We start from the raw sequence: 144179 nt of genomic DNA, 5'->3' as shown, positions 1-144179 counted from the left end.
TATTCCTGATTTTCCCGGAACGTGTTTCTACTTCCTCCTTTCATCAATCAACTGAAGTATTTTTTCTGTTACCCATGGTTTCTTCGCAGCTACTTTCTTTGTACCTATGTTTTCCTTCCCATCTTCTGTGATGGCCCTTTTTAGAGATGTCCATTCCTCTTCAACTGTGCTGCCTACTGCGATATTTCTTATTGCTGTATCTATAGCGTTAGCGAACTTCAAACGTATCTCGTCATTCCTTAGAACTTCTGTATCCCACTTCTTTGCGTATTGATTCTTCCTGACTAATGTCTTCAACTTCAGCCTACTCTTCATCACTACTATATTGTGATCTGAGTCTATATCTGCTCCTGGGTACGCCTTACAATCCAGTATCTGATTTCGGAATCTCTGTCTGACCATGATGTAATCTAATTGAAATCTTCCCGTATCTCCCGGCCTTTTCCAAGTATACTTCCTCCTCTTGTGATTCTTCAACAGGGTATTCGCTAGTACTCGCTGAAACTTGTTAAAGAACTCAATTAGCCTTTCTCCTCTTTCATTCATTGTTCCAAGCCCATATTCTCCTGTAACCTTTTCGTCTGCTCCTTCCAGTACAACTGCATTCCAGTCGCCCATGACTGTTAGATTTTCTATCTGGTCAGGGTAGTCAATCAAGAAGATACGTGTGGATCTCATTGTCAACGGTCTCATGGGATCGTAGGTAGACAGAGCACATGGTGGTAGCAACGAACGCAACTAACCAAACACAGATCCATTGGGTGGTGTGGTTAATTTCGCCCTGTTACTAGCATGGTTGTCTTTTCTGTAGAAGTGATAGCCTCAAAGTACAGGCACGTACCTCTGTCTAAAATGAGTCTCTTTTAGAGACTGAGGACAAAAGTTCTGTCCCCGTACAGGGAATCTCATATCCTCCATGTGATTACTATGTCACTTCATATTCCTAAGGAGTATCGGAGCGATGGCAATGGTGGGGGTTTAATTTAGACCTATACTTGCGCCTTGCACGGGGAAGATGAGGCACTTATAGAGCGAAGAGGAAGGGGGCGGGGGAGGGAGGGGTCCTCGTTGGATAGAATGACTAGGCATCGAAATCGTTGACGTCCTCATCATCAGTAAGACATACCAAAAGACGAGTGATTGTCCTTGGGACAACTTCTGACCAGAGTACTGAGACCTTTTTCCTGATCCCTTTCCCTTCAAGACTGATGGGGTAAGTGGGCGTTTAGAGCCACTCTGCTTTGGGGGTGCGTTCGTGAAGCTCACAGCAAAAATATTGCTGGTCTCTTATGTCGTAGCTGCCTGGATCACTATGTCTTCATTAACTGTGCTTTGGAACGTACATGTCCTAGTACAAGTGCTGATGGTGGATAGTGATACAATGGATGTTATTTGTGTTGAAGCGTCGACTTCGGAAAAAGGTTCCAGCACCATGGAAGGAAAAGTAGTGAAAAAGACAGGAAGTTTCGTCCCCTTGTATTTCTATTTCGCTCCTACATAGGGGATCCATCTCGTTACTTTTATCTGTTAATTTTGGGTTCCTCAGCATAAGCATGCTAGCCTCGGCTCCAGACTGGGTTCCTCTCAGAGCAGTTAATTCAGATTGCTGGAGATGGGCAGCCATTACTAGAATCATGTGGTACCTCCCCACACTTCTCACTTCTCACTCGTCGCTTCACCTCCGTTTCCCAATATCGTATAACCAAAACGCAGTTATCTGTAGTACCATATGGGTTTGTGTACCTAAGGCCTAACAATTAGATGGAGGAAACCTGTCGTGATGTGTTTATTCAACATAGGAAAGCTGATGGCCTCAATAGAGATGCCGGTCTTCCCAGTACATCTGTTTTTCCTTCGTGTCCTTTGCTCTGTATCCGCCCTTCCCTGAGATGCCCATTCTTTTTCTAACTTTGTTACGTCCATGTCCACAATATAATGGCAGACCAAACCCTTTCTTAGGTTGAGAATGGGTGCATCTCAGTAATGATATGATAATTATCCAATTTGTTTGATTCGTAAGAAGTTTCACTTGCTTTGACCTGTTGCTATCAACCAACAAGGAACCATTACGCAATCGTTTCGTGGACTTCAAGGTACCAGCAAGCCCTTCGAAGCCTTTATGAACAGAGAAAGGCTACAGTTTCCCAACCATCCTCTCCTTCCTCTTGATCACCAGAAACACATTTTGATTTATGACTCCTTGAGCCCCATTACTAGAGGTCAACTGATTATCAGGAGAACTGGCAGCTCTCATTCTTTTTGATGAAAGGATGTGAGTACTCTCAGACAGTATACCCATACCGTTGGGAGGTGAAGAATTTAATTTCGGAGATTCCATCTCGGTTCCATGAGCAGGAAGGGAAATAAGAGTCCATTCTGAACTCCACTTGTCTTAATAAGCCTTATAGAACCGATGTCGGCAGATCCTCGATCCCTGTGACTCACAGTATTCCATCGCCGCGCTGCAAAGTGGTTGCTAAAGCCTGTCCAGAGTTTACTGTGACAGAGAACTGCCTGGGGTCGCCATGTCGGTACTCGGCAAATGAAAATTCTGAGCCCCTGAGGGTAATACCAAGCTCATAGAAGAAATTATCAAGTGATCGTAACAGAGTTGAAACAAAATTCGCTCGGCGGTATGTGACAGGCGTACATAATGACAACAAGCAGTTTCAAAGTATGCAAAGTGTATGAATACAATGCTAATGTCAGGGACGGTTAGAAAGTTTACTTTAGAATGCCGCACAGTTGAAAACAGATACATCAATCAGCTAAATCGTTGTGAGCGTTGAGGCAGTCATTCCACCGACGCTACAGATTGAAGGTACCCGTTTGGTAAAACACTGTTTACTGTTGCGTTAAGAAGTCCATAACCGCCCGCTGCTGAACCTTGTCCAACAGCAATCGTCCGTCCATCAAAGTCTTTTAAGGGACCAAAGGCTTGATAATCCCATGTGGAGAGCTCAGAACGATGGGACAGGTGTTCCAGTCCCTCCAATTTAAGATTGCGTAATTTTTGCATTACGACATTTGCGATAAGATGACGTGTGTTGTCACGAAGCAGCAGCACCTCATGTCGCAGTTGTCCCGGACCTGTTGCCTTAACTGCAATTAATAATTCCTCCAGCGTTGCGCAGTATCATTCCCCAGAGAAGAAGGTTCCTTCAAATCAAGAAGCAGTGGGCCCTGGCAATCAAAGAAATGGGTCAGCTGGGTCGAATCGCAACCAGCACGGAACCTGGTACACCTCTCCCCAACGGTGGTTTCCGTCAAACATGCTGGCCCATAAACATTGTTCATTGTACGATGGATATCTATCGCTGTTTGTCCTTAAGCAGCTATGGAAAGGACAAGAGCACGTTTGTAGTGTTTGGACGCATTTAGTAACGACGTCGCCTTAGTTCATGTCTCCACAGTTACCGTAGACACATCGGCAAGATACGAATGCCATTCTGATCCCTTTCTTACTTGTCAGTGCTTATATACCTACATCGTAGTCGCACTGAGATTGATGAAATGTATGAAGAGACAAAATGAGTTATACAGATAGTTAAGGGAGACGAATATTTAATTCTAATGGGGGACACGAACTGTTTAGTAGGTAAAGGAAAAGAAGTAGAATGTAGACTGAGGGAAAGAAATAAAGAGCAAACTGCGTGGTAGAATTTTGCACGGAGCTTAATTTAATCATCACTAACACTTGATTTAGGAAACACGAAAGGAGGTTGTATAGGTGGAAGAGACCTGGAGACACGTAACGGTTCCAGATTGATTGTATAATGGTAATACAGGGATTTCGCAACCAGATTCAAAATCGTAAGACATTTCCAAAGGTAGAAGTGGAATCTTTCCACAAATTATGAGCTGTAAATTGAAACTGAAGGAATCCCAAAAAGGTAGGAAATTAAAGAGATGCAACTGGACAAACTGAAAGAAAGTTTCAGAGGGAAAATTAGGAAAAGATTTACAAGAACAGGGGAAAGGAATACACACCAGAAGAAGAATGAGTATCTCTGGAAGATGGAATAGTTAAGAGAGCAGGGAACCAAGTAAGTAAAAAGGCGAGGGGTGAAACAAGAGATATTGAATTTACTTGATGAAAGGAGAAAATATAAAAATGCAGTAAATGAAGCGGGCGAAAGGGAATAAACTTGGAATGTCACTGAGGGAAAGGTAGAAACTGTCGACAAGAAAATTAAAGAGGCGTTCAGAGAAAAGATATTCAGCTGTACGAATGTCAAGAGTTCAGATAGAAAACTAGTCTTCAGCAAAGAATGAAAAACTGAATTGAGGAACCACTATATAGAGGGTTTGTACAAGAGAGATGAACTTGAGGGCAATGTTATAGAAATGGAAGAGGAGATGGGATGGGAGATATGATACTGCGAGAAGAATTTCACAGAGTACTGAAAGACATTAGTCGAAACAAAAGCGCGGGTACAGACAACATTCCACTACAGCTATTGATAGTCTTGGGAGAACCAGCAATGAGAAACTCTTCCATCTGGTGAGCAAGATGTAGGAGACAAGCGAAATACCCACGGACTTCAAGAAAAATATAGTGATTCCAATTCCCAAGAAAACTGGTGCAGACAGGTGTGAATGTTGTCGAACTATCAGCCTAATAAGTCATGGTTGCAAAATGCAAAGACGAATTCTTTATAGAACAGTGGAACAACTGGTAGAAGCCTGCCTCGGGGAAGACCAACTCGGATTCCGGAGAAATGTTACATTTATACTATATGTAGACTTTCAAAAAGCTTTTGACAATGTTGATTGGAATACCCTCTTCGAAATTCTGAGAGAAGCAGGGTTAAAATACAGGGAACGAAAGGCTATTTACAACTTGTACAGAAACTAGTCAGTAGTTATGAGAGTCGAAGGGCATGAAAGGGATATAGTGGTTGAGAAGAGAGTGGGACACATTTGGCCGGCTACTATGGCCGGGCCGTTCAAGGCGCTACAGTCGGAACCGCGCTGCTGCTACGGTCGCAGGTTCGAATCCTGCCTCGGGCATGTATGTGTATGATGTCTTTAGGTTTAATTAGTTCTAAGTCTATGGGACTGATGACCTCATACGTTAAGTCCCATAGTGCTTAGCGCCATTTTTTTGAGACACAGTAGTAGCCCATGCACTATAATGTTCAGTGTGTACAGTGAGCAAGCAATAAAGTAAATAAAGAAGGAGAGCAGATATAAACTCTGAGGTTTGTTGATGGCATCGTAAGTCTGTCAGAGACAGTAGAGGCCTAGGAAGACCAGTTGAAGGGAATAGACAGTGTCTTGGAAGGAGGATATATGATGAACATCAACAAAACCAACATGAGCATAATAGATGTAGTTGAATTTAAATCAGGTGATGCTGAGGCAATTAGATTAGGAAACGAGACATGTAAAATAGCAGACGAGTTATGCTATATGGGTAGCAAAATAACTGATGATGGCGGAAGTAGAGAGGATATAAAATATAGACAGGCAATGGCAAAAAAACCGTAGGTTAACATCGAGTTTAGATTTAGATTTCAGGAAAATATTTCTCAGATTATCTGTATGCAGTGTAGCCAATTATGGAAATGAAACACAGACGATAAACAGTTGAGTCAAGAAGTGAGTAGAAACTTTTGAAATGTGGTGCTACAGAAGAATGCTGAAGAGTAGATGGGCAGCTCACATAACTAAAGGAGAGGCACTGAACAAGACGGAGGACCAATGAAATTTATGGCACAAACTGACTAGAAGAAGGCGTCAGTTCGTTGGACACATTATGAGACATGAAGTGATCACCAGTTTAGTATTGGAGGAAGGTGTGGGGGATAAAAATCGTGGAGGGACGCCAAGAGTTGAATACAGAAAGCAGTTTCGCAAGGATGTAGGTTGCAGTAGTTACTCGGAGATAAAGAGGCTAGGACAGGATAGAGTAGCATAGAGAGCTACGTCAAAACAATCTTCGAACTGAAGACCACAACGACAACAATGTCTACTGATTACGTGAGCCTCTTGTGTCTGTATTTGAAGGCTTTATTCTGTACACCTGTTTACCCGAGTGTGTCTAAATCAGATGGCTCTGAGCACTGTAGGACTTAACATCTGAGGTCATCAGTCCCCTAGAACTTAGAACTACTTAAACCTAACTTACCTAAGGACATCACACACATCCATGCCCGAGGCAGGATGCGAACCTGCGACCATAGCGGTCGCGCGGTTAAAGACTGAAGCGCCTAGAACCGCTCGGTCACAACGGCCGGCCGAGTGTGTCTACGACTCTTATTCAAGTAGTTTGGTTGTCCTCACACCTGTTTGATTTCTATTGGCAGCTTCATCATAGAACACTGTGACTGAGCGAGAGGAGTAAGGATAACAACAACTGTAAGCATGAGAGGGAGCTGACCTATGGTCACGTGAAGGCCATGCTTGCGGTAAGTCAGTGTCCACTTGCGAGAGCAGACAGTACCAAGGGGGGTTACATTACGTTGTGATTGCACCTTGTCTGAAATGACGTTCCAAGCCATCAGACTTTTGTGTGTCTGCTATGGCCTCAACAGTAACAAATGGCAATGACCAAGCTGTACGTGGACAAGTTAGAGTTGGGACGTTTGGCGTTAGTAGGCAGTGACAGCCACCGTTACGTTTAATCCCGCAGATGGTATCGGATCGGAGATGCAGACAGTCCAGTGCCATTTACGGTAATTCAGCGCCCCCATATCAGCCGTCGACGAAATTTTTCTCACCGCCGCAGTCTAAATTACATTAATTTTCTCAACACTTTTAAGAAGCAACTGGATCTGTTATTCATTAAATGTTATTCTATGTTCTTTAAAAAAATCATGTATTTAGGAATATCTAATATTGTTGCACCCATGAGATGTATTGTAGCGAAATAATAACGGATGTTGGCAAGTAAATACGAAACTGATTCTGCAAAACATAGAGACTGATGTATAGTGAAAGACATAGATTTATAAATGCTATTATGTACGGAAGTATTGGTGAGAGACCCGTAGGGTGTGTATTTCAAAATGCGATTGCCTATTATGTATGAAAACACTGAGTAAGATCCATACGGTTAGTGCCCAGTCTGTCTCAAGACTTGGCTCAAAAAAGAAACTAGGAAAGAAAGGAAAGAACAATAAAGCCATTGAAGTTAGTTTAATAGGAGTATCTACTCTCAAGCTGGAAAGAATTTTTACTTATAGAAGACAATACGTTTTTGTTTCACTGACAAATATTTATCCATTTCACGTACTATCTTCAGTTTTTTTTAATTGTGCTGAATTACATGAAGCTATTAGTTGCTTACCCCTTGAGAATTTTTTTTTTTATAAACTGAAGTCCCCTGTCGCATTTTTCTCTGTGTAAGTGAAGTATAATCCCAGGTACTACTCTAGAGTATTTGATACGGTTTTCACGAATTGGTAGAATGATTCTCATGGAAGATTTATGTACGTTATTCATAAATACTTCGTTGCAAATTGGTTGTTCTATAACAACTGATAGTTCTATATATCACCCGCTGCTTTTCTTTTACCGTATCAGAAGGCTAATCTTCGGAACTACTGTAGGAGTTTTAATTCGGTCTTTACTAATTGTGAATTAAGTTCTCTGTATGTTGTACAGCATAATTTTCTAGTGTCATCCAGCCTGAAGTACATAGTTCTGCTAGAACAAAGACTGGCCGGAACACTACTGTAACATAGTTTGTACAGAGTCATAATTCCCAATGCTGATCTCTCTTTAATCGTTTACAGTGGTATTAGAAGTTTCAAGGCATTTATTACGTTTACTATTACTGTTTCAACTATTACCCAGGTCCTTAATTTCATTTCAATACTACAGGCACTAAGTTTCTGCCTCCAACTCATGTATGGGTGAAAGAAGAACTTAATTGGTTGTGTCTTTCGTACGGCGAAAGTTGACTGAAATTCTTCTTTTCCAAAATGATAAAGAGGTATAATACCCTAAAAATAGCTCTAGAGCTATTGTTATAATTAATATAGCAACCAGTTGTGGAAACATAATTTATTTCTCTTGTTGCAGATCAATTTCGACTATTACCAGTCATCATCGGTGCTAAAACAAATACAAGAGATAGGACATAAACAACAACTGCATTAACAAACAAAAAATTGACAATAAAACTTACTTACGTCAATTACAACATATACAGATGTATTTTAAACATAGCTGCACAACAGCAATTGTTCCCCGTAATAAAATTATAAACAGCCGACCAGTTGCAATGGATAAAGAATTCATTACCTAGGTTTCAACAAATTTAAATTTGTCTTCTTCAGAAGGTGGTAATTTTATATTACTAAGGACTAATATACCACCGCCGTTTTTACAAATGTCGGCATAGATCCATTTGTCAAAATTAAAATATAGCCCTAGAAATAGGGTTTGTCACATAAATATAAATTAATACGTGGATCTTGCGCAGTTCACAACCGACTAAGATCCATGTACTAATTTATATTTATGTGACAAACCCTATTTCTAGGGCTATATTTTAATTTTGACAAATGGATCTGTGCCGACATTTGTAAAAACGGCGATGGTACATTAGTCCTTACTAATGTAAAATTGCCACCTTCTGAAGAAGACAAATTTAAATTTGTTGAAACCTAGGTAAAGAATTCTTCATCCATTGCAACTGGTCGGCTGTTTATAATTTTATTATATGCAGATGTTGAAATTAAAAGTGAAAGTCATAACATACCATTTTTTAACCGATACATGCCAGAAGTAGAAGTACTGTCCTTGGCAGATTTCTATCATGAACTGACACATCATGCGTCAACAATACGAAATGTTAACATGACGTGGCGCTACGTTGCAATAAGCGCCCTTTATGTAAAATACAAAAGTAAGGTAAAATACAAGCAATAAGGAATATATCACGCTACAAAATCATATACAGTGATGGTAATTGATAATACCAATATAAAAAATTCCGACAAGTGAAAACATCTTTAACATTACTTGTCAGATGATAATAACAAATAAAATATATACGTCAAAACTACGATCGTCAAAATTGTAAGAAGAAACAAACTCTCTAAAAATATGATTCCATTCACATAAATTTACGAAATGAAGCGTATTTGTTATAATGACGAAACCGAATCGTGGTATCGATGGCACTCTGCCGTTTTACATACAAACTACAAGTACATCTTAAGGTACACTTAAGCTACTTCCAATAGATGACCCTACGTTACTGAATGTACAAATCCAAAGTTGACTGAGTTCAGGGAAAAATTACAGTACGGGACAAACAATCGTGTTGCTTAAATAATGCAATTAACAAAGTGTTGCGCATATACAGAACCACATATGTGGGTAACGACATTAGATCACCTATGTGAACCATAGCCTCATGAACAAATCTACCATACTCTCTTATATTTCTCACGAGTATCTAGGTAACCGATGCGGAGTTTGCCACGTGATTGCCAACCACCGGCGATAAAATACACTCCTGGAAATGGAAAAAAGAACACATTGATACCGGTGTGTCAGACCCACCAGACTTGCTCCGGACACTGCGAGAGGGCTGTACAAGCAATGATCACACGCACGGCACAGCGGACACACCAGGAACCGCGGTGTTGGGCCGTCGAATGGCACTAGCTGCGCAGCATTTGTGCACCGCCGCCGTCAGTGTCAGCCCGTTTGCCGTGGCATACGGAGCTCCATCGCAGTCTTTAACACTGGTAGCATGCCGCGACAGCGTGGACGTGAACCGTATGTGCAATTGACGGACTTTGAGCGAGGGCGTGTAGTTGGCATGCGGGAAGCCGGGTGGACGTACCGCCGAATTGCTCAACACGTGGGGCGTGAGGTCTCCACAGTACATCGATGTTGTCGCCAGTGGTCGGCGGAAGGTGCACGTGCCCGTCGACCTGGGACCGGACCGCAGCGACGCACGGATGCACGCCAAGACCGTAGGATCCTACGCAGTGCCGTAGGGGACCGCACCGCCACTTCCCAGCAAATTAGGGACACTGTTTGCTCCTGGGGTATCGGCGAGGACCATTCGCAACCGTCTCCATGAAGCTGGGCTACGGTCCCGCACACCGTTAGGCCTTCTTCCGCTCACGCCCCAACATCGTGCAGCCCGCCTCCAGTGGTGTCGCGACAGGCGTGAATGGAGGGACGAATGGAGACATGTCGTCTTCAGCGATGAGAGTCACTTCTGCCTTGGTGCCAATGATGGTCGTATGCGTGTTTGGCGCCGTGCAGGTGAGCGCCACAATCAGGACTGCATACGACCGAGGCACACAGGGCTAATACCCGGCATCATGGTGTTGGGAGCGATCTCCTACACTGGCCGTACACCTCTGGTGATCGTCGAGGGGACACTGAATAGTGCACGGTACATCCAAAATCCAAACCGTCATCGAACCCATCGTTCTACCATTCCTAGAACGGCAAGGGAACTTGCTGTTCCAACAGGACAATGCACGTCCGCATGTATCCCGTGCCACCCAACGTGCTCTAGAAGGTGTAAGTCAACTACCCTGGCCAGCAAGATCTCCGGATCTGTCCCCCATTGAGCATGTTTGGGACTGGATGAAGCGTCGTCTCACGCGGTCTGCACGTCCTGCACGAACGCTGGTCCAACTGAGGCGCCAGGTGGAAATGGCATGGCCATCCGTTCCACAGGACTACATCCAGCATCTCTACGATCGTCTCCATGGGAGAATAGCAGCCTGCATTGCTGCGAAAGGTGGACATACACTGTACTAGTGCCGACATTGTGCATGCTCTGTTGCCTGTGTCTATGTGCCTGTGGTTCTGTCAGTGTGATCATGTGATGTATCTGACCCCAGGAATGTGTCAATAAAGCTTCCCCTTCCTGGGACAATGAAGTCACGGTGTTCTTATTTCAATTTCCATTATTGTAGATGCTCAACAGTCAATCACAAAATATATAAAACCCACTCTAAAACCGAAAACCATTTACATCTAACAACCACTTTCTTGAGTTACATGTTTATATTGCTATTATCAATTACCGTCACTGTATATGGCTTTGTAGCATGATACATTCCTTATTGCTTGTATTTTACCTTTCTTTTGTATTTTACATAGAGGGCGCTTATTACAACGTAGCGCCACCTCATGTTAATATGTTGTACTGTTGACCTGTGATTTGTCAATGATAGAAATCTGCCAAGGACAGTGCTCCTACTTATAGCATGTATCGGTCAAAAAATGGTATGTTATGACTTTGAATTTTAATTTCAGACATGTGTATATGTTGTAATAGATGTAACTATGTTTTATTGTCAATTTTTCGTTTGTTAAAGCAGTTGTTGTTTATGCTGTGTTTCTTATATTTGTTTTAGCACCGATGATGACTAATATCAGTCGAAATCGACCTGTAACAAGATAAATAAATTATGTTTCCCGCTACTGGTTGCTACATTATTTATAATTTTATATTCCACGGTCGCTGCACAGAAGGGGAACCTTGTGGAGCCCAATATCTCTAGAGTATTGTCAGCCCTATTAGCTAGCACCTATTGTTCTCAGCTTTCAAGTAATCTCTTTCCTTAGCTTGTTTCCTGTAGTTTTACCTCTTGTGGTCACTCCATGAAGTGACAAACTAACATAAACTGAAGGACGTTTCGCTCGCAGTGCAATGCTCTTTCCCGGTTCTGGGAAACACACTGATGCGAGAACGACTCGCGTCAGCTCGGTGTCGCACAAATTCCATATCCAGATTTAATGAGGGGATTGTCTGGCGGCCCTAAAACCGTACACCGGCTGGCAATAAGACCGTACAGCAGCCACAATTAGAATGTAAATGAAGCGCCGTCTTTTGTTCCGTTTCTCTGGCGACTAATGAGTTCCTGCCACAAAGCGAACACCGACGGCGCGTTTATTCTCCATAGTGCAACATTATAAATTCCCAGCACGGTCCCGTGTCGCGCAAGGTGTATGCCTCGTCACGTGGGATTACACCGTGTAAACGCGGACTCGGGATTAGTACATTCGTCACGCCCTTTCCCACCGCACCGCCGGTAACGCGACTCGCGGTCGAAAGCCGCTCTAATCGGCTAAGCTAACAGTGCAGGATCTCGAGGCAGGTATAGAGTTTAAGCCAGTATTTCGCTTTTGGATCAGATCCGGCTAATGGAAGGCTCTGAAGCTGTACGCGTATTTTGGGTACACCTTTCACCAATTTACTCCGCGTAATTTCTGTTCTCGCCTGGTACTTTTCGTACACAGATTCTCACGAACAGAACGCTCAAGTGCGAGCACGCTCTACCCAGAAATCAGACATTGTACGCGCCCTAGGAATAACATCGCTTGGAGTACTTGAAGACTCTCTCTCTCTCTCTCTCTCTCTCTCTCTCTCTCTTGGTCTTTTGTCGGCGCCGACTCTACGAGACCCTATGAACTGAAGCGCGCATATTTCTTCTGTCTTGCTCTATCCCCCGACGACTGTCCACGTTTAAATCCATTACATCGTTATTACCCTAAGTCCATTTCATCACAGAGAGTGGTGGCGCAGTGGTTAACACACTGGACTCGCATTCGGGAGGACGATGGTTCAATCCCACGTCCGGCCATTCTGATTTAGGTTTTCCGTGATTTCCCTAAATCACTTCAGGAAAATGTCGGGATGGTTCCTTTGAAAGGGCACGGCCGACTTCCTTCCTCATCCTTCCCTAATCTGATGAGACCGATGACCTCGCAGTTTGGTCTCCTCCCCCCCCCCCCCCCCCCAAATCAATCAACCAACCATCCATTTCATCCTTTTGAGCTCTTCTGTCCCTGTGACTTCTATCTTCCTCAACATTAAGTTCTGTCTTCTCATGATGTTGTACCGTGTGTTCCTGGGAATGTCAATTGATAAAAATCTCGTGGTTTAAATAAAAGTTAATATCTACGAACAATAATGAAAATATAAAAATACAGTCTGATATTACGTTGTCGAGAAAATGCGGCGGCGAATCTGTATACAAAAATGTATATTCTTTGAAGGAAAGGACATTAACGCTTCACAGCACAGTGCAATTCACAGATAATAACTACGACCCTTTCTCTCTTGTATTCTTGTCTGAATAGCACACACGGTCGGCCATTGCGTACGTAAGAATAAACTATAGCAATAACTTTATGCCAGTTACATGTCATCTAGTGTAAATTTGTTTTTACTTAAGTATTTTGTCTACCTCTCCTCACCAATCAAAATATTTTTATAAGTTTTCAGGAAACTGAGTCGAGTTAGGTGCTGCAGCATTTTTGGCAGCCATTGAGCACCACAACTAATAAAAAACTGATTTACAGATTCCTGCACGAGGTACTGCTGCAAGTACGACATATACGTGCTCTGCAAATAAATTTCAAATACAGCAATAACAATTGTTTTAAAAATGCTAAGAAATTCAACCAGGACTACTGTTCAGTGATTTCTTTAAGCCGCTTCTCGGTCGTTGTTTTTGAGGAATTAAAGATAAATAACACTAAGCCAATGAATTATTAAAAGTTTCATACCATATTCACAAGGCGACTGCTTGATAATTAATTTCTCAATCTTTTCATCTGTGATAAATCCCTGAGATAAAAATTCTATTTGTAATATTCTTATGTACATAGTTACGCGGCATACATTTATACGCTTCATGCTGAATCATAAACAATAAAAAAGATTTGTAAGTAGTAAAGAGTATCTAAAAGAACCCAATTCACATTATTACATTTACTGGCATATTGATACAATTACTATATAAAAAATAAATAAAACCAAATAACAAAATGTGCACAAAGTAGGTCAGTTTTTGTTGCAGTATCAGACTGCTTTCAGCCTTTATTATGGTTCAGCTTTTACATCTGTTCGTCGTAACTGGATAGACTAGAGCCCTTACTGGACGGATCTTTGATAATAAGTCATGTACACTCCTGGAAATGGAAAAAAGAACACATTGACACCGGTGTGTCAGACCCACCATACTTGCTCCGGACACTGCGAGAGGGCTGCACAAGCAATGATCACACGCACGGCACAGCGGACACACCAGGAACCGCTCTGTTGGCCGTCGAATGGCGCTAGCTGCGCAGCATTTGTGCACCGCCGCCGTCAGTGTCAACCAGTTTGCCGTGGCATACGGAGCTCCATCGCAGTCTTTAACACTGGTAGCACGCCGCGACAGCGTGGACGTGAACCGTATGTGCAGTTGACGGACTTTGAGCGAGGGCGTATAGTGGGCATGCGGGAGGCCGGGTGGACGTACCGCCGAATTGCTCAACACGTGGGGCGTGAGGTCTCCACAGTACATCGATGTTGTAGCCAGTGGTCGGCGGAAGGTGCACGTACCCGTCGACCTGGGACCGGACCGCAGCGACGCACGGATGCACGCCAAGACCGTAGGATCCTACGCAGTGCCGTAGGGGACCGCACCGCCACTTCCCAGCAAATTAGGTACACTGTTGCTCCTGGGGTATCGGCGAGGACCATTCGCAACCGTCTCCATGAAGCTGGGCTACGGTCCCGCACACCGTTAGGCCGTCTTCCGCTCACGCCCCAACATCGTGCAGCCCGCCTCCACTGGTGTCGCGACAGGCGTGAATGGAGGGACGAATGGAGACGTGTCGTCTTCAGCGATGAGAGTCGCTGCTGCCTTGGTGCCAATGATGGTCGTATGAGTGTTTGGCGCCGTGCAGGTGAGCGCCACAATCAGGACTGCATACGACCGAGGCACACAGGGCCAACACCCGGCATCATGGTGTGGTGAGCGATCTCCTACACTGGCCGTACACCTCTGGTGATCGTCGAGGGGACACTGAATAGTGCACGGTACATCCAAACCGTCATCGAACCCATCGTTCTACCATTCCTAGACCGGCAAGGGAACTTGCTGTTCCAACAGGACAATGCATGTCCGCATGTATCCCGTGCCACCCAACGTGCTCTAGAAGGTGTAAGTCAACTACTCTGGCCAGCAAGATCTCCGGATCTGTCCCCCATTGAGCATGTTTGGGACTGGATGAAACGTCGTCTCGCGCGGTCTGCACGTCCAGCACGAACGCTGGTCCAACTGAGGCGCCAGGTGGAAATGGCATGGCAAGCCGTTCCACAGGACTACATCCAGCATCTCTACGATCGTCTCCATGGGAGAATAGCAGCCTGCATTGCTGCGAAAGGTGGATATACACTGTACTAGTGCAGACATTGTGCATGCTCTGTTGCCTGTGTCTATGTGCCTGTGGTTCTGTCAGTGTGATCATGTGATGTATCTGACCCCAGGAATGTGTCAATAAAGATTCCCCTTCCTGGGATAATGAATTCACGGTGTTCCTATTTCAATTTCCAGGAGTGTATCTGCACCTTAAAATATTTTCAGCGTTGGAATAGCATTTCTACCAAACAACGAGCATCTATTGATTTCGTGGCTGCCGTCACATTCGACAGAACTTTGGGAGCTGAGGTTGGTGAACACTACATCCATTGTGTCTCCTCCTTCATAACATGAAGTAACACATGCAGTTGCCACAAATATCGGCACTAGTCAGTAGTGGGCCAACAGGGGAATCAGCACAATTTATTAATGCAGGTTGCCTATATTTAAGGACAAGCATACATTCTGGGGGGAAATTATTGTTCTCTTTCGATTAGCAAGTCCTTAACCAATTGTTCTGCTAAGATAATTATGAGTCCTGGGGATAATCGGTCCTTTTGATTGACAGACCCGTAACCTGTTGTTCAGTTACAATCTGTACATGGAAGAAGAAACGATGGAAATAAAACAAAGTTCAGTAGTGAAACTGAAATTGAATGTGAAAGGACGTCAATGATATGATTCACTGATGAGATTGCTACACTGGGTGAAAGTAAAGTAGAATTACGTGGTTTGCTAAATGGAATGAACAGTCTAATGAATACAATATATGAATTCAGAGTAAATCAAAGAAAAACGAAGGAATGAGAAGTAGCAGAAATGAAAACAATGAGAAACTGAGCATCTACGTCTACATCTACATTCATACTCCGCAAGCCACCCAACTGTGAGTGGCGGAGGGCACTTTACGTGCCACTGTCATTATCTCCCTTTTCTGTTCCAGTCGCGTATGGTTCGCGGGAAGAACGACTGTCTGAAAGCCTCTGTGCGCGCTCGAATCTCTCTAATTTTACATTCGTGATCTCCACGAGAGGTATAAGTAGAGGGAAGCAGTATATTCGATACCTTATCCAGAAACGCACTCTCTCGAAACCTGGCGAGCAACCTACACCGCGATGCAGAGCGCCTCTCTTGCAGAGTCTGCCGCTTGAGCTTGCTAAACATCTCCGTAACGCAATCACGGTTACCAAATAACCCTGTGACGAAACGCGCCGCTGTTCTTTGGATCTTCTCTATCTCCTCTGTCAACCCGATTTGGTACGGATCCCACACTGATGAGCAATACTCAAATATAGGTCGAACGAGTGTTTTGTAAGCCACCTCCTTTGTTGATGGACTACATTTCCTAAGGACTCTCCCAATGAATCTCAACCTGGTACCCGCCTTACCAACAATTAATTTTATATGATCATTGCATTTCAAATCGTTCCGCACGCATACTCCTAGATATTTAACAGAAGTAACCGCTACCAGTGTTTGTTCTGCTATCATATAATCATACAATAAAGGATCCTTCTCTCTATGTATTCGCAATACATTACATTTGTCTATGTTAAGGGTCAGTTGCCACTCCTTACACCAAGTGCCTATCCGCTGCAGATCTTCCTGCATTTCGCTACAATTTTCTAATGCTGCAACTTCTCTGTATACTACAGCATCATCCGCGAAAAGCCGCATGGAACTTCCGACACTATATACTTGGTCATTTATATATATTGTGAAAAGCAATGGTCCCATAACACTCCCCTGTGTCACGCCAGAGTTTACTTTAATGTCTGTAGGCGTCTCTCCATTGATAACAACATACTGTGTTCTGTTTACTAAAAACTCTTCATGAGGATTGATGGTCACGAAGTAGATGAAGTTAAGGAAGCAAAATAACCAATGATGGATGGTGCAAGGAGGATATGAAAAGGGGACTAGCACACGCAAAAAGAGCATTCCTGCTAAGAGAAGTCTACTAGTATCAAACAGAGGCCTTATTTTGAGAATGTATTTTTCTGAGAATGTATGTCTGGAGCACAGCATTATATGGCAGTGAAACATCGACTGTAGGAAAAGCGGAACAAAAGAGATGTACACAATGACTGTTTCGGTGCAGGCCATTCACGAATGGCATTGCTCCCAGTAAGACTCCCTCTACATCTCAAACTAGTTAAGTCAGTCGCTCATGTGACAGTCAACAGGGCACCAGTGGATGGATGGAAGGGAAAGACGCCGTGGATTTATTGTAATAAGCAGCACCGTTGACACTGCGATCAACTTTAGCAGTTGTAAAAGTTTTTTCGTAATTCAACACCGACCAGTGATGTGGCAGCAATTTTTCTGCATCATCGCTAATCCACCGCTCCACTACTTTGCGAGGACCATACAATAGATTATGAACTTAGATGGGTAAATGTGTAATATATCCATTCATTCTTAATTCTCGAACATAGACACCAAAGTATACCAGGCAGCGTCCTATGTGTTTCTAGCCCTTCAGTTATAGTGCGTAGTTCGAGATTATGATGGTCCAATGTTTTCCTAATTGGATGGGAGTCGCAGAGCTTTCTTGCATTCTTAGGATAAAGTTGGAGATTGAAGGATCTCCCCGCATTGTCTTTGGCCTACCCTACCTGCAACACTGTCACCGATATAATTCGCAGCTGACCAAAAGTAGACCACTACATTCTACGTCTCGTGAAGGAGCAGAGTGAGCCGAGTCTGTAACTGCTCTTTCGGACCTATCTTAGTCACGGCCCCCATCCAAGTGCACAATATCTCTCCAGATGGGTGCATGTCGAGGAGGATAGCTCTACTCATCAGTGTATAGTAGATATGGAAGTGTTGTGTTGATATAATAGACGTTTATGGGGATGAGACGTCTGGTTTATTCATGTTGGAACTCCAGATGGACGTAGTTTAAATCATTTTCAGTAAATCAACTGCGCTATCAATTCAGAAGTATTCCTAGGGTGTGTCATATATTCTACCTACAAGTTTCTCTACGGTAAACCATGGTGACAAACTGTGAAAAAACCACTACCTGGCACACCAAAGAAAACACCGATTCTTGAGAACACAAACACTACATACGTTTTGAGAAGTGTATGACGTCTGCTGTTTACGAAGTTCAAGACCGATTATGGTTCGGAAATTATATGTTCACAGCACCAGTATAAAATTATCGTCGAGAGCCATAAAACATATATGAGGAAACAGTGACATCTTAGGAGGAATTAAACACTAGTAACCAGAAGAGATGTAACAGGCTTACCTCAGTTTAGTTCCACCACTGGTGACCTTCCTCTTCCACACAGAAGTAATGGTGCAATGTTAGGCTCTGTTGTTCATGTACTTGATAATACTGCCGTTTCGCCTCGACGCCACGTCTCTATAATGCCTTCTCTCTATAGTGTTAAGATGTGTATATGTAGCATCAGTCTACCCTTCTCCTCCAGAACATGGAGTTTGTAAGTAGTCTGTTTGTTTATTGGCAGCGCTATAGATTATGTTAATATCGCTGACAGCGCTCTGCGCCCTCGCAAGAGATTATGTAGTTGGACGTTCTAGCATTTAGCGAGTGGATAGGTAAGTGTATGCAATGTAAAGTGAGATGAAATTTCTTGTAAGAAAAGATGAAAGGAAAGGTTTGATGATGGATGTATGGTTGATAATGTTTGGGTAGTGGAATTATTGACAACTATATAATTTTTGGAACTGGATATAACATGAATTAGGTAAATTTTCTGAATACATTGTTTGCTCTACAACAAAATCTCTTTTGCTAACCATATGCCTCCTAGTAGTAAGAGTCTATAGTAGTTGGAATATTTTTATTTAGCTGGCCGTTGTTGCTACTTTCTTAATTCCTATAATTCAGTTTTCTGTGAGGTAAGTGATTTATAAAAAGAAATGGGTATTTCCACTATCGGGATTAGTGATTCAAAAGATTTTAGTCAATTAACAGAGTTGGAGGTACTTTCATATTTCTTTAATTTCATATTTTTGGGATTTGTATTATTGTTAGGATTTTTTGCAACTCAGAGCCATTCTTCAGTGTTAATTATTGGAAGTCATGTGGTCAATGCATAGCAGTCAGTTTGCTTTGGGATTGTATACTGTGGGTAATAAATGAATAGGTTATGTTTGAGTTGTCTCTGTCAGGGAAAATTTGGTAGATCAGCGTAAAATAAAAATAATTAAAAAGATAGTTTCAAGTTTTATTGATTTTGTTCAGTACTCCTTTCATGCAATTTGTCTCTGATGTTATGTATTCTCAGTCCATATCCGTAATTTTACTAAGTTTTTCACGATTTTACATATTTCATGGTGTTCCCTCAGTTTTTACGTATCTCACATCGGTTTTTCGTGAATATACCAGTTCTCCTCGAATTTTACCGATTTTAAGGAGTTTTCAATATTTTTTCCACAGTTGTCCATACGTTAATGGTCATACTCTAACATACGTATGCGCTGTTTGATTTTCAACGAAAATATTTGAGCATCTTATACACCAACCTACGAATAAAGTAAGATTTCCCTCTCCGCATTGATCCACTTGCTTGGATTTAGGGTAGAACGAACTTGGAAAATATAGTAACAGTCGCTTCCTACCTATATGAAACACAAGACTAGATTTACAGCCAAGATATGACAGAGAAATGGACTACTTCGCATACATCTTCATTTCTCTAGAGGAGGTTACCGAAACAGGTTTTCCATCGGTGGACATGTTTCATCACACCCGAGTTGGAAGTCCACTGATGACTGTGGGTTGGAGAGGTTTGCTGTTAACGATCGCGGATAAACAGTGTTCTAAATCACACACAGAACACACAGTTGTTTACGAGTCAATTGCGGTTTATACCACACAACCCGATACACCCAGAGAGTACAAAGAAAAAGAAAAAAGAAATCTAAATGCATGATAAATGACCTACAGGAACAGCTCTCTACCGTCCTCTCAACCGATCACTCCATCTACTTTCAATCGTCCTTTAACACAAATCCATGTCAGTGTAAAGACAGGTGACCCCCTTTTTCATGAAAGAATCAAAGCAGCAGTCAGACTGCATGTAACACTACTACCTCAATAGACATAGAGTAGAATGTTGCCATACAGCAACTGTCAACAATATGTCTACATATGTGGGAAATGACATACATTCGAGGGAAACCTGGTACAATCACGAAAAACTGATGTGAGGTACGTAAAAACTGAGGGAAATACCATGAAATATGTAAAAGTTCGAAAACCTACTAAAATTATGAAGTCTGATTGAGAATGCATGACATTAGAGGCAAACACCATTGAAAGAGTACTGAGAAAACTCAATAAAATTGCATGTTCTGGAGGAGGAGGTTACACTGATGCTACATACACACGTCTTAGTAGTGGAGAGAGGAGGCATTCTAGAGACGTGGCGTCAAGGCGAAACGGCAATATTGTCAAGCACATGAGCAATACAGCCTAACATCGGGCCATTACTTCTGTGTGCAAGAGGAAGGTCACCAAGGCTGGTAGTAAACTGCGGTAAGACTGTTACATCTCCTCTGGTTACTGATCACGGTGTCTGTTTCCTCCTAAGACCACTGTATCATCACACACATTTTCAGCTGTCGACGATCATTTTATAGTGCTGTTGTGAACTAATCATAATTTCCGAACCGTAATCGTACATGACTTCGTAAACTGCAGACGTCGTACACAGTGGAAACATATGTGGTGTTTGTGTATCGAAGAATCGATGTTTTCTTTGGTATTCAAGGTAACGGCTTTATCAGTTTACAGTTTGTCACCAAAGTTTCTCATAGAGAAACTTTCAGGGAGAATGTATGTCACGACCGTGAGGGATTAGCCGAGCTGTCTGAGGCCCTGCATTCATGGACTGTGTGGCTGGTCCCGGTGGAGGTTCGAGTCCTCCCTCGGGCATGGGTGTGTGTGTAATTTAGGTTAAGTAGTGTGTAAGCTTAGGGACCAATGACCTTAGCAGTTTAGTCCCACAAGATTTCACACACATTTGAACATATTTGTATGTCACGCGCTGGGAACATACTTCTTACATTGCAATATTAACAGTGTTGTATAACATTCGACTTACGGGTTGGAATCCTCACCGCTCCAGCATTACAGCGTACCTGAAGTGCAGAACCATGTCGCCGTAGGAATGTATGTCTTTACAGTCCATGATCAGTTCTCTCTTACCAATACTTCCTTGGTAATGACCTCAGACACGGCTGAATTGATAGTGCATTATATTTACGTAAATGCTTGAAACTACATACGTGGGTGGTCCATCATGCGTAAACCACCAATTTCGTCTTCGTAACAGCCTGTTACACCATCACAGCACTCTCATACCTACTATAAACCGATAAGGGCTGCTAACCTACTCGACACCTGCGCATCTGGAGAGATATTGCGCACTTGGATGTGTGCCATGAGCAAGATGGGTGCGGAGCAGTAGTTACGGACTCCGCTTGGCTCTGCTCCTTCATGAGCTATGGAATGTAGCAGTCTGCTTCTGGACAGGTGCAAATTAAATTGGCGGCACTGCTGCAGGGAGGGTAGATCAGAGACAATGCGGGGAGACCTTCCAATCTCCAACCTTATTCTAAGGATGCGAGAATGCTTTGTGACTCCCATTTGCATAGGGAATGATGGGCTATCATAATCGTAAATTTCGCCATGTGACCAAAGTACTAAAATATGTTAATTGATACAAGATTGGTCAGTGTTAAATTTACGAAAAAAAACTGGTGAAATTGCTAAAATTCGTCACTCTATCAACTGAGTTGCTTATTACAATACGTCAGTTGTTTCGCTTCCATCCCATTAATTCACTGGTACCCTGCTCATTGTCACGTAATGATTGACTGACGTTACTTTTGTTGGATGGAGAGAAAGTCTTAGTGGGAGCAACACCCTGTGCGAATAGCCTGCACCTAAACGATCATTGCGTACATGACTGCAATATGAGGGATCAATCTAAGTTGAACACCTAAATATCTGCTAATATGTCACTGTGAAACATAAATTGAAATGTAGAGTTCATAATTACCCTTGGACAGCTGTTAGGAAACATCCTGAAATGTAGTAAAACTATTCCAGTTTCCATATGTCGCGATGTCTTCCACATTTTTTTTGTCAATAAAGAACACTGCTTCTGTCTTTTATTTCAGTCATCCTGTTTGTGTGTGTGTGTGGAAGCGGCAGCAACGTAATTTACACAGTGGGATGTCCAGTTTTCTGTGAGAGTCAGTGGATCAAGGCGTGTTAACATCCGATTAGCACCTGAGACAGACCTCAGAGTTGTGGTGGAAAAAACAAAATACTGATGATGTATCTAGCTGTAGCGATACAATGTTTCGATTCTTTACTCCACAAAAAATAAACAATGTATCAAACAACAGCACAGAGACTATAGATTGCGATTGATAGTGGGCGAGATATGGTCCTCCTGTGGTACAGATGACGAAACTTTGCGCTGGTCTGTGGAAGTGATTTCGATCACAAGCTACCTGCTCCAATATTTAATAGGCTCGCTATATATGGTAAATTCCGGCACCTATAAAATATTTGTTTTCTATATACCCGAAGACGGGGATCTTGTAAGACCTTATCGAGTTCTACACCGAACAATGTTAGCGGAATTTTTATAGTTCACAGCTTTTCTCTGTTGGGTAGTGCAAAATAACGAGGAGGGAGAGAATGTTTGGGAGACAGACATGAATGCACCCTTAGAGACACAGATATCCTTCTAACTGCAATACTTGCATGTAGTGTGGAGAAGTACAGCAAAGCAGTAGTAAAATCCCCGTCCTTCCTCCAGTTCTTGTATGATGTGGAATGTTACTAATTTTCCTGATAAGAAATACCAACGTAACTACCTACACTACTGTAACTGCTTGTACTATGTTTTTACTAACATGTTGCAAGAGAGAGAAAGCTTTGTTTGGCACTGGCCTTACTCATTGTACATGGTTTTCGGAGCTACGACAAAAGTCCCCATTTCCACCAAGTGATCAAGAAAGACGGGCCTGTAGAATTAACTCAACTTACCTTATGCAGACGGTGGTAATTAGAGATCTCTCCGACTTCCTCTGAAGCTATTACATTATTATATTTACAACATGAATAGAAAAATAAAAAAAAACTGTCATGGAGATTGGTGGCACCCCATACGAATGCCAGGTCATAAAACACCCCAGAAGATACTGAGTTACAAGTAGAATGGGAAAAGAGATATTGGAAGACCTCGAAAATACGGGAATGATTTTGTTTGTGAGCCCGTGACAGGCAACGGCCTAATCCTTCAAAGGAAGTTGAAGATGCTACTGATGATGTTGATGATGATGATGACCTATATCTCTTTGCTACCGGAGAGACATTAAACCATTTCATTCAGACATTAGGACAGCTGATAGCGAATTTCAAATCTTGGGTGATAAACACTTACTTTAACGGTTTTCTAATGAGAGCATCGCATGCATATTCATTAGAGACAGATGTGTAGGCTTAAATAAAATAAAATTAAGCCAATGGACAGTTCCAGGCAAGAAAATTGGTTTGAAAATAGAGCACAAAGTGACGCGTAGACCACTTGATGGAAGCGTAGCATAAAATACGAAGGAACAATAAATATTCTCCGAGTAGTTGTGGTTATTATGTGAGGAGCAGACTCTCATGTAGCTCTAAGCATGAACGCAACACTTACGCGATTCTACTTAAATTATTCTTGCGTCGATCATCGATCTTGACACACATCGGGGCGATGAAACTGAAATAAACAAATGCATTGTTGGGGGAGGCATTTAGAACACAAGTATTCCTCCGACAGCGAATTTCATGCTGACAAAAAGACAATTTTCGTGACCGTTGGCCATGCAGAATATCGAGACTGCGTCGGTCGACTGTTCTACCGGACACAGTTAGATCAGCAAACAAGAGCAGACGCACATTCTGCAGTGCTTTCAAATATAGCTCCAGCACAGAATGATGTGCGCTACAGTTGTTCTGCGTCCCTCACACAAAGGTAAAAACCTCTGGGTGCCTCACGAGGAAATAAGAAGTCGTAGAACACACAACGGTCGCCAAAATAGTGTACATACGGACGGTGCGAAGTATACAAACTGCACTGGATGTGGATTCAGATAGCAAACGACAGAAGCTTGGTGACGGTATAAATTTCCAGCAGAAAAGTCTATTATGACGACAGATTCAGTGCTATTTTTGCACTTGTGTGTGTAATAACTTGGATCGAAATACATCACTGTGTCTTCGTATCAGGGATCCGACAATTTGTTGGTAGGTTTGTGGCATGACATGTCTACTCACAGGCCATTTAATTCGCCTAAATAAGAGGCCGTTGCTTTGTGTTCGCGGCGATGTCAGCCGATAGCGAACTATAGGAGTTACATCAAGCAAATTTTGTCACCGAGACATCAACATGGGGCCACTACAATGCTGTTCAAACCACTGTAGCACAGTTCTGGCTCCGAGAAACGGACAGTTATGCTGCTGAAAGATTACACCGCCGTCGGGGAGGACATCAGGCATGAAGGGATGCAGCTGGTACGCAGCTGTCAGCGAGTATCCGATTACTATCCCATGTCCCATGCAAGCGCAGGAGAATTCAATGCCTCCCACAACATAATACTGCTTCTACCAATCTGCATCCATGGCACGCTGCTCGTTTCCATCTGCCTTTATCCTCGATGACGGCGTTTTTGTAGATGTAGATCGAGCTAGTGTAGCATAAATGTGATTCCCACGAAGAACAGACACGTTTCCATTGGGCGATAGTCCCGTGTCCACTGCAGTCATAACTGTGGATGTTGGTAGGTCAACATTTGAACACTTAGGAATGGTCTACCGCGGAGATCCATGTTCAGCAATGTACGGTGAACGGTGCGCTCCGAAACACTTGAGCATGAACCAGCATTGTGCTCTGTCGGTGGAGATAGTACAGGTCCTACTTTACAGAGTAGACAAATCGCCGAACCACACGTCCTGTGAGGAACGAGGAAGTCCAACCATTTAACGCCTACTGGTAGTTCCACTGTCCTTCCACGTCTTTCCGCAGACTCTCACAACAGTAGCACGTGAACATTCGATCAGCTTCACCGTTTTCGAGAAACTGGTTCACAAACTCTGCGTCATAATAATCTTCCCTTGGTCATACTCACTTATCTCGATGGCTTTGCCCATTTGCTGCCCATATCTTCGATAGGGTGATCCCCTTTAAGTGCCTGCTCCGATTAAATACTTTTGTTACTACGTCAAGTCCCACAACGCCAAAAGCCGGCATCCAACGTCGCGATAGGCAGTGGTCGTAATTTTTTGGCTTATTAGTTTATTTAGTACCTTAGCCGATAGTTAGTACCTTAACCGACTCTGGAACAGTAGTCATTATATTGAAAAACGTTTCATGCGGCAGCCCAACATCTCATTCGTTTATGAAATTATGCAGCAAATCAGTAGTCTACAAAATGAACATTAGAAGGCACATTAATCAGATTCAAAGGCCCCAGCGACATCCGTGTAAATGAACAGGTGTCGGCCAGCTGGTTGAATAAGACAGAGCCTCAGGAACATACCGCATTCAAAGGCATCCCAGACAGACCTCACACAACGGATTTAAAGGATGATGCGTATGTGATTGGCCAAGGAATAGATAAAAAGAACCTATAAAAAAGATGAGCATTACAGAGCGATACACCCAGTGATGCCAACAAATCTTTCTTATACGGAGAAACTGTGTCAAGGTGATTTTTAAAGAACCATTGCGCAAATGATTTCTAATCTCCATAGTTTCAAAAATCACTTAGATCAACTGAGACTGACCTACAATTTTCTTTGTACTTTTAGAGAAGGAAAAGACGTGAACCATACAGTATTAGGATGACACAAAGAAAAATTCATGACCTACGAGACAATCAACGGAACGCTACGGGATATGAAGGGCCCCACAACCTTTCCACGCTTTTTAGAGTGAAAGACCTTATGGTGTACAGACTTTTGTGCATATCTCTCTACGTATTAGGAGCGTCAAACAACTGGAACAGTAAAATCTAGAATATTTTGGTGTTGCATGAAACAAAAATGGACATATTTCTTGGATGAGAGGAAATGGACCAGAGGCGACTCGTAACTTGAGGCCCCCGCAACAGCGAGGGAGCAAAGCCAAAACAAAGAAACGCATTGCCTCAGGACCCACCCAAGCTACCCACCAAGTCAGTAGACAAATCAGACACACAGATATAATGTATGTATGTAACATTTGTTTAAGTAAAACTTTTTTTTTGTAATAAAATTCAATTTCATTTTTCTGCATGGATGACGATAGTGCATCGCACATACAAATTTTGTAAAAGTTTTAGTCCTTTTGCTATAAATGAATTTAAATATTGTTCATAGATAGTAGTCAGAACTGACAGTCGTTATTAATACTAGTGTGTTTAATTCATGGTTGGATGTACGGAAATGAAACCGAAATCAAATAAATAAACTAAAAATTGCGTGATACTGTCTGCTCACTAATGGTTTTCGCTTCCTTACACAATAGACTGCTACAGAATGGGACGAATTCGGTTAAAACTACCACAGCTGCATTACACATACACTTAGTAAGGTAAACCTTCGTCAAGATACTAAAGCATCGATCTTCTCGATGTAAGATGGTTTGCGTGCCGCAATGAAACAGAAGGCCGTACCATAGGGGCAATCACAATGGAGGGATATCTTAAAGAGGCCGGCTGACTTACGGCTTCTTAACAGGGGCAGCAGGCTTTGCAGTAGATGCAGTGTGACCGGTCTGGAAAACTGTCTGATCTAGTCTTGTAACATCAGCCACCATGACCTTACTATTCTGGTACTGCGAATGCCTGTAGGCGAGGAGAAATTGCGGCCACTTTTCTTCCTGCAGCTATGCTGGGATGGGAGATGGTAATAGCGTCCTGCGGGGTTAAACATCCCCTTTCCGGATCTCTGAGTGTGGTCTACTCACGAGAACTTCATCATCAGGAAAAACAAAACTGGCTTTTCGCGGGTCGAAGCATCGAATGTTAGTCATTGGCAGTAAGAACAGGACTTCTGGTCAAATCAGTGCAGGCTTACAAATGCATGTAGAGATAAGGCAGGAGTACGTCTAATAATGATTTAAAAATTAGACGATCTGAAAGTAACATTGTTTGTTATATTGATTTGTTTAGTCGTAATTTATTTTTTAATTCCTTATTTGTATTTTTTTGAATACCAGAAGAGTTTTCAAGGGTAGTAACACAACAGTTGGTGCGAAAAACATTTCAGAAGTTTTTCCAAGTGTGCTACATGTTAGTAACTGCCAAAGATAGTTTTCAGTGTTCAAATACGGAATCTTTAATCTTCGCTTTCGCTTATATCAATCATAATGAACAACAACTTTAGTCAATGGCATGTTAGGGGTGGTAGTCAAAGTAAATCCATGTCAAACAACAAAGGAACTGCCAGACACTCTTAACCAACCTTGATTGACCAACCAAGAACATTTGCAGCCGACTGGCGAGGACAAACAAATCTAACCGACCCACCACAAGCAACTTATTGCTTTAGCGGCACAAAACAGAAGATATTTTATCGCTTCATCATTGAGTATGATACGTGAGTCCTCTGTGATAATCCGTTAACTCACAAGTCAGTAGCTCCCACCGAATGAATCACCAAGAAGTACAGTTAAGCCATTTGTGCCTCTGGTAATGTAATCTCGGGGCCGCTCATTATGAAGTGCTGAAACCTGTAGAAACAGGGGAATGCAGGCATTGAATCTGAACGATGCGATAGAGAAAATCAACCTTTAATTGAAAATTGCCCTGTATTTATCAACTGTAAAGACGATATTCTGCAACACGATAATGCAAGACCCTACTCTGCAGGATGAATCCTAGGAAAAAATTAATGAACCAGGGTGGGATGTACTGTCTCAGCGACCGTACTCGCTCAATATTGTGCTATCTTATTTCAATTTATTCCCGAAAATGCTATAGTCCAAACACCTTGTTCAAGAACCACTTGATATTTGTCGATCCGTCACTGAAAAATTGCCCAATAGATGGCAAAGCGTTGTTGATTACGAAGACGATTACGTCACTAATTAAAAATAAAATCTGTTAACAGTTTATCTGTGTGAATTTAATGGAAAAATACGACTTAACTTTTCGGTTCCCTTATAGTAACGCGGGTAAGCTTCTGTGAATATCATAGAGAAGGCATTATCGAAGGCAAGACAGACACGAAGCGAACATCCGCCACAATGGTATTAGTTTATATGTCAGTAAGTTCCGTGTATGATGAAGAAATTGAAGGAATGTGTGATGAAATAAAATTATCAGGTAGTTAAGGGGGGCCAAGGGCCTTGCCGCAGTGATAACACCGGTTCCCGACAGATCACCAATGTTAAGTGCTTCGGGCTGGGCTAGCACTTGGATGGGTGACAATCCGGTCTGCCGAGCGCTAATGGCAAGCGGGATGCACTCAGCCCTTGTGAGGTGAACTGAGGAGCTGCTTGACTGGGAATCATTGAGACGTAGGAGCTCCGGTCTCGTAATCTGACATAATACCGTGAGAGCGGTGTGCTGGCTCACACCGGCCCATATCCGCATCCGATGACACCTGTGGGATGAGGATGACACGGTGGCCGGTCGGTACCTTTGGATATTCATGGCCTGTTCAGGCGGAGTTTAATTTAGTTAAGGGAGTTTACAATTCAATAGTAAGAAAAAGAAGAAACTGAAAAATAGTAGGAGAACTTTGACTAATGGCAACGAACGGAAGAGGATGTCCCCCCTCCCCCAGTAGAATTTTGCACAGAGAATAATAATAATTTTATGATTTGGTTTAAATATCAATATCCATATCTATACTAGTACTACAACAGTATAACACTCATGCTCCTTTGCTTAAACACGCTAATGTGGTAAACGAATTTTCATGGCGGTTTTCAGAGGCAACTTGAGCGTAGCTTGTGGCAGGATGTAAGTTTTTAGGCTTTAATTCAATAAACTTCGGAAAACGATATAAAGATATCGCAGTTTAAGCATTTATCTAAAACCGTCGTGTCTACCTGTTAGAAAAATCTAATATTTTTGCACTGGACGAATTTTAATGACGGTTTTCACAGGTAAGTTGAGAGTAGCTTTGGGATAAGGTATGGGCTTTCTTTCATCAGTCACGGAAAAAAAACCTGGTGTGAAATTGTGTCTAAAACCATCGTCTCTCTCTTTTTATGTTTGAACACGCTAATCCACAAACCTAATAGAGGAATCGTAAAGAATTTTCCACAGTTAACTCTAGAGTACCTCGAACAATACATTGGCTTCATTTCATTAAATCGGAACGCGGAATAGAAAGATATCGTTATGAAAAGTTTTATCTAATACTTCCTCCTCAGATTAGCAGTACAGATGATTAATCATCGTGGAGCAGAACAGTAAAGAACCAGGTGATTGCAGTGTTAGTTTCTTTAACGCAGTGTGAGATGTGAGAAATAAGCGTCGTAATGTTATCTCTATGAATACAAACCAACTGCGAGTTCACTTGGGTGGGATATACGGATTTACTGACTTCGCTTCGCGTATTAAAAACTTGAAGACATTCCTTTGCTCCTTTCGAAAGGTTTTATTTGAATTTCTAGGTAAGAAAAACGAATTTATTGAATTAGCTTTGTGATTTCGGTGCATAGTCATTACATTTTCGGTAGCGTTCTCGCTTCCCGGGTTCGATTCCCGGCGGGATCAGGCATTTTCCCTGCCTCGTGACGACTGGGTGATGTGTGCTGTCCTTAGGTTAGTTAGGTTTAAGTAGTTCTAAGTTCTAGGGGACTGATGACCATAGATGTTAAGTCCCATAGTGCTCAGAGCCATTTGAACCAGTACATTTTGATTTCCTCTTGTCTACAAATAATAATACCTAGAAAACTTTTGTGTCTTTGTCAGTGAAAAGAATTATTGAATAACTTGGGTCCATGCAGTCACAAGAATGCAATGAGTATCACGAGGCGAGACTTGCTGCAGCTCGCGAACATCAAGTTTTAGCGCTCTCTGGGAAACTCTTACTGAAAGCGGGGCTTCACGTAACACTGATTGATAGCATCACGCATTATCTCGCTCTTTAGACTACTCACAACAGAAGATTAAAGCTACTTCTCTACAAAGCAACATGATACAAGCAGAAACTTCGATGGGATGTGGTGCTGATGAGCGAGTTTTTATATTCAAATTTAGACTTATTCTTAACAGTTCACCATTTTCCTTTAAACGGGTTCAATTAGTTGAGGTAATGCTATGCCATGACTATACAGAAAGCACAAGGCCACACACTGCGTGTTGGGGGTGCAGACTTTCCCACGTTAGAGAAGCCAACAAGTTCTTTGGTCATATCTAGAGCCACACTACCTCAAATACTTTATACAGAGGACCTTTTTAAGTTAAAAATAAATTCCACGCTTTCAGCATTCAGGGTAAAACATCAAATTAATACCAAGGCAGCACCAGGTTTCTCAGCAACTCATGGAATAAGAGACGTGGAAGAGAGCTGAAGACAAAGACAGATTTCAAATAGATTTTATAATGGCAGGACACGAGTTTCCTTAGCAGATTTTAAATTGTGATGCTTTTTCAGCAGGAGATGAGAAATGGGGCCACATTTCATTGGTTGTCAACTGCGGATAAAAACTCAAGAAATGACAGAAATTTCGAAAATTAAGGAGATGAGACATAAATAAATCAAAAGAACCATTGGTTGTAGAGAGTTCCAGGGGGAGCATTAGATGACCATTGATTGAAACAATGTTAAGAAAGACAATGGAAGACATAAGGGTTGCATTGTAAGGTAAAGTAGTGGGTCAAATATACAAATGACAAGGACCTGTAGAAATCACTGTGTAGCTGATGAGATACTGAAACAAATTCATGAAAGAAAAAAAATTTAAAACGCAAGAAATGAGGCAAGCATAATGGAAGACAGACATCCTAAAAAATCAGACTAACAGTAAACGCAAAACGGTAAAGTATGAATGGGTAGACAAGAAATGCAGGGATGTAAAAGAATGGATAACTAGGTGAAAGACAGATGTCACGTACAGAAAAACTCAAAATGTCTTTGGTGAAAAGAGAAGCAGCCATGAAAATCGGCAGGCAATCAATCGTGTCCCTTCTTATTTAATATGAGAATTACATTCAAGTAAGAGAATAACGAAGATATGGAATATTACATCAGCGTCTTAGGAAAGCAGACCAGATTGCAGTGAGTGTATGTACTGTCCTCTATGTAACTTCATGTCTTAACTACATTTAATGTGGTGCAGGTCTTCTTTTTCTTTGCTTAGTGAGAGTGTCGGGAACAGGGCACATGCTGGATTAGGGACAAGCAAGGCAGTGTCTAACGTAAAAAGAAAACAAGAAAGCATATCCTAGCAGCCATCAGCAAACATGGCAGGTCGCTTCAGGTGGTCAGTGTGAACGCTGTGTAGTTGAGTTAATCCCCTGAGGATTGGTGCTATTTTTTTGTTTACGACACGTCTCTAGCCTAACAGTTGAGCAATATGGATGGAAAGAACGGTATCAGCGAGAGATTGGCGCTCGGCCAATTTCATAACAGTACCTCCAGCAGATAACTATCTTGTGATTTCCAAAAGAAACAAAGGACGTCAGAAAATAAGAACATAGCCTTGAGTGCTGTCTTTTGGTTTCTTAGGGTATCTGACATAAAGTTACATGTTGGGCGAGAAAACGAATAACTGAAAAAAATGCTTGTTGTGACGTCAGGATGATAGATCATCAGAGTTATACCAAAATGTTTTTTTGTGGAGCTTTTATTTCACGTCATTGTCAGACTGGAGGTTGTTAGACAGGGACTGGTGGCCATATCTTTCTTGGCAGGAAAGAAAGAAAAGGTTGTGTGATTGAGATAGAGAACTTGGGGTTTGATGCGGGTCGGCTCTCATCCACAATCTGTAACGTTCCCTGACAGCACACACACTGTTAATAAGCTGAAATGACGTTTAATTGTACTATGCACGCAACTATGAAGCAATTCGTATGTAATGGAATTGTTTAACCAAAAATACTATTTAATTTTGTATAAAGGACGTTGGTTATTATTGTAATATTTTCTGTAATAATATTCTCATTGTATTTATGATTGTAATATTTCTATACTCATAATGTAATTACGAAATACACTCCTGAAAATGGAAAAAGAACACATTGACACCGGTGTGTCAGACCCACAATAATACTCCGGACACTGCGAAAGGGCTGTACAAGCAATGATCACACGCACGGCACAGCGGACACACCAGGAACCGCGGTGTTGGCCGTCGAATGGCGCTAGCTGCGCAACATTTGTGCACCGCCGCCGTCAGTGTCAGCCAGTTTGCCGTGGCATACGGAGCTCCATCGCAGTCTTTAACACTGGTAGCATGCCGCGACAGCGTGGACGTCAACCGTATGTCCATTTGACGGACTTTGAGCGAGGGCGTATAGTGGGCATGCGGGAGGCCGGGTGGACGTACCGCCGAATTGCTCAACACGTGGGGCGTGAGGTCTCCACAATACATCGATGTTGTCGCCAGTGGTCGTCGGAAGGTGCACGTGCCCGTCGACCTGGGACCGGACCTCAGCGACGCACGGATGCACGCCAAGACCGTAGGATCCTACGCAGTGCCGTAGGGGACCGCACCGCCACTTCCCAGCAAATTAGGGACACTGTTGCTCCTGGGGTATCGGCGAGGACCATTCGCAACCGTCTCCATGAAGCTGGGCTACGGTCCCGCACACCGTTAGGCCGTCTTCCGCTCACGCCCCAACATCGTGCAGCCCGCCTTCAGTGGTGTCGCGACAGGCGTGAATGGAGGGACGAATGGAGACGTGTCGTCTTCAGCGATGAGAGTCGCTTCTGCCTTGGTGCCAATGATGGTCGTATGCGTGTTTAGCGCCGTTCAGGTGAGCGCCACAATCAGGACTGCATACGACCGAGGCACACAGGGCCAGCACCCTGCATCATGGTGTGGGGAGCGATCTTCTACACTGGCCGTACACCTCTGGTGATCGTCGAGGGGACACTGAATAGTGCACTGTAGCACTAGCCAGCGAGATCTCCGGATCTGTCCCCCATTGAGCATGTTTGGGACTGGATGAAGCGTCGTCTCACGCGGTCTGCACGTCCACCACGAACGCTGGTCCAACTGAGGCGCCAGGTGGAAATGGCATGGCAAGCCGTTCCACAGGACTACATCCAGCATCTCTACGATCGTCTCCATGGGAGTATAAAAGCCTGCATTGCTGCGAAAGGTGGATATACACTGTACTAGTGCCGACATTGTCCATGCTCTGTTGCCTGTGTCTATGTGCCTGTGGTTCTGTCAGTGTGATCATGTGATGTATCTGACCCCAGGAATGTGTCAATAAAGTTTCACCTTCCTGGGACAATGAATTCACGGTGTTCTTATTTCAATTTCCAGGAGTGTATGTTAATATCTGCGATGAAAAAACGTAAAATATAGCTACAGAGGAAAATAATGTTGTAAGATTACAAAGAGATATTAATAAATCAGCAATAGAATGAGATTTTCACTCTGCAGCGGAGTGTGCGCTGATATGAAACTTCCTGGCAGATTAAAACTGTGTGCCCGACCGATACTCGAACTCGGGACCTTTGCCTTTCGCGGGCAAGTGCTCTACCAACTGAGCTACCGAAGCACGACTCACGCCCGGTACTCACAGCTTTACTTCTGCCAGTACCTCGTCTCCTACCTTCCAAACTTTACAGAAGCTCTCCTGCGAACCATGCAGAACTAGCACTCCTGAAAAGAAAGGATATTGCGGAGACATGGCTTAGCCACAGCCTGGGGGATGTTTCCAGAATGAGATTTTCACTCTGCAGCGGAGTGTGCGCTGATATGAAACTTCCTGGCAGATTAAAACTGATCGCCGTGTTGCAGCTGCGGTCCAAATGACGCCAACGTCTACGTATCGTCTCATGCGCCAGAGTTTACACCTCTATCCATACAAAATTCAAACGCGGCAATCCCTCAGCGCCGCTACGATAGCTGCACGAGAGACATTCGCTAACGATATAGTGCACAGGATTGATGACGGCGATATGCATGTGGGCAGCATTTGGTTTACTGACGAAGCTTATTTTTACCTGGACGGTTTCGTCAATAAACAGAACTGGCGCATATGGGGAACCGAAAAGCCCCATGTTGCAGTCCCATCGTCCCTGCATCCTCAAAAATTACTGGTCTGGGCCGCCATTTCTTCCAAAGGAATCATTGGCCCATTTTTCAGATCCGAAACGGTTACTGCATCACGCTATCTGGACATTCTTCGTGAATTTGTGGCGGTACAAACTGCCTTAGACCACACTGCGAACACCTCGTGGTTTATGCAAGATGGTGCCCGGCCACATCGCACGGCCGACGTCTTTAATTTCCTGAATGAATATTTCGATGATCGTGTGATTGCTTTGGGCTATCCGAAACATACAGGAGGCGGCGTGGATTGGCCTCCCTATTCGCCAGACCTGAGCCCCTGTCACTTCTTTCTGTGGGGACACTTGAAAGACCAGGTGTACCGCCAGAATCCAGAAACAATTGAACAGCTGAAGCAGTACATCTCATCTGCATGTGAAGCCATTTCGCCAGACACGTTGTCAAAGGTTTCGTGTAATTTCATTCAGAGACTACGCCATATTATTTCTACGCATGGTGGATATGTGGAAAATATCGTACTATAGAGTTTCCCAGACCGCAGCGCCATCTGTTGTTGACAATTTTAACTACTGTAATTTCGAAAGTTTGTCTGCCCGAAAATGTACTGTTGTCCCAAGCATATTGCAACAAACGGTGTATTTCTATCGCTGCTCGTTTAGTTTGTATTGCCGTTTCAAATATACCGGTCATTTTTGAAACACCCTATATATATATATATATATATATATATATATATATATATATATATATATATATATATATATCATTAAAACTCAAGCAGCTGACTGGGGGTTTAGAGTTTGTGCTGCAGAAGCACGAGCCTCGTCCTGTACTTTAGACAGTCAGTGATGATGGCAACGCCCTGCACGTCTCACGATGATAATTTACTGTCAGATTATTATCAGTACTGATGGCCAATGGCCTTGCTACAGTGGTAGCACTAGTTCCTGTCAGATCACCAAAGTTAAGCGACGTTGGGATTGGCTAGCACTTTGATGGGTCACCGTCCGGATCTGCCGAGTACTGTTGGCAAACGGGGTGCACTCAAACCTTGTGAGGCCAATTGAGGAGCTAGTTGATTAAGACGAAGTGGCACAGGTCACTAAATCTAACAATGACTGGGAGAGAAGTGTGCTGACAACATGGCTCTCCATATTCACATCCAATGATGCCTAAGGGCTGAGAATTACATGGCAGCCTGTCGGTACCGTTGGGACTTCTTGACCTGTTTTGATGGCGTTTCTTTGCTTGTATTATCAGTACTGGCATATTAAGACAATCCTTATTCAAAATTTAGTCACATAATTGCACTTACCCCTCTCAATCTTTTCTCTGACTAACAGTTAGGCAAACAGTCACTGTGTCTGTTTAGTTACAAACCTATGTGTAATTTTAGAATGTCGTTTGCACCTATGGGACACATTCTTATATCTCTAATGTACCTCTTGGAACTAGCACATTCACCTGGTGTAAACAATATAGTGCAGGTTTATAATATTGACTTCTTACTGTCAGATTGTCAGATGCCTTTCATGTTTATGTTTTATTAGAACAAATTAATTCGCACATTGAATACTTGTTTCTGTTGACACCTAGAATTAATCTCATTTTCAAAATTATGCAATTCTCCACTTCAGGATCCCCAGGTAGGACATTCGCATTTCATTGCACTAGTTAATCCGTTTCCACAGTAATTCAGCTTTTATATTAATCGTCTGTCTGCCTCCCAATTAATATTATGAGTCAGGATAACGGTTCAAACACTCACGGCGTTTTGCATAAATTTGGCGAACCTCGCTGGGCTTGTACGAACACAGGATATTCTGTGAACGCGTCATCTTTCGTGTTTATCGTAAAATGGAAATGAAATAATCGTATGGCATCGTTGGCCAAGAGGCACCATTCGGGGGAGTTCGGCCGCCGTATTGGAAGTTCTTTTAGTTGACGCCTTTTTAGTTTCCCGCCGAGAATCGAACCTGGGCCCCATGCGTGGTAGATGGTAACGCTACCGCTACGCTATAGAGGCGGACATGTTCGTCATAAATAATTTGGCAATAGTAAGTTATGAGAACTGTGATAGATTATAGAAATTTATTGGTGCAGGTAAATAACAAATTTCATTTTACTTTCACCTTCATATCTGCCATTTAGTGGATTGTAGTCCACGTCTGCCTGATTGTCAGCTTAATTAATTCAGCACTGGAAAATTGTGAATAGGTTATGTGCTATACTGCTGTGAGTTGTGGTAGCTTCTGATGAGGGAAGATACTGGTTATAATAGCAGTCAGTTGTTTAAGTTTCACATTGTAATTGGTATTCAATTTTGAATGAGGACAAGAAGCAAAGCTAAAAACAAAACTGATAGCATCATGGTAAAAGATCAATTTGCTGGTGATTGTGATTCAGAAGAGGAAGAGTTGACTTTTTCCTCGGAACAATCAACTCCAGATAGTAGCAATAACGAGAGTGAAGTGATAGAAAGAGCACAGGGAGGAAAGGGGGAAAATAAAGGGAGCAGTAGCAACATCCAACAAGAGAGTGAGACCACACCAAAGCTCGTAGAAGTCGTAGTAACGGTTCGTAGTTACAAAGAATACGTAGAGAGGGGGAGTCCAAAGAGGCCAGTGGATACAAAATCCCCATTGGGTTATGCATGTGTGTCTACATCTACGTAGATATTCCGTAAGCCATAGTACAGTGCATGGTGGAGGGTGCCCTGTACCACTATTAGTCATTTCCTTTCCAGTCCCACTTGCAAAAAGAGCGAGGGAAAAACCACTATCTATATGCCTACGTATGAGCCCTAATTTCTCTATATGCGCAATGTATTTTGGCCGCAGTAGAATTGTTTGCTATTCGGCTTGATATGCCAATTATCTAAATTTTCTCAATAGTACTTCTAGAAAAATACCTCACCTCCCCTTCACGGATTCTCCTTTGAGTTCCTATAGCACTCTCACAGTACTTACATGTTGTTCGAACCTATCGGTAACAAATCTAGCAGCCCGCATATTTACCAGATAGACATAGTACGAGAGGAAGAGTATTTTGGCATCATAGTTTTTTTAAACAAATGGGGAAAGAAGCCAAGCATATAGGAGAAAGGATACAACGCATGCGGAAAGAAGGCAAGGACGCAAGAGAAAAGATACGAAACGAGATTAAGGACTAATAGGGGAGACAAAGGAAATTAGGAAACTGGCAGGAGAAACTAGCTCATGTGACAAAGATAAAACCCATGAAGCCAATAAGGTAGCAACAGAAGCAAAAGAAAAATGTAGGAAGACAGCATAGGAAAGTGAGGCGACAAAGAAAATATCCATTAGAGTTGAAGACATGCAGCATGGAGCGTGGCAAATTTCAGATATACTGCAGAGGCAGTCTAATTTGCAGCAGCAGCAGGAAAAAACTGAGAAATGTACTAACAAGACAGAGGAACGTGGTGGGAAGGATGAGGAGTCTGTCAACAAAAAGTTAGAGGAAACAATGAAACTATTAGAAGCTCAGAATCATGAGAACATTGAGGACGAAATTCGCTAATTTGGTTCAGGGTCTGATATGACGACACCGACATCGGCCACAGAAACTGAAGAGCTGAAGACACTGCTCGCATTCGAGAACCACAAGAAAACTATCAACGCACATCTTCAGAAGAGAATCGAAGGGGCAAGTAAGAGTAATGGAAATCGGAAACGGAAAGTCAGAGTTGCATTAGGTGCCGAATCGGGTTTGAATGAATCACGGGATTGTGTGCTACTAAGCGTTAGTGACGCTCATTGTGGATGCGATTCTAGCTATGGAGATAGCAACACTGAGAACTTTCAGAGAGAGCATAAACAGAAAGAGATAAGAAGAACTACAGAAATGACTATCAGAGTGTTTGTAAGTGGAGCGGAGCCGTTGAAAAGTGACCAGCCATTTGGCCTGTCCTTTTTCATTCTATATGAAAACCACTCTCTATTAAGGGGAGCATAATGAAGTGGAATATTACAGTAATGGCTTATAGAATCGAAATGGACTGTAGTGGGTGTATATACTGATCTCTAATGAATTTCATATCTAAACTACATTTAACATGGTGCATTATTCTTCTTATTTGCTTTCTGAGAGTGCTTGGGAATTGGGGTCGTACTGGATTATGGACAGGCAAGGCCGTATCTGACGTAAAAAGAAAAAGCGTACCCAAGCAGACAGCAGCAAACAGGGCAGGTGGCATGGGGTGGTGTCAGTGTGAACGTTGCGTTGTCGGGTGAGTCTTCTGGCGATTGGTGCTATTGTTCATTTACATCTCATCTTCAGCCTAGTGGCTAGAACTAAAAGTCATTGGAGTTTTCGTGCGGCACGTTTTTCTTGGAGGGATTTTTATGGAACCAGAAATTCTACAGAAGTCATGTTTTGCTTGGCAGTAAGGGGGTAAGCCACACCGTATGTCGTAATCCGTCTAGTGCGCTGGCTACATCGTCACCATTGCGGAATACGAGAAACAGTTCGTCTGCATATACTGTACAGCCAAATGTGACGTCACGTAAGGTGAGTCCAGTGAGGCGTTGACGGAGGCCACAGATGACCGGTTCCAGTGCCAGAGCGCAGAGTAAGGTCCACAAGGGGCAGACGTGGTGCACCGATCTGAAAATCTGGAGAGACTGCGTGAGATGTCCGTTCACGAGCACCTTGGAAGTGGCCCCTCAGAGGAGGCGCATCATGATGTCTGTGAATTTTTGCGGGTACCGCATGTGTTGGAGAACGGACATTAGGTACGCTAGATCCTCTAGATCGAAAGCTTGGCTAAAATCTAATGATGCCATCGCTCCTGGGATGCGGCGTGCCCTCGCTGGGGCTATTATGTAACAGTATCGACACCAGTGTTGTGTGGATGTTATTTGTACCCCCAGGGAAGCTTATCTGATGAGATGACATGAGGCAGGGTCGGTCGAAAACGGTTTTGCTAAAAGTCTGACGAATATCTTCATTCCGCATTTGACGAGTGTTAGCGGGCGGTAATCTTGTATTGGAGCCCTACCATTATGTTTGTGAACCTGTATAATCATTTCTTCAACGAAGGCTGCAGGGAGTGGCACCGCGAGGGACATAAGCTCTTGACAGGTGGCTGTCAACTTGAGAGCCAGTAAATATGGGAAAGTTATATAAAACTCCACAGGGAGCCTCTCGGGGTCAGGAGACTTCTTCGTCGCTACTTTACCCATGGCGTCGTTAACTTCGTCTTTCGTACTATCGCTCAATAATTCAGTTTGTAAATCCTGTGGGACAAATGCCATAAACCAGTCGTGAGACTCTGGTCACCGTCGTCGAGTCGGAACATTGAGCAGAATAAATTCGTGCGTTATGGTAGAAGAAGGCTGCACCAATATCACGTTGCGTGGTTTGGTGACGGCCATCCTCAGTGGTGATGTCTTCGCAGTCTACGTTCTCGAATGACGTGGTACAATGTGGGCCGTTCCGTTGCGAGTCCCTTCGAGGTGTCGGTGCACGTGGGCTGCGATCTGTGCCTTCGCACGCTCTACTGTCATACAGCCATCAGTCGTTCCAGTGTGGGTGGCAAGGAGGCACATCCGCGGAGAACGGTGAAATAAAAAATCGAGGATCGGCTGCCTCCAAACAGCGGTCTCACGACCATAAGCAGTAATGGTTCTCCGCAGGTCCGACTTGGCGCAGTTTAACCACTAAATGATCGATGTAGGGTACGTCGGGAGGCGGTGGACTCAAGAAATCCACGTGCACTCGATGTCGCTTCGACAATCCGGAGAACCCATATGAGCAAGGTTTAATTTCCACACCTTTTAGCTACGAATGTTGACGGCATATACTATATAGGACTCGTTATCAGGAAAGGCTACTGGTCACGCATTCCACGTCGCTCACTATTGCCGCGAGAGAGCGGTGTAAGGTGTCAGGCAAATCCAGCACCTTCCGTGAAAACACTGACATGATAAGCAAATCCAGAAGTATGTCACATAGCTCCGAATAAATCGTGACATTAAATTAACCAAAGTAATACGAGTAATGAGTGAGCAAATGGAATACCACACACTAACACAAGAATGCCTAAATGCATATCGTACCTTCCCACCGTGAGACCGACGCAGTTCCGAGGGGAGAAACGAGAAGCCGAGAGCAGAACGGTGTTAAGCTAGAAGGCCCTACGATAAGGGACGGAATGGACACCCACGCCGCCAGCCTACCTGTAAGACTACCACGCGCACGTTTTAGCGTGAGACTTTTTCGCGTGTCTGTTACGTCAAGGACCACCCCCCCCCCCACCCCCATGTTAAAAGATAGAGCCCTCCAGAAGAAGAGTATAGATCTTACGACAACGCTAAAAGGATCACACCAGATGCTGGTTTTAGCGTGAGACTTTTTAGCATCTCTGTTACGTTGCAAACTTTAAAAACATTGCCCTACCACGAAAAATATAACGTTTCTCATTGGATAGACAGAATCTTTGTAGGCGGAGCTTAAGGTTAACATTGAGACCCTGATTGGTCAGATGAAAACCCAGCCAGACAGTATTTTCAAATCTACTTCGGTAAATTGTAGTAAGGAGAGGTTAGGAGAGTTAGTTCCGAGACGGCGAGCTGGATGGCTGGTGCGCCGGCCGCTGTCGCCCTGACGCTGCCTAAACACCGACAAGGTAATGAACGCACGCGATGCCGCACTTTTGAGCGCATAAGGCTTCACTCAGAACTGCTGAAGTCTCATCTGTTACACCCCTTTTTTGCGTAATACTAGTGTCGATCGTTAATTAAAACTCATGGTGTTCACAGTTGCCACTTGAAGAACAGATCTGAAACGCGATGATTTTTTCTTTTATATAGATATTGAGAAGCCGCATCACCCACTGTAATATACGACAAGTTAAATAAGTAATTAATGATAATTGAGGGTCACTGTAGACCATTTTGATAGTTTTCTCTTTTGTGAAACTTAAATTATACCTAGATTATAGATGTGATATGGCATAGGTCATCCTTCGATCGATTATAGAACTTGGAAACCCATTCAGGGAATATTCGTTCACATTTTTGTTGAACGCAGTTGGTTTTTACCATCCTGTATTAAAACATTTCCATTTATCTATAGTGCAATTTATAAACAATGTTTTGTGAGTAGAATAAAATTTCCAATGGTAAACGTAACTGCTTTTTCGACGTTATTTTACCAGCTAACTAAAAATAGGAAAGCCTTGAACCCCTTCCACTAAATTTTGTTAGTATTAAGATTCTTTTACAGGGAGTGCAGTGAAGCTGACGCTGAGATCATTAAGTATTTGGTTATATCATCGCTAGTCTCACTGAACTCTTCTGAATTCTACATGTCATGTGTGGTCTGGCGTCTCCTTACCAGCAACAGGTCCCAGGTTCAAACTAGTTAATTCCCTAAAAAACACGCTCAGAGCGTCGTTGCGCGAAAGTGGTAGGGAGACACGATATAGAACAAACAGACACCACCATGAACGTTTAGAACGGGACACGTAAATCCTATCAGTACGACTAGATGTGTGACTCGTGAAATGAGTGTATCCCTGTCGATTTCCTTGGACATGTTTCCATGTATCTACCAACTGGAGATCGCTGATGAGTGTCCCAAGTTCGGGGCACGGTGAATGGCGTGTCAGCTGATCTTTAAGTGCTAGGGGCACAGGGTTATTTGGTAACCGTGATAGCGTTACGGAGATGTTTAGCAAACTCAAGTGGCAGACTCTGCAAGAGAGGTGCTCGGCATCGCGGTGTAGCTTGCTCGCCAGGTTTCGAGAGGGTGCGTTTCTGGATGAGGTATCGAATATACTGCTTCCCCCTACTTATACCTCCCGTGGAGATCACGAATGTAGAATTAGAGAGATTCGAGCACGCACGGAGGCTTTCAGACAGTCTTTCTTCCCGCGAACCATACGCGACTGGAACAGAAAAGGGTGGTAATAACTGTGGCACGTAAAGTGCCCTCCGCCACACACCGTTGGGTGGCTTGCGGAGTATGAATGTAGATGTAGATGTAGGGTGCTATTGAAATCGCTCCCTAATACCAAGACATCGTGCCTGCCCTGAAAAATTCGTGCTACTCCTTCTGCGAAGAAAAACAATCGGTCACGGCGCCGATTCGTCCCGGCCTATCATCCTTATGGCCATTCCTCTATCGTCGGCGAAATACCGTACTTTGTCCGCCTTGAGGCCCTCCCTGAGAGGAATTGCGTGGAACACATGCGCCGTATAACTATACATACCCTGGAAATAGGAAACGAAGACTTCTTGGATAGATACAATGTTAGCGTCTTCTGCATTGACTATGTCTTGGAGCAGTGACAACTTCGTACGTGTCCTAATGGTGTTAATGTTGATGGTCGCTAAGCGATAGGTCTGTAGATCGTCTCCAGCAATGGTAGCCGCCGTCAGCGTCGTCGTAAAATTTGGGGCCTGTAATCTGGAGGCTGCGTCTGTGCCGTCATCTGTCGCTACTCGGGAGGGGTCGCGTTGTGGGAAGAGAGACCTCTCTCCTCATCCACAACAGCGGGCGTAGAATCGTCTTCAATGTCGTCCACTCAAGGTTCGTATGTTAACAGTGGCTGCTATAAAACACTTGTGAGCTGAGTGACCAAGGGTGAATTGTTGTTTCTGGTTGTGTACCAGTGGCGGGTGCTGTGCTTGTGATCTGATTGCCCGAGATTGCGTAAACGGGTTTGTCGAAATCAGAGAAAGTGACAGGTGAAGGCGATCCTGTGTCATCAATTTTTCTCGTCTCGTCGGCTTTCCGGTCGGCAAATGGAGAAGACGTCCGCTGGAGGCAATAGTCTGAGGGTGTGCGACGTCGCTTTTTATGTTACTCGGTGACCTTTGTTTGCGGACGTGGTTTTCTGTGTCCGAAAGAGTGTGTGGTTCCCGCATCGCATCCCACTCAAGGAGAAAAGCAGAGGTCGCAACAACCCTAGCGTCGAGTTCCACTCTTTCGTCCGAATCTTCTTAAGGAGTCGACGGCGGCTTTCTGCAGTCTCTGTGGACTCCGTAATAATGTTGCTCAATCCAGGACTTGCGACGGATGTGTATTATAACGTTTCCTGTCTTGCAAGTGGTCTTCCGTCTGCCATGACGCTCGATCGTGTCAGCCCAATGTAACTGAAGGGGAGGTGGGGGGGGGAGGGGGGCTTGAGCGTATGAGGTGGTGCTGCATCATCAAATGGAATTAGCGTAACCCGACGTTGAATACACGCCGAGCGTACATGACTCTCCTGGCCGCAACCAGAACAAGTACGAGGTTGTCTATCGTACATTATGATTTCTCGACATCCTCTTATGACTTTAATTCAATTTTGATTTGTCGGACGCCGTTGAGGACCTGGTATGTATCGAAGGAGTTCTGTTTTTCTGCCACATGGCTAATTACCGTCCCAGTGGGTGGAAAGCTGCGGTAACTACGTCTGGCGGCACTTAGAACGAGAGTTCAAAGATTCTTAGTGTGTGTAATCCTAGTCCTGCATGGTCAACGGTAACTGCCCCGATGTGACCACTAGACTGCTAGAACTTGAAAGTGTTCGCTCATCTGCTCACAACATAACTCGTCATTGACCATATTAACGTAAACGATGCTACTTGTGATGGATATGTGGATAACGACGATGTGCTGTGGTGGTATTTTAGCTTCGTCACACATGACTCGTTCGATTTCGAAGGCTCGTGATCGTGCGTGGTCTGGCTGGAAGCTGATCTCGATGATAGCTTTTCTGTATGAATGAACCATAGCAACTCAATGTCAATGGACGCGAGTAGTAGCGGCGGCGAGGAAGTGAACAAACTACGCACACTCACGACTCTGCGGAAGCGACATAAACAAGACGTCCTCGCCGCTCACCTGCCGAAAGCGACCCGGACCGTTAGTACGATAATCTGACGCTCTACCACATCACCTACCAGAGTAACTTGCGTCTGAGTTTCACAGATGCACTGTTGCGATACTTTGTAGTTATGTTGTTATTTTGAATTACCCTTTACAAAATGGCTCTGAGCGCTGTGGGACTTAATATCTGAGGTCATCAGTTCCACAGAACTCAGAACTACTTAAACCTAACTAACCTAAGGATATCACACACATCCATGCCCGAGGCAGGATTCGAACCCGCGACCGTAGCGGTAGCGCGGTTCCAGACTGTAGCGCCTAGAACCGCTCGGCCACATTGGCCGGCTACCATTTACATGTGTTCTACTAAACGACAGCACACAACACGAACTAAGTCTGTATTTTGGTTGATACTCTATCAACATACAACGTTCGGTACCGATCTGTGTATATGACATCTGGAAGTTTGGGTCTGAGACTAACAGTAAGACAAGCAGTCATTGTTTTCGTTTAGCTGGAAATTTAGGTGTAATTTTAAATCATCAGTTGCATCTATAGAGCACATCCTCAAATCATTCAAGTAACTCTGGGAACCGGCTGGTTGACCTGATGGAAACCTTATAGAGAGTTATGTCATATTAACTTATAATTGTCAGATAGTCAAATGCGTTTCTTGTTTACATTTTATTTGAATGAATTAATGCGTTGATTTAAGCCTTATTTCTGTTGACATCTTTAATTAACGTCATTTTCAATATTACGCAGTTCTCCACTTTAGGATCCGCAGCTCGTCGCAATAATTAATCCGTTTGTGCACAGTAATTCAGCTTGGATCTTAAAGGTGTGTCTGTCTCCTAATTAATTTTCTGTCAGGTTAACATTTCAAACAAATGCTACGTTTTGAAGCTATAAACGTATCAAAGAACAAAGGAAGAAGGGAACTGAAAGGTAGAAGACATACCTGGAAAATAATGATACGAATTATTTAAAGAAAAATGGAAAATCTGGTAAAAGCCGAGGCAGTGAATCGAAACTGGCCAGTAAAGGTCCTTGTGGCACAACGGAAAAAAAACGTGCTGGGGGTAAGAATTGTAGAGGGAAACAGGGGGATGGTTCAAATGGATGTAAACTGTAATAGCTATGTAAAGGTGTGGAGGCTTTACAGGATAGAATAGTATGGAGAGCTGCAGCAAACCTGTATTCGCACTGAATAACACAACTTGATATTGTTGGTTGGGTGACACAGCGTGGCTGATTAAGCCACTTAACTAGACAGAGCTTTCTATCTCCGCCCACAACAGCCACTTACGAAATGGTACGTGAGTGTCTTGTCTTACGTGTATCTGTTCAGTATAGTTAGTATAATGGGTGTGTGTGTGTGTATGTGTGTGTGTGTGTGTGTGGTGTGCTGTCAAGTTTTTGTTGTATGATGATAAGAGATGGAACGGGATCCAATGTGACCCTGGCACCATGTGGGTCACCGAGTTTAACGTCGCTATATAACGTATAGATCACCGTTAACAGTGGCACATGCCTTTGTGTCACTAGCCATTGGTGACAGATTAGAATGTAATGAGATCATTGGCCCAAAGGCTAGTGATAAAGAATTAGAACCAATCCTCTCCTCGCAGGCCAAGTGCAGGTGGTACAAATCACTCGTAGTGGCTCTCAGACAAACACTACGAACCAATCATGCGTTGGCAACCTCTGTCACAGATCATGCTACAACAAAATCGATCGATGACTTTACTGCACGATTAGTGACATCTACCGCCATCAGCAGGATAAGTTGTCACTCCTTCGGAACAAGACATGCCTTGGTACAAATTCTGCCGTTTAATGATGATAACATATACAAGGTGTAATAGAAACTCATGAATCCTGTTCTTTTTACAGATAATGGCTCTCTCTTTTAAAATAGTTCCCTCCGGCAGTTTCAGAACGACAGATAAGTTGTTTCCAGTTTCTGCGGTAATTATGGGACGCTTTTCAGATATTTCCTTATGGATATTAGCCAAAATACCAAATTTGCTACCTCTCAAGGTGTTTTTAAGCTAGATTAGTAAAGCTAAATCACAGGGAATAAAATCAGGAGAATAGGAAAGCTGTGTAAACACAGAAATGACATTTATTGGAAAGAACTGACTTATGGAGTAATCTGCCTGAAAGGACGCATTTTTATGCTGTCGGGTCCCAGTGCTTGCAATCCAAGGAAGCACGTGAGTTGCGGACTTCACGACAGAATTTCAGCTCAATTATTTGTTCTGTAAGTATAGATTCACTTTCAAATAATAACAAAAGGTAGAAAACCTTGATGTTATGCCGGATTAACTTACTGTCCATTTCTTATGACGGGGATAGTTTACATTATACCACTAACGACTTTGATCAGTTGATCACATTTGAAAATTTGTTGCCCTTACTATAATAACGGGCGTACTGAATTCTGGTTCCCTCTGAAAGTGGTCGAGAAAATGAAAATGTCATCTTTCCAATTGTTCTTTGGCTCAATAGTGAGGCTCGTTCGAGGCATCTTTGCACACACTTTCAGAATGCAGAAAAGCTATGACAAAATGTTAACAGACATTAAACGCAATCAATTTTTGTTAATTGCAGGTTGGCAGTTGCATATTGACCCAAAAAAACACTTCATTCATTCAACATAGCTATCTGTTCTTACGGTTGAAGATTCTCTTGCACATCTTCTCGATCAGCTGAAGGGTACTGGTGCCGTATGAAAACTTATACAGTGGTTAGGCCAATTTGCAATTTTGCATAGACCACATCAGTAGTTTCGCTAATCTTCACACAACGTCCTGTGGTGCACTGTTACTCAACCACTCACCTGCCTAGATAGATGATGGCGTTGAAACACTAGCTTCCTGGTCACCAGGAGGCGCGCTGGTACCGAATATGAATTCATTCAGGGGATTAACGATACAGACGAGGTGTGCCAGCCAACCTGGATGCGATTTGTTTCCCACATCTGACTAGGCAAGTACTGGGGTGGTACCCAGGATGGTTCTCAGTTATACCATTCAACAAACATTTGGAGCATGTTCTCGCACTTATAGATTTAAATAGCACTAGAAGATGGGGCACTCAAATTCCGTCCCAGGCGGAGACGATGTTAGTAGAGAGGGGGGGTGGGGGGTGGGGGGAAGGATGGAGAGGAAATGATAGCGTCAGAAAGGATATCCGCTTATCCTCTACCACTAAAAATCCCAAATCCGACATAATATACCAGCCCTGTGGATAAACGGACCAGGAAGAAGAAGGTAGAGAAGAGGAAGAGGAAAAAGAAGAATAGGATCGAAAGTCATGCACTGATGAGCCAAAACATGGTGACCACTGCTCAGCGCGGAATGAACGCCACCTTGGGCGTTACGGGCACGTGCCGGTGTAAGGACAGTGTAACAGGGGGGCAGAGACAACTGACGAGTCATTCCAGTGATGGCACGGGCCGAAAATGGGAAAATCCGCTGACATAAGCTACTATGGCAAAGGGCATATCGGAGATGACGAAGTTAGTCGGTTGTTTGCGTGCTATAGCCGTGAGCATCTATGGAAAGTGGTTGCACAACGGTGAAACGACGAGTCAGCGAAATGGTGTTTGACACCGACGCCTCACCACAGAACACGCCCTATGCAAGGTATGGTAGAAAGCAATCTGTGGCAGGTCGAAGAACAACGTACAGTATCGGGGAAGAAACAATTGTTTCTGAGCACACTGCTCAGTGCACGTTTTTTAACATGAGGTTGCTCAACAGACGACCGGTACATTACTCATGTTGGTCCAACGATATCATCACCTACGACTGAATTGGGCACTAGTTCATCCAGATTGGATCATAGATTTATGGAAACGTATCGGCTGGTCGGATGAATCATGCTTGTTAGTAACACCAGGTCGATCGTTGTTTCCGGGCGTGCATTTCAAAACGAAAGGAAGTTAGAAAAATGCTCCATGTCCTGAACGCAGGCTGAAGGGGGCAGTATTATGGTATAATTTACTTTCACTTGGGCTTTCATGAGACCTGTGGTAGTAATCTGGTACCAGGATATCAGTGAACAATCAGAACACGACTGCGGATCATCTGTTTCTCTTCATTCTTGATGTCTTTTCCTACGTACACGATAGTTCACCACGTCAAAAGGCCAGAATAATGACACAGTGATTGAAGTACGACGATAGTGAACTTATGTTAATGTGTTGGTCACCAAATTCCGGATCTGTGTGATGTCTTTAAGTTAGTTAGGTTTAAGTAGTTCTAAGTTGTAGGGGACTGATGACCTCAGATGTTAGGTTCCATAGTGCTCAGAGCCATTTGAACCAAATTCCAAATTCGCCCGATCTGTTCTCTGGTGAACACACCTGGAACTCTTATCGGGAGTCATTTCTGCGCCCACAAGCAATCGGTTCGTAATTTTTGGGAATGGCGTGAAACAGACGTATACATCCTGTGTCATATACTTCTAGCAGCCTAGCAAGCAATTTTCGAACCCATTCCACGCTGGATGGCATTCAAAAGGTGGCCGAATATGCTGTTGAACACGTGGTTACAATGCTTTGGCTCATCAGCCTACCTTACCGACTCATAATCGTTACGCAGTTGACAAACGTAACTTCACACGCTTTCAGTACTTGTGAAGAACCTTCAACAAGCTCAAACTGGAACTCTCAACGGTACGATTCATCCTTACATCCGTGTAAAGGGTGAGATTACCGCATTGTTGATTAATGACTAGTGTTGCCAGTCTCATGACTTGATTTTACACGAAGAAGTAACAAAGAATGCAATTAACGTTAAAAGGAAACTAAGGTTAGCTATTGCGGTTAGAGCCAACCTGCCCACACGCTATTCAGCTACGAACACGGTCTACCAAAGCATTTGAAACTTTTATCAATAACCAGGAAACAAAAACTTGTGTCTCTAATTACCTTCGCTAAGGACGCTCCATAATCTGATCGAGGGCTGAGAAACTCGTTCTACTGGGAAGTCATTTTGGTAGTGTGGGGTGTCGGTTGCAGTCGGAGTATACCCCTAGGATGCACAAAATTAAATTCTGGGACCAAATAGAATGAGATGATGATGGTGATGATTGGTTTGCGGGACGCTCAACTGGGCGGTCATCAGCGCCCATACAAAGTCTCAATCTTTTCACACTCCAATGTTTTACCCAGGCCAATCTAACCACTACCACTAAAGATGATGATGAAATTATGAGGCCAACACAAACACCCAGTCACCTGCAGAGAAAATCCCCAATCTGCCCGGGAATCGAACCCGGGACCCGGTGATCCAGAGGCAGCAACGCTAGTCACTAGATCACGAGCTGCATATATAAACAAGCAGAATGAGGAACCAACCTAAATGATCATGGAAACTGATTCAAAAGAAGGACATTCGTGCGCAAGAGAAAACGTCCTATTTAAATGACTGTTCATAAAAGTGGCCCAATTAAGTAGGAAACTAACGGGTAACACACCATTCATATAGACATATTACTGGGGAGAGGGATCTTCCATGTTTGAATGGAAACAAATGGACACTATAGCTAATAGATTTATCGACTTTAAACATGATAGTTACCCACTGACGTCTTAAAAAGGACTATTAATAATCGAACACGAGTATGTGATTCAAAGTATAACGTTGACACAGGTGAGTAGCGATGATGAAAGCACAATTACGTTAGTATTTCGCAGAAACTTGCAGTGACGGCGGAGTTGTTAATTAGATGTAAAAAGTACACGGAAAGATAGAAGTGAACATCATTAGATTATAAAAAATGCTCATTGTGAACAACAAGCTCGATGCGTGACTTTCAGCCCGAGGACCCGCATCCTAAAAGGAACGTGTCATATTCCTTTCCAAGCTGCTTCAGCGATTGCGGCGATGTGCCATTTTACCAATCGGCCAGTGCATACACAAACAGACTGGCGGCAGCCGTGGCTAGAAGATGTGATTTCAGCCCTTCGTTAGTACTTAGAGCTGAAATACAGACGTCTTCCCAGCGATAGCCAAGCCCGTCTCAACATTCATCTCTCCTGCCCCGAATCCTAAAGCAAGGTTATCACTGAACGAAGACATAAGGCCAAGTTTTTTCTCGAAGCTCCGCCTGAGACTCGTCTGTCTTGCTTCCAGAACTGTGAACTGCTGCCCAATCACCGCGAAGATACTGATTTCCGACGAATGTACAATGCATAACAGTGTCAAACAATCTCCTACTCTTTACTATCTCACCATACCTCAGCCAATAGCTCAGCTGCTAGAGCCAGGAGCTTACCCCACTCCATTACATGATTCTAAAAAGAATGAATGAGCGACTCTGCCCCTGGGAACAGGTCGAGGGCTCTGCCGAAAATGATAGTGTGAGGCAATCAGGAGGATTTCAGGAATCACCCACTCGCACTCAACTTCCATAAATGTCTCCATTTAGACGACGAATCCGTATCTATTGGTATAAGAGGTGTATAGTATAACTGGCCACTCTTTCCACCCGAGTTTTGCGATGATTAAGCCAGTCAAGCCAGTCCGTCCTCGAACTGACTTAGCCGCTGCGTACGAATTCTTACATTTTATGTGGAGACGCTCTCTTAGTTCTATGCCCCCTTACAGAACTGCAGCAGCGCCGTCGGATTCAGAGAGTGCAATACAGATGTCTATGTTTTACGCAATGAAGCGAGAAGAAGTTTTTTGTATAAATAATTTTCTCACAGAATGTCATAATGGTGCGTTTATTTAAGAAGGTTGTAAGCTAATTATCAATGGTAGGAGAGCATGGTCCACAGCATGACTAGATCGAAAAGCATCCTATGACGACTGCCGATTACCGCTCACAATCTCTAACTCGAGCGTACAATTGGTATATTTCGTTAAAGATCGTAAATCTCGAATAAGGCAAACTTATTCGTTTATTTTTTAATATTAACGTATCCTCGCATTGTAAAATTAATGAAAGATAGTATTTATGACCTGTAGACTCCGCCTAATGTCTGAGTAGCCAAAGGCATTTTTCGTTACGAAATATTTATTAATAACAATTACTTGATTCGCCTAAGAATAAACGCATTTTCCCTACCCATCTCTTTGCTCACGAGCAATTTCTCATTGGCCAACTGCCTCTGCTAACCAGTGTGTGAACCTACCACTAGCTCCTTACTCCGTACGTACTGCAGAGCTGATACATTCACTTCACGCATGTGAAAAGCAAAAGTGGAATAAAGTAAAATGCGCTCTTATCGGCAAAGAAGTCGTACCTTTCAGGCTGTTATTCTGAAGTTTAAACTGTTCTTTACTACGAGGCATCGTGTAAGTAGGCTGTTTAGGTTTTTATATTGGCAACGCCATATAGCGCTCTGTATAAAAAATCACTGGGCCATGCTGTGTGCCGTTTGTGGCTGGGTTGCATTGTTGGAACAAGGTTATTGTAGTGTTGGAGGTGAGCCACCAGCAGTGGTGGATGTGGGGAGAGAGAGTGCAGAATTTTACGAGCGGACCATCTGGTCGTGTGTCCGCCAGAAAGAGTAAATTTGTAATACTGGATATCATGAACTGATATATATATATATATATATATATATATATATATATATATATATATATATACTATTAAGGTATATACATTATTTGTTCTTCATCAAAATCTTTCATTTGCTAACTATGCCTGTCAGTAGTTAGTCCCTTCAGTAGTTAGAATCTTTTATTTAGCTTGGAGTAGTGGCGCTCGCTGTATTGCAGTAGTTGGAGTAACGAAGATTTTTATGAGGTAAGTGATTTATGAAAGGTATAGGTTATTGTTAGTCAGGGCCATTCTTTTGTAAGGATTATTAAAAGTCAGATTGCGTTGCGCTAAAAATATTGTGTGTCAGTTTACTGTTGATAGAATAAGTAAAGACCGAAATGTCTGAGTACGTTCAGTTCTGCTCAGTTGTTTGAAAATCAAATAACGTAAGGGGTTTATCAGTACAGTAATTCATTAATTTTTCTAAGGGGACGTTTCAATCGTAACGAATATTCACACGATTCAAGAGACACAACAACTACGTAGGCACTTCTTATCTGCCTAGAAGGGCTTTTAAGCAAAATTCCATGTCTCCTTGGAGAAAGGAATGCAAGTTCCTTATCCTTTCAGCAGATCAGACTGGATGAACGAGAACACTAGGCTCGCTACCTGCAGATGAGGTGCCTGTCCAAAGTGCAACATTTTCACCGCAGTAAATTCCTCTTGACAGATACTCCCCTCGTACGCATAGATATTATTAGCATTCCAGTCTTCGGAACCACTACCAACTACCTAACAAAGGCAGGAGTGAAGCGAAAAAAAGCCACTGGAAATGCTAATCTAGATCTGCAATTAGAGAGCTGTGTACTAAACGACTACCGCATAAAGAGAAACTATCATACCAACCTCTGAAATATGTTAGTCGACAGTTTTAGCGAAAAATGACCACATTGCAGAAGGAATTGTCAGCCAGTCACGTGTAGAAGGTTTCGCAACACTGACAGCTGTTGATACAGTAAACTTATCATTCATAGTTGATTCGCTGTCAGAAGATTCCTAACAGTTCTAGTGGCCTGGCTGCAACAGCTCTGCGTGCCTACTGCAACCCACCACGCTATGCGATTTTGTAAACGTCTCTACAGCAGCGTATCATTGTTTCCCGAGTTCTATACACGACTATTGTTTTCGTCAGAAACAATATGCATTTCGTAGCTGAAAGCTGACAACAACGATGCAAACTGGAACCGATCCACTTATGCTGACTGAACTGTACATTATAGTTTTCCTATTCTCATACGAAAAGCCTTGTTTCAGTCTTAAATAGCTTTGTCGTTTTGTTTCGGTTAATTGCTGTTTGATCTCAGTTACTTGCATTCCTTTCTTCTCGCTGATTTGTACAGTTTATTTTTGGAGCAAATCTCTCCTGCCTCTTCCATGGAGATCCGTTGCACAGCGCCCTCTTCTTTCTAAAAACGGTTCAAGTGGCTCTGAGCACTATGGGGCTTAACATCCTAGGTCATCAGTCCCCTAGAACTTAGAACTACTTAAATCTAACTAACGTAAGGACATCACAAACATCCATGCCCGAGGCAGGATTCGAACCTGCGACCGTAGCAGCAGCGCGGTTCCGGACCGAAGCGCTAGAACCGCTCGGCTACAACGGCCGGCGTCCTCTTCTTTGTGCCAGACTAAACCTCTTGTCGACCCGCAGCCTCTTGCAATGAATTCCCAGAATACTTGCTGAGGTAAGTGGCTCTTGACCGCCGTGTACGGCCAGTGAACTTCCGTAACCTTCACCTGTGTCACTGAGCATTAACCACACAGAAAATTCACCTCCCATTACTGTATTACGTCTTACACTTTTTTAATTACTTAGGTGTATGTACCGTAGGAAGGCAGACACACACACACACACACACACACACACACACACACACACACACACACACACACACACAAATGAGTCACGTGTAATATATGATGTTGTTGGCAAAACATGATGCTTAAAACTTGAAAAATTTTCACTGCTACTCCAGTAACAGTTACAGCATTCCTGGAATACATTTGTTTCAACAGACAGTCAGCTGCATATTTTACATGAATGCTGAAAGTGACATTCATTTAGTTATCTTCCTAAACAAGACTGAGTACTCATAAGAATCAACACACTAGCGAGGACGACGGTTCTAAGACCTGTTTGACCCTCCAGGTTTAGTTTTCCATAGTTTCCTATACTAACGGAAGGAAATAGAAAGGTTGCTCCTTAAATAAGGGCACGGCCGATGTCTTTCTCAATCCTCCCTCAAACCGAACTTTTTCTCCGTCTCTGATTATCTAGTCGTCGATGACACTACAAGCCCTAATCTTCTGTCATTTATTTTGTCACGAATATTCGCTAGTAAGATAGCATAAATCTCAAACGAGGAACTTCTGTAACAGTTTCAGGCAGATCAAAACTGTTTGTTGGACCATGATCCGAAACTGGACGTTCGCCTCTCTGGGTTAAGTGTTCGGACAGGTCACTCGGACAGCATTTACGAACGAAACGCAAACTTTCGAGGTTTGAATCCCGGAGTGGCAGACAGTTTTGATCTGTGTGGAAGTTTCAAATCAGCGCACACACCTATGGAAAGTGAAAATTCATTCGGGAAAGAGAGTTCTGTGTTGTGATTCATCTGGTGCTGTAAGACTAGGCGAAATAGGTCATTTGGAGGGCAATTGCTTTTTAATAAATACCGAAATAAATGAAAGAAATCCGTTGACAGAGCAAGAGGGTCAGTCCCGGATGTTCTGTCATCCATCTACCTCCGGCGTTCTATAAACGGTAGCGTTGACGGCCATTTAATTAGCATGTCTCTCTCACGGCGGTAGTGTAATCGCTTTTTATCGCTTGTCATCTGATGTTTTAAGACACATCTTTTCGGCATTCTCCCCAAGGAAGAATCCTTGGTCCCATGTGGTATCAAAATCACTATTAAATGGCGGTGATCACCAGGTTCTCTCTTGCGTAAGGTCGGAATCTGGTAGTAGTCATGGAGAACACTTTAGACACGTAACAATGTGGCGGCGGATTGTGTTGAGAAGTCCATTTCTATTGGAATTGTATTTGGTTGGTGCCCACTTCGTAGAGTTTCTCCGTAAGCTTAGTGAACACAACATATATATAGATCAGAGAATTTAATCACCAGTAATATTCTGCTTCACTATTTAGCAACGTTTAACAACGATGGGGTAACTTTTCGACTCCTCGACTGCAGATATCACGTGGCTTTAAGACGAATAACTCATCGAGCCATATTGGAAGCGCATTTTCATCCAGAAAGGAAGTTTCTTGAAGGTTGTTCGATAGAGAACGAATAGATGAAAATCTGAGGGTGAAAGGTTAGGTGCATAAGGTGGGTGCGGAATGACATCCCACCCTGCATAGTGCTTTCTGTCACTGTAGCAGAATGAGGGCAGGCGTGGAGCAGCATCACTTCACACAATCTTCCTAGTCGTTGTTCTAGAACTACGTCTGCATGATGCCTCAGTTGTTGAAAATAAATGTCGGCAGTGATGGATACACTTTGGGGCAGCAATTCGTAGAATACCACACCGTCGCTATTGCACCAGATGCGTAACATGCGCACAGGTCGATGTACAAGAAGCTGCAGCATTGTTTGGGCTCAACCATTCCTTTCCTTCCTTATGTTGGCATAAAAACAGCGTTTCTCGCCATTAGTAACGGTATAGGATAGGAGTGGCCAACGTGTTCACGAGCCAACTGGTGATGAGCCGTCACCTATTGATTTTTGTGATGTTGGATTAGAGCATCCGGTACACATAAACCCGATTTTTGCACTTCCCCATTGCATGCAAATGTCGCACGATAGTGCAATCCTCTCAGTTCACCATATTTGCCAGTTTTCGACCACACTGACGTGGATGGTTGTTGGTAAATGCGTTTAAACGAACTTCGTCAAAACTGCAAGCTCTTCCTGAAAGTGGAGAGTCACGAATCCCAGAAGGATCTCAACACAAGGAAACAATTTTCCTTGCCGTGATCCATCCAACAGCACAAATGTTTCTGGCTGCCCCGGCTGCTGTCACTACTGCATTAAAATCTAACAGAAGAATACGCAGACAGCGTTCCGATTTGACTACTTGGCACTCCTGTTTCTAGCAACCACAGCCCCATCCTTTATCTCCAAATTACAAAATGACAATCTGTAAACTCAAAAGGCAACAGTGAGCTACAAATAAGAAATAACAATCTATAAATACTCCCATAGCACCCATTATACGAACATGGAAAAAAAAAGTTACGAAGTTGTGCACCAACCATATAAGAATTTTTTCGTTGTAAGAAACTGAAATTTGGTCTGTATTTTCGAAAGTTTTCCTGCTACCATTATTTGTCCCAATATTTAGATGCATGTCTAAGTATGTTGATGCCCAGGTATTGATTGAAAGCACCTAACTTTCCATCATTTACAATGGATAGTGTAAGTGATTCCAGGAGCCTCTAAGAAAGGGGATTTTTATTCAGCTCTATATCAGATTTTAATACCTGTCTTTCAGGAAATTTGTAGGCTCACATATTACATACCGATGCGGACAGCCTTCGGAGGGAAAGAAAGAGAGAGATACACAAAGAGAGAGACGGGACGTCCCTTTCTCATCCCGTTATGTGACAGTAATATAAAGAATTTTATGAGATATTTTTCCTCGGGAGGAGGAGGAGGAGGAGGAGGAGGAGGAGGAGAAGGAAGATACGGGAGTTGGGGTGGGGCAGGGGGAGGCGGGAGGAGAGAGGTAGAGCACAGGTTGGTGTTCCGACATTATTTGCGACGTGTCGCAGTAGTAAAACCCCGTGTCCCGCGCCGTAAAAAGAGAGGCACAGCGCGCGTCGCGCCGCGTCGAGGTAGACGGTCGGGTCGCAGCAGAATTCAATAGACTGATTCTCATTGGAAAATGTTGCCCCTGGCGCTGTTATTGAGGGAGTGCTCTTTTATATTCGCGCTCGGCGATGGCGCTGGTGGCGGAGCGCCTCCCCTCCCCTTCCCATCCTGGCACACCCCTGGCGCGCCAAGTCCCCCTGCGAGCACCCATCTGAATGGCTCCGTTATAGGTGGCGGGCTCGAGGGCAATATCGGAGCGCCAGAGCGCCAGCCACCGTGGGGGAGACGGTGCGCTCAATTTGGTGGCATCCTGCCGTGTCAGCTCGAGGAGGACGCAGGCGCGACGCCGCTGTGAGCCCACCGCCTCCCCGCCTAACAGCGCAAGCCCTGAGATGGCCTACTCACCCACTGACCGTGGAAGGTGCGACTCCGCCCTCCGTGCTGGAGGAGTCAGGGACGAATGCACCACCTCTGGTCTCGCTATGGTTTCGCAAGGTCGCTTGTCTTATGTGCGAACTTCAACTTCTTTGAATTCGTCTTAATGCCACAAAAAGGAAAGAGGTTTGAGGATGGTGCACGTTATTCTTGTTAGTCAATGTCTGAATTGATAAAAGGACAACCTAGTCATCATATCACACCGGTTCCCGTGAGATAACCGACGTAAAACGCTGTCGGTCGTGGCCGGCACTTGGATGGGTGACCATCCAGCTGCCATGCGCTGTTGCTATTTTCCCGGGGTGCACTCAGCCTCGTGACGCCAATTGAGGAGCTACTCGACCGACTAGTAGCGGCTCCGGTCAAAGAAAACCATTATGACGACCGGGAGAGCGGTGTGCTGACCACACGTCCCTCATATCCGCATCCTCCACAGAGGATGACACGGCGGTCGGATGGTCCCGATACGCCCCTTGTGGCCTGAAGACGGAATGTTATTCATCATATTCGATTTACCGGAGTGCTCTTAGCATCCAATAAGTAATATTGTCTCCAGCTTAATGGACAACACAGGTGGGATAATTATTTAAATAGAAACAAAATTTTCATATAATACTTATTTAATCGTGCTACAAAGTGTTGTGTACAACTTTGCACACAATGGTAAGGAGAGGTTGGCTATAGAGTGGTGCGGCAGCTGTCACTAGAAAAAAGCCGGACAGGGGCAGAAACGGTTAGTGAACAAGTTTATGCAACAAACAAAACATTTACCTAAGTTATATTTCCCCAGCAAGTTGGGTTCAAATAGCTTTGAGTACTATAGGACTTTACATCTGATGTCATCACTCCCCTAGAATTTAGAACTATCATCCTTACAGACATCAGACACATCCATGTCCGAGGTAGGATTCGAACCTGCAACCGTAGCGGTCGCGCGGCTCCAGACTGAAGCGCCTAGAACCGCTGGGCCGACTACTTCGATGTTTGCCGATGACACTGTAAATCTGTCACAGACAGGAAAGGACTTGAAATAGCAGTTGAACGGAAAGGACTGTATCTTCGAAGGAGGATATAAGACAAAAAGCAATAAAAGCAAAAGGAGGGTAATGGATTGTAGTCGAATTAAATCAGTTGATGTTAAGGTAATTAGATTAGGAAATGAGACACGTAAACTAGTAAATGAGTCTTGCTATCTGGGAAGCAAAAGAACTGATGATGGTCGAAGTAGGGAGGATACAGAATGTAGACTGGCAATAGCAAGACAATCGCTTCTGAAGAAGAGAAATATTGTAACATCGAATTTAGATTAAAGTGTCAGGACGTCCTTTCTGAAAGTATTTGTATGAAATGTAACCATATATGGAAGTGAAATATGGTCGTTAAACACTTCAGACAAGAAGAGAATAAAAGCTTTTGAAATGTGGTGCTACAGAAGAAAGGTGAAGATTAGATGGGTAGATAGCGTAACGAATGAGGAGGTGCTGAATACAATTGGGGTGAAGAGAAATTTGTGGCACAACCTGACTAACACAAGGGTTCGGTTGGCAGGACACATTCTGAGGCATCAAGGGATCTCCAATATAGTACTGGTGGGAAGCGAGTGGGGGGGGGGGGATCATGAATCATATTAGGAGATCAAGAGATGAATACAGTAAGCAGATTCAGAGGGATGTGGGCTGCAGTAGTTAACTGGAGACGAAGAGGCTTGGAGAGGGGAGAGTAACCATGGAGAGCTGTATCAAACCAGTCTTTGGATTGAAGACCACCACAACAACAGTACAAAGGACCGTCTGTGTGGTGTTACGAATCTGTGTGAGTCTAGGAGATTTATACCTGGAGGTTATAGTTAAAATTTCTTTATTTAACACGTTATAAAATGGAAGCTAATTACTCTATGAGTACCAAACTTGGTAGCACTAATGCCAAGGACACGAGGAAGAGAAATAATGCAGAATCAATTCAATTGAAACACTTTAATTTTGCTCCTATGGTACATCATAGGGATGCAAATACTGCTACAAAAGGGACTCAGTATTGGGCCCATCAGTGTCCAGAAGAGCCTGAAAGCGAAGGATTGAAGTCTGCACAGCAGAACGAAGCATCTCTGTAGGTATTCTGGCTACCTCTCTTGATATGCTGCGCTTCAGATCAGCACAGGTGTGAAGGTTCCCCTGGTAAACCATGTCCTTCAGGTAGGCCCACAACCAGAAACAACAGGGAGTGACATAAAGTGATCGTGCCGGCTAAGCATTTGAAACGATCAGCTGATACTTTGATCGTTTCCAAATGTGTTTCGGAGAAGCATGTGAACTTCACGAGCGATTTGCTGTGGGGCCCCATCTCCCATGAAAACTGGTCAGTCCAACTCTCTCCTGTAGGGCGGGTGTAAGATACTGGCGAAGCATATTGCAGTAACGTTGCCCAGTCACCCTGCTCGTCTTTGGTCCTTGAGCGCCAACCGGTTGAAAACAGAATCGGCCAATGATGAACGTAGCCCGAAGCCAAACCATATGGTGACACGTTCACCATACAGAGGAAATTCATGCACAGTGCCTGGAGGTGAAGATCCCCACACTTGGCAATACTGTGTGTTCACCTCACCTTTCAGAGAAAAATGAGTTTCGCCTGTCCATAACATGGTCCAGGACAAGCCCTTGCCGACTTCAAACATTGCGAGAAAGTGGAGAGCGAAGTCAGCACGTCGTTCTGCGTCCTGGGCTGCAAGCTGCTGTACGACGTAGATATAGTACTGATACCATTTCAGAAAAGTTCAGAGCACCTTTCGTACAGTGGACCGCAGGATGTTCAACTGTCATGACACAACACGCGCACCACCTGACGATCGGGAATTGCGAGCAGCGTTATCTACCATAGCAACAGCGATTTTATCAATCAACTGTAGTGCTACCGGTCATGGCCTCTTCCCAGAGCGACGCCGAGTTCTCCAGTTGATTCGACTTCTTCATCTTGCTTCGCACAGTAGGTGGGGAAAGAGGAGCCTTTCGAAATCCTTTCAGCTGGCGATATTCTCGATGTGCAGCTGCAGCATTACTGTTGTTTTGATAACGGAGCTTCGCCAGTAATGCCCTGCTCCTTCATTCCAAGCTCATGTTGACACGTCAGCAAGTGCACTGAGACTGGTCACGTGTGTGAGACTATGAATCACAGTGACTGATCACGCCACCTGGTGGCCATAGCTAGTACTGAACTGTGGCACTGTGACGCATGGAAATCTGGTACCCCATTTTCTGGACATTAATGCTACCACGTTTGGTACTCGTACGGTTATTAGTTTAAGTGTTATAACGTGTTATGTAGAGAATGTTGAATGATAACCATTTGGTGTACGTATATATATGTGCCACACATACTGTGCACGTCTCCTCTTCTTCCTATCTCAGTCCACGTCCTATTCCCTCATCTCAGTGCTCAGCCATGCCTATACACTTGCCTTCCACCTGGTAAGCATTCTGACATTACCTACACAACATGCCGGTCCTCCAGAGCTTCCTAGATGTGAGACGTTGTCAAACGTTTCCATTACCAAACACACCCTTACCGAAAAAACCGACACGGAGGCGAGTTAATATTGTACTGTTATGCAGTTCTGGAAGTTAGTTTAAATTCAATAGCAAAATTTATTTCCCAACAGTCAGACAGACCTAACAAATCTGTTTTAAAAATTGGGGCGGGAGACAGCATCTAGCAAATGACATAACAACACCTGCCTTTTTGCAGTTTTGTCGAAAATCGAATTGGTGATACCGTGGCTGCGTGAAAATACAGCTTAATTGTTACAATGAAGTGAAAAAAAGCAATGAGACAGTATTGAGAAAGCTCTTTATCAAATCGCAGTTATACCTATACAACTTTCCCTGTGCACTAGGTGTATGTAGCCATGGCATGAAGAGGCGAGGACGTGCCTACAGCAGTACAAAGTCGTGCCTGGCTCTAACTTGTGCGCATGGGCTATTGGGCCACCATACATAGTCTTCCCAGACGGGAAGACTTGTGCAACAGTCGTACACGTGTTCACAATTCTGTCCATTTGATGTTTGTTGTACTACATCTCACTGTTAAGAGGATCAGTTTTTCACACGAATTAAAATTTTCCTATCCGTCAGCACTTATGGCCCAGTGGTTCAAATAGATTTAAGCACTGTGACTTAATATCTGAGGTCATCAGTCCCCTCGACTTACAACTACTTAAACCTGAATAACCTAAGGACACATTCGGGAGGACGACGGTTCAATCCCGCGTCCGGACATCCTGATTTAGGTTTTCCGTAATTTCCCTAAATCGCTCCAGGCAAATGCCGGGATGGTTCCTTTGGAAGGGCACTGTCGGCTTCCTTCCTCGTCCTTCCCTCATCCGATGAGACCGATTACCTCGCTGTCTGGCCTCCTCCCCCAAACAACCCAACCCCAACCCTAAGGACATTACATACACACCCATGCCCGAGGCAGGATTCGAACGTGCGACCGTAGCAGTAGCGCGGTTCCGGACTGAAGCTCATAGAACTGCTCGGCCACAACGGCCGGCTTTGGCCCAGTGGTCCAATGAGAAACACGTGGAATTAGAAGAATATTATCGTGCATTTCCTTTTCTGTAGCTAGCTAATTCCTGTTGCTCACAAATACACTGTCCACTGACATTAAAGTGACCACCTGTCAAATGGGCGAATAACGACATTTTCCGATGAGGACTACTAGAAGATGTTCAGGGAAAGGGGAATAGAGGTTCTAGAAGGTATCAATGGGGATATACCGTACCAGTCGCGACGGGTTTGGCGGTTAAGAAACATCGTGCTCGAGATTGTCCCATGATTCTCGATTGAGAATCTGCGGAGTTCGATATCCGAGTTAGTATGCTACACTCAACGTGATGCTCTTTGAACCACTCACATACACTGCGACCTGTGTGGCATATTGCATTATCCTGCTGGTAGAAGCCACAGAGTCGAGGAAACCCAAATTACATGTAGCGCTACGTATGGTCCAAAGGATACAATAGACCAATACAACTACACATGTGTTTCCAGAATGACGAGATCACCCAGCGAGTGCCAGCAAAACATTTCCCAGGGCATAGCGCCCTCTCCTCCAGCTTGGACACTTCCGACGATTGCAGCAGGCTGTTTGCTTCCTGTCCCGTGGAGATTCATCTGAAAAGGCCCCCTGTCGTCGCTCAGTGGAAGTCCAGGTGTGGTATTTGGGCGCAGAATGAAACCTTCGTCACCGATGAACAGCAGTTAACATGGGTGCGTGAATCACCCACCTGCTGCAGAGGCACATATGTAGCAACGTTCGGTGAACAGTCGATGAGAAGACATTATTGGTAACCCCTTGGTTCATTTGGGTGGTCAGTTGCTCAACGGTTGTACGTCTATTTGCCTGTACGAATCTCTGCAGCCGTCATTGACCCCCTCGTGTGTGGCCCGTCATGCACTACAGTTTCCTTGGCGCCAGTTTTGGATATCACCATCTTGCCGCGTACTGTATACCTTAAGCACTGCGGCAGCTGAACAGTTCAGAAAGTTAGTGTTTTCGGAAATGCTTCCACCCTTGGAAAGCCAAAGTACATGCACATTCAGATGTCAGATAAGTCACTGAATTTCCGCATTACAACAACAGCTGCAAAGTTTTTTTAATATCCTCCACTGATAGTGCGGGAAAATTCCGTCTGTGAGTGGATATTGCATGTAGACATCAAACATGGTCGGTGATCACATTAATATTTCTGAAACGCGTAAGAAACTACAAAAACAAATTTAAATAAAGGTAAAGTTTCCGTCCCTACTTTCGGCGAATTCAGGATGAAGGAGAGGAATGAATACGTAGTCCTTCATATGTCCAAGCGATCCTAGTTTCTTTATGAGCCGTTTACATTTATAAATGGATTGCGTTCAAGGGCATAGATGAAAGAACACTTAAAACGTTGTTATTACTGAAACAGCTACTTCCAGTTTGGCTGTTGCAAAGTCATAAGTTTGCCGTCCTAAGATTTCTGACAGTGAGGGAAATTCCTTATCACTTCAAAATCTAGTGCAAGATCCAACCATTATTTCGATACTGAAGGTATACATAATGTTAACGTCCGGAAAGTAAATAAAAACAAAAGCTAAAATAATTACATAGTTTGGACAAAATTGGGCAAACACCCCCCCCCCCAATCAGCTGCCAAACACACACACACACACACACACACACACACACACACACACACACACACACATATATATATATATATATATATATATATATATATATATATATATATACTTCTGGAAATGGAAAAAAGAACACATTGACACCGGTGTGTCAGACCCACCATACTTGCTCCGGACACTGCGAGAGGGCTGTACAATCAATGATCACACGCACGGCACAGCGGACACACCAGGAACCGCGGTGTTGGCCGTCGAATGGCGCTAGCAGCGCAGCATTTGTGCACCGCCGCCGTCAGTGTCAGCCAGTTTGCCGTGGCATACGGAGCTCCATCGCAGTCTTTAACACTGGTAGCATGCCGCGACAGCGTGGACGTGAACCGTATGTGCAGTTGACGGACTTTGAGCGAGGGCGTATAGTGGGCATGCGGGAGGCCGGGTGGACGTACCGCCGAATTGCTCAACAGGTGGGGCGTGAGGTCTCCACAGTACATCGATGTTGTCGCCAGTGGTCGGCGGAAGGTGCACGTCCCCGTCGACCTGGGACCCGACCGCAGAGACGCACGGATGCACGCCAAGACCGTAGGATCCTACGCAGTGGCGTAGGGGACCGCACCGCCACTTCCCAGCAAATTAGGGACACTGTTGCTCCTGGGGTATCGGCGAGGACCATTCGCAACCGTCTCCATGAAGCTGGGCTACGGTCCCGCACACCGTTAGGCCGTCTTCCTCTCACGCCCCAACATCGTGCAGCCCGCCTCCAGTGGTGTCACGACAGGCGTGAATGGAGGGACGAATGGAGACGTGTCGTCTTCAGCGATGAGAGTCGCTTCTGCCTTGGTGCCAATGATGGTCGTATGCGTGTTTGGCGCCGTGCAGGTGAGCGCCACAATCAGGACTGCATACGACCGAGGCATACAGGGCCAACACCCAGCATCATGGTGTGGGGATCGATCTCCTACACTGGCCGTACACCTCTGGTGATCTTCGAGGGGACACTGAATAGTGCACGGTACATGCAAACCGTCATCGAACCCATCGTTCTACCATTCCTAGACCGGCAAGGGAACTTGTTGTTCCAACAGGACAATGCACGTCCGCATGTATCCCGTGCCACCCAACGTGCTCTAGAAGGTGTAAGTCAACTACCCTGGCCAGCAAGATCTCCGGATCTGTCCCCCATTGAGCATGTTTGGGACTGGATTAAGCGTCGTCTCACGCGGTCTGCACGTCCAGCACGAACGCTGGTCTAACTGATGCGCCAGGTGGAAATGGCATGGCAAGCCGTTCCACAGGACTACATCCAGCATCTCTACGATCGTCTCCATGGGAGAATAGCAGCCTGCATTGCTGCGAAAGGTGGATATACACTGAACTAGTGCCGACATTGTGCATGCTCTGTTGCCTGTGTCTGTGTGCCTGTGGTTCTGTCAGTGTGATCATGTGATGTTTCTGACCCCAGGAATGTGTCAATAAAGTTTCCCCTTCCTGGGACAATGAATTCACGGTGTTCTTATTTCAATTTCCAGGAGTGTATATATATTGTCATAATTTGGGACTATCGTGCAAACGTTAAAAGTTAAACAAGTTTCATGTTTTCCAAAGAAGAAAACGTTAAACAGTCATCAACTTGCCTTAATATAACTTTCCAGGCAATACACAAGGGAACTTCTGGGATGATGTTAAAAAAGCTACCATTGCAATGGTCTGAACATTTTCATTGTGTTCTCACGTTAAATAAAATATGGCGTCAGGTGTTCCATCACAGCTTTACATCACCTGGAACAGTTTGTAACTAACTTGTTCCATATATTATTTACAATGTGGGAAGTAATATTATGTGGGTACGAGTCCTTCTGTACCCACAAAAGACATGAAACGGTGACAAGGTTAATATATATTCTATATTACAACCGAAATTGTATAGTGTTTGAGTGGTTGCAGATGGTTCAGAGTTACGAGTAATAGGACAAGTAGTAATTAGCAGCAACTATTATATTTTTCTTATCAATGGATGGCTCATTACAGACGTAGTAGACCAGTATTGGATGTTGCGGAGGGGAGGGGAGAGGAGGTGAGGGTTTCAAATGGTTCTGAGCACTATGGGACTTAACATCTATGGTCATCAGACCCCTAGAACTTATAACTACTTAAACCTAACTAACCTAAGGACAGCACACAACACCCAGCCATCACGAGGCAGAGAAAATTCCTGACCCCGCCGGGAATCGAACCCGGGAACCCGGGCACGGGAAGCGAGAACGCTGCCGCACGACCACGAGATGCGGGCGGAGGTCAGGGGGACAATACCCTCCCCCACTTTCACCCGGAAATTGTAAAATGTAAGAACATTTTATGAATTTACAGTAGCGTGGAACGACAAGAAATGAAAATACTGAGGAAATTGTTTAACAGCTGCAGTTCCTGAAAGACAAAAATAGCAGTCTCAACTGTTCAAGAGATTAGGAACAGCAGCAAGAATAAATAACACGCAGATTTAAGAATAACCTACGCCATTGTGCGTCTTATATTTTAAAAGCAATGATGTAAATTGTTTTGTGCTCGTACCACACCAACTGACAAATGAGATATTCATTCTGTGCCATCTGGAAGTATTTTTGGATAAATGTTAATCTGAGTTTCAATAATTAAGAAACGTCATTTCACAACGTAGTGAGTGCATGCTTGATCAAATGACATTTGTGCAACTACGATCTATTTCTTGTATGCTTTTCAACGCCACCCTTACTTATGGCAGACTTATCATGTAAGATTAGGATTTTTAATCTAAGGACAACTAGCTTGGAGCAGAAAATTTGTCGAAAATTTTATCGTAAGGAAATGTGATTTCAGGACCCATGGGACTTGTCTGCTGATATCAAACGATGTACTTATTACAGTTTTGCCAATGTGCATTTCATATGACGAAACTTTAGTTGCTATCTGGCACTTCCTGGTAACAATGCGGAGGATGATACTGACGCTGTGTGAGTCGATATTATCGTTACGAATTATCGGAATCGCTGGAATCCCCTAGTTTTTCAGGTTTCGTACGAGCTTCTGTGTTGTTACACATTAGCATGCCGTCGTAGTGGCCTGGCCGTTCTGAATGAGTCTAAAATGCGTGCCAAATTTTACAGTATATTGTTGTTTAGTGTGCTGAGATTAGTGGAGCTACAATGTTAGCAACGGAGAAGAAAAGACAAGCAAGTTTGTTCGTTTTTCTTCGTCTGCAAACCAAAGATGGGGTTTTAATCCAACAAAATTTACTGGTGTTGTGGACATGACTGTAGAACCCGAGAAAGACATCGTACATCATTCAGGAACAACACAACTAGACAAGACAACAGTCAGTGAAAACCTAGGCACCTTTTCTTCACGCAAGTGGCGACATGAGGATCAGGATATATATAACTGTATTATGAAAACTTGGTTTCCTCCTATGAATTACAGATTTACTAGTGGCCAAAACAAAACAAAAAAAATAATATCAGTGTTTGTCAGAGTTTCTTTGGTGAGCTTATTTAGATGCAAATAAGGGTACTCTCTGTATGTTGTGTGTTATTTTTGCAACTGTATTCCACTCGGCGTAGAGTGCACATTTCCTTTTGAACTCGTTAGTAAAAAAAAAAAAAAAACATCCAAAAAATGAAAAAAATGCGAAACAAGAATTCAGCGATTACGAAAAGAAAGCCGGCACTCCAAATCAGCGTTTTATATTTGTGTTTCAGAAGAAAACAGATATTGTTAACAGTGACTTGGACACACAATTGAAAAGAAGCGGTAAGTAGAAACAAAGCAAAGCTTTTCCGTATTATTAATGCTGTTTTCCTTTGCGCACGAGAGAAATTACGGGGTTATTACGTAGCTGTAGATGAAATGAAATAGGCGATACTAGTACCACTGTGTATGTGCCTCGTTCCTGGGACAACGTAAATACGGATTCTATCAAAATGAAAATGCCGGACAAACTAATAATGAAGGTGGACGTTTACACAGTTGCTAACTGCTCGAAACGAAAAGCAGTGGGAAAAAGTTTACTTGGACGCCTATTTCAGGGGCGGACGCAGGATTTTTTTTAGTGGGGATTTCAATGTTTGGTAAAATGTATTAGCCAGGATTAAAGTAATATATTCACAATTACTATGATGACTTTAATACAGAAACAATAAGAAAACATCAGGTACAGAAAAAACAACGAGGCAACTAATGTAGTTCATCCAGCAGTTCCTCAGTTTTTATTCCTATATTCTTGTCAATGTGCTTCTAGGCAAGTGCATTTAACGTGGCTTCTCCTATTGTAACTCTTCAAATACTGCAGTGTGGTGAACGAACCGTCTGGCGTTGCTGTAGTTACTGGCAATTTGTAGAAAAGCTCCAGTGCCTTATGATTACAGAGAATAGTAATTTCATTACACATATTGAGAGATGTAATGAAATCGGTGGGCGGTAATTCAACATCTTTTTGGTTTAGGGAATTTCTTCTTCATACCTCCACTTCACTGAAGAAAGTCTGGTGATGCATCAACATCATTAGGCCACTGATTTACATCTGATGTTCCAATTATGTTTTCAGTAACGAAGCTTTTATGTCTCTTAGGATTCCCTTATTATTTAAAAACCTGTTCTAGACCTTGCTAATGAGATAGTCTATAAAGGAAGTAAAACTGAAAGCCTACAGTATTGTCTGTGTTGAAGTTAGGAAGCTGTATTTGTCTTCCCATGGGTCTTGGAATTTTCAGATTAATGTTCAGCCACGTTTCCTACCACCCTGTAGCCTGAATGGAAATCGGGTCGATAATCTGCCATTCTCACACAAATCAATATGTATATTAAGGCCCATCCGGTTTGATTGTAGTGAACTGGATAAATCATGCACAGGCTAAAATCCTGACTGGCTACAACTATTCATACCAGGAATTAGGGTTTCCGTATTGCTGCCAGAAATTGAAATGCTTGGCTTGAAGCTTCTGTATCTGGGAATTCTTGTATTTCGTATAAAGACTCAAAGACAAAAGGAGAGAGTTCAACATACAAAGAAATTGCATCCAGTCTTTCTACCCACCGGGTCTCGTAGAATTTCGTAAGCAGTGTTCTTTCTTTGGCATGGAGCTGTAATACTTTGTTCTTCTGAATTTTTGCCTCTTAGAGGAAGCTCTCAGGAATGTAATGATTTTGTTTATGCTGCCTAAAAGTTCTTGATGTCAGGAATTTTGTAGTACATTCATTAAATACACCGCTCATATTTCCTGTCCCATCGAATCCCAAACGACGAGCATCGGAAATAAAATGTTTTACTTTAAAACATCACCCAAAGCCATTCCACCAGGATCTTAAACAGGAACAAATCTGAGGGAGTCTTCACGAATTATGAAAACATTTTTGTCTTTATCAACATATCAAGCACAAACCCTTCTCTACCACGAATATCAGCATTTTCATCTGCCAGCATATGGCAAAACTTGGATTTGTTAATTTTCTCACCAATTTGTTGGCTCACAAATCACGGGCAGTGTCAATAATTCCATTCTGAAGGCCTTTGATCAGACACGTTGCTTTAGCACGTGCATTATGACGATGGTTTTTAGAGTTACATCTCCTGCCTTGATTCGGACTGTTAATTGTGCCATAAATCTACTATCATTTCCACTTGACGTCTCATCTACTGACAGCTGGAGTGTACCCTGTCTACTACCAGACGTATACTCTCCTGTTCCACTCGCAAACGGAGCAAGGGGAAAACGACTGTCTATACGCATCTATAAGAGGCATAATGCCTCTTATCTTCGCCGTCATTACGCGAAATATACTTTGGGCGCAGAAGAATAGTTCCGTACCTTCGCATTAATTTAGATTTTTCAACATTTAGATCAATCTGCCGGCCATTATCTGAGAGTTAGTAGCTTAGGATAAGGTTACTATTGTGAACGGGGCCGTAATCAGTTACTCTCGGTTGCACAAAAAATCTGTGTTGCCGAGCGGTTCTAGGCGCTTCAGTCGGGAACCGCGTGACCGATACGGTCGCAGGTTCGAATCCTGCCTCGGGCATGGATGTGTGTGATGTTCTTAGGTTAGTTGGGTTTAAGTAGTTTTAAGTTCTAGGGGACTAATGACTACAGATGTTAAGTCCCGTAGTGCTCAGAGCCATTTGAACCATTTTTTTTTTTTTTTTGCGTAACAAATACGTAAACTTTATTTACAGGAATAAAAATTTTAAAACAATTTCTTAAAAAATACAATTGACTCTATGGCGGCTGAAGGCCTTATCACAGATATTCCACAATTTTGGGTCCGAAGACCACCAACAGTAACCTCAAACAACAAACGGCTGAAGGCCTTAATTAAAAGTCAGAAGAGCAATTGAAAAAAGCAGATTTAAAATAAAAACCTTGCTTAAAACAAGTTTGCTTTAAAAAAAAAGCTTACTGTAACACTCCTGAAGGCCTCATCACGAAAGAAGTGAAATTATTGCTCGGCTGAGGGCCATACCAACAATAATTAGAAAATTACAAATATCCTTAAAACAAACGTCACAATCTAGGGAATCAGGACAAGCGGTTCTCAGCAAGAGTTCTAAGGATCGACCTGGGAAGGTAACTCAAACATAAGGCTAAGCTGGGAAGGCGGCCAAGGGTTGTACTCACGTAAGAGGATGGCAACTCAAACTAGGGGCAGCTTACGTGCCGACCGACCTAACAATCAATCCGCCTGACGTCCGATCACACGTACAACGATGGAATATTTTTAGGCAATGGTGAAGAGACAGACAGCACTACGTCTTCAGAAAACACCCAAACCCTAAGGAAACACTAGAACCAAGGTAGACCTCCCAAAAACTACACGCCGTGTCGGACAGCATCAACACGAAGAGGAAAGGTACACTGCCGGAAAAGTACACTAACCTCCAGGGCAGGTGACTGGGGCGTTAGCGGCCACAAGGCAGAAAAGACTGTCGGTTACACTTCACTAATAAGAATAATACTAAATTCAAAGATGAGTAACAAATAGAGAAAGAAGGCTGCAACATTTCACCGCCTCGAAACACTTCACTCGCCGCCACCTGGCTCAGTCGCTCTGCGAGCAACAACCCTCCAACCAAAGGCGAGATCTCAGAATAGTCGAGTTTGCATTAGCACTTCACTCAACTTAAACGTCCAAGTTTCAGTGTGCAACGAAGTCGTCGTTCTCGCAGCTTCCCCTCCTCGATCCGGCAGTGGTAGCACCCCACTAGCGGCCCCGGCTTGCCCACGTGCTGCCCGGAGCTGCTCGTTGCTGCGCCCCAACCGAACTGACCTCCGTTCGCATCTCCTCACCAAATCCAGTACGCAGAAAGCATTAAAATAACTGCTCATTCAAAACCACGAGATACACACGGATCCGTGAAAAAAATTCCACTAACAACTCACAGTAATAAAACCAGTCACTGTGAAACAACACGGTCGTTTATAAGTCGGCACAAACACGGAAAAAGCCAGAAGCGGTCGGAGGACCAAATGCAAGTCGTCCGCTGCGACGACCGACCGAACGACCAACCAACGGTCGTCGCTACTCAATTCAGGCTAGGGAAAGATCCCAGTATAGATCGTCTTCTGACAACTTATTGCCATGAGTGCACTTCGACGGGCGGATACACACACACACACACACACACACACACACAAGTGAAAGTGGCAATACTCGAATATAACGGTCCGTCCAACTAAAAGTCACTGCAACCGGTCCTTGCGTGGTCGTGCGGTCTCACGTCCACATCTATCTGTCGGACAGTACGTGTGTGTCGCCAGCGGTCGGGTGAGTACTGGCTGTCCGGACCTCAATGCTGCTCCGTCCCAACTCCCCTCTCTCGACATATGACTACCCGGAAATACCAGAGGCCTCTTTAAAGATAGTATCACAGTAGCGCTGGTGCTGCCACTCAAGGGCAGGCAAGCCAGCAACTTAGTTACGCCAGTAAACCGAATAAGAAACGAGATGCCATAGCCGCAATAAGAAGATGCCAAGCAATATACGGGATGAACACGAGCCGCGCACGACTCATGATCCAAACAAGAAATCCTGTGCAAGCCATCTTGTATTACCTTGCAGTCAGTCAGTGTATGACGACACCTTCCGGTACACAACAGCGTCGTCAACAAACTGCCTTTACGTCAGATCATTTACCCATACAGAAAACAAGTCAATCTTTTTTTAGGTTTCCTTGCCAATTTTCTTGTCTCTGATGAGCACGAGCTGTTAGAAAAATATACATGTTAAGAGTCCACTGTCGGGCACCACGTCAAACACCTTCCGGAAATCTAGAAATATGCCTTGCAGCTATGATTTACAGAATGTAATGTGAGAAAATGGCAAATTGAGTTTCACACGAGCGTTTCTTTCTAAATCCGTGCTGATTTCTGAACAGAAGCTTGCCTGTCTCAAAGAAAGGTATTCGATTCGAACGCAGAATATGTTGAACATTTTCATAGCAAAGTGATATTAAGGAAACTGGTCTGTCATTTGGCAGGCCCGTTCTTTTACCCTTTATATATTCAAGAGTGACCTGTGCTTATGTGAACTCAATTGGGACTTTATATTGGGGCAGAGATTCGCGATAAATGCAAATGAAGTAAGCGGCCGATGCCACAGAGTACCCGCTGCAAAATCAAAACGAGATTCCATCCGAACGTGGCGTCTAACTTGATTTCAACTCATTCAGTTGCTTCTCTACTGTTTGGATTCCTATTACTATGTCTTCAATACAGGAGTCAGTGCCACGTTCAAACGACGGTACGTTTGTACGGTCCTCTTGTACGAATGGTTTCTTGGAAGTAAAACTGCAGCTTTCATTTTGCTGTCATTTGTGGTTACACGTTAATGGTCGACGAGTGACTGGATAGAACTCATCGGTTATATTCGTGGCAGTACTCGGAGACACCTCATTTGTTACGGATTTTTGGCCAGGTGTGTAGCTAGTCTCCCTTGCGACTCCCATCAACAACTGCAATGCACCATGTGTTCCATTTCCATTACGATTGTAGATATGAAAAATGAAGGTCATATGTTATGTTAACAAAATCACTGTGTGTTTATTCAAAAAAGCCTCCCCATGAATCAAGACATACCCAAAATCATATTAAAATTGTTCTGGGGCAGACAGTACAATCCTTTTTCGGAAGTGTATTTAGTACTTCATTACAATTTTCTAGGACGTGCTCATCTGCATCGTAATTTTGTCCTTTATTGCCAAATTCGAGAAACGAAAAGTGATCCACGACAATGATCCATTTGCTGCACAAAATCTTCACCTTTGGGCTGGCTCATTGTCGTGGAGGAGCAACCAGGAACCTGACCCCCGGTCTTCAGATGCGATGAATGAACTCTAGCCCACAAACGATGGAGGACTCAAAAAACTTTATGTTGCCTCACTGTTCCACAGCCGTTTTGCAAGTGTCAGGCACGTACTGTGCAATCGCGATCGGACGCCTGCTGCAATGAAGCTTGTCCTCTGACCTTCTATATGGCTGTTGTTGAATATTCCATGATCGTTACGCCACGAGACAGTATTCCAATTTGTAATTTCACACAAGCAGTCCTAACGGAACTGGAACACACTGTGTAACAGGCTCTTCGAGAAATGCTTCATGTTCTTCAGGACCGTGGTACACATTCCGCTTTCGAAAGATCTACGAGGTGCGACAATAAAGTAATGAGACTCATTTTCTTTGCAAGATGTGGCAACCTTGAAGGCTTGTGTAGGCACAATGTTTTTGACCTTGGTCTAGAAGCTGCTTCTAGTCCAAGCAGCACATCAGTGTAACTGCTCACTCGTGAGTTATGCTGTAGTAAGTTAACACGTGTTTGTGTCTCTAGTCACGGAAATGGAAATGCATAGTATTGCGCAATGGTATGCCATTTCTTTTTGCGTTGACTTGGGTGAAAACGTGACGACAATTTACAGTAAGCTTCAGAAAGCTTTTGGAGAGGAGGTTATGTCAAGAGCTGAAGTTTGTCGTTGGTGTAAAATGTTTAGTGAAGGCAGAACGAATGTTGAAGATGAAGACGTAGTGGACGACCATCACTCTCACGGACGGATGTCAACTTGGCCAGGATGCGTGAACTCTTACGATCTGATCGAAGATTTTCCGTGAAAATGACTGCAGAAGAACTGAACATCAATCGAGAAATGTTTCGTCTAGTAATAACTGAGGATCTTGGTATGGATTCTGCATCACGATAATGCGCCATCCCATACTGCTCTGTCAGTAAAGCAATTTTTAACCTCAATACAAATTTCAGTACTACAAAAGCTACCTTATTCACCAGATCTCTCCGTGCGACTTTTTTCTACTTTCAAGAGTCAAAACGGCGGTGAAGGGACACCATTTTAATACAACACAAGATGTACAAAATGCTGTGACGGGAGGATATTGCAGAAGGTGAGTTCCAGAAATGTTACCATCAATGGCAGAAGCGCTGCAAAAAGTGTGTGCAAGCAGAAGGGAACAACGTTGAGGGAGACAACACTAAACTTGACTAAAACGTTAAGTAACATTTTTTTCACGTCCGTCTCATTACTTTATTGTCCCACCTCGTAGGTCATCTTTAATGTCACAAAAGAAAAAACGTTTTATCTCTGTTGACGGGATAGAAATACTCTGAGTACAATATTTCTGTGTCAGTCTACAGACAAATCAAATATGAGTCAGTCCGAGCTTGATTTTGTCTACTATTTACTGACACTGTACTTGGCTCTCACTCATTGCAAGCCACCCCTTCGGAGGGCGATAAATGTCACTGCTGTTGGCGGAAGTCCATCAGCGCAAATTTCCTGGCCTTTTGAGTGGTCATTTCCGAAACTCTGCTGTGTCTTTGAGAAAGTGGCACCGCGAGCCATTCGAGACACCCACGTGGGGCAGTGCAGAGGATCTAACATGCAGAATACAAGCGCGTAGCATCTTCAATTTACTTTTGATAGCTACGCTGTATCGTTAAAGCTTCAAACGGAAAACTACCCTCTCTTTGTACGATTTAGCCGTTTCAGTAGCGGAGACACACATTCCCGCGCGCGGCATACCTTTCTGTAACACTTCGCTCGGTTGACTATGGCGCCGGTGACGAGCAGTTCTCTATCCGCGCATGCAGCGCCGCCGAGCGGCTGCAGATGCATTTCGGAGTCCCTTTGGAGCGCTGTAGCAGGCCCTCACTGCACCGGGGTCGCCACGCGCGGCATTTATTCATAATCCCTTCGGCCCTTTGAGAAGCGTCGCGTTACAATGGAGGCGTCGGAGCTCGCTCGGCGGGCATAATGACTCGGCGACGCTCTTGCAGGAATTTTCAATAAGTCGCGCGCCGACCTTCGGGCAAAAGCGCTCGCGGAAAAGCCCACACGGTCGCCGCCGCCGCTCCGGTCTCAGCGACTTTGTTTATTGGAAAATTCATCAAGCTCGTGTTGCGCTATTGTGTCGGCGCTCCTCCACACACAATCCATCGCGCACAATGGTTTCCATTGTCGGCAGCTCTCTTATATTCTTCGCCGTACCCGAAGGATTTGCTGCAGTGTAGTTATGACAGTGAACGTCGCGGTGGAATGTCACTTAACGTATAAAAGTGCACTCCGTGTAGCTATTAGCTCAGCCTGTCTGCACTAGTCACCAGAATAACACGAAGTAAAATTACCAATAACAATTTCACATATTGAAAATTTCGAAAATATTTGTTCTTTCACACCACAAAGGACTCCATGTGCATCTCTCACACAGTTTTCAAGCAACTCTAACCCACCGTCTTAATAATAACGTTTCATTTGCAACCAGTTCTTCCAATCTCTCTTGATCTCTCTCTGTTTTCAGTTTTCCTTATTCCCTCTCTCTTGGTTTGTTTGTTTGTTTGTTTGTGTGTGTGTGTGTGTGTGTGTATATGTGTGTGTATGTGTATGTGTGTGTGTGTGTGTGTGTGTGTGTGTATGTATGTGTATGTGTGCGTGTGTTTGTGTGTCCTCACTTGGACTTCGCACTATTTCATTTCCTCTCCTCTCAGACTGTGCTATTTCATCTACGTTCCCTTCCTGTCACCACCTGACCTTCCTCATCTTCCATCCAGTCGAAAAGACAAACCCGTAATAAATCTCCGTCTGCCTTTCCAGATTAGGATTTTCATGACTTCCAGTAATCAATTAAAGGAAATACCGAGTGGGTTGATTTGAAAGGACATCGAGCTTGTGCTCCGCTTCTCATCTGACGTTAAAGCCCCAGTTTTCTTCATTCCATGTTCTTCTTTACCTCTGTTGGTTTTCCTCTAGTTGCTGTCCAGTTTCCTAGATAAGGATGATAACTAAGTAATCGTAGCTTCAAGGCCAAGTTACATAACGTTAGAGTAGCCCTGTTCCTTTGGTCGTCAGTTGTGTTAGCAGTAATACGTTCGCGACACACCATCGTCATTTTATTTCAATGTTAAAAAGGATATCGGTAATGGAACATCTTTTCAGTGAAAATTTAGGCATGTTACATAGAAACTGTAGAGAGAACTTAGTTTGCGATTTACACAGGGAATATGACTTCTTAGTCATCGTTTGACCAAAAAAAAAAAAAAAAGGAATACTTGTACGAATCGCTTTCAGTAACTAACGCAACAATCCTTTCGTTCGACCAATTTAAGTTGAAAAAATTTGTAATTTGTTGTGGAACATCGTGTAATATTCCGCTTCAGCCCCTACAGTTTCATGAAGTTCCGATAGGTATCGGCGCTATAAGTAGCCTTCAAAATTGTAACGGAGATGCGTTTTAAGCAGAGATCTGTCTCTGAATTTCTTCTGTGGGACACCAGAGAATCTCACATATTCACAGGCTTGCAGAATGTCTACGGAAACATGCCACTGAACAAAAGCACGATGAGTCGTTGGGCGCGGTGTCTCTCATCATCGCAACAAGACTGTGCAAACCTGACCGATCCCCCACGTTCCGGCCGACCGCACACAACTGTGACTCCTGCGATGCTGGAAGGCCATAAACATGCAAACGAACTTCTCTTTCTTCCTGACAACGCAAGGCCTTACACAAGACCGACTTACATCTGTCTGGGCCACAGAAGGACACAATCTGCAGGAAACAGTTAGTGGATGATGGGGAGGTTACTGATGTAGCAAAAGGCTGTCTCCGTAAGTCGACCAGTAAAGTCGTACCATGAGGAAATAGAGCTCCTCCCAGTATGGTTGCTTAATGCCGTCTCAATGAGCGGGGATTATGTTGAAAAACAGAAATGGGGAATAATATGTTGTATTGGAATCCTAGATAAAAACCAAAGTGCTTTCAGATACAAAATGTGTTGTATTACTTATTGAACACACCTCGTACTTGTCCTTTCCATTCGCAGATTCGGCGTCTTTCAAACACAATTTTCTATTTTAAAGCAACTCCAACCCACATCTGAAAAATACCGTTTCTTGACATTCAATCACTTTTTTTGTCTTTCTTCACTTCTGCCTGTTTCCATATTCCATCTCTCCACAATGAACACACATACATACTCTCTCTCTCTCTCTCTCTCTCTCTCTCTCTCTCACACACACACACACACACACACACACACACACACACACACACACATTCTCTCGGACTCTGCAAATTTACATATCTTTCCTCCTTATTATCTTCTTCTCACCGTCCTCCATCTTGCGGCCGATCAAGGTGGCTCAGTGGCAAAATACTAACGTCACATATGGGACGACTGTAATTCAAATATCCGCCCCCCTCTACAAATTAAGGTTGTCAGTGACTTCCAAAAATAAATTAGTGGAAATGTCGAGACGATTTATTTGAAAGGGCTAGGAAAACTTCTCTCAACAGTGTGAGCTTGTGCTCCGTCTCAGATGTCCTCTTCTATGACATGAGGTAAAACCATAATCCCCATTCCTTCCATTTTCTTCTTCACATTGACTGATTTTCCTCTGTTTGCCATACAGTTTCCTATGTGAGGATGAGACCAAAGTAATTGTAGCTATAACACCAAATTATGTAACGTTAGGGTATTATACTTGGTGCACAGGTACTCAGTTGCATTCGCAGTAATATGTTTGGGCGAAACCACCATCATTTCCTTGTAAAGTTAAAAGAGATATTGGAATGCACATCCCTGTCAAAGAAAATTTAGGCGTGTTACTCAGAAACTTGTCTGGCCATTGGCACAAGAACGCCTTATTCACCGTTTTAAATAGAAAACGAATACATGTACGTTAGGCTGGACTCATTAACGTCAATTAGATATCTGAAGAAATGACATATGTCTTTTGACACTGGAAAAGTGGTTATGACAGCCTGAGCTTACGATGGAAATGCTACAAGAAGCTTCAATGACATTCTATCGGACGGAACCAAACACTGCGGTATTTATCAGAATAGCTGCGGTGTCACTGCCACTAACATATGTTAGCTTAGAAGGGCAGGAAAGGAAAGAAAAATGAAAGAGAAAGGAAACGAAAAGCAGGAAAAGAAAGAAAAATCATAAAGGAAAGCTTATTGTGTAATTTTGGCATCGACCAACAGGAAAGGGTACGTTTACATACCGCTGCAGCTATTATACCACAGCATTAGCCAATGACGGAAAGAATATTAGGTAAACTTATTTTCGTTTGGATAAGTCAACAGACACAATGAGGAGATGCAAGAAATTTTATGCTGCCACTGAGATCGACTAGGACTTCCAATCTCGCAGCTTGTTTAATTCAGTTAATATGTTATTTGCTCAGCCAGTCATGATTCATTGAGACAGCTACGGCGGAAAACTTAAATCCAAACATTTTCTAATTTGGGTAAACACCACATCTGATGGCAGAGGATAATTATAACGAAATAGCTGGTTAATAAAATGATCCCTCTTCTGCACTGTATCAGTAACCAGGTATCTATGAATCTGTACCTTCGGCGTTGATCGACGGATACCACCACGCAAACACGGCCACTCCCCTCAGAAGTATTCACAAATGAAACGTTCTTTTCAGAATTCGACAGTAACAGATCCTACCTGTTTCTGTTTCGTGAGACCAAGGAAAGATAGCGAAAGCGCGTTGAAGTACCCATTCATACCCAGATCCCTGACGTGACTTGGTGAGAGTTACTTGCCAACCGAACCCGTGTGTGATTAGACATGACGTTCACATTGATAACTGTGAAATTTCTATGCTTCTATTTCTGAAACGGTGGTAAGATCTCACATTTAAATTTATTACCGACGAAATCACTTTTGTAAATCTTTGTTAGTCTGTCTTAGGACTGGACTCACCTCGTCTGTTGTTCTCCATGAGTCTATGTATGAATCGGATACAGTTCTATGTCCAAGATACGACAATTTAGTAACTTCTTCTTAGATCGTCGGTCAATGTAGCAGTTTATCTCTTTTGCCTAATAATGTAACATTCGCAGCCGCGAATCCGTATTTTGTCATCCAGATGTGGTTACTTTTTAAGCAGCAGACTAAACCCAAACGTGGCCTTTACTCTACCTGCAACTGACTTCACGTCCTCGTTCTGTGATACAGAACGAATACTATTATGTGTAGGGCGTTTTTATTAACTTTTATCTAGTTCACGAATTTTTGCGATATTCGTATTTATTCATTGTAAAGATTTGCTTCTCTGATCAGTTTACAGTTGTTACACCTAATATGGTTGATTGGTAGCTTCTCTCTTGCTACACCTATTTTTGTAAGAGAGATCAACTGTTTGGTCCGATATTTTATCGTTTACCTTATTAACCCACATATTTCCTTCCCAACACTAACATTTCGATGCGAAGATCTCAGCTTATATTTGAAATAAACGGGAGTACATTCCCTGTAGTTGTATGTCTACGGCTATTCTTAATATGAATGAATATTATTGCCTAGCGTAATGTATTGATTACCTCATGTCGATTTTCGTTTTAACAGACTTGAAAATAACTGAATTTACGAAATATTAAACAATCAATAGATATTTTGCTGTGCAAACCACACCCCACCATGATCCATTCAGATGGTATTAATGTACCTGTGTAAAGAACTGAATATAAATTTAAATGAAAATATTAATTTTACATGGCCAAATTGTTGCTGATAATGATTCTGTCACCCAGTATATACAGGATGAGCCACAGACTAAGTTAACCTCAAGAACCTGTAACTAACAGCAGTCTTTCAGTTGGTATAACCTCGTCCAGTAGCTTCGAGTTATAGTGTGGTAGTTCGTGGAACAGATAGGTAGGAAAGATGGGTTGTATAATAAACAAAATATTTCTTGCACGATCAAAAATTTTTTCTTCAGTATTGATTATTGGCGTTGTTTGCGATGTTTCAAGTGGTTATTGTTTTTGATATGTGCATATCACTGTGGAGGTTATTGCATTATACCTGCCATATATTCTCTTAGATGCTAAATTGTGACGAGATATGTATATTGTTTAGGATGGGTTTTATGTGCGATGGAAAGACTACTACAGAAATTAATTTTTTTGCCGAAGCCACGGGGAGTTTCCGTACGATGTAGCTTGTATTAACGTGTTAGAAAGTGGAAATTTGTACAGATATTATTTTCTTCTTCCTTTTGTGGGTTTCTGGAATATTTTTGGTAGACCTCTAATTTCGATGTGAAATAACGATTCAGAACAGATCTAAAAGCGGTAAGCGATTTGTTAAGTGTAACTTTAGAATAGTGACATAACTTTGCTGTGGAATAAGCTCGATTTGACATTAGAATCTCTTTCCATGTACATCTAATCCCATACCACATCTTTTAAGGTACTCTTAAAACATTTTATCCTTTTCTCATTGCGACACGTTGCTGCTTTGTATGTACCTGCCTCAGGAATACAATATTGTTTATTTTCGTCAATTATGCGTCATGATAGATAGTCGATTAACAACAGGGTGAAATTTTTCAGCCCTTGTGTTATCAGTTAGTGTCCTAGTATCTTGCTCCACACCAGTTGTAAAAAACGACCTGTATCATTTAAGAAATAGAATTGAAGTCTCTACAGTCTACTGGTCCTTTACGTCTGTTGTAACGATAGCGATGGTTTAGACGTCATTTCTAGAATTACAATCCTGAGTTCAGGCTCGAGAAATATGCATTTGTATGAAAATGGACCACAAATGGATCTAGTCTTCAGCCAAGAATCAGTCATGGTATTTTTAGAGAGTGTCACGGGCGTCAGACCGAAACAAACTGAGAAGCATGATGATAGTTTTTCTTATGAGCACGGAGGTATCGACAATCGGCTAACTAAGCAACACAAAAAGTATCAGGGAAAATGTGGAAACAGTATGAAGAATTAGACGCTGATATCTGTGATAGGCTAAGGGAACAAGAGGAAAATTTAATCAAGGAAATGGGAGAGATGTGATATAGTCTGGAAGACTCAGAGTACTCAGTAACCAGCTAACCTATGAATCATGGTCAGAGCAACATACAAAGACGGTAGAAGTAGACCTGGTAAAATTAGACAAGGAGAGGAGGAAATGTGACCTAACTCTACGATGTGAACTAGAACAGTACAGACACAAGAATCGAATATGCAGGAGCACTTTCTGGAACAATGAAAGGAGAACCAGGACAGAGATTTGAAACACTAAAATTAACCTAACTTGAAGTGAACTGCATTTTATAGGTCGAATTCGGAAAATTTTCAGGAAACAAGGGGGGAATTAAAGAAACTAGTTAAGGTATAGTACCTATTGCAGTGGCATATACTGAGGTAGATTCCCTTTTCATTATTGTTTGTAGAAAAGCAATGTGATACTAAACTGCGGCTTCATAGGCTAAAGCTAAGAGTTTCATGATTATGTTATGGTGGTAGAAAAGAGATTAGGTCACAGCTGCGAAATAGAGGATTGCAATGAAAGTGCTATGTCTCAAGGTGTAGATTGAGATGAAGATATGAAGACAAAGAGGATTGTGTACCCGTAGTATACAGACCCATGTACATCACAAATATGTCAAGATAATTGCCATGGCAAGAAATGGATGTCTTTGACTGTAATTATTTCTTGTCAGTGCATAAATGTGAAGATTCCAGTTGTTTCTTCAATGGCGTCCATTTCAAGGAGTTGTTGAAACAGTTCTGTTATTCAAAAGCCTCCTACATGGATTATTGAGTATAGGACTGAATGCGTGTAGGGATATTTATAGGAAGAACTGGCTAACCAAATGAGACCAATTGCATGAGATGGTGCTATGTGTTGAGAATTTTGTGAATCGTTCTTATCAGCATGCTGGTCTAAGGCTGTGCCACATCTTGTTGAACACTACGTCACGTGGTTCAGAAGAATCAGTTTCTGTACAACCCTTACTGAACCGCCAAGCTAATTACAAGCTGCATTACGATACTACCTGTACTTCTTAGGCGTATTATTTGCGCTGGAGGATGTAACAGTGATGTGAAAGTTTTCAAGAATGTGTTGGAAGAAACAGAATATGATTCAAGGAAAAATAATGTATGTAACAATCTGGCTCCACAAAACCATTATGAGTAACACGAAATAGAGGACGAAGTAGAAGCAGATGCGATATGAGGAAAAGAAGACGAAGGTGAAATTATTTTGATTGGCTGTACCAACCATACCAACATAACTGTGTTGATTTTTAAGCGTTACAAGCGTTGGAGAAATGTATGGCGGGAGAGCCCAGATAGGAGAAACTGGAGAGAACAGAGTTACGGGAACTAAAACCAGCTACCGGTCTGAGGCAAGAAATGGTAACAAAGTAATTGTTCCTCAACGTGTGGTGATACGCCCTGCGACTCGACGTAGGAATTCGCCAGGGAACAAGCCAGAACACGAGCAATGACGAATATCAGCAACAGAAGAAGTACGGGCAGCATAGGTAGAAACAGTGTCGGAGTGTGGTGTTAATTATGTCTATAATGAGTCGCGTTTAGACGCAGACATGGAAGGAAAGTTTCTAGCTGTAAATCTGGTTGTATCGACACCTGTGGACCCATTAGGTCCAGACAGTGTTTAGAACTGTGTTTCGTCATTGGCAGTTCGTTTTCTGTTGTCAGCGAAAACACTTTTCAGAGTAGTGAGTAAGCAGAAACTTCAATTTTGGTATTAAAAGCAGGCAGAATTAAGGGTGCGGTGTCGAGCAAAATTATTGAGCTGAAGATATAGACTAATCTAGTGTTTATTTGCCTGATCATCGAATTTGAAGCCAATTCGATGATTTAGGGTGTAATTTTTTTTTATTTCCCACCACTTGGATGGAAGTGAAATGTCGATGAACGTTACGAGGATTATTGAGAGGATACTGTCTGAAGATTATGTTGTAAGAGAAAGGTATGAAATGAATTGCCTTAAATTTATTACTGAAGTGGAGCTGCAACTAGTGTTTGAACAGTCTGACGCTGGTGAGTGTGGTCGAAGTAGTTCGCCCTCTGATCAGCAGTGAGATGCATATCTTGCAGGTGTGGTAGGTGAAAGTGTGGTGTGGAAAGTACTTCATAGGGTGATCGAGACGAGCTGTATAGTGGTTATAGAAGTGTAGGTGTTATTTTATGACTCTCTTGGTGTAATTATAAGTTTTTTGTTAAGTCTTACCCGATTCCTCTTGTGTATTAAGCAAAGATGGAGAAGAGGTTCAAGACATGTTGGTGCAAAAAACAGCAGTTAGTTAATATAATAACCCCCTTCTGTTACTTCAGAAAAAAGATGCCTATGTAGGACTCGTCATGAATTGGTGTCATTTTAGTAGAATCATCTTAATGAGATCGATGCGCTTTATGGTTTGGAGGAGACGTCTTGAAAATTTTTGGGAGTACAAAAGTTATGTTCCACAAACTTACGAATAAGCTAGGGCATGGCACATGTTGTGCACATGTGCACATTTTGTGGCTACCCAGCGGTGAAATGTTTCTTCTTCGGCATTTATTAGGGGACTGAACACGTACTTCTACGATGATTTGAAGCACAGTATTACCATATATGTTAATGACATTTTGGTTACTGGGAAATTATGTGCAGACCACAGGGAGGTGTTGGGGCGATTTCTGAAAGTAATTGAACAGGCTGGGATCACAATAAGTACAGAAAAATCACGTTTTGGTAGGCACGTTATTAAGTTTATAGGTCATATCATCTCAATAAAATCTGGAAAAAAGTCAGGCAGTAAAAGAATATCCAGTTCCTAGTGTTGGAAAGCAATTAATACATTTTCCAGCTTTAATTACTTTTTTAATGTTTTTTAAATTATATATATATATATATATATATATATATATATATATATATATATATATATATATATATATATATATAGAGCAGTTTAAAGGGCTAAATGTAGTCTTGGAAACTGGATACAGAAATGCAAGAAAAATTGGATGGCTTACTCGATGCACCGATACTAGTACATACAGATCTATATAAGATATTTTGTCAAATGAAGGGTAGGCACTGTTTTGATACAGTAATATGAGTGTAGTGAGATACAGTCAAGGGAAACCATCTCCTTTGCGAATCATGTACTCTTGCGGATTGAGCAGAACAATTCTGTTAGCGAACTTGAGGTGCTTGCAATTGTTTTAGCATTCAAAAAGGTTTGCTTCTCCATCTTCAATAGAAAGGCAAAGGTATAAATGAATCATTGAGCTCTACAGTTTTTGATGTTGGCAAAACTAACCTGTGGGAGCTTAGTGATTCGTTACTCTATATGCAACAATATCAATTCACAATAGAGTGCATCCCAGGTAGTAAGACTTTAGTGACATATATATTGTCATGCAACCCGAACAGTTTGTCACGCTGTTCTGAAGGCTAGCAGAAGGAGAATGACTTTGGTCTCTGATACATACCGAATGTGAATTTAACAAATGTATATATATTTTAAGCTCCCTATTGGGAACAAATTGCCTGCTGACAAGAAAAAGATCTGGTGCTGATAAAAGTGAAACAAAAAACAAGCAACCTTGTACCATTATTATATACGGAAAGAAAATTTACTTTTTAAGCAACAAGATCTAAGGACTTGTCAATAGCTATTGGTGGTCCAAGATGAGTTAATTAATAATCTAGAGTCGCATACACATTTCGGCTACACTCATATTTGTGCAAAATCAGGTTTCCAGAATGACATTTTCACTCTGCAGCGGAGTGTGCGCTGATATGAAACTTCCTGACAGATTAGAACTGTGTGCGGGCCGACACTCGAAATTCGGGACCTTCGCCTTTCGCGGGCAAGTGCTCTACCAACTGAGCTACCCAAGCACAACTCACGACTCGTCCTTACGGCTTCAATTCTGCGAGTACCCCGTCTCCTACCTTCCAAACTTCACAGAAGCTCTTCGCAGAAGAGTTTAACACTAAAGAGAGGAATTGGTATCCGGATACTTTTGAGCAGATTGTGTGTGATGCAAATCGAAGAGGAGCACTCTATAACGTCCCCTTCTTAAATTCAACAAGTACTTCTTTGTCATCTTTTGAATGCCGAAACGAAATAATAATAATACTAAAGTAACGAACAAGGTCTGCTACCTTTCCTCCTTTACGACAGAAATGCAGTATTTATACATTTCCCACATCGCCAGAACACCCAGAGCGGTTGCGCCCCGTTTACGCAAGTCCCTCCACTGGTATAGCCGCGAAAAGATAACTGCCGTTGTCGCCATTCCTCCATGTCTCCAACATGCCTGTATGGCGACCGCGCGTTGTCGGCTCATTTCGCGAGAATAAGCACGCCGTCTCCGTCACATATTACAGGCGCTCGTTCACAGGACCACAACGGCGTCGAGTTCTGAAGACGGTTACGAGAATGAGCCGGGGAGGGGGGGGGGGGGGGGGGGGGGGGCAGCGGGGGGCGAGATGGGGCGAAATTAAAATCTCTAAATCCGAGGGCGGTAGCGCGGGGCGCGGCCAGCGGCCAGAAGAATCCACCGGCCATCCGTGCTACTGGGCGGGTGGCAGCGAGGGCTTAATTAAACGGATGGCGAGCAAGAAGCGGAAAACGGCCGGCCGCGCTTTGCTGTCTGTACGAGGAGTTGGGCGACGGGAAGGAGGCAGGGGTGGAGGAGGAGGAGGAGGAGGAGGAGGAGGAGGAGGAGGTGGTGAGAGAGGGGGAGGGAGGGGCGCACAAGAAGCGCGCGGGCGCAATTAAAAAGGACCGCGCCTTCTTATTAGTCGCCAGTGTCGGCGGGGTAGTGGGTGGCTAGGCGGGCGGACCGGAGTCTGGAGCCATTCTTCGGTCAGCTACACCTCGTCTTTCCTCAGACAGTGGGGCCGGGGGCCAGATTAGAGGGCGTAGAAACTACAGCTCGGTTTTCTAAGGACTGTCGCAAGACATGTCCGGAAAATACTTGCCGTTTAAAAAAGTATCTTTATTTTGAAAAAACAAAAATAAACTGGCGGGATATAAATTAATACTCCTGGAAAGTCGACGATTTTGATGCGATGAAGGCATGTGCCACTTGCAGGATAGCAGATGTATTGATAATGGTTCCAATGTCGTCCGCCAACAGATAGCATAGTGGCATAGTCACCAGAATGCCATCTGTGTCTACCCTTAAACAGGGAATTCTCTCAGTCAGAAGGTTCAGGAAACATACTCGTGCTTACTACAGCTAAGTGAGCGAGTTTGAAAGTGGTCTAATATTTGTCTTCCGAGCGGCGGGATGGTCCTTTCGGAGAACTGCTACACAAGTTGGACGAGCTGTGTCAGTCGTGCAACGACGCTGGTATCACTGGTCAAGTGAACCTTGTCACACATGTAGGCATGGTTCTGGAGTTGTAGGCAGCACAGAGGCCAGCCAGGATCGTCTTATTGTAAGTGCAGTAGTGGCAAGTCATACACCTACCACACCACAGAAAAGAGGTTTCTTGAGCCCAGACGTGTCAACAGGAATTGTTCCGCACTGCCGCGCGGGATTGGCCGAGCGGTCTCAGTCGCTGCAGTCATGGACTGTGCGGCTGATTCCGGCGGAGGTTCGAGTCCTCCCTCGGGCATAGGTGTGTGTGTTTGTCCTTAGGATAATTTAGGTTGAGTAGTGTGTAAGCTTAGGGACTGACGGCCTTAGCAGTTAAGTCCCATGAGATTTCACACACATCTGAACATTTTTGTTGCGAACTGGTTATCAGCAGTGGGACTAAAGGAACACATAATTCCAGCTCATTCTCCATTCACGCCACACTATCGACGAGAGCGGATGGACTGATAGCGTCAGAAGAACACTGTGAAGGTGGAATGCCGCGCCGTGGTCTTAGCGATGAAAAAAAAAAATTCGGTCGTTTCCACATGCGACCTAGACCTGGTGACCATTGTGTCTTAGTGTCCATGTGTCCAAGACGCCCTGGCCCACATCAGGTCTAAGGTCTGGGGTGCAGTTAGCAACAACTTTTGGTGTTTCTGGACGGGATACTCTAAAACTCTTCGGTACGTACAAAATATTACACCCGTTTTATCGCAATTTGATGCAAAACGAAGGCGAGGCGTTGTTCCAAGTGCATAATGCCCGCCTACACGCACCCTGTGAAAATGAATGTGCTCTGAAAGACATGCAGCAACTTCACTGGCGTGCATGATATCACGACGTGTCTCCAATCGAGAACGTGTGGGTAACGATGTGATGGCAAGTGACTCGTACGATTCGTTAACCGACAGTTCTTACAGAACTACGTGAACATGTCGAACTGGCGTGGTGTAATGTATCCCAGGACAGTACTCGACTTCTGTACGATCGACTGTATACCAGAGTCAGCGAGTGCATCGCCGCTTGTGGAGGCTAGACCACGCACTAATATTGGTGTTTCAGCGTGCATCCGTACCTGGTACCTCAAAACACCTTGTGCCATTGATGTGTAAATGCAATCATTTCATGTACCCCATATGACCTCTTACAACAAAGAACCTTGAGTGAATTTAGAAATCTTGAAGCGGGTGTGCTGTTTTTTCTTTCGGCAGTCAATACGCTTGCAGAATTTTGGGTATTTCCTGTTGTGCAACGCGATACTGTGATTAACATTTCTTAATTAAGTCCGCCTCTGTGGCGAAGCAGTCAGCATGGCGAACAATCCAAGTTGGAGTTTTGGTGCTACTAAGGATTTTTTTTTGGTGGAAGGATTCGAACATGGTTCACTAGGCCTCTTGGCGCCTACTTAAGGAGCTGCTTAAACGGGAATTAGCGGCTATAAAGTCTGAAAACTTGATAATGACTTTTAGAGCAGTGTGCTGACTCTATGGTCCCATACCACATTAGCATGACTCTTCAAGAAGGCAGAGGATGATACAGCAGCCGGAAGGCATTGCGGCGTCCTCAAGGCCTTATCGCGGAGTTAAGTTTAGTTTCCCTAAAATACATCCTTGTCCTAACCGGAGAGTATGTGGTTGGATGCTGCCTTGTAACAGCCGTCCAGAAACTGAAATACCTTTCTGGATTCTGCCTATTACGACATTTCTGTAGACCGAAAATGTCCTCTGTAGGAACCAAAATAGATTCCAAAAATAACGACCATGTGGGTTCCGGTACGCTCTCTTTGCCTACAAGTCACGGAGAGGAGTAGATACAGGCACCCAGGTAAATACCATGTCCCTTGACTAACGAAAGGCTCTCGACACTGTACGGACAGCAGAATACGAGCATACGGAATATCATACCAACTGTGTGGTCGGATTGAAGAGTTTCAGGCAAACAGAACACAGCGCGTTGTACCGAACGAAGGGAGGACTTCAGACATAAAACTAACTTCGGTCGTGTAGCTTCGTGCCGCAAGGGGCACTACTTTTACAATGTGTCTCACTAAACTAGTACATAAAGGCTGTAATTTCGAGAGGCTCTTCGCGAATGATGCTTTTGTACGTATACAGGGAAGTGAAGACGCTGGGAAATTGCAGCGAAATACAGGGAGTCCAGCAGAGGTTGTACGCTTGGCGCAGGGAATGGCGATTGACCCTCAACATAACTAAATTTAACGTATTGTGAACACAGATACAGAAAGAATCTTTACTGCATAATTACACGACTGCGGAATACTACTGGAAGCAGTCTCTTCCACAAAATACCTTGGAGTACGTGTGGAGAGCGATCTGAAATGAAACGACCAAATAAAATTAATCGTTAGAAAGGCAGACATCAGGCTGTGATTCATTGGCAAATCCTCAGGAAATGTAGTCCATCAAAAAAGAAAATATCTAACAAATAAGTGAACATTGCTCGTCAGTATATACCAGATAGGACTGACAGCGGAAATAGAATGCAAAGAAGAGCAACACATTTCGTTACAGTTTCATTTAGTAAGCGCAACAGTGAAAAGGTAGATGTCCAGCCAACTTCAATGGCAAACACTGCAAGACATGCTTCTGCAACATGATTTGGTCTAGTGTCGATGTTACGAAAGCGTACATTCGTAGAACAGTCAACCAATATATTGTTTCCTCTTAAACATACTGGCAAAATGACCATGAAGACAAAGCTAGAGATTAGAGACCAAACGGTGGCTTATTAATAACCGTTCTTCCCGCGAGTCACACGCGACTGGAGTAGGTAATGGGGAAGTACACTGTTGCACACAAAGTACGCTCCACCACACACGGTAAGGTGACTTGCGTAGCGTAGATGTAGTTGTAGATGTACAAGCACCTGCTTTCTATGTGATTGTATTTAACTAACATTAAGATACCGATTTCAGAGATACAATCTGATTTTTCTCTAGTAACCTATATTGCTTAGAGACTAGCTAATAAAATCGCATCGATTGTACTTTCAATGTGTAATAAACGTTAATAAAACCGAAGTATAGTAAGCAAAAATGGAATTTTAATGAAACACGTAAAACATCAAAGCACTCATCGAAACAAACAAAAAATGATTCTTAACTTTAATGAACTGCACTGCTATTCATAAGGACCACCGGAGATTCAGAACACGACTACATAGAAACGTAAACACATACTGAACGTGGACAGTAGACAGGGCTGGGCGTTGCTTTATGAAACTGTTCAACAAACTAAACCTTTTTATCGGCATCTCATTTCTAAGATTTTACCTAGCTGCAGGATGCACAATTCATTTGTATAACCAGAAGTTTATTTAACATTTCACATTTACGAGACACAAAATAATAATAAAACTGTATCAAAAATGGTTCCTATGGCTCTGAGCACTATCTGACTTAAGATCTGAGGTCATCAGTCCCCTAGAACTTAGAAGTACTTAGACCTAACTAACCTAAGGACATCACACACATCCATTCCCGAGGCAGGATTAAAACCTGCGACGGTTGCGGTCGCGCGGTTCCAGATTTAAGGCCTAGAACCGTTCGACCACTACGGCCGGCACTAAAGCTGTATCAATTTTATATCCGATATATGGTGAAAATTAATAAAACCGAAGTAAAGTGCAGGTAACTCAAACATTATTCAAACATAGCTACAAAACATCAAAATAATCGTCATTTTGTACTAATAGCGACACATGCGATCAGTATAATTATCGTAATTAGAGATGTTACTCATTTACAAAATTTAATGTTAGTTTACTTGGAGAAAAAGTACGGGGATGTTTTCTTTTGTCAGATGTTTAATCAGTCTCTCTAAACAGATGTCAGTGGTAAACACTTATGTTGAAGTATTCCTAGATAGCTAAGTTCCATGATACGAATGTCTTCATAGACTCATTCATTCTCCTCGTCTCTCACTGCATCCACGTTTTACAGAAAAAAACAGAGTGTGATAGTTTCGTGACATTCAACATACGATATTTTTATAATTGCGCATCAGTTCAGTCACTATGGAAATCATATTATATTCTGATAGCCAAATTGCCATGCAAGAGATCTCTGAAACAAGCCCAAGGATGCAACTTCATATTCTTGACAATTGAATCAAAGAACTCACCGGTTAAGTGTTTCCTGTTTCCTTATTTGATAAACACACTTTGTTGTAACTTGGTTCCACTGGTCATGGTAAAAAGGTCTTTAAAATAATTGAATTACCACTCTGTTCGTCAAAAGTCTTCACAAAATACTTCATTAGTTTTAATTTAATATGCAGTGGACGTAGTATGATTACTTGGAACAACTAATGGTTTGTTCTTGACATTATCTTTTCTTGCATTACATGTATGTTTTATTCGTTATTGCTTGCCATTTCAGTTGTTTTTAATGTCTCCACTGCCCCACAAACAAAAAAAAAAAACAAAAAACAACATTTTGCGAAACCAACAGGTAAACCTGTGTGAATTTAAGGACTACAATGCAGGTTTGCATTACCATAATTAAGTTACCCTCATACCCACTTAATGAACCAAAGGTACTGATGAGAGTGGATTGTTATTATGCGATTTCATCGCCTGTAATCTGCACTTATATGCATTAATAAAGAATGGCCAAATTTGAAGGTTACACTGAAAAGCAAAATCTTGCTCAAATCAGATCTGTTCGCAGATGAATTGAAGTAGTACGTTCAGAGTATCTAGGCTAATAAAAATATTAAGAAATAAAATAAGAAAATCTGCAAAAACGTAAATAAATAATAAAAATTGAAATATTTCAAAAACTCTACATGATAACGTATTTCTATGTGTGCATTTTGGTTCTACAACCAAAAATACATTTGAGTTTATGCAGTTACAAAATGGTTTGTGACTTTTATAATAAGACCATTATTAGCACGATAGGTTAGAGCATGAGCAGACTGACAAATAGCACATAAATTTTTACATTATTTTTAAGTCATAACTGGTCACAACAAAAATTACAAAATTACAAAAGTAATTAAATGTATGACATATGCACTCTGGACCATTCAGACCCACAAATACAGATTATAAATATTGTAAAAAAGTAAGCCGACCTATTCTCAACTTGGAAACCTGAATCCCACCACGTTTCCTCTCAGTCTGAAGAAATAAGTACCAACAAAAAATTTTACACTTACCACTTCTGTGAAGCACTTACAGTAGTTTGGCACTGATCACGTGACTTGAATGAAAGGATCTTTAAATTCGAGAAACGAAGGTACAAAATACTTTATTTCTCTCATAGGCTATGACAATTCGCAGGTTAGTATACTTGGAAGTAATATAACAATACACTGTCTAGCATAATTTGACCTTTGACCATATGCTGAAAGTCTTATATGCTCACCACGTGTCCCCAACTGTGACATTACACGCTCAAGCCAAACTCCTTTCCCTTATACAATATATGATGTCTCCATCATCACATGACAAGTCACATACCCCTTATCTATGACGTCGTTCATTATCCAAGAAGCCTAACCCTGTTTCCACAGCTATTGCAGCCAAACGTCCAATCACATATAACCATTTCAATGGCCATTAAAAAAAATCAATTACTGCCTGGTAAATTACTGAAGTGAAACAACTAACCTTAAGTCAATCGAAATTTTCTAAATTACCAGAATTTTTAGCACCATCTTCAAACATATGTGACAATACGATGAGTCAACCCCTGCATTGTTTAACAGCAACGTTCATTTCAAATTCTGTACTTATCATCTCCCATGTGCACACACAGCATCAAAAGTATTCATAAGCATCACGTGAATTGCGTAAAACGTGACAAGTTGAAAAAAATGTGACCAATGCTACGGTATTTCCTAAATTGCATTAGCTGTAATTGAACTGAGTAATGTAGTACCATTCATCACGCATGCTCACACATACACACACTCACTCACAAACGCACACATACACACACACACACACACACACACACACACACACACACACATACACACTCACTTACATATTTATATATTTCATAATATTTAACCTCTCTGTACCATCTCCCTCTGATTTCGTAATTCATTAATCAAAAATGTTTATGCCAAATACATTCAACTCCCCCCCCCCCCCGGTCACACTCTCTCTGCGTGTACTTGCGCGCGCTCGTGTGTGTGCGTGTGTGTGTGTTGTAGACTACTATAATGTTAATGTCGAATACTGTACGCTCTCTTTTTCTCCGTCTCTCTCTTTACAATGGTTACTTGAATGAGGCATCAACAATATAATACAGGGTGATTCAAAAAGAATACCACAACTTTAGGAATTTTTTACTCTGCAACGACAAAAGGCAGAGCTAAGCACTATCTGTCGGCGAATTAAGGGAGCTATAAAGTTTAATTTAGTTGTACATTTGTTCGCTTGAGGCGCTGTTGACTAGGCGTCAGAGTCGGTTGATGCTAAGATGGCGACCGCTCAACAGAAAGCTTTATGTGTTATTGAGTACGGCAGAAGTGAATCGACGGAAGTTGTTCAGCGTGCATTTCGAACGAAGTATGGTGTTAAACCTCCTGACAGGTTGTGTATTAAACGTTGGTATAAACAGTTTACAGAGACTGGGTGTTTGTGCAAAGGGAAAAATTCTGGACGGCCGAGAACGAGTGATGAAAATGTAGCCCTGATCTTACCCCCTGCGATTTTTATTTATGGGGGTATATTAAGGATATGGTGTTTCGGCCACGTCTCCCAGCCACCATTGATGATTTGAAACGAGAAATAACAGCAGCTATCCAAACTGTTATGCCTCATATGCTACAGAGAGTGAGGAACGAGTTGGGAGTATCGGGTTGATATTGCTCGAGTGTCTGGAGGGGGCCATATTGAACATCTCTGAACTGGTTTTTGAGTTAAAAAAACTTTTTTAAATACTCTTTGTAATGATGTATAGCAGAAGGTTACATTATGTTTCTTTCATTAAATACACATTTTTAAAGTTGTGGTATACATTATTTATCAACCTGTATAATACAAAAGGAATATGAGGACCAAAAATGATTGAAAAACGCTGTATATCTAAATTTTATTAAAAAAGTATTTCATTATGAAACTTGAATCTACATTTACATGACTGCATGTAATTTAACCCAGTCAACAGTATCACATCTATTGGGAAGAATGAGCATATAAAATTTACTAAGTATAGTCACAGGCCAAAGCTGACAGAGCTGTAGATGGCATACTAGAACCAATTATTACTTGGTGTTGCAGTAGTTCCTCTTGTTCATAGTCTTACCAAACACAGGTGCATGCACAGTTCAGCATAATAGTATTACGGTTATTACATACACTCTAACAATGCTGAGGAATTTGTACAGTTTCAATTGTGCAATGAATTTACGTTTTCTGAGGGTAATGAAGCCAAGCTAACGCATTCACATCAGTTACATTTTAGACATATTTTAGATTTTGAATTTCTCAGTGACACAGAATAAAATTGGTTGTAAATCTATTTTAATGTTTTGTACTTTTTTCAGGCGATAGAAACCTCGAGTTACGTATTCGCACTGTAACAGGTCAAATCAGCTGCAAACGAAATTTTATGTTTTTAGATTGTTCATACACACAGCAAAACCATAATATTAATACCTGAACACGTAAATTGAAGTACCGATTTTTAATATAAGTTACACAAGGAGGTCAATGAAATTTACATAATTCAAAACGTACTTTGTAATAGATGCGCACAAAGAAAAAGATCATGGGTGTACGAAGCCGTTAAGACTGGTAATAATAAATAGATGCTTTCATAATTACATCGGTGATGATACTTTCCTTATTACGCATTAAAATCACCAGTAGGTTAACATCGGAAACTGAAGTACTACTTATCGCCGGAAGAAATAATTCAAAGACGCACTTTCAGCCGGTAAAGTCATGGCGACGGTCTTTTGTGACTGTTAAGGGGTCATTATGTTTGATGTCCTCCCTCATGGTGCAACGATCAACGCTGAAGTGTGTTGTGCTTCCCCCAGGAAACTGCAGAGACTACTTCAGAGTGTTCATTGCCACAAAAGAGCAAACACAAGGCCTCGCATAGATCTGCGCACCCGAGAGAAACCCACCAAACGTCACTGGAGTGTTCTTCGACATCCACCCTACATCACATGTCCGATCCAACGAAGGATGAACTCCGAGGGGAGCAGTACATGCAAGATGGGGAGGTTACTGAAGCGGCAAGACGTCGACCTGTAGAGTGATACGATGCGGGTATACAGATCCTCCCAATAAGGCGGCGTAAGGCCGTCCCACTGAACGGGCAGTATATTGAAAAACAGAGTTTTGTACCCAAAAGAATGAGGAATAATGTGGTACACTGGAATCGTGAATAAAACTTATCTGCTTTCAGAAAAAAAATACGCCCTCACAGAACTCTCGCCTTAACAAGAAGTTCTCATCTCTATCTGCAACTACACTTGTAAAGCACTGAATGTCAAAAGGTACTTTCAGTTGTACCAAACATAAAGGTTTTTTCCTGTTCCAGTCATACACGGAGATAGGTAATTGTGACCGCTTAAATATCTCTGTGCGCACTGTCGCACTACAGTTAGTCCAGTCCTGTCTTCACTGACTGGACATGGGTGATGCCTACGAGCTGTATTGTGTTCCTAGATGCCTCACGTAATAATTAATCTTGAAAGTTTCAGGACCATCACCATCTCCTGGAAGCTCTCCTGTGAATAAAGAAACATGTGTCCAAGGGCGCTACCTTCCTTTCCACACATTCAGCATCATACATTAATCGTATGTAGTATAGATCCTACACACTTTAGGAATATCTTAGGATATCCCCCACAGGTGTTATACAACTGATCCCCAGTTGTAGACAACATCTTATGAATGAAGCGAAATCCACCTCCTGTGCTACCCAAAACTGATCCTAAGTGATCGCTTAGTTTCGCATCTCCATAAAATTTTACACACAGGTATCTGTACGAGTTGGCTAGTAAAATTCTGATTGTCTGACATGTTAGCTAAAGGATAGTGTCCTCTTGCGTTTGTCATGTGTAAAATTTCAAGCCAGTTGGTTTCAATAGAACCACTTTAAAATCCAATGAAGATCCAACCGGAATTTTTCCCAAATTTTTCAGATAATTCTTTCATGTAGATAACGGCATCATCAGAAAAAGTCTTAAATTACCTGTAACTCTTCAGGCTTTCCCGGCGATCTAATGACCTCTTGGGTTGTCGGGTGTTCTGCCGGATATCAGCTCCGTACTTGCACGATATTTCGGTCACGTAGCTGGTAATCTTCATCAGGTGTGACCTGAGACTGCTCCTCGAGTGGACCTGGTCCAGTATTTATGCCTTTGGCCTTCCTCCTCCACCAACGGCTGCAGGCGCTTCCTCTGTCGTTCGCGCCCTTTCCCTGTGACGTGCTGGAGCGTTGCTGCTCCGTTTTTCGTCCGCTGCGGCTCTGGAAGTTCCCTCTGCGGTCCGCGCCCACCAGTCCCACTTCTGGGTGTTCCATCTTCGGTCTGGTGTGCCTGGTAGTCCGTCAGGGGCTCGTTTTCCATCTCCATGTCTCTGTTTCTTTTGCTAGTGTAGTGTTGCATCTGGCCCCGTTGCTCCTTTAACAATTCCAGAGCCGGATCCCAGACTCTGCTTAGCTGGTACCCTGTGTTACGGTTCATAAGATCGTCAGACATTTTTATTTCTATCGATTCTCTTATAACACTGTCCCAAAATCTGGGTGATTGTGCTAGAATCTTGGTATCCTCATACGAGGGTCAGTCAAAAAGTAATGCCTCCTATTTTTTTTTCTACGTTTAATTGTCAGGAAATTTAAATGCAATTACATAGGTTGAAAACCACAACATTGAGGATCATTTTGTCATTTTTTAATGTAATCTCCGCCAATCTCTACAGTTTTGGTCCATCTTTGAACAAGGACATGTATCCCAGCACGGTAAAAATCACAGCTCTGCTTCCTAAGCCATTGACGCACGGATGTTTTGACGGCCTCCTCATCTTCAAAATGAATCCCACGATGAGCTTCTTTTAGTGGCCCGAACAGATGGAAGTCTGATGGTGCCAGGTCAGGGCTGTATGGGGGATGAGGCAAAACTTCCCATCCAATTTTGACAATCTCGTCAGAGGTGTGACGACTGGTGTGTGGTCTTACATTGTCATGCAAAAGAAGAACATCTGCCATTGATTTTGTTGGGCGAACTCGCTGAAGACGTGCTTTAAGTTTTTTGAGGGTTGTGACGTATTGAATAGAATTTATTGTGCATCCCTGCTCCAAAAAATCAACCAGAATCACACCCTCTGTATCCCAGAAAACTGTTGCCATAACTTTCCCTGCCGATCGCACAGTTTTGAATTTTTTCTTCCTCGGCGAGCTTGTGTGACGCCACTCCATTGACTGCCTCTTTGATTCGGGTTCAAAAAAATGCACCCATGTTTCGTCCCCGGTCACAATTTTTTTCAGATACTCATCTCCCTCCAAACAGAAGCGCTGCAAGTGTTGGGAGGCTATTGTTTTCCTTGCCTCTTTATTCTGATCGGTTAACATTCTTGGAACCCACCGTGCACAAACTTTTGAGTACCCCAATTGTTTAATAATCGTGATCACACTGCCTTTACTAAGAGAAATAATGCGACACATTTCATCTGCAGTCACCCGACTGTCACCACGAATGATGTCATCAACTTGCTGAACGTTGTGTGGAGTCACTGCACTCACCGGCCTGCCGCTCCGCTTTTCGTCAGTCAACGGTGTTTGCCCTTCAGCTTCCTTACAACGACGAACCCATCGTCTAACAGTGCTGACATCCACTGTCACAACACCATACACCTTCTTCAGTCTTTCATGAATGCGTATGGGCGTTTCACCTTCTGCATTCAAGAATTGAATCACACAACGCTGTCTCAAACGAACATCGATGTCGGCCATCTTACAAACTTCTGCTGTGCTGCCACCTGTTGACACAGAAAGTTACTACAGCAGTGGATTGCAGAAGAAGGTTTGAGGAATGGCGCCAAATTCAAATTTTTCACTTAACTTAATTTTTTTAAATAGAAAAAAAATGGGAGGCATTACTTTTTGACCGACCCTCGTACTTCATGGCATGATCTAGTTCTAGACAGTGCTCAGCAATGGCTGACTTAGTCACCTTAATCTACTGTGCCTCTGATGTTCTTTGCACCTGATCTCCACAGTTCTTGTCGTCTGGCCAATGTAGGACATACCACGTTGACAAGGTATATTGTAAATCCCTGGTTTTCGTAACCCCAGGTCGTCTTTGACACTCCCCAGAAGTCGCCCGATCTTGTTGGATGGACAGAAAACACACTTGATATTATGTTTACGGAGGATCCTACTTATTCTGGCAGAAATAGAGCCAGCATAGGGCAGATATGCCACCTTCTTTGCTTCATCTTGGTCTTCTTCCGGAACCTGTGGTATAGCGGCTGGTTGGAGTGCCCTCTCAATTTGTCTGTCCGTGTATCCATTCTTGGAGAAAACTGTTTTGAGACGTTCTATCTCTATAGGTTGATTCTCTTGATCTGACAGGGCACGTGCTCTGTGGACCAAGGTCTTCAGAACCCCATTGTTGTGCACAGGGTGGTGACAGCTGCTGGCCTGCATATATAAATCAGTGTGTGTTGGATTTCGGTGCACACTGTAGCCAATTGATCCATCTGCTTTACTCTGGACTAGTACATCCGGAAATGGCAGCTGGCCATTCTTCTCCAGTTCCATGGTGAACTTGATGTTAGGGTGACATGAGTTAAGATTTTCAAGAAACTCATTGAGCCTGTCCATCCCATGTGGCCAGATCACGAAGGTGTCATCCACATACCTAAAGAAGCATATGGGTTTAAATGTGGCTGTCTCCAATGCTCTCTCCTCAAAACTCTCCATGTCTTAAATTACCTTTTAACTGTCGGAGAGACGACTCCAGCTGCAGAGTGGCACTTAATTTTTATTTCTTTCTTTATTTAATTTATTGGCCTTTGCAGTTAACCAATTAGCTAGAGAACTTAATAATTATAGATTGCCGGCCGCTGTGGCCGAGCATTTGTAGGAGTTTCAGTACGGAACCGCGCTGCTGCTACGGTCGCAGGTTCGAATCCTGCCTCGGACATTGATGTGTGTGCTGTCCTTATGTTAGTTAGGTTTAAGAAGTTGTAAAGGGACTGATGACCTCAGATGTTAAGTCCCATAGTGCTTAGAGCCATTTGAACCATTTGATTTACAGATTTGGTAAAAAATATCATACGTATAACGCAATACTTTGAAAGTACGTAAGTACTAGTTGAACGTGATGATACACGTTGTAAATCTAAGAAGTCCATGTACCACAACATATCGCACTGGGTCCTTCATGTGTGAGTCACAACTGGGTATCCACTTTTTGCAGAAACAGGGCAAGAATGACGTACTCCATTGTGGGCAGCTATTAAAACAGTATCATCACAGATATGTGTTGGGTAATTCCTGCTCTGTTCATAATATTAATAAATTTGGTTAGTAGTCTGCCATAACACGAATATTACAGAGGGAAAAGTGGAGACGCTTGTACGTGAAGTCAGGATAGCAGTTGGGAACCTGTAAAGCGTCAACGACACTAGTAAAACATTATTAGAGTTCAGTCGTTTATTAACAGTGTCTGAAAGTAGTTCTTTTTCCGTACCAGTCTCAGCTGTTGCTCATTCAGTTGTATGTTGGATTCAGGCTGACGTCTGTCGAGTCAGCTTTGTGGTTACATGCTCAGCGGAGGTTTAGCAACCTCGGCGCCATGACGAGTTGCTGGAGAGCAGTTCTTACCCAACACATAGTGGTCCTCGGCTGGCTGCTGGAGTGTCCTGCATTCCACTCTGAATTCTATAATGATCCTTGAGGACCCACTCTCAGTGTAACTGGTGTTCGTAATCGTGTGGTCAGGTGTTCTCCCCGTAACCCCTTGTAGGCTTCAGTACCCAGAGGTGCCTGAGTGTTGAACAGCACTGCGGATCGCAAGACGCCATGACGCTGGCTTCCATGCTGAAGATTAGTGCTGGAAGCACCCTGTGACATAGCGTTGTTAGAAGAGAGCCATTTCCTCCGTCAGTAGATGGCGCTCAGAATGTAGTTCATCACTGAAGACCATCATTTAGGGTACATCATTAACTACTACAATGACTGTGGTGTAGCACCTAGGACATTGATTACTATCGTAATCTTGGAATAGAGTGTTGTTACGGTGAATGACATCGATCCCAATGGTCAACTCATGACAAGAGCTAGAGAACTGGAGTACTTACAGGCAGCTAGTGTGAGGCTACAATGCAACACTCAGTTCATAAAGAATTCTTGTGACCTCCTAGTTCTGCTATATTCACTTAACAGAATATTAACTGCTGTGTCAGTTTCTCACTGTGTGCTCTTGTGAAGGAGATGGAGTTTCTTGCAGCCTGTTTTACGTGGTAACGAACATGCTTGTATAATTTCTTTTCGCTTTCTGCAGCAGTCTCGTTTTTGCTAAATGTGAATACTCCCTAGTGTGTCGACAACCTAAGCCACTGACACTAAAATGAATCGCTTCCTGCTTATAACTCTGTCTCTGGAATGAATCGATTTTGTCTGTGGCAGTATGAATGAGATTTAACTTTTTTTTCTAATTTCTACCCCTTACTACTCTGTGCCTTAAACCCCACCGCAACAAAAAGAAAGTTACACTACTGGCCATTAAAATAGCTACACCTAGAAGAAATGCAGATGATAAACGAATATTCATTGGACAAATATATTATACTAGAACTGACACGTTATTACATTTTCACTCAATTTGGGTGCGTAGATCCTGAGAAATCAGTAACCAGAAAAACCACCTCTGACCGTAATAACGGCCTTGATAAGCCTGGGCATTGAGTCAAACAGAGCTTGAATGGCGTGCACAGGTACAGCTGCCCATGCAGCTTCAACACTATACCACAGGTCATCAAAAGTAGAGACTGGCGTATTGTGACGAGCCTGTTGCTCGGTGACTATTGACCAGGCGTTTTCAATTGGTGGGGGGTCCGGAGAATGTGCTGGCCAGGGCAGCAGTTGAACATTTTCTGTACCCAGAAAGGCCCTTATAGGACCTGCAACATTTCCATATCACAGCATATTCTTCCTCTCGGTTAAATTTTGCGTCTGTAGCACGTCATCTTCGTGGTCTAGCAATTTTAATGGTCAGTAGTGTATAATTCATTTTCTACCGTCTCGTAGACACAATATTTTGTGCAGCTTGGTCTACGGGAAAAGAAGGATAATTTTGGTAAAAGCGAAACTTATTTCTGCAACAATTCTGTGAAAAATTTAAGTTTCGTTAGTGATATTTGCAAAGGTAATGAAGAATTGCCTTGAGGCTTCAGAAAGGAGGGTAACTAAGTTTTTCTGCAGTGACACTTTTCTGGGTAGCATGTTGTAAGCATGTGGTGACTGTTAGTGTATGCTGCTGGCGTATAGCGAAAGATACTCTGCTCGACGACACTCGAGCTGGCAGCGTGAAGAGACGGCCTCCAACGGCGTAGCTTGAGGCGCGTCTAGCACCCGTCGATTACAGCGACGCCTGCAGGAGTCCCCGGCCTGCCTCGGTTAATTAGAGCATAATTCAGCGCGACGCGCCGCGACGCCCGGGTCCTCACTTGGCAGACAGCTCGGCTCGGCGCGTCGCGACGCCGACGTGCAGCCGCGGGGCGGCCGCCCAGCCTCCTGGAGGCTCCAGCCGCTGCTGCGACGCGTCGCTCCATATTCTGCGAGACGCCGCCGCCGCCGCCGCCGCCACCGCCTGATGGAAGCCTTGCTTCTAATCGGAAATCGATGTACAGCACCCAGGCGACAGTGTGAACTGTCTCACTACGAGGAGAGGGCACACACTGTAGATACTGGTGCTGCCTTGTTATGAATCCACCAGTTGCGCCAGATTACCAGACTCAAGTTCCTTAGAAAATACAGGCTGCCCCAAACTAAAATACACAGCCTTTGAAACTGAATCTCTCTTCTATTAAAACAGATGGAAATAATTTTCGTGGGCAGTTAGTTACATGCTCCATAGATCATTTGAAGGTTTCTTTTATCGATCTGACGTAGAACGAGTCGGTTTACAGGATCTGTATTCACGATTATTGTTCACATTAATAAAACATAGTTATTTGTGTTCGTGCTTAATCGACAACACCTTTTTTCTTCAATTTTCTTTCTTTTTACTGGCTACCAAAGTATAAATTCGGCAGTGGAGTAGAAGTAGTACAGGAGAAATTCATTTTAAATTAGATTTAACATTTGCTTCACTACAAGTCAGACACTTTTTGTTATTGTGCAAGCTTTAATAGTGGATAACAAAGGTCAATTTTCTGTCTAGTGCAGTAGTTATGGACATCACTGTTCTTCTCAGATTGTGATGAATTGATTATGACGAATATTGCTAGCGAATATATGTACTTAAAATGCCTAGCCCCTTGGAAAGGTATCTACGTTACGTCCGTGGCTGAACATCACGTATTATTCTTACTGTCGGCTCTTGTGCAATCAATACATTCTTTACAATTGATGAGTTACCCCAGCCAATTGTTTCGTATGACATAGTTGAGAGGAACTGATACACTTGTTCCCAAGATTAGCAGTTATACGAAGAGGAAAAGTAGATGTTCGTAATTATTTGAGACGTTCAATAATATGCTTCTTCCTGTTCAAGTTTTCGTCAGTGTGTACACTGAAGAACTTGTAGCGTTCTACCCAATGTACTGGCTCATAATCACGTGCTATACCAGTTGTTGGTACGATTCTATTTGTTGTACAGAATTGAAAATACTGTCCTTTCTTCCTTCCTTTTTTCAAAATTTAGGGAGAGTCCATTATCACAGAACTATTTAATAATTGTCTGACATATCATTTACCGACTCTTCCGTTGCTTTCTCTCTGGCGCCATTTGTTATTACAGTAGTATCGTCTGCGAAAAGTATCAGTTTTGCTTGCTGAATGATAAGTGTAAGGGTGTAAGGTGTGACTAACCCCCCCCCCTCCCCCCGTCGGGTAGTTCGTTCGCCTGCTGACAGTGTTTCGATTTGACGCCACGTCGGCAACTTGAGCGTCGATGGGGATGAAATGATGATGATTAGGACAACACAACACCCAGTCCCTGACCGGAGAAAATCTCCGACCCAGACGGGAATCGAAACCGGGCCCTTAGGAGTTACATTCTGTGGCGCTGACCACTCAGCTACTGGGGGCGGACAAGTGGAAAGTCAATCACGTATATAAGCAATAGGAGTGGACCCATCATTGAACTCTGTGAAATTCCCTTCCTGATTGTTCCACAGTTACAAAATTTTCTTCCAATGCGACAATGAATTATTCAGCACCCCCTTTTGCATTCTGTTTGTTAAACATGGTTGAAACCAGCTGTGCGGAGCGCCATAAACACCATAATTGCTGAGTTTTCCCCGGGGAGTAATATGATCTACAGAATCAAACGCCTTGGAAAGATCACAAAAATGCTAACTGGCGACATGTTATTATTTAAGGCTTGATCTAAGGCATGACTTCAAGGCTGATGATTCACGCGACGTTGACAAACTTAAAAACGACCCTAATTAGTTGCAGTCCTGAGAATAAACTGTAGTTATCTTTAGGAGGATGGATGTGGGAGCTAAAATGTTACTAGAAAACAGAGAATATGAGTCGTACTCTATAATATTAGAGAGCTGAGTTTACAACACCACTACCTGTACAGTTAACAATTAAAACACTCCGAAGGTCGTTTGAAGTCGATAGGACAGTGCGTCGTGTGAAGAAGAGAAGTGGTGGGCGAGAGAGACTTTCAGCAGACAACGGAAACATTGATTCAGTAGTTCAGACGTACACACAGTCCATGTAAAGGACGGTCAGGTAATGCCTTCTTCTGACTGGGATTAGCAAAACTACGATTCACAGAATTTTCACGATTCAGAGATGGAAGCTGAACATTCCGAAACTTTTCGATACTCTGAAAAAATATGCGCCCAATACGGAAATAAAATATTGTGAGTGATTCTTCAGTGTGTGAAATAAGATGAACATCCCTAAGTTTTATTCTTTAGTAAGATGAAGTGGCCTTTACACTTCACAGTTACGCAAGACTAAAGAAAAATCAAGACACTTGCATAGGATTTGGAAAAAGGATTCGACAGTGTAAAATGGTGCAAGGTGGTCGGGATTCTGTGAAAGATATGGGTAAACTATGGGGAGAGGCCGATAATATACAATACGTACAAGAGCAAACAGGGGATAATAAGATTGGATGACCAAGAACAAATTACTCGGATTAAAAATGGACCAAGACAGGGATTTAATCTTTCACCCTTACTGTTCAATCTGTGTAGAAGAAGCAATGATGGAAATAAAAGATAGGTTCAGGAGTGAGATTAAAATTCAAGGTGAAAGGATACTAATGACACTATTGGCTGATGGCATTGCTATCCTGAGTGAAAGTAAAGAAGAATTACATGATATGCTGAACGGAATGAACAATCTAATGAGATATAATATGGACTGAGAGAATGTCGAAGAAAGACCAAAGTAATGTGAAGTAGCTGAAATGAGAAAAGCGAGGAGCTGAAGGTCAGGACTAATGGTCACGAAGTAGATGAAGTTAAGGAATTCTGCTACCTTGGCAGCAAAATAACCAATGACCGACGGAACAAGGAGGACATCAAAAGCAGGGTAGCACTGGCAAAAAGGGCATTCCTGGCTAAGGGAAGTCTACTAGTATCGAACATAGGCCTTAATTTTAGGAAGAAATTTATGAGATTGTGCGTTTCGAACACAGCATTGTATGGTAGTAAATCAGGACTGTGGGAAAACCGGAGCAGAAGAGAAACGAAGCATTTGAGAAGTGGTGCTACAGACGAATGTTCGAAATTAGGTGGACTGATATGGTAAGGAATGAGGTGGTTCTGCTCAGAATCGGAGTGGAAAGTAATATATGGAAAATATGGACAAGAAGAAGCGACAGGATTATAGGACATCTGTTAAGACTTCCGGGAATGACTTCCTTGGTACTATAGGGAGCTGTAGAGGACAAAAACTATAGAGGAAGACAGAGATAGGAATACATACTGCAAGTAATTGAGAGGTAGGTTGCTAGCGCTACCCTGAGAAGAAGAGGTTGACACAAGAGAGGAATTCGTGGTCGGTCGCATCATACTAGTCAGAGGACTGATGACTCAAAACAAAATTAATGGCCATAATTAGGTTTACTGGGCTAGCTAGAAGTAATCCGCAGCTGAATAAAGGATTGTTAAACTTGCACGTGTATCAGTCTGGTGTGATCCATTGTCTGGAGCAGGCATGGACAACCTTTAGTGACCCGACCTTTAGAGACGACAGCAGCGCTCGTAGTGTATAAAGCCAAAACAATAGCGACATGACGTTACTGTTTATACAACACGCTAATGCGAATGTCACTCCCTTCCCGACACGACACGCCAATAAATGGTGCCTCAAAGTACGCTTATTTTGAAGGTACATTCGATTTAAGTTTCCCTCACCTTCAGGTGTTTATATTTACTTACAAGTCGTGAACACTTTTTCTTTATTAAAGCCGTTTTACAATAACTGTCTTAAAAATTTGTGTTGCATAAAATTCTCCAATGCCGTTAGTGAAGAAATGATGAACACGACATGTAAATTAATCTAGGCATCTGAAAATGGAATACAAAACATCTTCAAATGCCTTCGTGAAAAATAAACGCCCATAAAAACACTTGGTTGCAATTAATTCATGATAAATCACCTTCATATTCGACATGTCCTTAACAAACAATAATTCTTTATTGATGTTAAGACGAGAAAGGGTAGAAAAACAAAATATGGAAATGAGATAAGCAATTCCAGACATTACGAGTAAATTACGATTTTTCCCTACACACAGCTAATTTGAATGTTTGAAATTTAGTCTGTTAATAGCGCCGCGCGGGATTAGCCGAGCGATCGCAGGCGCTGCAGTCATGGACTGTATGGCTGGTCCCGGCGGAGGTTCGAGTCCTCCCTCGGGCATGGGTGTGTGTGTTTGTGCTCAGGATAATTTAGGTTAAGCAGTGTGTAAGCTTAGGGACTGATGACCTTAGCAGTTAAGTCTCATAAGATTTCACACACATTTTTGAGGCGTCCGCATGAGCAGATACTGACTCAGATTATATTGCAGTACTAATGACGAATAGGCTGAAGCTTAAGGCATTACTCAGGAACAATCAATACCCTAAAGTGGGATACGGAAGTACTAAGGAATGGCAAGATACGTTTGACATTCTCTAAGGCTACAGATACAGCTATAAGGAATAGCTGAGAAGGCAGTACAGTTGAAGAAGACTGGATATCTCTAAAGAGGACAATCGCCGAAGTTGGGAGTCCCATTAGATTTCACACACACATTTTTTGTGTTAGTAGCCACAAATCAAATTTCCGTGCATTTTTAAAAATATTTGTCCTAAAATACTTACGATTACTGATAGTATTAGGATGGTTTACTTCTGTAACGATAAATAAATATTATCCAAAAGCCTCACTCTCGCTCTCATACGAATTTCTTCCGGGGATCGGTTGAAATTAATTGTGGTCCGAATCCGGCTGCTCAGCCGTGGTCTAGCGTAATAATTGGGCCATACTTCGTTGAAGAAACTGTTACTGGTTTCCCTTAGTTAACAATAACGCACCTGATAACTAAGATCTTAATGAAATTCTCGAAAAAAAAAATAATATTAATTTCAACAAAATGGCTGTCAACTCACTTTCCACTTGACCTGAGGCAATTTGTCAATCTCACTTTTCGATGTAGGTGGACAGCACGGAGAGGAAATACAGTGGAATATCCAGCTCGATCACCGAATTTAATTTCTTTGGACATTTTTCGTTCTATCTGTGAGGCACAGTCAAGAAGTGTGTACATTGTAGAATCAGAAACACTGGATGATCTAAGGAAGCAACTGGAGCAAGCCTTCGATGCCATTCTATTGGAATCCATACAACTGAAATACCGCTCTCTTCTGAGTCGTTGTCGACGATGCAGATGCGGTGGAAGTTGTTCACTTTGGGCGCATACCACTTTAAATTACAGTTTCATGTGTATAAAACGAAAAACTCTTTATTTCTATATGCTTCACTTAAGAAGTATTTATGTTTGAGGAGTATACAAGGTGATCCATTGATCGTGACCGGGCCAAATATGTCACGAAATAAGCGTCAAACGAAAAAACTACAAAGAACGAAACTTGCATAGCTTGAGGGGGGGAAACCAGATGGCGCTACGGTTGGCCCGCTAGATGGCGCTGCCATAGGCCAAACGGATGTCAACTTCGTTTTTTAAAACAGGAATCCCCATTTTCATTACATATTCGTGTAGTACGTAAAAAAATATGAATGTTTTAGTTGGACCACTTTCTTCGCTTTGTGATGGCGCTGTAATAGTCACAAACATATGGCTCACAATTTTAGACGAACAGTTAGTAACAGGTAGGTTTTTTAAATGAAAATACAGAACATAGGTACGTTTGAACATTTTATTTCGGTTGTTCCAATGTGATAAATGTACCTTCGTGAACTCATCGTTTCTGAGAACGCAGGCTGTTACAGCATGACTAACTGTAAATACCACATTAATGCAAAAATCCTCAAAATGATGTCCGTCAACCTCAATGCATTTGGCAATGCGTGTAACGACATTCCCCTTAACAGCGAGTATTTCGCCTTCCGTAATGTTCGCACATGCATTGACAATGCGCTGACGCCTGTTGTCAGGCGTTGTCGGTGGATCACGATAGCAAATAACCTTCAACTTCCCGCACAGAAAGCAATCCGGGGACGTCAGATCTGGTAACCGTGCGGGTATGGTACTTCCACGACAAATCCACCTGTCATGAAATATGCTATTCAACACCGCTTCAACTGCACGCGAGGTATGTGCCGGACATTTATCATGTTGGAAGTGCATCGCCCTCTGTCATGCAGTGAAACGTCTTGTAGTAACATCGGTAGAACATTACGGAGGAAATCAGCATACATTGCACCATTTAGATTGCCATCGATAAAATGGGGGCCAATTATCCTTCCTCCCATAATGCCGCACCACACAGTCATGGTCGCTGATGGTCCACTTGTCGCAGCGATCGTGGATTTTCCGTTGCCCAATAGTGCATATTATGCCGGGTTACGTTACCGCTGTTGGTGAACGACGCTGCGTCGCTGAATAGAACGCGTGCAAAAACTCTGTCATCGTCCCGTAATTTCTCTTGTGCCCAGTGGCAGAACTGTACACGACGTTCAGAGTCGTCACCATGCAATTCCTGGTGCAAATAAATATGGTACGGGTGCAACCGATGCTGATGTAGCATTCTCCAGACCTACTTTTTTTGAGATTCCCGATTCTCGCGCAATTTGTCTGCTACTGATATTTTATTAGCCACGACAGCACCTAAAACACCTACTTGGGCATCATCATTTGTTGCAGGTCGTGGTTGACGTCTCACACGTGGCTGAACACTTCCTGTTTCCTTAAATAACGTAACTATCCGGCGAACGGTCCTGACACTTGGATGATGTCGTCCAGGATACCGAGCAGCATACATAGCACAAGTCCGTTCGGCATATTGACCACAATAGCCATACATTAACACGATATTGAACTTTTACGCAACTGGTAAACGGTCCATTTTAACACGGGTAATGTATCACGAAGCAAAGACCGTCCTCACTGGCGGAATGTTACGTGATACCACGTACTTATACGTTTGTGACTATTAGAGCGCAATCCATCACAAAGCGAAAAAAGTGCTCCAACTAAAACATTCATATTCCTTTACGTACTACACGAATATGTAATAAGAAATGGGGGTTCCTATTTTAAAAAACGCAGTTGATAACCGTTTGACTTATGGCAGCGCCACCTAGCGGGCCAACCATAGCGCCATCTGGTTCCCCCTTCAAGCTAGACGCGTTTCGTTCTTTGTAGTTTTTTCGTTTGATACTTATTTCGTGATATATTTGACCCGGTCGCTATCAATGGACCATCTTTTATACATTTTTTAGGATGTGCCTGTATATTTTCAGTAAGATGTTAAATCTAAAATAGAAGCAGTTAATTTTAAATGCGACAATTTTAGATTACCCTTGTCTGTGGCCGTCAAGTGTAACAGATGTATATTGAGGGGATATAACATGTAATATATAACTTGGTTTTCAATAAAATAGTCAAGTTTTTTGTGTCTTATTAACGTAAGACAAAGTCAGGGTCTAAGATTCGAGTAGCAGTTTATTCAATGGCCGACGGGTTCGTTTTGCTTACGTTTTTTGTATTGTTCGCATTTCTTCAACATTGATAAAAATCGTTCTGTCTAAAAGCTATGCTGCAGTATTGAATATATTGATACTTTATGTTCACTCCATCACGTCTCCTTGACATACACGTTTACCATTCAACCAGATAGTATTTCACTTTTGAAGTATTTTCCTCATTTAGTTATTAAGGTGTGAAACGACATCGTATCCAGTCACTGTGGCGCGTGTGTCTGGAAGACAGAACTGAAGAGTTCTTTAGATGCCCCAGTATACAGGAACATGCACGTCACTATTCTTTATTGAAGCCGACGGTCGCTTGTATAAACGTTATAGTTACAGTGGTTGAGATGAGTAGAGTAGCAAGACCGGTTTCGGTCTTTAATGACCATCAACAGATCTGTAGCAAAAATGGGAAATCATAAATACAGTCTCAGATTTTATACAGCTTAAAAACAATACATAGACCATAATGAAAAGTAATTTTTCCCATTTCTGCTGTAGATCTGATGATGCTCATTAAAGACCGAAACCGGTAATCTGTTTAAAAAAAGTTTGTGACGATTTACTAAACTAAAGGAAACTTATTGTACTACTAATTTATTTAGAGACACGTTGACGAAAGGACTGTGTAACATCGGTATGACTTTATTGTAAAGTTGTTTCTCTAATTCCAATTAGCCTGAAGATGAGGGATTTCCTCGAAACATGTCGCTAAATAAATAAATAATACAATTGTTGACCAAATTTGTGACTGACAACGGTAACTTAAAAAAAACCTTTACATATTTCTTGAAACAGTCACGGTCGGAAGATAGTCAAAATGGCTTTATTCTTCTGTGTTTGTCAGATAGCAATAACATTCATTTATTTTGGATTACCTCTAAGGGACGACCAAAAACTTCTCGAAAGAAGGCCGTACAGCCAGAATCCGTATCCCAGTCAGGCAAAATCGCCTTAAGGATTGAGAAAATCATCAAACATACGCACCAGGTTGGACATACCCATTCAGTAAAACATCATGTCGTGCAGTGTGAAGAACTCCGTACCGGCCTGCTGCACATCCTTCTCTGACAGCAATCGTTGACCCTGCAAGAACATTTTTAATGGATCGAAGGCTTGATAACCGCATAGGAAGAGTTCAGGATAATAGGGCGGGTGATCAAGTGTGTCCCACTTGCGTTAGATTCATGGTGTAATATATGAGGCCTTACTCCCATATCGACAGGCGTTTTGTGTCGAATCGCGACCAGCACGGCACTTGAAGCACCATTACACAATGATTGTTTTCCACAGACATGACGCCTTTAGACATTCACCTTTTTCCAATAGATGTCTACAAGTGTTTGTCAATCGGGAGCCAAAACAAGGTAAGAGAACATTGGTCCCGTTTGGACGCATTCGGTAATAACATCGGCGTACTTCACGGTTTCGTTACGTTACATGTACCCGGAAGTAGACAACGTTCCATTAAAATTACTGACAACCTTGGGAGAGACAGTCCTGACAAAACTCTACCATCTGGTGAGCAAGATGTATGAGACAGACGAAATACCCTCAGACTTCAAGAAGAATGTAATAATTCCTATCTTAAAGAAAGCAGGTGTTGAGAGATGTGAAAATTAGCGAACTATCAGTTTAATAAGTCAGATCTGCAAAATACTAACGCGAATTCTTTACAGACGAATGGAAAAACTGGGAAAGCCAACGTCGGGGAGGATCAGTTTGGATTCTGTATAAATATTGGAACACGTGACCCTATGACTTATCTTAGAAAATAGGTTAGGAAAAGGCCAACCTACGTTTGTAGCATTTGTAGACATAGAGTAAGCTTTTGACAATGTTGACTGGCATACTCTCTTTCAAATTCTGAAGGTGGCAGGGGTAAACTACGGGGGGCGAAAGCCTGTTTACAATTTGCACAGAAACCAGATGGCAGTTATAAGAGTCGAGGGACATGAAAAGGAAGCAGTGGTTGGGAAGGGAGTGAGACAGGTTTGTGGCCTATCTCCGATGTTATTCCATCTGTATATTCAGCAAGCAGTAAAGGAAAAAGAAGAAAAATTTGGAGTAGGAATTAAAATCCATGGAGAAGAACTAAAATCTTTGAGGTTCGCCGATGACATTGTAATTCTGTCAGAGACAGCAAAGGTCTTGGAAGAGCAGTTGAACGGAATGGACAGTGTCTTGAAAGGAGGATATAAAACGAACACCAACAAAAGCAAAACGAGGATAATAGAGTGTAGTCGAATTAGGTCGGGTGATGCTGAGGGAACTAGATAAGGAAATGAGGCGCTTAAAGTAGTACGTGCGTTTTGCTATTTAGGGAGCAAAATAACTGATGACTGTCGAAGCAGAGAGGATATAAATTGTAGACTGACAATGGCAAGGAAAGCATTTCGAAAGAAGAGAAATTTGCTAACATCACGTATAGATTTAAGTGTCAGGAAATCGTTTCTGAAAGTACACTCCTGGAAATTGAAATAAGAACACCGTGAATTCATTGTCCCAGGAAGGGGAAACTTTATTGACACATTCCTGGGGTCAGATACATCACATGATCACACTGACAGAACCACAGGCACATAGACACAGGCAACAGAGCATGCACAATGTCGGCACTAGTACAGTGTATATCCACCTTTCGCAGCAATGCAGGCTGCTATTCTCCCATGGAGACGATCGTAGAGATGCTGGATGTAGTCCTGTGGAACGGCTTGCCATGCCATTTCCACCTGGCGCCTCAGTTGGACCAGCGTTCGTGCTGGACGTGCAGTCCGCGTGAGACGACGCTTCATCCAGTCCCAAACATGCTCAATGGGGGACAGATCCGGAGATCTTGCTGGCCAGGGTAGTTGACTTACACCTTCTAGAGCACATTGGGTGGCACGGGATACATGTGGACGTGCATTGTCCTGTTGGAACAGCAAGTTCCCTTGCCGGTCTAGGAATGGTAGAACGATGGGTTCGATGACGGTTTGGATGTACCGTGCACTATTCAGTGTCCCCTCGACGATCATCAGAGGTGTATGGCCAGCGTAGGAGATCGCTCCCCACACCATGATGCCGGGTGTTGGCCCTGTGTGCCTCGGTCGTATGCAGTCCTGATTGTGGCGCTCACCTACACGACGCCAAACACGCATACGACCATCATTGGCACCAAGGCAGAAGCGACTCTCATCGCTGAAGACGACACGTCTCCATTCGTCCCTCCATTCACGCCTGTCGCGACACCACTGGAGGCGGGCTGCACGATGTTGGGGCGTGAGCGGAAGACGGCCTAACGGTGTGCGGGACCGTAGCCCAGCTTGATGGAGACGGTTGCGAATGGTCCTCGCCGATACCGCAGGAGCAACAGTGTCCCTAATTTGCTGGGAAGTGGCGGTGCGGTCCCCTACGGCACTGCGTAGGATCCTACGGTCTTGGCGTGCATCCGTGCGTCGCTGCGGTCCGGTCCCAGGTCGACGGGCACGTGCACCTTCCGCCGACCACTGGCGACAACATCGATGTACTGTGGAGACCTCACGCCCCACGTGTCGAGCAATTCGGTGGTACGTCCACCCGGCCTCCCGCATGCCCACTATACGCCCTCGCTCAAAGTCCGTCAACTGCACATACGGTTCACATCCACGCTGTCGCGGCATGCTACCAGTGTTAAAGACTGCGTTGGAGCTCCGTATGCCACGGCAAACTGGCTGACACTGACGGCGGCGGTGCACAAATGCTGCGCAGCTAGCGCCATTCGATGGCCAACACCGCGGTTCCTGGTGTGTCCGCTGTGCCGTGCGTGTGATCATTGCTTGTACAGCCCTCTCGCAGTGTCCGGAGCAAGTATGGTGGGTCTGACGCACCGGTGTCAATGTGTTCTTTTTTCCATTTCCAGGAGTGTATTTGTATGGAGTGTAGCCATGTATGGAAGTGAAACGTGGACGATAAATAGTTTGCACAAGAAGAGAATAGAAGCTGTCGAAATATGATGCTATAGAAGAATGCTGAAGATTAGTTGGGTAGATCATATAACTAATGAGGAGGTATTGAATAGAAATGGGGAGAAGAGGAATCTGTGACACAACTTGACTAGAAGAAGGGATCGGTTGGTAGGACATGTTCTGAGGCATAAATGGATCACCAATTTAGTATTGGAGGGTAGCGTGGAGCGTAAAAATCGTAGAGGGAGAGGAAGGGATGAGTACACAAGCAGATTCAGAAGCACGTAGGTTGCAGTAGGTACTGGGAGATGCAGAAGCTTTGCACAGAATAGAGTAGCATAGAGAGCTGCAACAGACTAGTCTCAGGACTGAAGACCACTACAGATACAACAACAACAACATGTACACTGCAGCAACGCCGTCAACAGATGGTTTTTGGTCTTACATTTTATGTGCGTGTTAATTATGTTTAATGTACTAGTGACAACGTAGACAACCTTAATTGTCATATTTACAATATTCTGCTACGTAAAGTACACGTTGAGATATGTAGAACTTCTAAACCATTTTTCAATTTCATGTGTAGGCCGGACAGTGTTTACATTCAAGGAATCACGTTTTGTTTACTTCCAAGATATCGGCTCTGTCTTGTAGTTGCTGCCGTCATACCACTAAGACACTAGCACAGAGAGAACATTTCACTTCCTTTGTGTGTTCGCGAGGGTGCTTCCTATCATTGAAATCTACACTGTCAAAGATGTTTTTTCTCCACCTGAAACTTCTAAGTTTTTTACTTGAACTGCTGAAATAAGTGAACCAACTGTCTCTGCTATTTTTTATCATTTCATTTCACTGACCTACGGAATTTTCCCTGACAAATAGAACTCAGACTTTTTCTATTCAGTTATTGCCCACAATATCCAAGCCCCACGCAATGTGACATCAAATAATTAACACAAAAGAATGGTCCTGAATACGAAGAAGACTTAACAATAACCTGCACTTTTTTATAAGTCACTTACCTCACAAAGATCTTCATGACACAAACTACAGCAAGCAGCATCTACAGCCAGCTGAATAAAAAGATTCCAACTACTACAGCCGCTAACTACTAATAATCATGTTGTTAGCAAAGGATAGGTCTGGTTGAAGAGGAAACAACGTATTTAACACATTTTACCTTATTCATGTGACATCCAGTTCCACGAATTCTATAATCATAAAAAATTCCACATCCCAGACATTAGCAAATACATCAATCATCATTTTACAATCCATTTCCAAGCAATACAAAATCTCCATGACAGACACACGTCTAAACCGTCCCCTCGCGCCAACACTGCCAACCTCCCTCACTGCTAATTATTAACCTCAACTGGGAGTCCTACCAGCCACAGAGACTCTTAGCGAGGGCGCAGAGCGCTGCCAGTGATATTAATGCGGTTTGCAGCGCTGTCGCCATAGAAACATATTAACAGGTTACTTACACATCTTTAAGTTGGTGTTGCTCTCTAGGATCGCATTTCTCGCCATGTGTCCTTATGCCTTTTTATGCTCTTCAATGTCTCTTGGATGGTTTTTTAATGCGATTCCGTCTGTTTTAATTATTCAGGAGTTGACCGTCTGGTTTTAAACTTTCTGTGCTTTTTGCGTTTAATTTGATTGGGGAACCGTTGAGATTGAACTTAACATATACATGGATGGACATGAGAAACGAAAGGTTGCAATAAATGTTTCATCTGTGGTTATTACTTTACGTATGAAATATTCTGTTGCAGATTAATAAAAATGAATTTCTTTGAATATTCCAAACTATTGATTCAAGTTTTACTTTTATTCAAGTACTAAAGCTGTTTTACAAGAATGAAAATATTATTGTCCATCAAACTTTTTGTTTACCTGAATATACCCCGACTAGCTTTGAAGCGTAAGATTATCTTTACCATATGAAAAAGTTTTCTCTTTTAATACTGATAAGCTCCCCTGAAAATTATCCACTTTTAAATACACTCTAAGGTATGTTCCGAATTTATCACTTTTTTGAATGAAAATTTACAAAAGCTGCAGCTTGTGTCCACCTGTGAATGCGCAAGATAAAATCTACATTCTCTTTTTATTTAGCGTCTGGAATGCTGTGAAAATAACACTTTATTATTTTCGTTCACCATTACCTGTACCCTTTTTAGGCTGTGGTCGTTATTGCGGTCGTATATTTATATCTGCCGCAGCTGCAGACTGCTCGCTCGCGACGCATCTCCGCACCACCAGCGATATCCAATAAAATGCTGAAATTTCCTAAATAAAATGGGTAATGTCCCGTGTGAACTTTACAGTAATTGTGACAAACAGATTTTACTAGATAACTATATTTTAACAGAAACAATTAAAATCGTTACACACCTTTCACAATCCCAGCTACAAATGGCGTCGATCACCGACTTATGACAAAAGAAGACCACTTATGAGCCTAATGCAACGTAACGGGTTCCTCTCCCATTCAGTCCGTGTAGAAGACAAGCGATTCTATTACAATATATTGCGTATTTATATCTTAACTAATTCTTGTACAGTCTTTGTCATTTTGATTACATATCGTGTCTTCTGTGGCATCCTCCGCCACAGAAAGTATTTCACACTCTTTGAATAGTCATTTATAATAGCAAAATTCATAATTATCTTATTCCTCACAAAATTAAGTGTCCTTTTGAAACTCAATTGACAGAAATACCTATAAATTATTTGTTACAATGAGCATTATACATCGAAATGTTCTTCTAACTTTCACTTTGGATGCGTGCTGCCAAAAAGAACGTTACAGTTTCCTGCATTATCCCTGTTTAGCAAAATCCTCTTGTATATAGTGAATGCAAAACATATTTACTTAGTTGATCTGAATTATGTAACAACTCTGCCATATTCGTCGCGGGTCTACTACTGTTACGGTTACGGTTGAAAATTGACCACCTAGGTCATGCATTTGGTGGTATATTTTCTCAGTGTTCTAAGGGAAAATTTCTTTTTTCGTCCACGTTTCGTCAATGTTTGGTATATATAAATATATAACGAAATCTTGATTCTGCCTACAGTTTTCAGAGGAGTACTTTACTTTTAATCTTTATAGTTCTGTTTTATTATTATTATTAGCAAATGTCCCCACTGGAGATCTATAAGCAGGTGATTTTCAATCTTTCTTAGGGTTATTTTTATTTTCCCAATATTTTTTTTATTTTTTCCCGGAAGGCCTTCTTTCTTTGTTCAGTCTGCTATGGTTGGTATGTTTTTGGTTCCATCTCTGGAATAAACTTCCATTTATCAATTTCGCTTCTGAATATAACCCTGTCTGATGTGTTTGTTCCAGTTACCCAAGGTACTGATGCTTTAAGGGAAGTCACATAGTCCTATAGACGTTCATGTAGTCTGTTTCTAGGCAGAAATTCATTAGCCTCTTTCTGATGTCAATTTCAATGTTTGATACTTTTCTGTTGTATCGATGGTTTTCAGACTGTATCCATATTGTGTGTATCATTGTCACAGAATTTTTCTAATAATCTTTTTCCCTACTTTCTTGATTTCGTGTAAATGTAGAGTTCCATTCAATGAATGTTTCTCTTGCATATGTTACTGTCGTTTTTATTACTGTGTTGTGGTGTTTGATTTTAGTGCGGTTTGAAAGGCATTTCTAGTTATACAAATCTGAAACAAATCCGGACGCTTTGTTTATTTTCTGAAATCTGTTTTTCTTTGTGCTATTTTTTTCAAGTGCTGTTGCTTCAATAATTTCACCGGGGTAGTTAAAGTTCTAGTTGTTCTTGTGCTCTCTTTAGAAGACAGGCGAATAAAATTTTTTGACCGCATTTTTTGATCAGTCTCCCTTTTTGGGCAATGAATGAATTAGTGCACATTTACAATCCTCTGGAATTTTTTCCGTTTGCCAAATTTGACTGATCTCTTTTAAGGAATTTTGACCAAGGTTCTTCAGTAGTTCAGCTACTATTCCATCTTCTCCCTATGACTTTTGACCTTTTAATGCGACTAAGAATTTCGTCTTGAGTTGGCGGTAGTGAAGTTTCATTCGTGTCTTGTGGCTGTATCCTGGGGAATCTCGTACTTGGTTTTGAGCAGTTTAGAAGCTGTGAGAAATATTTGGCTCATTCTTCACAATTTTCTTTGATAATTAGTGCAGTTTTCCATTTTATTTTCTGAAAGGGACGTTTAGTGGTGTATAGCCTTTGATTTAATTTGCTAACGTTTTGTGGTTCCTAAGCTCTTCTTCAGTTGATTTTACTTGTTCATTACGATATTTTCTTTTAGTTTGTCTAAGCATTATAGCTGTTTTCTAACTTAAAAAATTCTCTTCTTTTTTTCTGATTTGTTAGATTTATGGTTTAAGAAGACTCTTTGTCTCACTTCCATAGCATTATCACAATTTGAATTCCAACGTGGGTGCTTAGAATTTGTCTGTAATGGTATCTGTTCTCTAGAATTCTGTATAATTTTTGTCTGCAAATCTTTCTAGCTGCTTGTAGGTTATTTTCCCAAAATTCTGTAATTTTCGATTCTTGATTCAGTTTTAAATCAAATTTGGGTTGTGGTACTTTTTCGCCATTTCCTTTTTGCTTAAATTTAATTTTGACTCTGGTAAGGTAGTTATCAGGAGCTATATTTGCCCAGAAATCATAAGAGATCGCAACGTTGTCTATTTGAAATTCACCTAGCTGAAAAATCGGGCATCGCCAAGTTTTTAGCTTCTTAGGGTTCTCTTGAAGTGATGATTTTTAGATTGTTTTGTTGGCACAGCTTGATGATCCTGACCCCATTCTTGTTCTTGAATTTATGTGGACGGTTATTGCCGACTGCTTTTTATATTTTCTATCTTTGCCAATTTGTGCGTTGAAATCACCAAGAAGATATTTTACGCACTCCTTCGGAATTGTGGACATTTCAATTTCACGTTTTTTCCGAAATTTTTCTGTCTTCTCAGGTTCCTTTTTGCTGTCGGTGCCAGTAGGTACGTGAACATTAATATCTGTATATGTCTAACTGTTTTGCTTAATTCGCATGTTCATTATTCTGTTGATGATATGATTGATTTGTGTAACAGAATCAAGGATGCCCTCATTCAGAACAAAGGCAATACAAAATAATTATAATTTAGTTTATATTACTACTGCTCAACTCTGCTACTTCCGTCTGGGCTTATCTTCTTTCCTCGAGAATGAAAGAAAATACTAACGTATCTTCTGAACGAAATGTTTATTGTTTTATCCATCATAATAGAAGTTGGAATAGCTGCATTAATTGCAGATATGTTTCCTCTGCACAAAATTACCTATATGATGAGCAACCGAAATGGTAAAATTAAAACATTAAATTACAATATAAACAAGAAAACACCTAAAACATTTCTGAACTAATGAGGATGCTTTGTTTGATACATCTCCGTCCACAGTTTGGAGAAAAGCTTGCCACTGCTATAAAACAAGTGCAATCGTCAGACGTATAGTATTAATAGTGCAAGGCAGTTATATAAAACTGTCAGATACGGAAACAACGTTTTACAAAAGCAAATTAATGCTGTATTTGCGACAGAATATCACTATTAAACCAAAAAGCACTGAAATAATTTTCCTTGATTCGAATAAATTCAGCACATCTGCAGATTAATGTGGAGGTTTACAAGTCTAAAAAGGAGACGGTTTACATAACATTCATGTTCCCCATTTTCGAACAGTGCTTAATTATATGGGAGCTATACTAAAAACGACTAACATGGGATGTTGATTGTATACAAATAACAACAGTACGAATAGTCACAAGTTTGTTTGACCCATTGGAGAGCGTTACGGAACTGTTGGTTAACCTGTATTGCCAGACTGTTGAAGCTAGGCAGCAATTACCACAGGAATGCTTACTCATCAAATTTCAAGAAACAGCACTAAGTGACGCTTCTAAAGATATTTTCAATCCCCTACATACGGCCTCGTAGGGAGCGCGAAAAGAATCCAATGATAGTTACAGAGCGTGACACAACCATTAAAACATTCATTCTTCTTGCGCTAAACAGGCAGTTGGAAAGAGAAGAAACCCTATTATGTGGTTCCACGCTAAGTAACAACAGTCATGCACTTCACTGTAGTTGACAGAGTATGTGTGTCTATATATATGCACAACTGTTATATCTGAGGGTGTCAGTCACCTAGCTGAACGTTACATTGCCGAAAGCTTTCTCAAGGTCGGCAAACAACACACATAGCAGCATAACCGAAATGAAAAAAAGAATCACATTTTTGCAGGTGGTGAACATTGTTATATTTTGCGATATTCGCATGGTAATTTTCATTTTAACACGTTCACTACGCTGAAACTGAGTATAGTGTGTAAATGACGCTATATTAGTATCATTATGACACCTAAAAACCAATTTCGGGCAGGCCGCCCTATTAAGGTCTACCCTGTAAATTACAATTATGCACGAAGGTAAACATGGGTAGTGCGAAATTACCACCCTTGGCACAGATCTTAAAGATGGGAATTTGCATGAATCTGAGTATGATTGACGGTATATAACTGGAATATTTTATTTGCATATGATTTACTATAGTTGAAGGTATCCCTCTGAACACTGGTTAATTTCGTCTAGATTGACAAAGATACCAAATAGAAAAATTGATTTGTTAAGTACTCAGATTTACTCACTAATACATCAACTAACTGGATATAAATGCAACTACCAAAATGAAACAGTTCCATTTCCTAACTCATGTGTAAGTTCAAGCGCATACCAGTGTTACTTACCAATCTCTGTTTTACTACTTGAACACTTGAGAATTTATGCTCAAATAAAGTACAATAGTAATTAAACTCTACATTACCCTGCGCAGGTGCATTGGTGGGGACGGGCTTTCCGGCCTCCGTTGTAAGATATAACCACCGCGCTAATTACTCGCATGTTAACCAAACGCTTTCACAACCCTATGAGACCATTACCATATTAATAAAGAAAAAAAACAATGACGTAGAGCGCCGTACTGCCAGTCACTACGATTCCAGGTCATCAGTATTGGTTTACCCTGTTGTCAACTTCTGAAACAAAATCTTACTCTGATTTTGATGAAAACGGCATGCAGATTTGGCTGGCGCATTTAATGATGCCTGCATTTTGCCTCTCTCCAATCAATGAATCTAAGTCCGCTACATTCCTTGCCGACGATTCAGCCTGTGCTGTCATTCCATTTCAAATCCGAAAAGTAGTTACATCCACGTAACTGAGTAAGTGGATTGATTCTAAATGTGGATCATTGAAATTGCAGTCATGGGATACTACCGTCTTTTAGTTTTGTCAAATCCTCACTATTACATTTCCGTATAGTAACGGGAAGCTGTCAATCTATGCAACGATTTGGAATCTCAACAAGATCCTACTTGATATCTGTGTTGCTTATTTACGGCAGTACTTCATTACATACTAAAGTCTGAAATTACTCTTAGGCCTAATATTGTCTTCCATATACAATGTGAACTTTCGATCACTCATGGACACATTACTGGGACCAAAACGGAAAAGAACAGAGAGAAGGATGAAATACTGAATTTGGTATTCCGAAACTGTTTCGCTACGGTAGATCTTAATACGTTTCGTCTTTTTAGTCATCGCACGAACGTCGAAATGGCAGATACTAAGATAACCGATCGCGGTATAGAAAATCAGTTACAATCACATTGTAGTGAAGAGGCATCAGGGGCAGATGAGATACCTGTAACATTTTGTATCATGACTTTTTTGGAGATCGAAAGGCTTCTCCATAAAAATCAACATGGATTCCTACGAAACTCGGTTCGTCCAAGACATCCACAGTATTATGGACATCAGGGCTCATATATCAAGTCCATAGACTCCTGGAGGGCATTAGACATCGTCCCGCATAGCCGTTGGGGAAGGTATCATGCGGATAATATCAGAGAGATTAGAGCCCACACATAGGCATACCGACAATCTTTCTTTCCACGAACAATACGAGAATGGAACAGAATGGAGAACCGATAGAGGTACTCAAAGTACCCTCCTCCACACACCGTCAGGTGGCTTGCGGAGTAAGAAAGTAGATGTACATGTGAGGGCGGCCGTTATCGGGCAACAGGGAGTTCCGTCCGACGGCATTCAAGGACGTTTGACTTTAAGGCGGATCATAGTTTCTGAGAATTACTCGTCAGCTCTGTCCATTGATTGGAGTTTCACACTCGAGCAACCCAACAAGTAGAAGGCCCCTGCAGTCGAAGAAGAAGCCATTCTGGCCTTACCAGAACTTGTCTGAATGGCTTTAAATTTCTTTGCCGGCAGAGATCTTTAATGTTTCCACTGCTGACTTTGCCATTTACTCTAGGGATATCGAAATGCTGTCAGACTGAATCATCCTGTTGCACTATAACAGTCACCCCCGCACTTCAAATCCCACGAAGACTACACTTTAGCTATTTGATTGGGAAACTCTGTAACAACCTCTACACAGCCCAGTTGTCTCAACAAGTGATTTTCACGTCTTTGGCGACATGAAGAAGGGCATGCGTGGCCCTCAGTTTCATTGGAATGAAGAACTGGAACACTGTGTGCGGTTCTGGATCCGTCAGCTGCCGATCACGGTCTACGAAAAAGAAACTGATACTCTCCCAGGTTGTTTGGTCTTCATTTGAGTGCTCTTCATAATTTTAGGCGCATCCTAGGTAAGTGTGATAGGGTGGTTACTGTTTACAGTATGGATAAATGATGTACACTCCTGGAAATTGAAATAAGAACACCGTGAATTCATTGTCCCAGGATGGGGAAACTTTATTGACACATTCCTGGGGTCAGATACATCACATGATCACACTGACAGAACCACAGGCACATGCACACAGGCAACAGAGCATGCACAATGTCGGCACTAGTTCAGTGTATATCCACCTTTCGCAGCAATGCAGGCTGCTATTCTCCCATGGAGACGATCGTAGAGATGCTGGATGTAGTCCTGTGGAACGGCTTGCCATGCCATTTCCACCTGGCGCCTCAGTTGGACCAGCATTCGTGCTGGACGTGCAGACCGCGTGAGACGACGCTTCATCCGGTCCCAAACATGCTCAATGGGGGACAGATCCGGAGATCTTGCTGGCCAGGGTAGTTGACTTACACCTTCTAGAGCACGTTGGGTGGCACAGGATACATGCGGACGTGCATTGTCCTGTTGGAACAGCAAGTTCCCTTGCCGGTCTAGGAATGGTAGAACGATGGGTTCGATGACGGTTTGGATGTACCGTGCACTATTCAGTGTCCCCTCGACGATCACCAGAGATGTACGGCCAGTGTAGGAGATCGCTCCCCACACCATGATGCCGGGTGTTGGCCCTGTGTGCCTCGGTCGTATGCAGTCCTGATTGTGGCGCTCACCTGCACGGCTCCAAACACGCATACGACCATCATTGGCACCAAGGCAGAAGCGACTCTCATCGCTGAAGACGACACGTCTCCATTCGTCCCTCCATTCACGCCTGTCGCGACACCAGTGGAGGCGGGCTGCACGATGTTGGGGCGTGAGCGGAAGACGGCCTAACGGTGTGCGGGACCGTAGCCCAGCTTCATGGAGACGGTTGCGAATGGTCCTCGCCGATACCCCAGGAGCAACAGTGTCCCTAATTTGCTGGGAACTGGCGGTGCGGTCCCCTACGGCACTGCGTAGGATCCTACGGTCTTGGCGTGCATCCGTGCGTCGCTGCGGTCCGGTCCCAGGTCGACGGGCACGTGCAACTTCCACCGACCACTGGCGACAACATCGATGTACGGTGGAGACCTCACGCCCCACGTGTTGAGCAATTCGGCGGTACGTCCACCCGGCCTCCCGCATGCCCACTATACGCCCTCGCTCAAAGTCCGTCAACTGCACATACGGTTCACGTCCACGCTGTCGTGGTATGCTACCAGTGTTAAAGCCTGCGATGGAGCTCAGTATGCCACGGCAAACTGGCTGAGACTGACGGCGGCGGTGTACAAATGCTGCGCAGATAGCGCCATTCGACGGCCAACACCGCGGTTCCTGGTGTGTCCGCTGTGCCGTGCGTGTGATCATTGCTTGTACAGCCCTCTCGCAGTGTCCGGAGTAAGTATGGTGGGTCTGACACACCAGTGTCAATGTGTTCTTTTTTCCATTTCCAGGAGTGTAGTAGACAATTTCGGAAGCTCCATCTATTCACCGATGATGTGGATGTTTAAAGGCACATTGCATGCTGAGCTTTTATTAGGAGAAAACTTAATTATAAGTAATGAATAAAGAAATAATTTAAGCCATAGATATAGTTCACGGCTTTGTAAATATTGTATGCAGCCGCTGGAAACAATTGAAGATTTTTGATCGTCAGATTATTGGTGGAGTAAGAGGCACCCTTTTGTTTTCTAGGTCTTGTCCAGATCGGACGTATTTTGGCACACCGCCATTAATACTACATTATTTTATTAATACATTCACGAGTTGCCACCAAACGGCACTCGTGAATGCTTAATGCCAGTCTCAATGTAAGTGTCGTTATTTAATTATGTTTTATTTCAGAATGTACTGTTATTACAAATCTACGTATGTTTTATTTTGTATCTTTAGTCATTGGGGGTTGGGTTGTTTGGGGAAGGAGACCAGACAGCGAGGTCATCGGTCTCATCGGATTAGGGAAGGATGGTGAAGGAAGTCGGCCGTGCGCTTTCAAAGCAATCATCCCGGCATTTGCCTGGAGCGATTTAGGGAAACCACGGAAAACCTAAATCAGGATGGCGGCAGCGGGATTGAACCGTCGTCCTACCGAATGCGAGTCCACTGCGCCACCTCGCTTGGTCTTTAGTCATTGCAAGATTAGAGATTAGATTAGATTAGATTAGTTTTTCGTTCCATAGATCGATGCTGAGGAGATCCTCGTGGATGTGGAACATGTCATTTTTTTAAAGCTGAAAATACAATACTAATAGTGTGAATATATACAATACCTCATTTGTTTCTATTAAAAAATCGTCAATGGAGTAGAAGGAGTTTGCCACTAGTAAGTCTTTCTGGCTCCTTTTAATCTGATCTTTATTTGTAACTAAATTTTTTATGTTTGCAGGCAGATTATTGAAGATGAGTGTTCCTGAGTAATGGACCCATTTCTGAACTAAAGTAAGTGCTTTTAAGTCCTTGTGCAGATCATTTTTATTCCTGGTATTGTATGTATGAAATGAGATGTTTGTTGGTAAAAGGGATATATTATTTAGGACAAATTTCATTAAGGAGTAAATATACTGAGAGGCAGTAGTTAGTATACCCAGTTCTTTGAAGAGGTTTCTACAGGACGTCTGTGAATTTACTCCACAAATAATACGTATTACAAGCTTTTTGACTCTGAAAACTTTTGTTTGACTTGAAGAGTTACACCAAAATATTATACCATACGACATTATGGAATGAAAGTAGGCAAAGTATGCAAGCTTTTTCACTTTTATGTTGCCTTTGGCAGCTGACACTCGAATTGCAAATACAGATTTGTTAAAAAGTTTCTGCAGTTCTGTGGTGTGCTCCCCCCAACCGAATTTATTATCAAGCTGTAATCCTAGGAATTTAAGACTGTCAACCTCTTCTATCTGCTCTTCTTCATACTTTATGCATATGCTGGGTGGAAACTTCTTACAGGTTCTGAATTTCATACAGTGAGTCTTTTCGAAGTTCAATGTCAGTGAGTTGGCTTTAAACCATTTATTAATATCCATGAAAATATCTTTAGCAGATCGTTCTAGAACTACACTAGACATACTATTTATTGTAATACTTTTGTCATCTGCAAACAAAACGAACTCTGGTTCTAGCAGTGTAACTGATGAGAGATCATTAATATACACCAGAAAAAGCAATGGCCCTAAGATGGGTCCCTGTGGGACATCACATGTAATTTCTCCCCATTCTGATGAGGACTGATGACTTAACTCACTAGTCCCTTGCACTGACATCCTTTGCTTCATATTAGCGAGGTATGACTTGAAGTATTTTGCAGCACTAGCCGTGACACCATAGAATTCTAATTTATTTAAAAAGATGTTGTGCTTCACACAATCAAATGTCTTTGACAAATAACAAAAAATACCTGCTGATTGTAATTTTTTATTTAACGAATTAAGTACATTTTCACAGTAGGTGTAAATAGCCTTCTCGATATCAGAACCCTTCAGAAATCCCAACTATGTTCTTGATAATATGTTATTTGCTGTCAGATGGTTGAGAAGCTGCCTTCACATAACTTTTCCTAAAATTTTAGAGAATGCTTGCAAAAGTGAAATCGGTCTGTAGTTTGATGGTATCTCTTTATCCCCTTGCTTGAATAGAGGCTTAACATCTGTATATTTTAGCCAGTCAGGAAATGTCCAAGTTATAATCGATTGGTTTACACAAGTAAATTTAAATTTTACTAAACTAACAAGAACATGCCTTAATTAACTTTGTTGATATTTCATCGTAACCACTAGAATGCTTTGTTTTTAAAGATTTTATTATGGAAGTTATTTCTTTTGGTGAAGTGAGTGACATTTTCATGTACCTTGAAAGGTGGCTACACTGAGTCACAGCGCCAGAGATTGCACCAAAGAGTATCATTCAGCCGCCTCCACAGGCAGTTGTGGCTGAGAAGTTGCTGGGGGCAGTAGTAGTTCTGAGCGAGCCGTAGTTAGAATACTAATTGTGACCATGTCGTGTGCAGTTGTTCTGTTGGGCAAGACACCAGATGTTGGATTGAGGATGTTGTAATAATCAGAGTGTATTTTTCGTCAATATGTATGAAGGTAAAGAAATTTTTTTATTTCAAATGTCTTATGCCTCTTGGTCACAGGTTCAGTCAACAAAGCGTCTGGCTCGTGTTCTTGTGTTAGACTGTAATTCTGGTTTCTATGTGCAATCATTGTATTTCTGGTTTTATTTTAATTACTTCATTGTAAATGGCGTTTAAAGCATCTTGTCGTATTGAGGAAGAACCATGCCAGATGTGTACGTTGAATCACACTACCACACACAGAACAGTTACATTAGTGCTTTGTTGTTTCGTAGCTTTTATAGTTGGTGGGGACTTAATTAATTAATTGTGTTAACGGAAATTTCCTTTCGTTTTTTGTTGTTATTCTATGCAGTCAGATTTCGTACTAATATTAATCAGGGCCAACCGGTTATGGGAATGCGTAACCGGACAAACAGCGACTAAAATTAAAATTATTTGCATTGTATTTAATTTTGCCCCCATGCACGTGGTGACCGCTGCTTCGGATCGTCCCTTGGAATTCTTTTGATAGTAAAAATAGCAGACAGTAGTATTGTTGTAGTAATTTGTAGTTTAGTAATTGTAGTCTATATTGCATGTGTAGATTTGGTAATGAACATTTGTAGTTGTCTTGTCTTTCTTCTAATGGTATTTTTGCAGAATTTAATTTTTGATGTCTTGTATACGGGTTTGACAATTTTGTGCAATTATGAGGATTTCAATAGATCGTTAATCGTGTTGGTCGGGAAGCATTTCGTGTGAATGGTATTGTTGGTGATAAAGTGTTATATTGAGTGTAATTTTCGTATAGTAACGAGTTTTGTATGTTTTGTAAATGATTACGCGATCGATGAAAAAGGCAAAAATGATCGGTAGTGAGAATGACGAAATTGTTAACATGGCGTACTCGCCAACACAGGAAAACAGTATGATGAATAATGAAGTAGAAAACAATTTAATAAGTCGGGAAAATTTTTCAGAGTTAAATTTGCAACGCGCACGCGATAACGAAAAAATATTTGAAAGAATCGAGAAATCTGTACCAAATGACAGAAAAAATAACCTAACACAACAGTATGAACAGTTAACTACTAAATGTGTCAATACTGAAACCCGAGTCGCGACACTTACGGAAGACGTAAATAAACAGAAAGAACAAATAGGTGACTTATCGGAAAGAGTTGAGGAGATTTCACATAACTTGACAAGTCTTAGTTTAAATGGGGACAGAGATTCAGACGATACAGCTCCGTTGCCATTTGCAGAAACCGAAGAGTACCGGAACATAAATAAACTTGTTGAAAATCAGGGAAAATTTGATGAACGCGTTAAAAGGGGATTTGAAGTTTTACGAAAGCAAGTCAAACAAATTGAAAGCGAAATTGTGGGAAAAGACAGCAGAAGAAATTTAGAATCACAGATTGCAGAGGGCTTTGAAATAAATAATTTATTTCATTCACGAGATACAACAAGAGAGTGCCAGGCACGAGAACTTGACAATAATCGACATTCTGACTGGGACAGACGCGGTAGGTCTTTGTCGCCACGAGGCGAAAACTTTGACTATAAACACTTCTTAACTGTTCGGAAATTTAAGATCTTTCGCAATTCTAAGAATGACATACATCCATGTTCATGGTTGGATCAATTTATTATGTTCGTACTTCTACCAAATTGGCCACTAAGTCACAAACTGGAATTTATGTGCGGGTATTTAAGTCGTCAGGGGATTCGCTACACTAAGTGAATATGTGCCGTAGCGTGCACAGGGCCCCGAGCTGTAGTGGTGCTATTTCCCTTTTAGTTTTCTGCACCGCTGCCTACTCTTTTGCTATTCTTTGTATCTATCAAAACAACTCTTCAACTCTCAATCTATCTAGATAGTCGGTAAAGAATAACCGGATATGACTATTTTTCACAAAAATGATTTCGGAAATTACCGTTTGGACTTACTGTATCTTCAGCAGCATTCATTCGTAGTTTAAACGAAATTATACCTCTTTATCATTGTGACAATATTACTTCATATGTTGACGATATTCTTATTGCTATACGTTCTTGGAGTGAGCACAACAAAATGTTGGATTCATTATTACGTATTTTTGCAAGAGTTGGCATCACAGTGAACTTGAAAAAAATTTGAATTTAGTCGTTCTCAGGTGAAATTTCTTGGTCATATTATTTCTAAAGAAGGTATCCTTCTGATCCAGAGAAACTAGACGCTATTCGTAATTATACTGTTCCTACTACAAAACGTGATGTTCGTAGTTTACTTGGTGTCTGTAATTTTCTTAGACGTTTTGTTAGATTGGATGATTTGGCCACACCTCGCTTGTGTGAACTGACCGGAAAAAATTATAATTGGTGTTGGGATGAGGAAGCTCAATCAGAATTTTAAGAACTTCGTGATGCTTTAGTTGCTGCTCCACTTCTTTCACATCCGGATTTATCTAAAGTTTTTTGTTTGGCGACGGATTCATCATACAAATGCCTAGGTGCACACTTATTTCAAGAGATAGAAGAAAACGGCGTTGTAGTACAGAAAACTATTGCATTTAGAAGTCGTGTTCTCTCTAAATCAGAAAAGAATTATTCGATTACGGAACTTGAAGCCTTGGTTGTTGTTTGCGCTTTCACAAAATTTCCCATATTTTTGTATGGCAGACATATTAAGGTTTACACCGATCATCGAGCTCTGGAATATGTTATGTCAACAAAATTAACACTTGGAAGTTTGTTACGATGGGCGCTGTATCTACAGGAATTTAATTTTAGTATTGTTTACATACAGGGTTGTTCAAATATTATTCCTAATGCTTTATCACGTGCACCTATGGGTTTGAAACAAAGTGCTGAGGAGGACTGCAAAGAAAACTATTATTGTTTGACTTATATTCAAGGTGTTGTGTTCGAAAATTTTATTTCGTCTTCGCTCCAGGACATCGCTAAGGAGCAAAACAAGGATCCAATCTGCAAGGACGTTAAGGAGAAGGGGAGGAGAAAGGAAAGCGTAGCGATTAGATAGTATTATTTAGTTCGCAATGATATTCTTTTCAAACGAAAATCGGTCGACAACTCTGGTTAGTTTGCATTCCTGATGAGTGGGTTAATAAGTTGATTTATGTACGTTGAATCACACTTCCACACACAGAACAGTTACATTAGTGCTTTGTTGTTTCGTAGCTTTTATAGTTGCTGGGGACTTAATAAATTAATTGTGTTAACGGAAATTTCCTTTCATTCTTTGTTGTTATTCTATGCAGTCAGATTGAGTACTAATATTATTCAGGGCCAACCGGTTATGAGAATGCGTAACCGGACAAACAGCAACTAAAATTAAAATTATTTGCATTGTATTTAATTAAGCCCCCATGCAACCTGAAGCTATTTGTAAAGGATTTGTAAGATTGTTGGATGACTTGGCATGGCAATAGGTTCCGTAGTTCTAAGCAAAACGTCGTCCAGCTGGATCCACCGTCGTCTTCGGGCGCTGTCTTATTACGAAGTCCGATTTTAGTGAAAACACAGAGAGAAGAAACACTGTTAAAAATACATGAACGGACCTTTAACAAAAACGGCCATTCTCAAGCGCCGTGAGTTTGTATGAAACATATTTTATCAACCCCTAAACTTAATTGATCTCTATTTATTATTCATCACTATAATTCATGGCATTGTCTCGATCCAGATACTAATGAGCTAAAATGAAATTGGCAACTTCGCGCCTGGACACATTGTTATATGTACCATATTGTCTTCCTTTTGTTACGTGTTTTTTGGATACTACAAACTGGATACAAGATTCTATAATTGACCATTAGAATACACTGAGGTAAGACGAATTACTGGATTGTACGTCGACAACTGAAATTCCGCTGCAATCACGGATACAAGGTACGGCACCGCATCTATACATCAGCAATCTTTCCCAAGCGTTTTGTAGTATCGTAGGTTGCTTGGTAGATCTGTCACAATTTTTTCCGTTTCCGTAGCAGTGATTTTAGGCTGCGTCGTGGTTTCCAAAATTATTTTCATTATTCATACAGGTCCGCAGTTCGTGGTCTAGCGGTAGCGTTCTCGTTTCCCGCACAGGAGGTTCCGGTTTCGATTCTCGGCGGGGTCAGGGATTTTCCGTGCCTCCGGATGAGTGGGTGTTGTTGTGTTGTCTTCATCATCATCATTCATCCCCATTACGGTCGGAGGAATGCAATGGCAAACCACCTCCACTAGGACCTTGCCTAGTCGGCGGTGTGGGTCTCCCGCATCGTTCCCTACGCTCCTCGAAGTATGGGACACCATCATCATCATTCATACAGTGCAACAGTACAATTTATCAGTTCAAAATATGGCCGACTTTAGTTCTGTGCGACGTAATATGGCATGCAGCCATTAGTGTTCAAAATTCCACCATTACTTACGACACTTATTTTCTTGTTCAGACATTGTCGCACAACGAGATTAATTTTTGCATGTGTTCTTATTACCCATACGAGTTTAAATTTTTATTGTATTATACATTACGTGTGGAATGGTACTGACCAGAAAACAATTAGCAAAAATGCAAAGATGGAGAACCAGAGACTGCAAACACAGAATAATCTTACTCATGCCATTAAACAATGAAAGTGACGTTACTGTTCACTCGAATACTAACGAGCGACATGTTATTGACTATTCTGGTGACGTAATTTTAGAAAATAGACCGTCCATCAGTAATAGGCCTAAATCGAGTTCTCAACCCATTTTGGTGTCTGGCGTCACGTCTAATGACGTGACGGGGGCGGAAGAGTTGCACATCACTAGTATTCCCAGTATGTTCGTTGCTATTATGAAACAGATGAAAGAAAAAATCACATGATGACAGACAAAAAAAAAAAAAATCAGATGGAATCCATTCAGAATCAAATGACACAATATAAACAGGACACCGACGCACGTTTCGACCAACAGATGACCTTTAAACGCGCCACTTTCTAAACACCTCATGACGAGATGAAAACACGACAAGATGAAATTAAATCAGATTTAGCTGCACATGAAAGATCAAATGACACATTGTGTAGCCCTGTTGATGAGATAAATAACAGACTGACTGGACAAGTGTTTAACATCAACGGGAAATTTCCAGAGCTTATATCACAACAGGAAATTACAAATACGGATGTGACAGACATCGAAGCACAAGTAAACAATTTTAGTATAACATGCGAGTCTGTAGTTACTCAGATGAAATCTTATCCGGCAGTGCATGATGATATGAAAACGCGTATTGCCGATGTCGAAAATAAGGTTGACACAATTGACAAACAGCTTTCTGAAGAAGTAAGGCCACGGACTGACAACAATTTCTCACGCATCAATAGAGAATGTCACGGATAAAGCAAAAGGACAAAAATTTCGACGAGTGTTTACAAGAAAAATTGCCTGCTGTTGTCCACGACACTGTCACCGAATTTATAAACAACAACAAACACGTAATCAGGTTTGACAATTACGTGCAACCAGTGTGCAATTACCGTAATAGCAACCAAACACACTGTCTGGCAATGAATACAAGTACATTTATGACGCAAACACACTGCACACAGCGTACTCACAAGAACAACAGTACGCACCTCGGCATTACACACTGAACTGCAGTGGTGACAATTATCAACAGGAATGTGAAGTCATTTTGACTATTTTTTTCGACCGTCATTCACTTTGTTCTCATGGCTTGGCAGTCTCATTGTGATGAGCCACAGAAATGGAAACACCTCAGCTCATCACAACGAGACTGCCACGCCATAAGAACAAAGTGAGTTATTGTTACAAAACATTTTCATGCAAACATCAGGCCAGCTTACAAAGTGACATCGCCTCTTACTGGGGTTCCTCTTCTTCCACAGAATAACCCCATCATTTATGAAAAGACTGTTTAACATCTGTATAATCTAATTGTGAAAATGTATTTGTAATGCCATATAAACTGATGATGAGTTATTCCTTGTAACATGTCGCACAATAAATAAATAATACATCAGTTAACAAATTTAGTGACTGGTAGCGGTAGTTAAAAATCCTTACATATAATTATCAACAACATTTTCCTTGCCATTGGCCAGTGGAACCGTGCAGTAATCATTCTGAAAGTAAACATCATTATAATTCCAAGGAAGACGAGAGCCTCATAAAACACAGATAATTTCAGCCATTTATACCTGAAAAATAACACAAATAGCCTAAATTGGAACGATCACATAGATAATATTGTGGGTAGAGCAAACCAAAGACTGCGATTCATTGGCAGAACACTTAGAAGGTGTAACAGGTCTACCAAAGACACTGGTTACACTACGCTTGTCCGCCCTATTCTGGAGTATTGCTGTGCGGTGAGGGATCCGCATCAAGTGGGACTGACGGATGACATCGAAAAAGGACAAAGAAGGGCAGCTCGTTTTGTATTATCGCGAAATAGGGGAGATAGTGTCACAGACATGATACGTGAATTGGAGTGGCAATCATTAAAACAAAGGCTTTTTTCGTTGTTACGGGATCTTCTCATGAAATTTCAATCACCAGGTTTCTCCTCCGATTGCGAAAATACTCTATTGGCACCCACCTACATAGGGAGAAATGATCAACACGATAAACTAAGAGAAATCAAGGCTCGCACAGAAAAATTTAAGTGTTCGTTTGTCCCTCGTGCCGTTCGAGATTGGAACGGTAGGTGGACAGCATGAAGGTGGTTCATTGAACCCTATGCCAGGCAGTTTATTGTGAATAGCAGAGCAATCAAGTAGATGTAGATGCAGATGTAAAATGAGCCGTACATTCTGTTATCTTTCTTAAAGCCTTCAGAAACGCATTTCCTCGTACATGGAGTGACCGTAAGAGAATATCTTAGGTTGTCGGTTTTAACCAAGGCGACGGAGCTGTATGGACGTATAATGAAGCCGACAGATGCGTCACATACGAAAAATTTGAGAGCACCTTTTTATCTAAATTTTGATCACAGTACGTACAGGTACGATTTCGTAGGAAGATTTTGGATCCTGAACCATTAAATCTTAAGCACAGCAATCTGCGCCGGTAATTTGAGAAATATTTAAATATGGGACATTTCCTTGACGAGTCGGTTGCAACCGGCGACATCCTAAGCGCATTGAAAGCATGACTGCCGTTTAATATCAAAGAAAAACTTCTGCACATCCCAGACAACGACGCATAGTATTTTGTCACAGTGATCGACTCTGTTGATATACTTTAAGAGGACCAGCGTTCAGTACGGCAAAACAATTGCTATAATATTTACACCAGCGGCATGCAAAATACGCATGCTAGTCCACGCCGGCTGCTGTCGGACACGCAAGCCAACAGAATCAACCGCTTCACATGGCAAAAGTATGTACACAACAGAACCAACAAAGTCAACACGGCACAAACAGAAGTTATAATATTTCCTATTATACTGGTGGCAATCCAAACAAGAGACGGCCCAACAACAACTACAACGGTAATACTAATTATCAGAATAGTAACAAAAAACCAGCAACAGAGCTCGACTAATAACCACTAAGTTGCTCAGTATCAAAACACTGCGACACCACCGCAGCAACACAATAACACAGGCAAGTGGCAATTGCCACCGCCGCAAATGCAAACTCAGAACTATAATGCAGCTATGAACCCGCAGGTGAGTCTAAACGTGGAAACGCAAGAACCGCTATAGTTTGGTGACTGGAATAAACAATACCCTAACGTAAATATTATGAAAGTACCTAGTGATATTCCACCTCCGTCTGTGCCTGCACCCACAACAAATGTGACGACGTCAGACTAGAAACAGCTACTACTGTGCCCCAGGTCGAGGCTGTGGAAGATTTGGGGGGGGGGGGGGGGGTCGACTTCAATTTAAACTAATTATCTGACACACCCACTGTGCAACTGCACAATGATCATGTACCTGACAATTGTATACAGCAACCATTTTGTTCATAAGGTATAATCATGACGAAAACTTGTCTCATGAACTGCTACAAGAGAAAACACACTGTTATTCATCATCCAATGAAATTGTTTTGGACTCAACTACTGGTGTTGGCGGTGGTATTCCCACTACTATTTTTCTGGACACAGGAGGGGCTCTTAGTGTCTTGTCCTATGAGTTTTACAAGCAAATGTGTGAGTTTGAACCCGAACCAGAAATGTACAATTTTAACTGCCGTAGGCAATGAGTCTTCTAGGCTTAAGAAACAGGTATCTATGACAGTAAAGGTAGGGAATGGAATGGTACAATGCCCATTCCTCGTCGTCAAAACCTGGCCACTAATTATATTTTAGGTTTAGACATATTGTGCGAGAAGGACAACACTATTGACTTCACACAACGTAAATATATACTTAGAGATAAGGGCAGTGAAATTTCAATTGACCTGGATACCACGACTATGAAGCACGAAAAATATTGTCCATGGTACAAGATGCAGTTGATACAGGACACTGATTTTATGTTGACACACAGACACACGCACCTGACGCCGAGTTTGAGGACTTGAAAACTGTAACTAGTAATAAGTTATCAGAAACCACAACTGTCACACATGATGAACGCAATGAACTTTATGATGTTTTGTCCAAGTATATACTAGGATTTAGCAAACGACGAGGTGTGATCAACACAAATGTGTATAAAATAGAAGTTAAGGGTCACCAGATTTTCTCCCACAAAACCTATAATTATTATCCCAACGACTTTCTGTGTGGCACGAGTTGAAATAAATGTTAAAGTGGAAAAATCACCGAACCTTCTAAGTCACCTTACTCCAGTCCTTTACTTGTTGTAGAGAAACCCAACGGGAACTTCAGAGTAGTTTTGGATGCTCCTGTAATTAATGAGATTATTTTATCTGTTCGGACGAAACCTGAGAATGTAGAGGAGCAACTCCAGAAATATTTAGATTCTAAGTGTTTTACTACGATAGATATGACCAATTTGTTCTGGCAAGTCGCAATCACGCCAGATTCTAGACAGTATACTCCATTTATGTTCGGGGGGAGGGGTGGCGAACCTTCCCTTTGGTCTGAACGTCGGTTCAGGAGTGTTTATCACCGCATTGGACACTATACTCGGTAATGAATTGGTTGAATCAGTTATTCACTACATTGATGACCTTCTCTTAGTTAGTAAGACTTGGTCTGAACACATTGACACTTTACAAAAGTTTCTGCATAAATTCGCAAAAGCTGGAGTGACAGGCAATCTCAAAAATTCGAAACTTGCTTGCAGTGAAATCAAGTGTCTTGGAAATACTATTAATGTTCAAGGTGTACGACCTGACCCAGGTAAATTAGACGCAATCAGGAATTTTCCTAGTCCACAGACTAGAAAAAATTTGAAATCTTTCCTTGGACTTTGTCCTTTCTTTCGACGATTTTTATCACACCACCTACTAAAAAAGAATAAGATATGGATGTTGTCTGCCCAGTGTCAGAAAGATTATGATAGTATTAAGCATGCTTTGGTTAGCGCAAACTTTTAGATCACCCAGATTTTAATATAGATTTTTGTATAACATGTGATGCCTCATCCTTTGGCTTAGGCTGTTGTTTGTTTCAAGTTGTGAGGAATGGAGAATAAGAACATGTGAACATTATTGGTTTTTCCAGCCGCACACTTAGTGAATGTGAACGCACTTACTCTACCACAGAACTTGAAACACTCTCTATTGTGCGGCGTTTTAAGAAATTCAATTATTATTTGTATGGTAAGCACACTGAGACTTATACAGACCACCAAATTCTCACATTTCTGTTAACTTGTAAGCTTGTACATACCAGAATACCACGCTGGGCTTCATGTTTGCAAAACTATTCCACTGAAATTGTATATATTAAGGGTGAAGACAATATCACTGCCGAATCTTCGTCTCGTCTTCCTGAGAGCCTGAATAGGTGTAACTCTGATCTGGAGAATGTGAATGATTACCGGATACTCCTTACGCAGGATAAGCAATTTCACCAGTATTATACCGACTTACGTAGAAATATGTCAACGTGGCAGAACTCTGATCCTCAGTGGAATAAGATAACAGTTTTGCTCACAAATCAACCTGACCATCCTCTGTCTAACGGATATTTTATACACATGTTATTTTATCGCCGCCATCCTCAAGCCACTATTGTATTCCTAAGGATTCTGAACGCAACCTAATTTGGTACCAAGAAGTGTCTAGAAACGCTTAGTACCTACGATTGCCTTAGCAATACTGTACGCCAGATCCACAGTGTATTAAAACATGTGCGATTTGTCAAAAATCTAAGCAACTGAACTTTTCTACGGTGACTGATTTGCGTTCTATTCTACCCAGTAAACCTCTAGAAATTGTAAGTTCTGACATATGCGGTCCACATCCCACAAGCAGCGGTGGTGTGAAATATATTTTTGCATTTAACGATTTGTTCTACATGCGTGTTAATCTGTATGCTATAACATCTGCTACAGCCATTGCCATCATTCGTCGTTTCTCATGTGACTCCATACTTCACATGGGAAAACCAAAAGCTATTTTATCTGACAATGCTGCATACTATACTGAGTACAAGTGGCGTAAATTTCTTAATGACAATAGTATTAGGACTATTTTTATATCAAGGTATAGTCCCCAGTGTAATCCCACTGCCTTGAGTTCCGTGAAATTAACAGATTGATGAGAACTTACATTTCTACCAAACATAGCAGTTTGGTAAGATATTTGTCTTTATTTGAAGAGGTATGCAACAACCTCAATGTTTATGAAGCTCCGTCCACTCCTAACGAGCTCATGTTCGATCGCGAGGAAGACAACCATTGGACAACGCCGTTACCAAAACTTTATTTTCATCAAATAACATACGATGAAAGGGTAAGGGAATACTGTGCGACGCTGACTGCGGAAGTCAAAATTAGGAACAAACTTATCCGCGCACTGTCGAGAGGAAGCAGGAATTTAAAGTTGGTATGTTAGTGCTTTTGCGTACTCACCATAAGTCGTCCGCTCTTCAGCGGCGCAAGGCGGAGTCTGCTGTACGACGGTTTTTATGTTATTGTCAGCATTCCGCATATCTGCTGCAGCATACTAAAACAAACAGAATTATTGGATTTTATGCTCACCGTGATCTTAGAGGATACCACGCTGAACGGTAAACACATCTATGGATATAAGAGCGTAGGCTTCCGCGGCCGGTGTCATAGTGAATAAAATTCTTCTGGGTATTATGCCGCGTCATATTAAAAGTTTTGTAACAGTGACGTCAGACATCGATAGTCTGTAAGAAGTAGAAGCACCTATCCCCAAGCAAAACTAGTCGAGCCCTGAGCAAGGCCGTTGCAATTCGGCCGAAACGTCGGTTTCAGTTTATTATTGTTGTTAGTTTTCAGCAATGACGCGGCATAATACCCCGAAGAATTTTATTCACATCTATGGATCATGCGTAAGTTATACACAACTATTAAATGTACGTACCTCACAGCAACTATACAAAGAAGCTACGGAGTACAAGAGTTTTATTTCAGCTGTTCGTGTCAACAGCAGAAAGAGAAAGAATACTCACAGCAACCACTTAAAATTTTAAAGTAAATTTTCTATTAACTTTTATACAGGTGTGAAGAAGATACGTTTTCAGCCTACGAGATTTACTATCGGCACCGTCAGTCTTCGACAACTAACGACTGATTGACGTGAGTACCTAATCATTCTACCCCATTACACTTTCACCTTGAAACTGATTGGATACGCATCTCATCACTGAACACACACTTAACGATTAGCTAAGACTATGCTTACACTGCACACTTACACTCGTGTCGTGAGTATTTTTGTGTCTGATGTTAGTTCAGTGCTTTTGTTTGTAGTTGTGCCCTTAGCTTATTGCTGGTTTGGGAAGTCGTGTCTAATCCTCCTCTATTTCAGGTGGCGTCATTTTCAAAAGCAAAACATGGATCTAAATCTGTAATGATTGTAAATATCGTAATCTTATCAAAGCTATATGAAAAATGTTTCTACGTTACCAACCATACTTGTTTGAAGACAAGAGAAATATGTTTCTATGTTTTTGTACAGACAATATGTAACATGTTTGTATGTATTTGTACCTATGTAAAAACCTTTATTTAACATGTTTAACATGTTACTATGTATTTATCTGTATTTTGGTATAGCTTAATCATATATGCTCACTTCTCTATGTTATTGTACTTTTTACATGTGCCCAGTGTGAAAAGCTATGAGACTTGCATAACCTGAAACTATTTGTGGATTCGAACAGTCCACGGGTATACTGCCCGTTCAGTGTCCAACGGGCACAATATTTCGGCGATCAGACATGTCGCCATCGTCAGGTGCGCCGAAATATTGTGTCCGTTGGACACTGAACAGGCAGTATACCCGTGGACTGTTCGAGCAACAAATACGCCGGGAGAAACTGAAGAATCACATCATATACCTAATTGTGGACGTTTAATATATGTCGGTCAACTTGTAACTACGAGGAAACTGATGTACGAAGCCGCATAATTGAAGAAGACTATTCATGATATATTGCTATGTGTATAGACATGATGAGCTATTTATGTTTGAAATTTGTTTACAAACTGTTAATGTAAATTCGTGTTACGAATCGTTTGCGTAAACACTTGTCAACAGACATTTGTTCTACGTCACAACTACTTGTCTACGAATATTTATGTATCGCCAGACAAACAGAGTACCTGAAAAAACTGTCATAGTGAAGTGGACCGACACTTTTGAGTGGACCGCAAATTGACATGTACTGCGCTGTATCTCTGTATGTCTGCATCTCTGCAAGTCTGAAAAGCAAGATCTGGTTCACTACTGCACCTACGGTCACTTTGCTCCAAAACGACGAAGACCACTCGAGGGGTGGAGGAGTTTTGGACGGGTCCTTAGGGAGCAAAATGTTCTCGGGAAGGATGGGCGCTCTTACCTCGTCTAAACGAGGATCGACTCGTGCCGTCCGAAGTTCTGCTTCCATGCCTTCACAAACTTATGTTGTGGAATGGGAATCCACTAGTCTTCTATCAGGCGATGCAAGACCTAGGGGGAACAAACCAGTGACATGAACCTAAATAAAAAGTGTAACCAGTGCAAAACTATAAACTGTGCTTCGAGCGATCGTGTACACGTATCTGTATCAAAACTGCAAACTGTGACAACCTAGTTCCAACGGCATTTACGTAACATTTAACTGTCATAAGCAATGCTTACCTTTACAATGTTATCGTATGTTTTCGGTTCTTGGAGCTGTGAACTGCGACACGTCGTGAAAAGACGTTATATCTGAAACAACAGACGTTTCAGGTGCAAGTCAGAGCGAAAGAGGCTATCAGCAACAATAACTTGTAATTTTATGTTAACGAATGGTGTAATTTTAAGATTTTGTACCTGTTGTAAATGTTAATTCACATTTGCCAAATGTATGATGATAAATCTTGTCTCTGCAGCGTCTTCTGCATACGAACTGAGCAAAAAATATGTATCACTATGTGGTGTGATGAACTCGCTTCGCAACGGCCGCGCTAGTACTGAACTTCACCCGACTGCGCATGCGCGGTACGTGCAATACCAACATAAAACTGTTAAAGGCGCACACGCAACATACAAAAATTGAAAAACTATTTTGTCTAAATATTATGTTATGATACGTATGTTATATACGATATGTATGTGTGTTTGTAGACTTATGTATTCAATGTGCTTTAGAGTGAGTTGCTCGCCTGCAGGTGTGTCCTGTCGCCTCGCAACTCAGGGGGCAGTTCAAAGGCACATTTGCATGCTGAGTTTTTATTGGAAGAAAACGTGTTTATAAGTAATTAAATAAATAAATAATTTGGGCCATAGATATAGTGCACGACTGTGTAAATATTTTATGCAGCCGTCGGAAACATTTGAAGATTTTTGATCGTCAGATTATGGGCAGAATATGAGGGTCCCTTTTGTTTTTCAGATCATGTCCAGATCGGACGTAATTTGGCACACCGCCATTAATACTACATTATTTTATTAATACCTTCACAAGTAGCAACCAAACGGCACTCGTAAACGCATAATGCCAGTCTCAATGAAAGTGTCGTAATTGTGCTTCATTTCAGACTGTACTGTTATTGCTAATATATATTATTTTATTTTATTTTATATCTTTAGTCATTGTAAGACTGTTGGGGACTTGACATGGCAAAAGGTTCCGAACTTCTAAGCAAAATGTCGTCCAGCACTATGCATCGTCGTCTTCGGGCGCTGTCTTGTTACGAAGTCCGATATTAGTGAAAACACAGAGGGAAGAAATACGGTTAAAAATATATGAACAAACCTTTAACGAAAAAAGCCATGCTCAAGCGCCGCGAGATTGTATGAAACATATTTTACCAATCCGTAAACTTCTTTGATCTCTATTTAATATTCATTACTATAATTCACAGTATTGTCTCGATCTATATACGAAGAACCCGAGATTAAAATGTTTACAAGGAAGTAGCAACGTCAGAAGTCTGAACAGATTTGCAAGAGGACCTGAAAAGTATTGATGACTGGTGCAGGGGCCAAATGTAACTTATCGCGCATGTGTCTGAGAAGAAATCCACACTGTGCAGATGTCCCATTAATGACAAATTGCTGGAATCACTTGAGTCGTGGTGCCCCTTCTCTGTCACACTAGCTCTTTGGCGTAACACTATAGATTACCCGGCAGTTCTAGGATCTTTGCCTCTGTTGTGATCTCGCGGGTGTTTGAGCTCGGGACAGTTGCTGTTGGTCTCGGTACGAGGCGCAAGAACGTGCTTGCGTGGACGAAAGAGGAAAACACACGTGCTCGGCCAGCAGCAGCATGGCGGGTCTACCTCGTAAGGCGGACGCGAGTTTGTGGTGGATCTGCCTGATGTCAACCCCAGGCGCTGTTCGACGCATTGCTTTGGTGGCTGTTTTCTCGGAGAGACCCATCGCTGGAGACCATCTTGAAAATTACTCTCCATCTAAGGTGTAAGTGATTTTTGTGCGTTCGTTTCGTTGAACGATTTGCGTTGCAGCGAGTGTATGTGCTGTTACTTGGTTGCCCTTATGTACGTGTTGTTGAAGTAAAAGCAGCCGGCAGTATGTGTAACCACATGGAGACCAGCAGCTACTATTTCTTTTAAAAATCCGCTGGTTGGATTACTGTTAGGAAGCTGATTAGCTCGTAGGTGTGGGTGTTACACTTTAGTGTTTTTGGAACAGTATCCAAAGTTTATGTAGTGTCTGTATGAGATTTTAAGGGTATTTTGTCATCAAATCGACGTCCCTGGTGTACTGCTGTAAAATTTGGATCATTTCTATTGAAAGTACTCACTCAGTTATTAGTAAAGATTCGTATTCTGCAAAGGTAGTCATTTTTTTGAAAGCACTCACTCAGCTATTAGAAAAGGCTCGTATTCTGTAAAAGGCAATCGTTTGTGCGTAGAATTTAATACGCGTTCATTTATCTGAATGCACTCACTCAGTATGAGTTGTTTATTGACCTCTTATATTATATTAATTGATGTTTGGTTGGTGTTTCCTATGTTTTGTGCGGTCTGTTTGTGTTCCAGTTTTCTGCGAGTTGGGGTGTGTGGGAACGGCGCCACGTTCCGCTTCGGTGCGCAGAAGCTGTGACGTGCAGTATAAAGGGAAGTGACTCCCGGTTGGGCCCCGAGGTTTTGGACGGCTGGTCTGCTGCTTCTGGCCTTTTAAGTTGTCTTCTTTTGCCCAAGGCAGCCTGGCGTCACTGCGCGTTTGGTAAACAAATGGTTCAAATGGCTCTGAGCACAATGAGACTTAACTTCTGAGGTCATCACTCCCCTAGAACTTAGAACTACTTAAACCTAACTAACCTAAGGACATCACACCCATCGATACCCGAGGCGGGATTCGAGCCAGCGACCGTAGCGGTCGCGCGGTCCCAGACTGTAGAGCCTAGAACCGCTCGGCCACACCGGCTGGCGTTTGGTAAACATTTTAAGTGTTTCATGTATATTTTTAAAACAATTTAGCTTTTTTATTTGCTTGGGAATGAATTGTATTAAATTGTAACTTGTACTGCTTGTGTCATTTGGGTTCTTAACGAACTTGTGTGCGTTTCATAAATCACTTTCATATTGGAGGTTATTACGCTTTTAAATAAATTATCTGTGCCACAGTTCTTTAAATCACTTTCTGATCTAATTTATTGTTCCTTTAAGGATTGAAATCTCTGTGGCTCGTCTCTTTGAGTCAGTTTTCATAATTGTCATTTTCTGCCTTGCTTAAGAAGCAAGCTATCTGTGGTATTTTGGTATTGTCTTAAAGATGGGCACGTGTTGTCTCTTAGCTGATTTGTAAATACTGTTTTTGAATAAATTGTTAATTTAATGATTTGGTAGTTGTTGTGTTTTTGAGGAGTGACATTATAGGGGATAGGGGCCTTGACATTCCATGCTAAGTGTACCCCTCATACTGACTTCCTGCCACAACACTATCTACCGTAAAATATATAGGAGCAACCCTCCGGAATGACCAAATAAAACAAATAGTAGGAAAAGCAATTGCTAGACTGAGATTCAAAGGAAGAAAGTTATGGAATTGTAAGTCACCCACGAAAGAAGTGGCTTACAAAACACTTGTCCGACGAATTCCTGAGTATCACTCATCGTTTTGGGACCCTTATGAGATAGGACTGTCAGAAGAGACAGAGGAGATCCAATGAAGAGCGACGCGTTTCGTAACCGGATCGTTTGATCGGCGAGAGAGCGTTACATTTATGTTCAACAAACATCAGTGGCAGACCGAATAGCTTACTTTTGGAATGCCGACCCAGAACATTCAAGGGAAACTCCTACAACATTTACTTCCTTCCAAGTATTACTCGCGAAATGACCACAACGAGAAAATTCGAAAAAAAATTTAGCTAATGATGTGGTTTAACAACAAACATTCTCTCACGCGCCATTCGCGAGTGTAACAATGAAAAGGAAACGGATGGTAGTACCAGAAGTACTCTCGGCCGCACTCCTTGAGACGGCTTGCGGAGTATTGATGTAAATGCAACTATAGGTGTCAGCGCTCCCCATGGGTTAAGCCTGAAGTCTCGCCTATTTCTGGCGATGATTTTCCATTCAAGATAACACGATTTGTCCTGGCTACCAAGAAATCTTCAGTCCAGTCACAAATTTGGTTTGATAACCAAATATTAATATTTGTGTGATTCAAGGGTAAATGCTTTCCAGAGGTTGAGAAATGCTGCATCCAGCATAATGACTTTATCCAGTGATTTCTAGACGTCATATGTGAAAAGTGCAACTTCAGTTTCGCATGAACGATAGTTTGGAATTCATGCTGGTTGGCGCTGAGGACCGCACTCTTTTCGAGGTTCATCATTATGTTCGAATTCAGAATGTGTTCTGTAACTCTACAACAAAATGTCAGTCAGATGGGACGGTAGATGTATGCTTGTTGTAGATGGCTGTGACCTGTGCTTTCTTCCAATCATTGGGAACACATTTTGTTCAGCTGACTATTATTTTTATTGTTACAATGGGAACTAACTCGACAGGAATTTTTGTATGGAATACTGCAAGAATTCGATCAGGCCCTGAATCCATGTTTCGTTTTTACGATGGGGAGAGATATGTCCCGCCGGCCGCGGTGGTCTCGCGGTTCTAGGCGCGCAGTCCGGAACCGTGCGACTGCTACGGTCGCAGGTTCGAATCCTGCCTCTGGCATGGATGTGTGTGATGTTCTTAGGTTAGTTAGGTTTAAGTAGTTCTAAGTTCTAGGGGACTAATGACCACAGCAGTTGAGTCCCATAGAGCTCAGAGCCGTAGTGCTCAGAGCCAGATATGTCCCTGCAGTCGCTCTATCCTCTGTGTCGTCGATAGCTCAGTTGGATAGAGCGTCTATCATGTAAGAAGGAGATGCCTGGGTCGAGTCTCAATCGGAACACACAGTTTCAACTGTCCCCGTTGATATTTATCATGTTTCATTTTATCGACGATAGCTATTTTTCAACGACACCGAACTACAGCCTGTGTCACTCATCTTTGCAGTGATTCGAGAAGAAATTGGGGCAGCACCAGCACCAGTGTGTACTCCTTAGTAAAGAAACCGGATGAAAAGTCAAGGCGTCGTTCAACCGCAACTTTTCTACGATTTCAAATAAGATGTACTAAACAGACCACTGATCCACATAAAGTACGATAACATAATTAATTATAACATTAAGGCAGACTCACCTTGGTGGAATAAACACCAAAGAGAGAGTTCAGTCAGGTAATGTAGCATCAACGCATTTGACGGAAAACTTCTTAGTGGACAGTGCAGAGGTCGCAGTGGAAGGCTGTGTGCAACCAGGTCAATTATGTCGGACATAAAAGGAGCCGTTACCAGCTCAGGGTCCCGCGTCCGGTCATCCTGATTTAGGATTTCCGTGATTTCCCAAAATCGCTCAAGGCAAATGCCGGGATGGTTCCTTTGAAAGGGCACGGCCGACTTCCTTCCCCGACCTTCCATAACCCAATGAGACCGATGACTTCACTGTCTGGTCTTCTCCCCGAAATAACCCCCCCGACAAAAAAAAAAAAAAAAAAAAAAAAAAAAAAAAAAAAAAAAAAAAAACGTGCTGACGGGGGTTCGCTAATCAGTTGGAGTGTGGGGTGGTGCCGGCCATGGTGGCCGTGCGGTTCTTGGCACTTCAGTCCGGAACCGCGGGACTGCTACGGTCGCAGTTTCGAATCCTGCCTCAAGCATGGATGTGTGTGATGTCCTTAGGTTAGTTAGGTTTAAGTAGTTCTAAGTTCTAGGGGACTGATAACCTAAGATGTTAAGTCCCATAGTGCTCAGAGCCATCTGAACAATTTTTTTGTGGGGTGGTCAGCGTATGGAATACAGACGCTGTCATAGCAGCAGATTAAGATTTAGTTTCTTCATCCACCAGAACCCAGAGGAAAGAATCTAGGAACACATTAAAACTGCACACTACTGGCTATTAAAATTGCTACACTACCAAGATGGCATGCTACAGACGCGAAAGTTAACCGACAGGAAGAAGATGCTGTGATATGCAAATCATTAGCTTTTCAAAGCACTCACACAAGGTTGGCGCCGGTGGCGACATCTACAACGTGCTGAGGTGAGGAACGTATCCAACCGATTTCTCATACACAAACAGCAGTTGACCGGCGTTGCCTGGAGAAACGTTGTCGTGATGCCTCGTGTAAGGAGGAGAAATGTGTACCATCACGGTT

Source organism: Schistocerca gregaria, chromosome 4 (assembly GCF_023897955.1).
Source record: "Schistocerca gregaria isolate iqSchGreg1 chromosome 4, iqSchGreg1.2, whole genome shotgun sequence".
Lineage (NCBI taxonomy): Eukaryota > Metazoa > Arthropoda > Insecta > Orthoptera > Acrididae > Schistocerca > Schistocerca gregaria.
Note: the sequence above shows the minus strand (reverse complement) of the source record.